Raw genomic sequence first — 141,301 nt, 5'->3', positions numbered from 1 at the left:
CTGCGTGTGGCTCAGAAGGCCGGTCACGTGGCCCCTGTATTCTGAGCCACGAGGGCAGGGAAGGGGCTGTGCCATCTAGGGTGGGAGGGCTGGTCGGCACTCTTGCAAATGGAATTCTGCTCTTTGGAATGCCAGGTAGCATCCCCAGCACCCATTGGTAATACAAGGGTTGGATGTTTTTTAGTAATAGAGTAAGCGTAAGTAGGCAAGTCTTAAGAATTGGTACTAAAAGCCCCATAGCCAGGCATTATTCCTGAGAACTTGACTCCCTAGAGAAATACCTGATTTGTAAAGCATTTTCCACAACTTAACTCCGTTTGATTGCCAGTCTCGGCTATTTCCTATTGGGTTCTTCATGGCTTACGTTTGGAAAGAGAGCCAGGCACGGTTCACATTTCAGGGGCACCAACCACCTTCCTAGGCAGCACAGCGAGTTGACTCCTCGCCCTCACCCAGGGGGGCAATCGGAGAGGAAAGGGCGCGGGGGCTCTTTCTCATTTGGGCGATGTGAGTTCTCCTTGGTCCGTGGCTGCTGACAAAAGCGGAACTCGTACAATACTCAGCAACTAATGTGTCCAACCAGTGATGACAAGTTTAAGTGTCGGTGAACTGTGATGTTTTTGGTAAAGAAACAGGCCCAGTAATTCGGGGGATGACGATTTCCATCTTCTCTGTCTAGATTTGTACATGTTGAATGAATTCAGGGTCATACCCGTAGTTCTTTTAGTACGATTCCTTGGTCGTTGACTTGTAACCAGCAATTCACCTATGAATGTATCCCAAACCCTTAGAAGGCTTGGAGAAGTTTTTTAGGATAATGATTTAGTTTTGTAGGAAACATGAACTGAAGTTTACAACACCCCTTTTCCCTTGGAAATTCAGTTGGCTCAGCCACATTTTTTTCACAAACAATCATCATACGAAAGTCCAGATGATCTAGGGGGATGTTTTTAATATTCCTTTTTATGCTCATTTTGGGTCTACTGTAATCTTCGGTTTGGACGGGAGCTTGAATGTAAAGGGTTTACCACTGTCTACGTTTTTACCAAGCTTTTACGTTTCGTGAGGGTATCTCCCAGGCATGCACGAAGCAGGACTTCTGACCGTGGTACTCCTTGGGTCCCTGTAGTGCCCAAACCAGTGTCCCTCGATTTGCTCCCTTGGCAGCTTGTAGAGGTAACACTAGTGGTTTTCCCTCGTGAGTGAAAATGCCTGTTTTCTAAATGCCAGTGTTTGGCGGTGGCCCTGGCGTGTCTCTGGGTTGTCTGGGGGCCTGGGCACTTCTGAGAACTGCAAGCCAACTGCAGGACACTAAAGAAAGAGACACATGGACATACGTGTGTTTGCAGTACGTTACACGGATGTGGGCTCTTCTGGACATGGATGGAAAAGTGTCACATCTTCAAAGTTTACATTTTGGGCTCGTCGTTATGAGAAAGAGGGCCCGTTAGCTCATGCTGTCCAGGCAGGCGAGGATGGGTCATCTTGCAGGTGGATGAGGTCTGTCTGGAGTCCTGCGAATGTCTGCTGTGGGTTGGGCAGGGGCCCCTTCCCTGCCCATCCCCATCACGTTGGCATCGGAATGTGGTTAGCTAGCACTGTAAATAAAAGAGTAGGTTCTATAATAGAGATACGACACTTGAAATTTTACTTTAAGAAAAAAATCTAGCTCTACATATGTATTTAGTTATATCACCTGACAGACTCTTCTGCGCAGCGTGGAGATTGTTTTATACCAGATTATTTTTATAAAGCCTCGTGAGTATGAAGAATGATTTAGTAACCCCAGTCAGGAGCTTTACCTTTCAGGATACATGTACACTGGAGCATGGGTGGCGTGGCGCTCTGACTTGGCGCTCAGCTGGATTCTCATGATACACTGGCGGGTTGGAGTCCAGTGATGGGTCTTGTTGGGCCAGAACTCCACGGCGGCTGCGTAGGACAGCGATGCCTCGGCTGGGCTCCTTGCAGAGGGAGGAGGGGCCTGGGCAGAGCGAGAGGAGCCTGGCGGTGTTTCACTTTTGTGCTTCCTCCTGAGATGTCTTTTGAACAAAGGGTTCTGAGGTTACAACTCAGTTTGTAAGCTCCTTGTCATAGGATGCGGCCGTGTGAGGGTGTTTGGGGGAACAGAAGTTGCATGGGGGTGCAGATTGGGGCAGGTTGGGACTAGATTTGGTGATAGGAGTAATTCACCATACTGGATGATCTAGGACCAAATTACCCCGTTTGCAGGACAAAATTGCCAGCTGAGTATTTATTTGGAAAGAGGGGGAGGGTGGAGCGGGTGGTCTGTGGATTCAGTGGTCGGATGGAATGGTGAGCTGCCAGGCGCAGCCTGTCCTCTCTGGTCAGGGGGTGGGGAGGTGAGAGGGGTAACTCGCCGCTTTAGTCTGGAGAGGCAGCCGGGAGCCGTGGGGAAGCGCAGCTCCCACCAGCAGGGCGTCCTCCTAACGTCTGCTCAGGGCCCTGCTCTTCCCACCCAGGTCAGCATCACTGGCGTCACGTGAGGCGCCTTCATGTCCGCCTTTTTTATTTGGGGGTAGAAAGTGGGTGGTTATTTGGGTGAGCCTCGTTGATGGGGAAGTAGGGGGAGTGAAGGAGGAAGCTGGTTCTTTGTCTCCGTAACTGCCAGCCGAGGGTCTGTACCCAGACCTGCCCGCTGGCTGCAGGCCGCTGGCTCAGGGGCGGCCCTCCCCTCCTGCGTCATCTTAAATTAGCTGTGCTGCTTCTCAGTCTGGGGCAGAGGGAAGTTGTACCCTGCACCTGTCCCGTACCCGGCAGGCGTTTCATTCCAGCAGATCCAGTCGCACCCCGGGAACCCACCATCGTTCCTCTCCGTGTCCCCGTGAGAGGACGGACTGTGCCCTCCCGCCCGTCTCTGGGAATGTAATTCTGTTGTGCCTTTGTTTTCGTCACCTGCCTCCCCCTAAAAGCAACTGCTGTAAGCTTTTCCCCTCCTTGTCTTTTCTAGCCCAAGCCCCACCTTTTTCCTTTTTCCCAGCTGTGACCTCTGGGTGCAGTTTCTGCGCTCCAGGTACTTTCAGAACCAGTGACCTCAGACCTCACGCTGAGCAGTGTCACCATCCGGGCCCTCGGCACTGCAGGCTTGTCACACCCGCAGGCAGGGACCCTGCCTCGCGTGGGCACGTCTGGGTTGCGAAGGGAGCTCTTCCCAAGGACTGAGGAGGGGGCTTCTGGCAAGCTCCCCTTGCACTGCGGTCGGGGGTCTGGAGTGTCACCCGCACGGTGCTTCCCGAGTTCCTCTTCGAATTCTGCCGTTTTCAGTATTCTCGCGTCTGGACGGGCAAAGGGATCCCACGGACTGGGCTTGCACACCGATTCGTTCCAAAGACGAGCTCTTTGTAACGCCTTTCCAGTCGCTGAAGCTCAAATGCCGAACATTCCTTTCAGTGGCAGGCGTAAAACCCTCCCTCCACCGCAGTGCACTTGGGGGAGATGTCTGTGGCTTACGTTGCTGTGAAATTAGGCCTTGTGGGATATGGCTTGTTTGTCGTTTTGATGTATTTTAAATAAATATATATATTTTTTAAAGAGTCTTTTTTACCAGTTCAAAAAGTTTTAATTAACCAGCAGTCACCACATGTGAATCTTCATCTCTGGGGCATGGACAGCAGACCAAGATCAAAAGCGGTAACAGCCGTTTGTATGACTGTGGGCGGCCTGCAGGCCTGGGTCCCGACCCCGCCCTCATGGTGTGTGTGTGGTCTCTGCCCTGCTCAGCGGACTGTCGACTTGAGTCCCTGCAAGTGCGTTAGCCCAGGGGGGGTTTTCTCCGAGCACTGCCGCGCGTTATGTGTACGTTTAGCCAAATAACTCCTCCGTAAGGGAAAAACGCGCTCATCCAAATTCTAACCAGCAACGACAGAGGTGAGAGTAGGAAAGATTAGGCAACAGTTGGGTTTTAATTTGGGAAGCATCCAGGTCGCTGTCCAAGGCCATCTGAGAGCCGGTGATCATACAGAGATTCCTGGGCGATCTCATCTGAAAGTGTTGAGTCCTGCGGGGAGGGGGGGGGGGGGGGGAGGATTGTGAAAATGCCAGTGGCTTCCCCCCAACCCCCGTCCCCCCCCCCCCCAGAATTCTGTAAAAAGGCAAAGGACATTGAGTGGTACTTGCGATTTGACGGTGAGGGTTACCGCAGATTAGAAACATATTTCTAGATTTCAGTTCCATGCCACAAATCAACACAATGCCATTTTCAACTGTACAAAAGAATCTGCTTTTGGATTTGACATGATCTTAAGGGCAGCGTCAAAGGCCGAATTTTCCACCTGTTAATGTTTCTCCACATTTGTCCTTGAATCTGAGTAACTATACAGTACTGTAAACTTAACTTCCATCGAGTCTGATGTCCATTCTTGTGAAAAGAGCTGCAGGTCACAGCCTCGTAAAGAAACACAGCGGCGGGGTACAAAATCTGCTGGGCCAATTTTGGAACCAGAAAAGTGTCACCTCTCATTTGCCATCTTCTGTATCAGTTTTACCAGCGACTTCTAAATTTGTACATTATTTGTAAGGAGAAGGGAAACCCTAAGACTTTGTCTAACTTAGTGGAGAATGTGTGTGTTGGGTTTAGGATGATAGCGGAGAATACTGAGCTGTGTTATCTAACTTGTATATAAAACATTGTAATTAAAAAAGTTTGGATTCACCCGTTCCTTGCAGTTGTAAAACCAGTAATTGCAGACTCTGGAAATGTGACTAGTCTATGATTTAAGGCTGTTTGCAGCGAGGAAGCTCTTCAAGTGCTAAAACAAAAGACTTCTAGTTTTCGGCTCAAATTCAGTTAAGTACTGTTTGTATACCAGGATATGTCAGATGTAAATGTAATAGATCACTTTCACCCTCGTAGGTATAAAATGAAAAATTTGTAGGACAGAAATAGCTTGTACTACTGAATTAACAGAAGTTATACTGAAGTATCATGTTTTTAAAACTATATCTATCTATATATACAGAGTTAAGTTTGTTGCTGTTACCCTGTCTGGATTTCAAACGTGTGCTGATATGTATGTTACACACACACATATATATCATATACACGCACACATCGAAAATGGCCTAAAGCAGACATCCATGTAATTACAGTTGCAAAATGAAGACATTTTGGAAAGAACATTGTATCATAGTTCATTCATTTTGCAGTGGCTCTCTGTTCCTCTTTCCTGTGGTAATTTTAGAAACGAGTGTCAAGTTTGAAATTAGCTCTGCTAAGTTGGGGTTTTGCTGCTTGAACTCTGCACTGGGTCCTCAAATAAATTGATGTGAATGTAGTCCCCCCCTCCCCCCCCCCCCCCGCCACGTGTGAAGAAGCAGCCACACCCCAACAGAATAGGAGGAGAAATCTAGAACTATTTCAAGTTTTATCTTTTTTTGTATATGAAAATGAAATAAAATAATGATAATATTGAAAAAATCCTGTTGTCTCTCTTGATCACTTGGCAGGGGATTGAGGTTTCTTTTCTTGGGGATTCGGAATAATTAAAAGGGTGTTCTGCTTACAGGGCCAACTTGGACACCTATGCGTTCCCACTTGCTACACATGGGGTTGTGGATGGTTGAGTGCCTAGTCTACCGTGGTCCTATGGGGAGAAGCTAAGCACGGTCTCCCATCTCCGCCCTCCCAAAACCCAGGGCCCAGTTGGAGACACTGGACTTCTCCTAAATGAACTGTCTTGGGACTTTGGCTAAGTTCCTTAGGGCAGGGGTGTATTTTCCGAATCTCCAAGATCCCCCACATATATACCAGGGTTATCCTTTGCAGGCAATCCTGAGCCATATTTTTGTAAGCAGAGCAGAGGTGCCTAGAAAATGGGTTATATGCAGGACCACTGCAGAACACACGCTCTGCCACTCCTAAACGTGGCTGAGGGTCAAGGTCACTTGCTGAGCTGTTCAACAATAGAGTTTTGGGCCACCACCCCAGATCTGAATCAGCAAGCCAGCTCTTAACAACGTTTTGGAGTTCCTGACTTATCTCACTAAATGAAACGTGGTTCCCCCGCTAATAAAATAATTGTAGTCTCTACTACCTAACAAAACAAAAACATGGAAAGCCCCAGAAATCACCCCACTGCTTTCTGCAGTGACGTCTAAAGAATTTTTTTTAGCCGGTGACTGAAATTGGGTAAGTGGAGAAACATCAGCTTTGAATCCTTCTGGTGGGGCTGATGCCTTTTTATTTGCCCCTTTAAAGGGATTAAATAACCTGCTTGGAATTCGTGGGGACTGATTTCTAATAAAGGAGCCCTTTATTTAGGGAGCAATTGTCCAGTGTTTGGTTTATTTTTGCCTTTTCAGGTTTAGAAAGTTCACCTTTTATGAGTGAGTGCCCCTAATGCTGAGCACAGAGGAGAGGAAGGCAAGGTTTTGAATGAGGCCCTTGGAGCTGGAAACGCTGGAAGGTTGGACTGTAGGAGTCCTCTGGTCAAATTTTCCCTCCAACAAAGGAACTTTTCCGCTAAAAGAAACTGGACACAGAAGGTGGGTGTTTTTTTTTGGGGGGGGGGGGTTGGGAGGGGATCCAAGCTGCTGCACTCTGATTCAGGATCCTGAACCTAAATGCAGTACGAAAAGTAAAGAAATTTAAGCCCTGGCCGGTGTGCTCAGTGGTTAGAGCGTTGGCCATGCAGTGAAGGGTCTTGGGTTCGATTCCCGATCAAGGGCGGGTACCATGGAGTACTGTCTTGTCAAGGAAATCCTTAGGAGGTACGAAGCTATTTTTAGAAGTTATGATTTGTATACCCTGTGACTTCAGAGCCAGATGTCACAAAGACATCCAACCTGGCATAGGTTTTGGCATCAGACCTGGGTTAGAATCTCGGCTCTCAGGACCTTAGTTAACCATGCGCAAGTGGCTTACTCATCTACTCGGTGGGACTACTAGACTAAAGGTATTTTTCCCCCTCAGGACTGTATTTACACATTACTGAGCCTTCAAGACGGTCCAGTGGACCAGGGATGGAGGGGGATGCGCTTGGGCCTCCAGGTTTGTCACCAGGGGGCGCGCGAGGCCCTCCGCGGAGAGGGCGCGCGTGCGCATTCCGGGCCTCTCGAGTCTCTGGAGAGCGTCAGGTTGCGCACGCGCGTCTTGGTGGCGAGGTTGTGATTGGCTTTCAGGCAGCAAGGCCATGTGCGCGTGCGCTGTAGCCAAAGGCAGCGGCAACGATGGCTGCCAAAAGTTTTGCAACCCGTCTCGGACGCTCTCGGCGCTTTTTCAGCGGCTTCGTGGCCGGAGCTGTGGTGGGCGCCGCGGGAGCCGGGCTCACGGCCTTGCAGTTCCTCCGGAGTCAGGGCACTGAGGCTGCGTTGGCGGTGAGGGAGCCGGAAGGTAAGCCTGGGCCTGCTTTCCGTTCCCCGACTCAGGTGTTGGGCGTGAGTCCATCGTCTTCCACCTCCGCGCGCGGCTCTCTCTCCGCGCGCGGCTCTCTCTCCGCGCGCGGCTCTCTCTCCGCGCGCGGCTCCCTCTCCCCGCCCGTGGTTTGGGGCCTTTCCTGTCTCCCTGCTCGGCCTCCGCTCCCCACGTCCCGTCTAGGCTGCCTCCTCCACCCACTTCTTTCCTACGGGGATTGCACCTCTTCTTACCCTCAAAGTATTTATCCCGGTGTCTATGAGTTCATGTCTGTCCGCCACTGGATTGTTAGCTCCTAAGAGGCGGGCCACGTCTGTTTCGTTCAACATAGTCACTGCGCGGCGCCTGGTACGAAATGGGCGTTCAGTACGTACGGAGGAATGAGTGCATTCACACGTAGTTTCAGCACATTAGTGGGCTGGTCTCAGTTTATCATCGTTCAAAGGAAGAATGCCTGCGAGCCCTTCTTCAAAGCCCATACATCCCCACGTTACCCTATATTTGTGCCCTATATTTGACAAAGAAAAGGAGCTCATGCTCACTTGTACACTTTCCCCCTCGAGCTCATTTAACTTGCTCCTCTGATACTCGGTTTCGCAAGAGAACTAGTACTTGTTGAAAGTCGAGAAGGCAAGTCCCCATCAAATGCGTGCTGCGTTTCTCCCGCTGGGAAAAAGACCAGGTTTCCTACTGTCTTGCTGCAATACCAGAACCATGAGGCATAGTCAGTGAATGATGACCTTTAAAAAAATTTAAGCCCTGGCCGGTGTGCTCAGTGGTTAGAGTGTTGACCATGCACTGAAGGGTCTTGGGTTCGATTTCCAGTCAAGGGCAGGTACCTGGGTTGCAGGTTGGATCCCCATTCTGGTTGGGGTGCATGTGGGAGGCAACCAATCAATGTGTCTCTCTTTCTCTCCCCCCATCCCTCCCTGTACCCTTCCTCCTTCCCTCCCACTCTCTAAAAAGCAATGGAAAAAATATCCTCAGATGAGGATTAACAAATAAACACAAATAAATTTAAAAGGGCTGTGCTTTAATCCCTATATTAACTCTTTTAAAAAAATATATTTATTGATTTCAGAGAGAAAGGCAGAGGGAGAGAGAGAGAAATATCAATGACGAGAGAGAATTACTGATTGGCTGCTCCTACTGGGGACCCAGCTGGCAGCCTGGGCGTGTGCCCTGACTGGGAATCCAACCGTGACCTCCCTGGTTTATGGGTTCCCGCTCAACCCCTGAGCCACACCAGCCAGGCCCCACATTAACTCTTAAAGCATAATGAGTAGGGCAGCTCATTCCCATTCAGTCATGCCAATGACTAGTAATGACAAGAGTTTTTCCTTTGCTGCTTTTGTATATACACAGTACTTTGTGGGGCAGAGATTTGAAACTTGGATGTGAAGGAACAGTCAGATCCCGCCCTTATTTGAAAGTGAAGGAGATAGTTACAGTTTATCTTAATATAACTATACAACTGAATATAGGCAAAACCTGTCTTTTGTCTACAGTCTCTTCTTTGTGTTATAAGTAATTGGAAAAAACAAGATGTCTTGGTTAACTTTTGAGCCAGTCCTTTGTAAGTCTTACCCCTCTTCCTTTACTTACAATTTTTTTGTTCCTAATAAGAGTCACTAACTTTGTTATTTTTGTTTTTTCCCCTTTTTTCATTTTTAGGTTCTGCAGAAAAGGCTCTCTTGGGACAATTTGGATTTCCTTTAACTGGAACAGAGACTAGGTGTTACACTAATCATGCCTTGTCTTATGACCAGTCAAAGCGGGTGCCTAGATGGGTTCTTGAACATATATCCAAAAGCAAGATAATGGGTAGGTGGTTAGAAGTAAAGGCATCACTGAAAGATGTTTCCGAATTTAGAACATGGGGCATTAGTGATCAGCTCAACCTTTTTCACATTACAACACGTTTAGAAAAGGATGTTTGTGTAGTTCACTAGATAAATGGATCCTGTCTGGCAGTCAGGGAGCCCCAGACCCTTCCCAGCTGCCTCAGGGGCTGAGAGGATCTGTATCTTGACACATAAATATGGCATAAATATTGCTGCAATAAGCAACATTCATTCATTATCTCCACAACTACTTTTAGCGTGTCTGACACTGCTAAATCTTGGGGATATATTAGTGACCAGAGTAGATGGCCTCTGCCTCCATGGCACTTTGAGTTGGAGTTGGAGTGGGTGTGGGTTGACTTATCAAACAAATAATCATGAATGTATAATTATAGTTGATGATAACTTTCTGGGGGAAACGGGATTGCAGTTTGGGTTTGTATAATTAAAGAACGGTGGAAGAGATCATAGCAGGAGGGCCTGATTTTGATTAGCGAGGCTTTTCTCACCAAGTGGCCTGCAGGGGGGATGGCAGAGGAGTTGGTGGGCCATCCGATACAGAGAAGAGCATTCCAGGCAGAAAGAAAAGCACAGTTGCATCTTTCAAGGCCCCAATGTGAAGAGTTTGGTTCCTTTGGGAACTAAAGGCCAGAGTGGCTGCAAGCAAGGGAGGACATGATGTGAAATGGGACTGGAGAGGTAGGTAGGTGTGTGAAGTCTGTTCATGTGTCCTTATGTCTTGGTAGAGTCCTGTACTTAAGATGACCAGGTCTTGATCCTCAGTGGCAAATGGATTTCTGGGTAGATTACTTCAGTTTACTCCCCTGTCATCACTGTTTGTCCTGTCTCTCCCAGCCCTCACCCATGATGGGCATTACCGGGCTTTCCCAGGTTAATAGCTGACTTTACTTGCACTTACTCGTTGCCAGTGAGGGTTACTGTTTCGTGAATTATCCTTGACTATTTTCAGTTGGGATATTCTTTTTTGAATTGATTTGTAGTAGTTCTCATATATTAAGGATATTGCCTTTTGTCATAGTTTTATTATTATTTTGTATTTTGCCTTTTAATTTGCTATATGGCCCACAGATTATATCTCCTTTGCTTTGCAACATGTGCCATCTTTATGTATATAAAAATGCTGCTATTAAAATGAGTGTGTGCCTCCATAGAGTGCACACAACCAGCATAACAGCAGCAGGCTTGGAATGTGTGTGCCGCCAGAGAGACTGATGAGCCGTTATCAAAGCAGTTGAGACTTGATTATAAATTTGCATCAAGGGAAACTCATTTGATTTAGTCTCAAGCCTAATGAGTTTCCTTTAAATGCAAAAATTCTCCCAAGATACAAGGTATTTTGGCTTGTACTAATTTTATCCTGCTATTAAGTTATTTCTTTCAGGGGCATGTGAGAAAAGCATTGAGTTTCATATAATAAACCTGTGAGCTGTGTAAGGTTTGAGGAGGTGAAATAGAGCCAATTACTTATATTTGAAAACAGGAAGGAATCTACCTGTGATTTACTTAAGTTTAGTGTAAAGCGTCTTGTTTTTAGTAATGATGAAGTTAATCAGACTAACTCTCCTGCTAAAAGCAAGAACGTTATTAGAGGTATGTAAAAAGTATATTTTAAAAAGTCATACACTCACGTAAATGCAGAGTCAACAGGATAGTGGAGAATTGCCAGGCTATATATCTAGAATACAGTTTGCATTTCAGATTTGCCAGATTGTTCCAGTTATGTTCTTTACAGCTACTTTTGGATCCAGTATCCAATTATGAATCACATAATACATTTAGTTGTCATATGTCTCCAGTCTCCTTTAATTTAGGACAATGTCTCTGCCAAAAAAAGTATATAAATGTCTTTTATGCCATTGACATTTACTGCATGAATTATTGGTGATTTTCATAATTAAGATGGTGGTTCCCAACTTATATTTGGGAGAAAGCCAGAATCCAGAGAGGTAAGGGCAGTCCTGGCAAACCAGAGCCACATTGCCTTTGGTTCTGCAGCCTTATAGGGTGAGGTGGACTGAAGGCAAGACCTAGGCTTCACCCAAGGTAGGTTGTCTTATCGGAGACCCTCCCAACACCAACCTAGATCCCCAGAGGCCTGCACCCTTAGGGAAGGGTGAGCCAGAACTAAACTTGCCTGCCCACCATAGGGCTACATGGCAGGTTGTGTTGCCCTGAGCAGAGAAGGGTCAAAAAGTAGAATAAAAGCTGCTTCTGGGGAAGTCGAGCCACAACCTGCCTGTGCAGACTTGTAGCCTAAAGCCATGTAGCCTGCATAGCTCAAGGAAGCTTAAGTCCTGAGCTTGGTTTAAAATGTCCTCCCCTGCTGATGCCTCCAGACACCCGATAGAAGAAGTGGATTTATATGCATGCCCCAGGAAGGCATCTTCATCCTAGGCCTTTAGAAATGCCCACAAATGAGTTTTCAAGGGCAGTGAGCATCAGGCATGCAAGGAAGCGATTTCAGTGGTCGGGACACTTGGAGAAGTTTACTAATAATTCTTCTGTATACCCAGTAACTTTTTCTTTATGAAGATTCTAAAAAGCTAGGTATTGGGTACTTGACTCTGAACCTTGGAATCTAATAATTTAAAAATTATTCCTGGCTGAATGAAATGACATTGCAGTCAGTAATTTTATTGATCTCCATTTTACACTTATTTTTTTCAGTAGCAGTCTGAGTATATTCCATCTATCCTCATAATTGTTGTAATTTAATAAGATCTGTCTTAATGATAGAAGATGTAGAGTTAGGATTTGCTGATGTCCACTGTGGCACATTATTCTGGAGGTAACAATATAAGTAAAATTGAGATTTCTTCTCTCCCATGTGGTACTTAGATATTTTATTTCAGGAATTTTCTGGATTGAGCTCATAACTTAAATATTTGTTTTGTCATGGCCTAAGAGGCAGTAAGCAAGATATCAGAGACACTCTCCCCCTCCGCTAGGCTGTGCCTGCCCAGAACAAATTGTTTTGTGTCTATATATATCCATTATTTCAGTCCGTGTAAACTTGTTAAATACAGTTGTACAAAATACAGTATATGGGGGTCTTTTTAAAAAGCAAGAATTTATTTAGTAGCTAAGCTTTTTATTTAGACAGCTCAGCTATTTAATTGGTTATTGTTTTTATGTAAATACTGTCCGGGAAATATTTCCCCCTTTAACTTGAAAGGCCAGAAACAAAAGTATATGCGATAGCTACACTGTATGAAAAGCATTCTCTCCTAGACTAGTCCTTGCTAAATTCAGATGAAGTATCTGAACTATCCCAGGAACTTGACACATGCATGCAGTCACTAACTACTAGCTGCTCAGAGAGATACTGGCCAGAGCAGCCAGCTTGCCTTGCTTAGAGGATTGTGAGGGACATTGTCCACTGATAACTTACTGGTTTTGTGTGTTTTTCTTCAGGTGCTGCGGACAGAAGAAATTGCAAATTCAAGCCTGATCCCAACATCCCTCCAACCTTCAGTGCCTTCAACAAGGACTACATTGGAAGTGGGTGGTCACGAGGACACATGGCTCCAGCGGGAAATAACAAGTTTTCATCTGTAGGCATATTGTGGGGGAGGGATGGGCCTGTGGGGCTGGCATTGTACCGTGGGACTTGGAGATTAACAGCCAAGCAGCCAAACCGTAAAACTTGAGGTTTTCTATATTCTGTTCCCCTCCCCCCGCCCCCCCCCCCCCCCGACTTCATTTCTTGCTCAGATGCTGAGACAATTTTAAGCAGGTTGAGGAAAGCGAATGCTATGTAAAGGGAACTGAAAGCCAACAGGAGCAAAAGCTACTCGTTTTTATTTTGAAAAATGTCAGGCCTGTAGAAAAGTTGAAAAGAGAGAACAGCAAACACATGGTGATACATTTACTTTACAAGTGTGTGAGAATAAAATTTTAACCATCACAGACAGCATAACACTTCATTTCAAAATATATGGCTTAGGAGATTGTATCATTTAAGAAAGAATATTTGTAGACGTGACAAGAGTGTCATTATACCCCAAAATGTGTGCAGACGTGTTTTTGTATATTTGTACAATAATTTCTAATACACAGTTTGCATTTCAGATTTGCCAAATTGTTCTAATTATGTTTTTTACAGCTTTTTTTTTGGATCCAGTACCCAATTATGAATCACATAATACATTTAGTTATCATATGTCTTCAGTCTCCTTTAATTCAGGATAATTTCTCTGCTAAAAAATAAGATACATGTCTTTTAAGACATTGTCATTTACTGCATGAATTGTTGGTGACTTTTATCATTAAGATAGTGGTTCTCAACTTGAGGTACTCATTGTAGTCATCTAGGGGAGTTTTAAAAATTTCTGATGCCCAGACCTGTAACCCCGAGCAGGTAAGTCAGAAACTCTTGGTGGTGGAACCCAGGCACCCTCACCTGAGGTCATGCTTAGAGAGAAGAAGGAAGGGAGAGAGAGAAACATCAACTTGTTGCCCTCCGTATGAACCCCAACCAAACCCACAACACAGGTCTGTTCCCTGACTGGGAACCAAATCGGTAATCTTTTGTTGCACAGGATGGATGCTCAACCAACTGAGCCACTGGCCGGGCCAGGCATCCATGTTTTTAAAGTTCCCTGGGTTATTCCAGTGTGCAGCCAAGGGTGAGAGTCACTGCTCGAAGAGAAGGTAATTGGCTTTGGCAGTTAGTATAGCTCAACGAAAGGAAATAACTGTGTTTACGGGTCAGAAGTGCAAAATGAACGAACACGTAGTGGCCAGAACAAGAATGTTTCTCTGCCACTTTGGAACTAATATGTTCGTATTGCACTACTTAAGTAGAATTCCTGAAAGTTGACCTTTGAAAAACTGCCAGAGGCTTAAAACCAGAATTTAGGGTAAAACTCTTTAGCCTCATATTGGAAACTTTTAGTTCTTAGAATCTACACTATAGGTTTGAGTTTTATAAATTATGAAGAAAGCTAGCACACCAATCTACTTATTTTGTTATAGTCCTTATTTTAAATAATCATTATTGAAAATAATGACTGTTTCCTGGTATACTTCTGGCTTTCCTTTATCTAAATAAGTAGTTACTGTAATTGCATGAATAAGGAGCTGGTGTTCTCTGCTTTGTAAAATCTCCAGGGGGAAGGCATTTCAGTACAAGTTACTCTTGTTATTTCTTTTCACAGAAAGCCATGGCTGAAACCTTCTACCTTTCTAATATTGTGCCTCAGGATTTTGATAATAATGCTGGATATTGGAACAGGTGAGGTGAGGGTTTTAAAGGTGTGATTCTGTGGGAGATGAATGATGTGAGGAGAATTTGCTAGTTGCTTATCAACTGTTTCTGTCTTTGTTTTTCAAAAGCTATTTCTAGTGGAAGTACTTTCATGAAGTACTTTGGACTAGTTTTCTTTGCTGTATTTCAGGAGTATAGTTTTCTATGGGAAGACAGACTTCAAAACATAGCCAGTCATTTTGATCATGTTTGCCATCGGTCAGAAGTCAAATTCTGGAAGAAAGAACTATTTCTAAGGCATAAAATATTTTTTAATATGCCCAGAAAACACTGTGTTTTTCTCTACTTGTATTTCAAGAGTTGCTAGCTTTAAAAAAATAAATTGGTACAACTAAATATAACCATTAACCAGTTTTAAATCAGTTCTGTCAGGGTATCTCTTTAAGCATTTAAAACTAGCACTGACTGAGATTGTTTCAAGTTGATGTGTTTTCCCCAAATAGTACTTTTGTGGAATAAAATAATTAAGAGAGCACCTGTGCACTAAAGGTGACTGCAGGGGTTATTAGTCATGGCTGCATCTGTGTTGTCTGCATACCACCCCCCCCCCACTCTACTTAGATTATTGTAAGCAGGTCATAGATATGTTATTTTACCATTTCAATACACATTTTTAAAAGGTAAAGATTCTTTTAAAATATAACTATGGTACTATTATTGCCCCTCAAAAATTTAATAGTAATTCCTTATTACCAATTTTACAGTTGGTATTCAAATTTTCCTGATTGTCTTTATTTTGTTGTTGATTGATTTGAATCCGGCTTTAATCAAGGTCTACATGTAGATTTGGGTGATATTTCTCTTCAGTCTCTTTTAATATGTAAGTTTCCCCCCCCCCCCTTTTCTTGTAAATTATTTGTTGAAAATCTGGGATATTTGTCCTATGGTTTCCTTTTCATATTCTGTCTGATTGCAAACATAAGGAAGCGTTTAACATCCTAAGAGATATATTTTGGGGAGGAAAACACTACTTTGTTATTGAGCATATATGCTGTGACTTTACTTTTTAGATAATGAAACAGGAATGGTGACATGCATTGTTTTCTCATAAAGCTCAACTGCAGTATAAGAAGTGCATATTGAAACTACTGGCCCTTTTTATCCAGTAAATGAGCAAAAACGGTTTTTAACTGACATATCCCAGTGTGGTAAAAATTGCTGCAAAACTGCTGTGTCATTTTACAGTTTATAGAGTAAAGTGGACAATTCCATTAAAAATATTAGTATGACATGTAATCAAGTGTCATTAAAATATTCAGTAAAGTAATTTTGGCCCTTGACATTTATCCTAAGGAATTAGTATAATGTTGCATTATATAAGAAGTGTGAGGATAAACCCAATTGCCCCACAATAGGAATCTATATATATATAAAAGCCTAAGCGACCATCACAACTGGTTGACCGAAAGACCGGTCAACTGGTCACTATGACTTGCGCTGACCACCAGGGGGCAGATGCTCAGCACAGGAGCTGCCCTCTGGTGGTCAGTGCGCTCCCAACAGCCAACCTCCTGTGGCCAGCCAACCTCCCATGGTCTCTCCCCCTAGCCAGCCGACCCCAAACGGCCCTGATCACTGGCCAGGCCAAGGAACCTCACATGTGCACGAATTTGTGCACCGGGCCTCTAGTACTTAAATAAAAAGATCAACTTAGTTGGAATGATATTTCATTCTTGTAAAAGCTTAAGAACTACAGCATAGAAAAATAAGGGAGAAACAAAACAAAATTTCAGTTCTAAAATGAACACAGAATGCACACAGAGTAAAATGTAGATAATTGTATTAATGTGTGTGATTTTTAAGTTTTTTGTGTGGTAAATGGAAAAGCATTGCTTACATTCTTATAATGTTTTGTGCCATATCTCTTGTTTATATTAATGTCTCTAAGTATCCTTGGCATCTTTCCTAGGGATGTGGTATGGTTTGCTGCTTTTCTACTTTTAAGCCTGTGAGAATATCATACATTTTTTTTGCATTGTTTTTCAGAATAGAAATGTACTGTCGAGAACTGACAGAGAGGTTTGAAGATGTTTGGATTGTATCTGGGCCGTTGACCTTACCTCAGACTGGAAGTGATGGGAAGAAAATAGTTAGTTACCAGGTAGGGATATGTTTTAACATTCAGGCTTATGCTCTTTGTATGAGATTATAATCTCCTCCTGGTTTTCTTCTTTTTATTTCACTTACTGAACAGTATTAACATTTATGTTTGCTAGCTATAATTTAGTCCAAGCTTTGCCTATATCAGAGGTTATAAACTGAGGCTTTATTTGGTTTGCACAGTATGTTGTTTTTGAACTAGTTGGTAATGTTTAATAATTGGGAGTTGTCACATAAATCCAGAGTTCAGCTTCCCTTAAACACATCAGATGACTCGATCACACTTGGCATAGATTCCCACAGGCACCGCTCACTAGCTGAGAGCAGCAGCTTGCTCCCGAGGCGGAGCGCAAGCTCTTCGGTTCACCGTGGTCCACCCGGCCGTTTCACCCATTTACATCTTCCCTTTAGCTCTTGTTGGTCCTCGAGTTATCATCCTGGGTCTATCGGAAATATAAAGCCAGCATTTATAGTGTTAGGAATGAATAAGTAGTATGTTTGGGCTTGTAAAGAGTAGATATAACCCTATGTCATTATGGCTATGCCACTTGAGATGAGTACTGCCACAAGCAAAAAACCGAGAAGTGGAAAGTAAAGGTGGCAGTGCACGGTATTATAGTTCCTGCTTTTACTTTCTAATCCAGAGCATTTAACCTTACCACTATTTTTAAAAAAAGGTAAATCAGTTTCTTCTTGAGACATTATTCTTGGAGCCCCTGACTTCCTTTCTAATTTAGACTACTTGTTTACTCCCTCCCTGCCTCTCTCTCCCTCCCTCCCGCTCTCCCTTTCTTTTATTCAACAAACATTTACTAAGCTTCCAAGATATACCTGGTGCTGTTCTGTGTGCTTCTGATACAGCAATAAACAAGGCTGTGTGTTACATGGAGGTTACATTATAGTGGAGGAGATATACCATCAACAAAATGCCAAGGAAAAGTAAGACCTGTAGAGAGCTACGGTGGGGGTGGGAAAGAAAGGCTAGGCCACTCGGGGAAGTGAGGTTGAGCAGAAATCTAAGGGAAATGACGGAGCAACCCATGTGAAGAGTTGTCAAGCAAGCACAAGACACGGGCGAGATTTAGCGCAGTGTGTTCAGGAACAGCAAGAATGCCAGTGTGGCTGGAGCCGAGAGCACACTGAGGAGAAGGGGTAAATCACGGAGGGAGGCACTGGGAAGAAGTCTGGGTTGTGGTAAGTGAGAGAGGACACTTGTAAGGTTTGGAGCAGGATAGTGGCATAGTCTCATTTACATTTTTAAAGCCCAGGCTGGCTGCTGCATGTGAAGAACAGAAAATGAGGTGGAAATAGGGGACCAATGAGGAGGCGAATGGAATCGTTTAATGAGAAATGATAATGACTTGAGTAGGGTGGCGGTGGTAGAAATAGTGAGAAGTGGCCTGCTGTCGGATGTGCCTTGCAGGTAGAACTCGTGGGGCTTCCTAATGGATTAGTAATAGAATAAGAGGGAAAGAGGAGAGGATAGCACCTCGGGTCTCAGTCTGAGATCTGAAGACCAGAGAGGAGCAGGTCTGGGGGCCAGCAATCGGGTTGTGTTTTGGCTGTGTACATTTGCGATTGTTGATGTGCAAATGGAGATGTTGAATAGTCAGGCTGTGAGTTTGGATTTCAGAGGAGAGGCTGTTGGGAATGGTCAGCACACAGATGGTGTTTAAAGCTCTGATGAGATCATGTAAATGAGTATAGATCGAAGAGGACGGATCTGAGATCCGAACCAGGGAGAGCGCAGACATTTAGAGGTTGGGAGGAGGAGGGTCGTCCAGCAAAGGAGACAGAAGGAGCCACCTTTGAGGCAGAAGAATCAGCAGAGTGGTGTCCCAGATGGCAGGTGACGAAAGCACCTCAAGGAAGGAGTGATCGGTGGAGAACTGATTGAGGATGCAATCCAGGATGATGCATTTAACCTGAGACAGTCAGTCCTGCAGCCTTTTTGTCTTTAGTGGCGTTGGCATTTTGAAGAATACGGGCTGGTTTTGCAGTATGTTCTCAAATTGGGTCTGTTGTTTCCTCGTGGTTTGGTTCAGTCATGTTTCTGGCAGCACACCACAGCGGCGCTCCTGTGTGCGCCTCGTGGTCGTTCCAGGATGCATGGGAATTGTTTGTCCTGTTACTGACGATAATCGCTTTGGTCACGTGGTTAAGGTGGTCTCCTGCAGATTCATTCACTGCTCAGCTACCATTTTCCCCTTTGAAATGAATTAGTGATCTCTGGAAATACTTTGAGACCATGTAAATTTTCTTCCCTTCACCTGCTAGTTTTAGCACTTGTTAATGATTCTTGCCTGAATCAGTTATTACTACAATAGTTGCCAAATGACGATTTTCTAATTCTTATTCCTTCTACATTCCTTTTTAATCTTCACCAGAGGATATGTTTATTGATATTAGAGGGAGAGGAAGGAGGGAGGGAGGGAGGGAGGGAGAGAGAGAGAGAGAGAGAGAGAGAGAGAGAGAGAGAGAGAGAAAGAGAGAGAGAGAGAAAGAGAAGCATCTATTGGTTGCCTGCCACACTCCCCGACTGAGCATTGAACCCGCAACCTTTTTGGTGCATGAGACAGCGCTCCAACCAACTGAGCCACCCTCTCAGGCCCTTCTACATTTATTAGTTGACATTCTACTGAGGAAGAGCTTATCCTTCATATTTATTATCAGTGTGAGCTCATGGGCTCTTAGTTTATTCAATGAGTTTTAATCAGTTTACTGTGTATACATTTTGGTGCTCAGATTTTCCCATATTTGGCAGTGGGAGCCCCTTCCAGCTGTTGCCTGTGTCCTTTTGACACGTTCTAATCTTCATTTTAGCATTTCCTACTTTCTGGGGTAACATGATTGTCCAGGCCCATCTTGGCCAAGCTCTGGGGTTATCCATTTTTCCGAGAAGCCCTCGTTCCTTTTCATGGAGATTGGTATTTAGAAACCAAGGTCTGGATGACAGGTTGGTTCTTGAGCGCTCGGTCGGCTGTTTGGCTTGTCATGTGTGTTCACCACATTTATTTTTAGCCTCTGACAATAGGTGGAGCGAGCCTTAGACAGAAGTATGTGAGTTCTGTTCTTTAGTGGCTTGCTGTTGGGAGCCTTTTCTCTCCATTTTCAATTTTTCTCTGTTTTTTTTTAGAATGAGATGTATAGTCCCTGGTCATAAAGAAAGCATACTGTGTGTGTGTGTGTGTGTGTGTGTGTGTGTGTGTGTGTGTGAGAGAGAGAGAGAGAGAGAGAGAGAGAGAGGGGTGGGGGGAGTGTAAGATTGTGTGTGTGTGTGAGAGAGAGAGAGATGGATGTGTATGTAGAGTTGAATGTTAATAGGAATCTATATTTCTGGTGAGGCATATAGTTTTTCATTCTTGGAATCATATCAAAGTAAAATCTACGTTTATGTATTTTATTTTATATATTTTTTTATGTATTTTATTTTTTACTAACAATTTCTCTGTAATCAGCTAACAGCTTTTGTTAGATTTAGCATTATTTTTCAAATGGAACTTGCGTTCAAGTGAAATTTTAAACTTAAAATCTTTAGCATATCAGCATATATCTATGTCTATATCTAAAGCAAAATATAATCACTGAGTAAATTGGAAAAATTGTCTCAGAGCTTGCCACTTTAATTGGGCTAGAAATTTTTTATGAATGCATGGACATACAATTTGGTTAAGGAAAACAGACACGGGAGGAAAACAGAAGACAGAGAAAAAGGTAGGATCTGTGCTGAGAAGCAGTGAGTTCCTGACATTTGGGCTGGAGCGTTCATATTAGGAAAGAGACAAAATAGAAGGAAAGGTGGTTGGGGCCAGGTGTTTTTATCTGAGTGCCCAGATAAAAAGTTCAGCTGTTTGCTAGCAATTCATGTAAAACAGTTGTGGGTACAACCATGTCCTTTAGTGATGCTGAGAAGGAGGGCACAGCATTGCCCAGCCCGAGGCTTTGGTCTGTTCCTCACAAGGAGTAAATATTTGAATTGTGAGTTCCTGTTTCCCCGGGAATTCTGAGTGCCCGGACGCATTTTGTTTTTTCAGATCCCGCCGTTTAATATTTATTGCTTATTTACAAGTATTCTCTGAACCTTATCTTAGGAGAATGTATCTAATAAAAATAAGGGTATTTATTTAGACTTCTGTCTAGCATGAAGCATACATATGTATACTTTGGATGAAGTGAAGCAAATGAACTGGTATTTATTGAGGGCCACATATACCACACAGTGTATAAATAGCTCTATACATGTATCTCATTCAGTCCTCACAAACAGCCCTTACATACAAGTAGTAGTTATCTTCTTCTGTAGGTAAGGAAATTGAGGTTTTGAGAGGTCAAGTCCAAGTCACATAGCTAGTAATTGTCAAAGACGAGATGTAAGCATGGGTCTGTCGACTTTTATGAGAATTGCCAGTTATTCAGAGCATTGCTCTCTGAGGTTCTCAAAAGTCTCCCGAGGGATTGCTGCACTCCTCATATACAGAAGCTTAAGGCCAGGAGGAAAAAGATAGTGTGGATGGAGAGCAGTTAGAAGTGGTATTTGCTAGCGTGCAAAAAGAGCAGAAAATGGGCCACGAGGAGGATTCCTCACAGGCAGGCAGAAATGTCCCTTAGAATATGTAGGGAAGGGTCACAGCATCATAGGACGTGAGTGCATGTGAGCCTCAGGGAATATTAGTAGCAGTGATTTTACCAGAAGTGAGTCATCTGACAGCTCTAATCAGAATCACCCCCTTTTTTATAGCTGAGCTCATCCATGTGCTTTCTCTGATGTGCGTGTTTCCAGAAGAGATTGATTCCAGACAAGGGAAACATACCTGAAGATTCTGGCCTGAACATTATAATTGACCTGACAACAGAGTGAGCTTCAGATTTTACAACCCGGTGGTGGTGGTAACAGAGGTGCTTAACAGTATTTCCCTCGACAGCATTACTTACCAACTGTCACCAACTCCTGGAGCGGAGGGCATGAACACATGCCCAGGGATCTTAAGGCATCACTTGAAGTGATCAGGGAGTAATTAAAAAAAAAAAAAATTCCTTTTTTATTTTTAGACCTTTTAATTGTCGTATGTTTAATTGAAAAATAATTTTACTAATTAATATTCAAGTAGAATTGACATCTGGGGAGATAGGGTTTGTTTTACGGTGACGTGACAGTCTCCGGTCCCGTGCCCAGAGCAGGCACCCCAGTGGGAGAGGTCTGTCCCGGGGTTTGCGCTGCTGCAGCGCCTGCAGAGACTTTACTAGTACAGATGGCACACGGGCTGGCCACGTTCCTGCTGACTTTCCACACTTTGTGTGAGTCCCTCTTGTTCTCTGTCCTCTCAGGTATGGAGTCCCGATTTATGACATTATTAGAGGCCCGATGCACAAAATTCGTGCAAGGGCCTTGGCCCTCGCATCCCTGGCTTGGTCCGGAAGGTCATCTGGACTGTTGTTCTGCTGTTGGGTCTAATTAGCATATTAGCTCTTTATTATATAGGATCATGGTTTCTTTCACTTGATTGGCATGACTTTTTTAAGGGCTTGGTCTCTCGATGTGTCCAACAGTTTTATTTTTGAAACCCAAGTATCTTATATCTGTCTGGTTCTAGCAGGTACAGATGTTTTTCTCACAATCCCGCTTAGTATTTCACCTGAGGCATAGTTGATGTGAAGAACGGCAGACTTAGACTAGGTATTGTTTGCTGCTGGTGTCTTTGGTCGCTGATGCATCATGAAGGCCCAGCTCTGTGTGTGTGGACTTGGGCGGTAGGGATGGAGGTGGGGAAGGCAGCAAATTGTCATTTCTGTCTCTTACATGGAAGGAAACACACCCAGGCCAGCTCCTCCTTAAACTAACTTCAAGTCCCGAGTGAGTGTCAGTGTATGGTTTTATCTAGATTTTATTCTCTAGTCACTCCCAGTTGATTTCCAGTTTTTGTTACAATCTTGACAAAAGTTCAGTGCTTTTTGGTATTTGGACAGCAGCAAGGATTTCTTTTGTAAAGTATTTTTATACCTAAGTCACCTGTGGAAAGGGTTCTGTTTGTGTTCAGTCTTCATGTGCTCTGTTTAGGGCGTCATTTGTATCCATGCTTCCTCCTCCTGAAACCCTAGTGTCTCCCTTAACTGGTCTCGTCTTGCTTGACCCCAGGTTTCCCCTCCGTTCCTCTGCAGAACCAGCTTTTGTACCAGTTGCATTCTTGTCTTTTGAATGACATGCACTACAAAAACAGCTTTTTATACTAAAGTCTTGCAGATTAAAAAAATCTTTTTTAATGAACATGTCTTTGTATCTTCATAACTATCCTATGAAATGCGCAGAGTTGGGATTATTACCTATTTATGAATCAGTGAAGAAGATACTGGTGGGCGTGTCTTACAGCTTAGTGGCAAAGCCAGGACTTGACCAGGTCTCTGGGATTTAGGGCACTGAACCATTCTGCTTCAGTACCCTAGTAGTGTCTAGACATTTTCTGAAAGTCTTCCAGTTTTCTCCAAAGTGGAAAAATTTATTATGTAGGTTAAATTGTCTACAAAGAAGATGATAGCTCTAAATACTTCAGGATTTTTTTTTAAGTCTTAAATTCAAGAAACATTGGGCTTTCTCAATTTCCAAATAGGACTGGTTTCTATATTATTTTAAAGATGTTTACTTCTTGAGAACAAAGCAGACTGAATCAAAAAGGATAGTGAGTGACTTAAGTTTTCATTTTTCTCTTTATTTCCAGGGATAGTATTTTCCCTCTTTGTTGAAATACTGTGAGACGGTCGTGGGTGGAAGAATCACACCTTGTGATTAGTAGGAACTTCTTGGTCTCTGAGGTTTCTCAAAAGTAGTAATAGAGGTCCTCTAGGTTTTGTGAGAGTTTTTGAAAACCTAATAGAAATTTCCTTGAGGTAGAACAGTGAGTCTTAAAAGGTCAAACTTATTTGCTTTTGGCTGGAATTTAACGAACTGGATTAGAAGCCCTGGTTGGCAGCAAATGAACGTGACCAATTAATTGTTTTTGAAAATTGCCATTTGTTTGTAGACTAAGAGCCCCCGAGGAGAGAAAATAATCAAATGGTCTCCAAGGCTCCTTTCAGTTGGTCCGAGAACTGTACTGTAGTGATGGAGGATGTCCGCCAGGTGGCACTAAGGATTTGCTCCACCTCAGGCTCCCCAGCTAGTGCCTGGAACACTTGAAGCTCATTGAAACTGCCCCCTTGTACATTATGGTTCAGCTGCAGCGGAACTTCCCTGCACCGACCCCCTTAGTGCTGTTGCTGCGCTCTGTAATGGTGTCTCACCACATCCTACCTGCAGTGAAAGCTGTGTGTGTTGATTCCTCCTCTAGATGGGAAGCTCTGGAGAGCAGGTAGTTACTTTAAAGCTTCATCCCTTTCTGTGTATCCAGCAGTGCCAGGCCCAGGACCCCTGGGTTGCATAGCTGAAGTAACATCTGCTGGTGATCTCTGGGCTCAGTGTAGGCCTCCATGGAGTTCACCTTCAGTGTGTTTTTGCCTCGAAGGGTGTGTTTTTCTCCCAGCTGCATACATGACTTGTTGGAGGGGGTGGGGTTTTGTGTCTGTAGATTGTATAATTTCATAGACTTTAAACTGCTCCCTGATCGGCCATGTTCACCAACTTCAGAGACAGTTATAGAAATCTTTCCTGGGATGGGTCTTCCCTGCGGCTCTGCACTTGGTTTTGGCAGTGGGACCTCTGTACGTGCCAGACAGCAGATGGCCACGGAGTTTGCAGGCTGCGTGCCACGTAGGTAGGAGCCTGGGGAAGCAGAAAGCGCCCTCTGCAGCTCTCAGCCCTGGGCCTCCTCTGCCCAGCAGGGCCCCCGCAGCAGCAGGGCCGCTCGGGAAGGAGGCCTCACCACGGAGGCCTGAGAAGGGCAGTGGGGCCCGAGCACAGTGGTGCTGGATTGTGTTGTTTTACGGGAGACCATTAAGGAAATGCATGTGCAGTTTTCTTTTTGAGAAAACATAATGGCTTTTAAACACACTGGAAGGAAATTTGAAAAGGTTTCATAACAGTGTTATTTTATCATTACAGTCCAGCTACACAAGCAGCCAGGTTCCCAGGCCTGGCCCTGGCCCTGTTGCTCTGTGGACACCTTTCCAAAGGGTTTGGTTTGATGACCTGCAGAAGTCTGTGTCTGGCCCCAGAGTGTGCAAGCCTCTGAGCACGCAGCGTTTACATTTAGTACTTCATTTGAAAAGTAAAGGCTGTTTGTTGAGCTCCCTCGTGAATTTGATAAACTAAGACCATCTTTTTATTTCTAGAGCGGGCGTTCCCAAGCTGGCAGTTTGACCTTTAAATGTTTAGAGACAAGAAGTTCTGATTATGAGATGAAGTGAAAATTTCAGCTTTTCTTGCCCATTAAAAACCCAGGACTCCTGGCATCCCTTTGTCCTCCGAACAGAGCAGAGATGTGACCCCTGCTCTCTGGGGTGGCATAATTTTTAAGAATGTGATCAGAAACTGCCTACTAAATGCTCATCTTCCTTGTGAATCTGTATTTTGGTTTAATATTACCTTTGGCAGTTGAATGTAAGTTCATTGCGATGGGGTATCTTGTAAGTGCATTTTTAGAAATGCATCTAAAGTTTTCACAGGGAACATTTGGGAACTGCTAGCATTGATGAGCATCACTAATATGGCTGCTTTGTGTTTAGGTGATTGGTGAGGACAACGTGGCAGTCCCCTCACACCTTTATAAGGTGATCCTGGCTCGCAGAAGCCCAGAATCGACTGAACCGCTGGCACTAGGGGCCTTTGTGGTGCCCAATGAAGCCATTGGCTTCCAACCCCAACTAAGTGAATTCCAAGTGAGCCTTCAGGACCTGGAGAAGTTGTCGGGACTGGTGTTTTTCCCTCATTTGGATAGAACTAATGATATCAGGAATATCTGTTCTGTGGACACCTGTAAGCTCCTGGATTTCCAGGAGTTCACTCTGTACCTGAGCACAAGAAAGATTGAGGGAGCCCGGTCGGTCCCCAGACTGGAAAAGATCATGGAAAATTTGAAGAACACGGGGATTGAGCCCGACGATTACTTTATGAATTGCTATGAGAGGAAACTGGAAGAACTCAAAGCCAAGGAGCAGGCAGGACTCCGGGAGGGAAAGCCGTCCTAGTTTCACCTTGGAAGTGCGGTGTCGTCTGCAGTGCAGCAGATGCCCTCTGCAGGCTCATGCATTTGAGAGGCTTTGCTTATTTAAAAAATGATGGACTCCCAAATTTAGGACTAAACTCCCTAAAAGACGAAAGAGCTGAAACCTTTTTGGTTAGTATTTTATTTGACGTGGAACTAACTGTTAAAGGAACTACCACACCTGGGATCCAGGGCTGACCCTGCATCGGGTTAACCGGAGGGCTGTGTGTGTGCGATGGCACTGCTCGTGCCCCTCGGAGTGTGCTGTATGTGAAGCATCTTACCTTCATGTCTCCGAGTCGTACAGTCTCTGATGCATCGGCTTGGTGCTTTTGGAACCCGGTGGTGTGCGTTTTCCTTCCCTAGGACCTGAGTGGGTCTTAGAGAAGCTGTTTGTTAGAGCTCCTCTGTATTATCCTGTCGATGTGGATGATACAGGGCAGGGCAAAAGCAGATTTACAGTTGTTCATACAATAATATAATAATAATACAAGAATAAACCTTCGCCCTAACCGGTTTGGCTCAGTGGATAGAGCGTCGGCCTGCGGACTCAAGGGTCCCAGGTTCGATTCCGGTCAAGGGCATGTACCTTGGTTGCAGGCACATCCCCAGTAGGGAGTGTGCAGGAGGCAGCTGATCGATGTTTCTCTCTCATCGATGTTTCTAACTCTCTATACCTCTCCTTTCCTCTCTGTAAAAAATCAATAAAATGTATTAAAAAAAAAGAAAAAAAGAATAAACTTTTGCATCCTCACACCTGTAGACCCACTTTAGGCCACCCTGTGTATTTGTTTCCTGAATTCTTCTCACGGGGCCTGTGATTTCTGCCATAGGCCCTCTGAGCTAAATACCACTCTCCTCGTTTTATGTGGGTAAATCCAGGGTTTACCTTTCTGAGGAAGTGACCCCCTAGGAATGAGGCACAAGGACTGAGAAGAAACCACGAGGTACATTCAAATCTTCCCCTACACACAGGCTTTGGACTCAAATACGGGATTTGCTGGGTAGAGGCGTCTGGTTTCTTGTCTGTCATCAAGCCAAAGGGGCTTTACTGTCCTCGGACTGGAGCCCTCTTTAGCTCTGGGAAGCAAGAGTCACCGGTGTTTAAGGTTGGAGGACATCCTTGTGGGTTTACCAGAGTCCCCGCTGGCCTCCGGAAATGCAGTTCCTTTCAGGGACTCCATGGTGCCCAGTTGCTGCGCTCCTTGCTTTCCAGGTGAGCCTTTGTTCCACAGAAGCAGGAAGCCAGGAGGGCTCTGTGCACCGATTCACCTGCTCAGGATTTGCTCACCTTTGGGCCTGTGCCTGGGTAGCGCAGGGCAGGTGGGGTTGGAGCCAGTGGCCCAAAGGCAGTTATCGCTGGGGGATCGTGTTTCCTGGGCCAGATCCCTAGACTGGGGTTTGTGAGGAATTTTTCATGGGCCGTCCTAGTATAGGCAGTGAAATGTCAAATCAGGACCCAGGAACTTGTCTAAATCTAAATGCGCTACATCACTGCTGTCTGTCCAAGTGGTGTCACCAGAACAGAAACGTCTAACAAAAATGCCAAGGCTTTAAGGTAAAGAAAGGCAAGATGACAGTGATGAACCTTGTTCTGCCTTTTTTTTTTCTAAAGAAGTTGGGGGGGTGGTCAGAACAGGGTAGTCTGATTAATACCATCCTCTTATCACATTGTTCCCCATTAGCTGTGCCAGCCTCTCAGGGATAAGAGCCAGCATGTCACTGTGACCAAAACATCTGTTACTTTCCTTGGCGAGGTGACAGTGGGTCCCGGTGTTTGTCCAGGAGCCTGAGCAGGGGCTCTGGGGAAGAAGTCCTGGTGCCTACTGCCCGGCCTGTCACCGCGCTTTTCTGACCCGAATCCCACAGCCTCCGAGTTTCTGTCCTGTGCAGGGACTCATGATTTTTAAATCAATAAATTATAGCATCTTAAGTTTTTAGTTACTTTGAAATACACTACCTGATCAGTGTGAAAAACAGAGATAACTGATTTAAAAAATGCAGTTGCCCTATCATTTTTACATGGAGAAGTTTTGTTGGTATACAATGGTGATGTTTGAATTGTCTCCACATTTCAATTAAGAGCCCCAGGAAAACAAACTTTAAAATGTAAATACTGGGAGAGTTTAGAATTGCTCTGGATCAGAACACTTAAACCTCCCCCAGTGGGACTGTGGATTATAAAACTCAGATGCACACGAGAGAAACCAAGATGGCGGCATAGGTAAGCACCTAAAATGCTGCCTCGCACAACAATTTCAAAACTACAACTAAAAGACAGAACGTTTGTCACCCAGAACCACAGGAAAGCTGGCTGAGTGGAAGTTCTACAACTAGAAGGAAAGAGCAAACAGCATTGAGGGGTGCACAAGCGCTGAAAAGCTGAGGTACGGAGACGCAAGAATTGGGCTGGTGATGGGTGCCTGAAAGCGCTGCTGTTTTCAACCCGAAGGGAGATAAGCTCCCGATTACTCCGAACTCGTTTCTGGGGAGACGCGGGGGACCCAAACTCCTACAGGGAGAAGCTGGACTGTCTGCCCTGGGGTCGGAAAGTGAGGGAGGCTTGCTTGCAGGGCTGCGCGCAGGAACAATTGTTTATTGTGCTGGGGCGCGGGACGCGGGGACAGGGTTGGAGCCGCAGAGCCGGCTTACTGGCAGCCATCGCTGTTTGCCACGCCCTAGCCTAGTCACGCCCTGAGACCCCGCCCTGCACAATCTACGAACCCACCCAAGCTCCAAGCAGCAGCTTTAGCATATGAATGGCCTGCCCTATGGCAGCTTAACCTAGCAAACTTGCAGCCCGGGTCAGACAGCTCCAAAACCTCCAAACTCCAAGCAAAGAGGAGAAAACTGTAGTTCTTGCTGTAGCTCCTGCTGGGTGGCCTCAGACAGTAGCTGACCTGCACCCCATTGGAGATCCAGAAGCCAGTGTACCTAGTGGTCAGTGTGAGACACCAGATTTCAACTCCTCACATCCATAAGTGATACATTCAAGAGGCAGACTCAGTGAGCACCAAAGCCCCACTGAAACAAGCCCTGCACCATAAGCGTGTCTCCAGCGCAGCAGTTCTTCCATTATAGACACAGCGGGTCCTCACAGCCAATTGGCCTGGAGGTCAATTCCTTCCAGTGTACCAACAGCAATCAAGGCTTAACTACACCAAGACTTTGCACTCAGCCCATAAAGAGGTGTACCAAAGGCGTCCACCTCAGGTGATTGGGGAGGCTGAGCTACTGGCCCCTATAGGTCACCTACCACACAAAGCCACTCCATCAACATAAGGAAGCAGCAAAATGCGGAGACAAAGAAACATGTCACGAATGAGAGAAATGGAGGAAAGCAAACTAATGGACGACATAGTGTTCAGAACCACATTTATAAGGTTACTCAAGAATCTTCTAAAAACCGCCGAGAAACTTGATGAGACCTTCAAGGACCTTAATGAGAATGCCAAAAAAATGGAAAAGGACCAGTCAGAAATTAAGCATACACTGTCTGAAATAAAGAATATACCGAAACTCAACTGTAGATCAACGTACCCCAAGAATCAAACCAAAGATCTGAAATATGAGGAAACAAAAAACACCCAACCAGAAAAACAAAAAGAAAAAATCCAAAAATATGAAGATAGTGTAAGGAGCCTCTGGGACAACTTTAAGCATACCAACATCCGAATTTTTGGGGTGCCAGAAGAAGAGAAAGAGCAAAATATTGAAAACCTATTAGAAGAAATAATGACAGAAAACTTTCCCTACCTGGTGAAAGAAATAGACTTACAAGTTCAGGAAGCGCACAGAACCCCATACAAGAGGAATCCAAAGAGGACCACACCAAGACACATCATAATTAAAATGCCAAGAGCAAAAGACAAAGAGAGAATCTTGAAAGCAGCAAGAGAAAAACGGTTAGTTACCTACAAGGGAGCACCCATACGACTGTCAGCTGATTTCTCGGCAGAAACTATGCAGGCCAGAAGGGAGTGGCAAGAAATATTCAAAGTGATGAACAGCAAGAACCTACAACCAAGATTACTCTACCCAGCAAAGCTATCATTCAGGGTTGAAGGTCAGATAAAGAGCTTCACAGACAAGAAAAAGCTAAAGGAGTTCATCACCACCAAACCAGGATTACATGAAATGCTGAAGGGTGTTCTTTAAGAAGAGGAAGAAGAAGAAAAAGGTAAAGATAAAAATTATGAACAACAAAATGACATCAAATACATACCTACCAACAAGTGAATCTAAAAATCAAGTGAATAAAAAATCTGAAGAACAGAATGGACTGGTGAATATAATAGAATCAGGGACATAGAAAGGGAGTGGACTGACAATTCTCAGGGGGTGTGAGGGGTGCGGGAAGAGACTGGACAAAAAGCTTACACCTATGGATGAAGACAGTGGCGGGGGATAAGGGCATGGGGTGGGGTGGGGAATCAGGTGGAGGGGACCTAGGGGGAAAAAAAGAGGAACACCTGTAATAATCTGAACAATAAAGATTTATTTAAAAAATAAAAATAAAAAAAAAATAAAATAAAACTCAGATGCACAGACCCCCTGGGCCTCTCCATAGCCTCGTGGCCTCGGATGCACAGACCCCCAGGGCCTCTCCATAGCTTCGTGGCCTCGGATGCACAGACCCCCAGGGCCTCTGCAAAGCTTCGTGACCTCGGACGCACACACCCCCTGTGCCTGTTTGTGGCCTCAGAAGTACAGACCCCCCTGGGCCTCTCCATAGCCTCGTGGCCTCGGATGCACAGACCCACTGAGCCTCTCCATAGTCTTGTGGCCTCCGATGAACAGCCCCCCTGGGCCTCTCTGTGGCCTCGGATGCACAGACGCCCTGGCCCTCTCCATAGCCTCGTGGCTGCGGATGGACAGACCCCCTGGGCCTCTCCATAGCCTCGTGGCCTCGGATGCACAGACCCACTGAGCCTCCATAGTCTTGTGGCCTCCGATGCACAGCCCCCCTGGGCCTCTCTATCATCTCGTGGCCTCTGACACACAGACCCCCTGGGTCTCTCCATAGTTTCCTGGCCTCGGATGCACAGATAACCTCGGCCTCTCCATAGCCTCGTGGCCTCAGATGCACAGACCCCCCTGGGCCTCTCTGTGGCCTCGGATGCACAGACGCCCTGGCCCTCTCCATAGCCTAGTGGCCGCGGATGCACAGACCCCCTGGGCCCTTGTGACCTCGGATGCACAGACCCCTGGGCTTCTCTGTGGCCTCGGATGCACAGACCCCTGGGCCTCGCCATAGCATCCTGGCCACGGATGCACAGACCCCCTGGGACTCTCCATAGCCCTGTGGCTCAGATGCACAGCCCCCTGGGCCTCGCCATAGCCTCGTGGCCTCGGATGCACAGACCCCCTGGGCCTCTGCAAAGCTTTGTGACCTCAGACACACACACCCCCTGTGCCTGTTTGTGGCCTCAGAAGTACAGACCCCCCTGGGCCTCTCCATAGCCTCGTGGCCGCGGATGCACAGACCCCCTGTGCCTATCTGTGGCCTCAGATGTACAACCCCCCTGGGCCTCTCCATAGCCTTGTGGCCTCAGATGCACAGACCCCCTGGGCCTCTCTGTGGCCTAGGATGCACAGACCCCCCCTTTCCCCCGCCGAGCCTCTCCGTAGCCTTGTGGCCTCAGATAAACAGACGCCCTGGCCCTCTCCATAGCCTCGTGGCCGCGGATGCACAGACCCCCTGAGCCCTTGTGACCTCGGATGCACAGACCCTCTCGGCCTCCTGTGGCCTCAGATGCACACACCCCCTGGGCCTCTACATAGCCTCGTGGCCTCAGATGCACAGACCCCTGGGCTTCTCTGTGGCCTCGGATGCACAGACACCTGGGCCTCGCCATAGCATCCTGGCCACGGATGCACAGACCCCCCTGGGACTCTCTGTGGCCTCCGATGCACAGACCCCCTGGGCCTCTCCATAGCCTTGTGGCTCAGAGGCACAGAACCCTGGGCCTCGCCATAGCCTCGTGGTCTCGGATGCACAGATACCCTCGGCCTTTTCATAGCCTCGTGGCCTCTGATACACTGACCCCCTGGGCCTCTCGGTGGCCTCGGATGCACAGACCCCTGGGCCTCTCCTAGCCTCGTGGCCTCGGATGCACAGACCCCTGGGCCTCGCCACAGCCTCGTGGCCTCAGATGCACAGACCCCTGGGCCTCGCCACAGCCTCGTGGCCTCGGATGCACAGACCCCTGGGCCTCGCCACAGCATCCTGGCCAAGGATGCACAGACCCCCTGGGCCCTTGTGACCTCGGATGCACAGACCCCCTCGGCCTGCTGTGGCCTCGGATGCACAGACCTCCTGGGCCTCTCTGTGGCCTCCGATGCACAGACCCTCTGGGCCTCTTCTAGCCTCGTGGCATCAGATGCACAGACCCCCTGGGCCTCTCCTAGCCTTGTGGCATCAGATGCACAGACCCCCTGGGCCTCTGCAAAGCCTCGTGGCCTTGGATGCACAGACCCCCTAGGCCTCTCTGTGGCTTCAGATGCACAGACCAAACTGGGCCTCTCTGTGGCCTCCAATGCACAGACCCCCTGGGCATCTCTGTGGCCTCGGATTCACAGACCCCCCCCCCCCGGACCTCTCCGTAGCCTTGGGCCTCAGATGCACAGACCCGCTGGGCGTCTTGTGACCTCGGATGCACAGACCCCTGGGCCTCGCCACAGCATCCTGGCCACGGACGCACAGACCCCCTGGGCCTCTATTTGGCATCAGATGCACAGACCCCCCTGGGATCTCCGTAGCCTTGTGGCCTCAGATGCACAGAGGCCCCCTGGGCCTTTCTATCATCTCGTGGCCTCTGACGCAGAGACCCCCTGGGCCTCTCTGTAGCCTCGGATGCACAGACCCCCTGGGCCTCTCCATAGCCTTGTGGCTCAGATGCACAGACCGCCTGGGTCTCGCCATAGCCTCGTGGTCTCGGATGCACAGATACCCTCGGCCTTTTCATAGCCTCGTGGCCTCTGATACACTGACCCCCTGGGCCTCTCGGTGGCCTCGGATGCACAGACCCCTGGGCCTCTCCTAGCCTCGTGGCATCAGATGCACAGATCCCCTGGGCCTCTGCAAAACCTTGTGGCCTCGGATGCACAGACCCCCTGGGCCTCTCTGTGGCTTCAGATGCACAGACCCCCTGGGCCTCTCTGTGGCCTCCAATGCACAGACCCCCTGGGCATCTCTGTGGCCTCGGATTCACAGACCCCCCTGGACCTCTCCGTAGCCTTGGGCCTCAGATGCACAGACCCGCTGGGCCTCTTGTGACCTCGTATGCACAGACCCCCTCGGCCTCCTATGGCCTCGGATGCACACACCCCCTGGGCCTCTACATAGCCTCGTGGCCTCAGATGCACAGACCCCCTGGGCCTCTTGTGACCTCGGATGCACAGACCCCCTCGGCCTCCTGTTGCCTAGGATGCACAGACTCCCCCATGGGCCTCTCCATAGCCCATGGCCTCAAATGCACAGACCACCTGGGCCTGTCTGTGGCCTCGGATGCACAGACCCCCTCGGCCTCCTGTGGCCTCGGATGCACAGACCCCCTGGGCCTCTCCGTAGCCTCGTGGCCTCGGATGCACACACCCCCTGGGCCTGTCTGTGGCCTTGGATGCACAGACCCCCCTGGGCCTCTCCATAGACTCGTGGCTTCAGATGCACAGACCCATGGGCTTCTCCATAGCCTCATGGCCGCGGATGCACAGACCCCCTGGGCCTCTTGTGACCTCGGATGCACAGACCCCCTGGGCCTCTCCATAGCTTCGTGGCCTCGGATTTACAGACCCCCTGGGACTCTCTGTGGCCTCGGATGCACAGACCCCCTGGGACTCTCTGTGGCCTCGGATTTACAGACCCCCTGGGACTCTCTGTGGCCTCGGATGCACAGACCCCCTGGGACTCTCTGTGGCCTCGGATGCACAGATCCCTTGGGCCTCTCCATAGCCTCGAGGCCTCAGATGTGCACACACCCTGGGCCTCTCCAATCCCCTTGGACTCAAATGCACAGACTGCCTGGGCCTGGCTGTGACCTCGGATGCACAGACCCCCTGGGCCTCTCCATAGCATCGTGGCCTGGATTCACAGAACCCCTGGGCCTGTCTGTGGCTTCAGATGAACAGACCCCCTGGGCCTCTCTGTGGCCTTGGATGCACAGACCCCCTGGGCCTCTCTGTGGCTTCAGATACACAGACCCAACTGGGCCTCTCTGTGGCCTCCAATGCACAGACCCCCTGGGCATCTCTGTGGCCTCGGATTCACAGACCCCCCTGGACCTCTCTGTAGCCTTGGGCCTCAGATGCACAGACCCGCTGGGTGTCTTGTGACCTCAGATGCACAGACCCCCTCGGCCTCCTGTGGCCTCGGATGCACACACCCCCTGGGCCTCTACATAGCCTCGTGGCCTCAGATGCACAGACCCCTGGGCTTCTCTGTGGCCTCGGATGCACAGACCCCTGGGCCTCGCCATAGCATCCTGGCCACGGATGCACAGACCCCCCTGGGACTCTCTGTGGCCTCCGATGCACAGACCCCCTGGGCCTCTCCATAGCCTTGTGGCTCAGAAGCACAGACCCCCTGGGCCTCGCCATAGCCTCGTGGTCTCGGATGCACACACCCCCTGGGCCTCTACATAGCCTCGTGGCCTCTGATACACTGACCCCTGGGCCTCTCGGTGGCCTCGGATGCACAGACCCCTGGGCCTCTCCTAGCCTCGTGGCCTCGGATGCACAGACCCCTGGGCCTCGCAACAGCCTCGTGGCCTCGGATGCACAGACCCCTGGGCCTCGCCACAGCATCCTGGCCAAGGATGCACAGACCCCCTGGGCCCTTGTGACCTCGGATGCACAGAACCCCTCGGCCTCCTGTGGCCTCGGATGCACAGACCCCCTGGGCCTCTCTGTGGCCTCCGATGCACAGACCCCCTGGGCCTCTTCTAGCCTTGTGGCATCAGATGCACAGACCCCCTGGGCCTCTCCTAGCCTCGTGGCATCAGATGCACAGACCCCCTGGGCCTCTGCAAAGCCTCGTGGCCTCGGATGCACAGACCCCCTGGGCCTCTCTGTGGCCTCCGATGCACAGACCCCCTGGGCCTCTTCTAGCCTCGTGGCATCAGATGCACAGACCCCCTGGGCCTCTCCTAGCCTCGTGGCATCAGATGCACAGACCCCCTGGGCCTCTGCAAAGCCTCGTGGCCTTGGATGCACAGAACCCTGGGCCTCTCTGTGGCTTCAGATGCACAGACCAAACTGGGCCTCTCTGTGGCCTCCAATGCACAGACCCCCTGGGCATCTCTGTGGCCTCGGATTCACAGACCCCCCCCTGGACCTCTCCGTAGCCTTGGGCCTCAGATGCACAGACCCACTGGGCGTCTTGTGACCTCGGATGCACAGACCCCTGGGCCTCGCCACAGCATCCTGGCCACGGACGCACAGACCCCCTGGGCCTCTATTTGGCATCAGATGCACAGACCCCCCTGGGCCTCTCTGTAGCCTGTGGCCTCAGAGGCACAGACGCCCCCTGGGCCTTTCTATCATCTCGTGGCCTCTGACGCAGAGACCCCCTGGGCCTCTCTGTAACCTCGGATGCACAGACCCCCTGGGCCTCTTGTGACCTCGGATGCACAGACCCCCTGGGCCTCTTGTGACCTCGGATGCACAGACCCCCTCGGCCTCCTGTGGCCTCGGATGCACAGACCCCCTGGGCCTCTCCATAGCCTCGTGGCCGTGGATGCACAGACCCCCTGGGCCTCTTGTGACCTCGGATGCACAGACCCCCTCGGCCTCCTGTGGCCTAGGATGCACAGACTCCCCCATGGGCCTCTCCATAGCCCATGGCCTCAAATGCACAGACCACCTGGGCCTGTCTGTGGCCTCGGATGCACAGACCCCCTCGGCCTCCTGTGGCCTCGGATGCACAGACCCCCTGGGCCTCTCCATAGCTTCGTGGCCTCGGATTTACAGACCCCCTGGGACTCTCTGTGGCCTCGGATGCACAGACCCCCTGGGACTCTCTGTGGCCTCGGATGCACAGACCCCCTGGGACTCTCTGTGGCCTTGGATGCACAGACCCCCTGGGCCTCTCCATAGCTTCGTGGCCTCGGATTTACAGACCCCCTGGGACTCTCTGTGGCCTCGGATGCACAGATCCCTTGGGCCTCTCCATAGCCTCGAGGCCTCAGATGTACACACACCCTGGGCCTCTCCAATCCCCTTGGACTCAAATGCACAGACTGCCTGGGCCTGGCTGTGACCTCGGATGCACAGACCCCCTGGGCCTCTCCATAGCCTCGTGGCCTGGATTCACAGAACCCCTGGGCCTGTCTGTGGCCTCGGATGCACAGACCCCCTGGGCCTCTCTGTGACCTCGGATGCACAGACCCCCTGGGCCTCTCCGTGACCTCAGAGGTACAGACCCCCTGGGCCTCTCCATAGTCTTGTGGCCTCCGATGGACACACTCCCTAGGCTTCTCCATAGCTTCATGGTCTCAGATGCACAGACCCCCTGGGCCTCTCTGTGGCCTCGGATGCACAGACCCCCTGGGCCTCTCTGTGGCCTCGGATGCACAGACCCCCTGGGCTTCTCCGCAGCATGATGTGTGTCATCTGATCAAAGTAGCGCCTCACAGGCAACCGAGCACATCTCCATCCATTTGTCCCTTCCTGGGTCCTGCCAAATTCTTAGTCTGAGCTTGGGACCCTGCCTTCTGCTTCATTTATGCCCCAGGACTCTTTTGGTCTGAGAGGAGGCTTCAGTGGGGAAGGGCCAGGCCAGTCGGGTGGACTCTGCTGCTGGAAGCGTCTGTGAGTGAGGGGCTCCCTCCTTAATCACTGTCTATCCCCCGTGACATTTTTATTTCAGTCTCTGGATTGAGACTGTGACAGCAATATATGCATGTAAGGTGATTACAGGGATGTGAGGGGAAAGAGTACTCCTGTGTAACCTGCTATAATTCATTCCAGTGCAGCTGGTCAGGGGAGGCCTCACAGCCAGCACAGGCCTCCTGCTCCCCGCCCCGCCTCCATGCCCAGCCTCGGTCTGGCCTGCTTTTCTGGATCTCCTCATGGAGATCGTCATGGGACCAGCGCTGTTTGTTCCAGCCCAGCCCCACCTCCAGGGACCCACCCAGAGGTTAGAGAGGGCCGAGCAGGACGAACCGCGCTGTGACATGGCCCTGTGTGACTGGGCAGGGAGACGTGGTGGATGGCGTCTCGTGTGAGTTCCTGAGCTGCCAACATGGCCCAGGGGCTGGTCGGCCCCGAGTGCACAGCACCTGTACGGGGCACTGTGGCCGATATCACACCCAGAGCCTCCCGACCAGAGCCTCAGCCGCGGACACTGCCCCAACACAGCCTGCAGCTCCGTCAGCCACAAGCCAGCCTCACGTCGCTGCTGGCTCCCAGGCCACATGGGACCGCAAGGCTGTCTTGTCTGTGGGCCTCACATCAGAGCCCAGGTAGCTTACCTCCCTGCCCCCATTTTTTGAAAAATTTCAAGCGTACAAAAAGTTGAAAGAAGAGAACAATGAATGCTCTCTGTCTCAATATTTTGTCTCCTTTGCTTTTTAAAAATTCATTCATTGTTTAAAAAAAGTTGTAGACATGGCACTTCACTCTGTAATACTTTGGCCTGTATCACCTCGGAATAAAGCCGTTCCCTATATTTCCAAAATACTATTATTATCACGTGTAAGAACATTATCAAGAATTCAGTGTTATCTAATAAACGACCTCTCCTAAAATTTGCCCGGGTGTCCCCAGAATGTCTTTATATTTCTTAAGAAATCTAGGCATCAGTCGTTTTATATATTGTATTTTGTCTAGTCTCAATCTAGAACCGTCTGCCTGGCGAGCTTCTCCAATCCCACCCTTGGAGATTTTGATTCAGTAGATCTGGTGTGAGGCCAGAATCTATATATTTTAAAATATATTTTATTGATTTGTTACAGAGAGGAAGGGAGAGGGACAGAGAGTTAGAAACATCAATGAGAGAGAACATTGATCAGCTGCCTCCTGCATACCCCCGACTGGGGATGTGCCTGCAACCAAGGTACATGCCCTTGACTGGAATCGAACCTGGGACCCTTGAGTCCGCAGGCCGACGCTCTATCCACTAAGCCAAACCGGTCAGGGCCAGAATCTATATTTTTAAATAAGCAACACTGGTGGTTCTAATGACCAACCAGCAATTGGAACCAGACCATGCCCTGCATTGCCCCCACCCTCCCCAGACACACATTCCCCAGGCAGGAGTCCTGTGGCAAGCACGTGGTCTTGTGAGCTTGTGAAATGTCAAGGGAGAACTTCCTCCCGTCCCTTTTGGCCCTCAGGTACCCAATTCGCTGTGTGGTAGAGCTTCATAACATGAAGCCGACCGCCACCCCCCACCCCCACCCACCCATATAACTCCTACCCATCAGTCACAAGTCCTGGTGGCCATTCCAGGCTCACAACTAGCTGGCACTGGCTTTCACCTGAGAGTCCTTCAGAGCTAGGAAGCTCCTGAAGACATCAGGCCTTCTCATTTCATGCTCAGGCATTCCAGATTTCAGACCCTACACCGTCCTGATTAATGCCCTCGTGGTGGCAGTCACATCTGGACAGAGCATTCAGGCTGCGGTGATAGTGCTGAACTGAGGTGATGACCTCCCTGGTAAGGACACCTGTTCCTGCTAACCAACCGCCTCGGGCCTTTTTCACATGATCTACTTTCAAATCACTTTCCCATCATGCACTTACATAGTCAGTTTTTGGAACACAAATACGGGATTATGTGTGTGCCCAGCTGTTAAGATTTCATTTTATTGCAGTTTCTTCTCATCGTCAAGCAAGTTCACATTCCTGATGACCCCGATTGGGCCACCTGACTGTTAGCTATGCCTCCCAGCATTGAGACTGCAGATTGGATAAACAAGCCTTCAATGTGTCCGTTAAAAACATCGAACAAGAAAGAGCCAAGGAAGATCCCTTTGGTAAAAAATTCATTTTACAGAGCGACCTGTTTCACACACCCAGAAGCCTTCATGGGATAATAATGTGCTCTGATATTTTCTTTAAGCTCAATTCTCTTCTATTTCTTTGAAAAGAAAAACACTAAATTGATTGCACGGTGCAGAAATAGGTCTCCATCACAGTGTACCTGTGAGTCACTGTGGGGCAGAGAGCGTGCCTGCCGCATCTCTGGGTACACCCAGCATGGCTGGGCCAGCGCCTGGACCCCTGTGGTGTGTGGGAAGGCGGATGCACCAGCGGGGCGGCCTTTGGCAACGGACTCCATCTGAGACAAGCTCCTCATCTGGGGACAGGTGAGGATTAAGAGGACATGGAGTCTGGCAAGCCCTCTGATAAATGGTAGCCGGTTATTGTGAACTAGAGGCCCGGTGCACGAAATTCATGCATGGGTAGGTAGGGCCCCTAGGGCTGGCTGGCGATCAGGGCCGATCTGTGGGGTGACCGGTGGGTTGATTGGGGCCCCCTCTCACACCTGCCTTGGCCTGGCGCTGCCCGCTCACCTGCTCCACCATCCCACCGCCGTCCTGCTCTCATTGGGGCCCATTAGGGCCGGCAGTGCCTCCACTGCTGCCTGATGCCAGAGCCGCATCGCTGACACCCACCATGTTCCTCATTGCCCGCCGGTGGTCAGCGCACGTCTAACTCCGGTCGGTCGAACTCCCGCCTGTGGGGATAATTTGCATATTAGCCTTTTATTACATAGGATTCTTGGGAATGATTATCAGTTATGACTATAGACCAGGGGTGGGCAAACTTTTTGACTCGAGGGCCACAATGGGTTCTTAAACTGGACCGGAGGGCTGGAACAAAAGCATGGATGGAGTGTTTGTGTGAACTAATATAAATTCAAAGTAAAGGAGCCGAGGGGAGAGCAAGAGAACCGGATAGAACAGCCGTAGTTTGCCCAAGGCTGCCATAGACCATGTGTCCCCCCAAAATTTGTATGTTGAAATCTAATCCCCAGTGCGATGGTATTGGGAGGTGGAGCCTTTGGGAAGTGATTAGCTCTGCTCTTGTGAATGGGATTGGTGCTCTTATAAAACAGATGCCCAGGGGCTCCTTCACCCCTTCCATCGTGTGGGGGGACACGGCGGGAGGACGGGGACACGGCGGAACCAGAAAGCAGGTCCTCACCAGACACCCAATCTGCCAGCACCTTGATTTTGGCTTCTCCACATCCAGAACGGAGAGAAAGACATTTCTGTTTATAAGCCACCCTGTGCATGGCATTTTGTTACAGCAGCTCGCATGGACTAAGACAGGCTGATGGAGGTCATCTTGTCCTGTGAGGGCGGGGCAGAGCCGGACCTTGGTTTGGGGTTAGCTCTGGACCAGGAGGAAGCAATTCTGTCTGTCCGCAATCCTAGGACTGTACAGTGTGTTGCTGCCAACCTTAGGCCATCAGCGTTTATTCAGTCTCCCACTCAGGCAGCTGATCGTCCCCCCGATTCACAATGAAGGAACCCCAGGAATGCATGCCTCAGGAAGGTTTCCCAACTCCCACGCTAACACTTGCCCTCCACCCCCGCAAGGTTGTTGGCTATTCTAATTTGCTTTGTAACTCCGTAATTCATGCATTTACTCATCTTAGCCCTACCAGGCCCTGCTAACTCCTGGAGGCCGGCAAATAATGGAGTGGACTCCTTTCTGGGGCCTCCAGAGGTCTCTCTAAACCAGCCTTGGGCAAACTACGGCCCGCGGGCCGGATCCGGCTGTTCTATCCGGTTCTCTTGCTCTCCCCTCCGCTCCTTTACTTTGAATTTATATTAGTTCACACAAACACTCCATCCATGCTTTTGTTCCGGCCCTCCGGTCCAGTTTAAGAACCCATTGTGGCCCTCGAGTCAAAAAGTTTGCCCACCCCTGCTCTAAACAGTACATGCTCACAAAATGTTTGGGAATTAGCAGCAAGTCAGAAACAGCGAGCTTAACCTGCTTGAGCCCCACTGTGCTCAGAGGACCCGGGAAGGGTAGGGGCTGCAGGCACCAGTTAGCAGCCGGGACAGAGTGAGAAGGGCTGTGGGGGAGGCAGCTCAGGAGGCAGGAAGGCAGGTGCACTGGTGTGTAAGTCTCCCACTAGGGCCGGCTATGTGCTTGTAGGCAGGCAGGTGTCAGTAGAGGGGCGCAGGGGCCCTGTGTCTGGATAACCCCTGAGCATTGCATCCGGAGGACGTGAGTTCCCTGGGCCCTTTTCCCAGGCCCTTCATGGAGTCTGAGCAGCCCGCCCTGCCCTGGTAGGAAGATGGGAGTACGGAGGCAGCAGAGTGTGCTGAGCAGGGAGGGGCTTGTGTGTTTGGTCCTGGAGGAAGAGACAGAATTAGGTCTTCCAGCTGTGTGCAGGTGTGGAGCCCCGCCCTCTCCCTGCCCCCAACCAGGATGTTGGAATTATTCGTTCTCTCCCTCCCTCCACCGGCACTGAGATGCACTGTCCTGCCTCTGGTGATGCCAGGGCTCCTTCCCACCAGAAGGTCCTCTGAGGCTGCAGGCGGGACAGCAGCAGGCAGGGGCCCGTCTGCCAAGCCTCCCAGCAGCTCTGAGGCTTTGGTACAGCTGGGCCCAAGAGGCTCCCTCCTCGGCCACCAGACGTGACAAATGCTTTGGTCCCTATCACCACCCAGGATGGGCCCGACTGCCCCTCGGCCTCCTAATGTATATGCTCCTCTCACCTCTGCACCCCTAGCCACCACCTCACAGGGAGCCTTTAACCCCTGGCCACCCATTGCCATTCGGGCCTTATCCAGGATGGCCACCCGCTGCCAAGCTTGCCCCTGCTGGCACGGACTCCGGGACAGTATGACGCGTTTGTGCCCTCTCCCTACAGGAGGCTGACATTTGAAGAGACTGGTGCTTCCCAGGGATAAATGTGCCCCTTGCTCCCCCCTGTGGCCCTGGGACCCTGCCTCAGGGGCCCCCGGGCTGAGGCTCAGACTCCTACATGCTCTGGGCCTGGGTGCGAGCCTCGCCCGCTCCTAGCGTCCTTGCAAGTATGCTGCCAGGTGAGCGGCATTCTCCTTCCTTGGAACGTGGCTACCTGTACAGTGAGGGTCAGGCTAGACAGCCTCCAGGGTCCCTCCCGGTGTGGTGCCCAGGGCAGAGAAAGGCAGCCGGGGTGGCTGCTGGGAGGCATGCTGGGAGCTGGAGGCCGCAGGGGATAAGTGGGCTGAGGGGCCTCTGAGGAGGTGTGAATGAGGGAGGCAGAGCAGGCCAGTGCAGACAGCCCTGTCCCAGCCCTATCTCCCGTCTGCGACACCCTCTCCACACCCCGGCCCCGATAAGCGGGTGTGAGACACGCTGCCTTGTGACAGGCCCTTCAGCAGGGAGGGGATGCGGGGGTCCACGCCACTTCTGAATTCAGACGTCAGCATCTGCCTCCCCACCCCCATTTCCCTGCCAGACCGCACAGGCCCAACCAGGCAGGCAGCCCAGCCGCCCCTCCGCCCTGCCTCCTCAGGGGCAGGGGACAGACCTCTCTTACATGGAGGACGGCCTCCCCCGCCAAGCTTCCTCCTGCTGGCACGGTGCGGGGGCTGGCACACCAGTGCTTAGCCCTGGGCCCACCTGGAGGCTGGTCTTGTCTCCTCTCTTCCAGTCCCCTCGGCCATCAGCTTTCAGTCATCCGCCCTCAGCTCTGGCTTTGGGGCCACTGCTCCACCTGGGCTCCCTTCTTTCCTCGAAGGCCCAGCCACTGTCCCCCAGAAGGCCAAGGCCAGAAACACCTTATTTTGTTGGTTTGTGGGCAAAGGGTGAGGGAAGCAGAGAAGGCTGGGAGGAAGAGAGACAGCGCTTGGAGCCCCAGGGGAGGGCAGGGAGGCCCATAGGACTGGGTGGGTCTGCAGGAGGCCTCCTCCCGAGGAGGGCCTTTGTCCAGGCCCCAAACAGAAGGCCCGGAATCGGACTTCCTTCCACGTTCTCAGAGGCTCTCTTCTGCCTGCCGTCCAGATCTCAAGATTATGTGGGCTCTCGGGCGGCAACCGTTCTGCGCCAGGCAGCGCATCCGTGAGTGTTTGGGTCTAGGCGTGTGCTCATCCTCCGTGTGCGTTCCCATCCGCGATTCCGCTCTCAGCCCAGCTCGGTGTTTGAGGCCGCAGAGTGCCCTGGCGAGGAGCACAGACGCGGGCGCCGGGCAGCCTGGAGTCACGGGCCAGCGCGGCCTGGTGCCAGGCTGGGGGTCTGGGCAAGTTGCTTAACTGCTCTGTGTCTCGGTTTCCCCATCCGTAAACTGACGGTGACAGCGTGGATGCTGGTGATGTTACCGAGTGGGACGGTTGCACATATCCAGTGACTCGATACGTGTGAAGTAGTTTGAGCAGTGCCTGGCACAGAGTAGGCCCGCACCGCTTTTGGCCATTATTATTATTCTTGTAAATTTATTTTCATGCAACGTCAAACTTATAGAAAAGTTGCAAGCAATGCCCACATATCCTTTATGCAGATTCGCCAATTATTTATATTTTATAATTCTCTCTTTCCACATGTGTGCATAATATACCCTGTACCCTAGGGGTCCTCAAACATTTTAAACAGGGGGCCAGTTCACTGTCCCTCAGACCGTTGGAGGGCCGGACTATAGTTTAAAAAAAAACTATGAACAAATTCCTATGCGCACTGCGGGCCCGGGATGAGTCGGCTGCTGAGCAGGACAGGCAGCGGCACCCGGCGGGCCGGATACATGTCCTCGGCGGGCCGCATGTGGCCCGCGGGCCGTAGTTTGAGGACCCCTGCCGGATAGGTTCTATCCATAGTCGTCTGGGGTTCTGGGCTCAGTCCTCAGTAGGGGGCGTGCAGGAGGCAGCAAATCCATGTTTCTCATCCATGTTTCTCTCTCTGTGTCCCTCTCCCTTCCCCTCTCTCTAAAAAAATCAATAAAACCGTATTTTTTTAAAAAGGTAACTGTGGGGAAATGCTATGCTCCTCATCAACGCTGTGCCCACTAGCTTCCATCTGTTGGGGTTTTCTGCTCCGTCTCTCCTTCTAAATGTACTCACTGGCTCCTTCAAACCGGCTCCGTTGTCTTTCCACCCGTCTCCACCCCCTTCTGAGCACTCGCTCGCTCTCTGGCACCACAAGCTGCCACCGGCTCATCTGGTGTTTGCGCTGGCATTGAATCAGCCACTCCGCCAAGGAGTCCCAGGACCTTTCCCTGGAGAAAGGCGTTTAGAAACCATGAACGATCTGCGTGCTGCGTGTGCTCATGGGTACCGGTGTTCTACTGCTTCTTGTTGACGGTCCTTCTTATCTGCCCACGCGGGTGTGATGCTGGGGGGAGCACTGAGACACTGCAGCCCAGAGCCGGGAGGGGAAAGGAGCGAGGTGGCCCAGAGGTCTTTCCCGCCTTCTTTCTCCTTCCTTCCCCTCTTCCTCGTGACCTCATCTCCTCTCTCTTGGCCGGCACTCCTCTGCAGACTCCAGCCGTGGGAACCTCGGAGACCATTTCCCCAGCTCCGTGCGTGATATCAGAGGCAGAGAACTAGGTGACCTTTGTGTGTGAGCAGCCAAAGGCAAAGATAATTTACGAGAAAGTTTTTGCTTAGAGCAGTCTGGTGACAAGGTGATTGGGGAAGACACATTTGGAAGATTTCCACCTGGAAGCGTTCCTCTTCCTGCAGGAGAAGCACTCAGACCAGAGCCGGTGCTGAGGCCGCGGCTGGGGTGCCGCTGGGGGGCCTGCTCTCCACGTCAGCCTCCGGGGGCTCGGGGACCAGCAGGGGGGAGGAGGCGCCCAGGACGGCCCTCCTGTCGGGCCCACAGGAAGCACGTACTGTCAGATTCAAGGCCTCCTCTCCCTAAGATCCCTGGTGCACAAAGCTGGCCCCACCTACAGAAGGAGCCCAGAGCCTCTGGGAGGGGAAATGAAGGCCCCGGGCCAGAGGCTTCTGAAATGAAATTATCTTGAGAAAAGCAGGAGTCTGGTGGTGACCAAGGTTTACAACAGGGGCGGCCCGTGTTTTTCTGCAGTCAGGTGACTTTAGCCTGGCTTTGGCGTGGTTTTGGTGTGGCTTTGGCGTGGCTTTGGCGTGGAGTGAGGCTGCTGTTGGGATTCTGGAGACTGCCTTGCTGAGATAGTGCTTGTGCTCTGGGCTGGGGACTGTGGTTATTCGCCCACAGGACTGTCACCCACAGATGGGGTAAAGCGGGGCTCCCCTGGACTTTGAGGAACGGTGCTGGGACCCGGGAGGCATCAAAGTGTCCTCAGCAGTGACGTGGCAGTGCTGTTCGGACCCTGGACGCCGGCCCCTATTCTGTTTTTTAAACAATTCCAGCAGAAGGTGGCGCTCCGTCAAGGGCGGTGCTGGGTAGACCAGGTCAGCTCCTGGGTGGTGAAGAGAAGTTAAGCGTGACTCGAGGCCACCTGGTGGCTCTGTGCTCCGGGACAGAGCCCACAGCTGCACTCACAGCCACGAGAGGCCGGCGTTCCCCATCGCCAGCGAGGTCCTGGGACCTCTATCTGTGGGCGCTTGTGCTGTTCACGGTAGAGGTAGGAGGCAGCATCAGGGGACATGGGACCCGAGTTGATTCTTGGCTAGAGGAGCCCATTGAATCATCCGCCCTGCTTGCCAAGTGCTCACTAAGGCAGAGGTCGGGGTCCAGAGGGCCAGCCCGGAGGTGACCTGAGGAGGCCTCTGTGGCTCCTGCCCCACTGTCCCAGCCAGAGGACCCGCCTCACCTCTGGGGGCCCTGCCTACCAAGTTAGTATCCTAACAGCTCCCGATTTCCTTACTGTCCCCACCCGGGTCCAGGCCACCATCATCTGTCCCGACAGAGGCCCATGTTCCTTTCTTCATTCTTGTCCCCTACCAACCTTTCCCTAGAGCAGGAGGTGGGGTCTTTCTAAAGTACAAGCCAGTCAGCACACACGCCCCTCCCTCCGAATCGTAAGTACCTACAACAGTGAACCCCTCGGACAGCTCCCCAGCTTTCGGGTCACTCTGCTGGGCCTCGCAGGGCTGGGTCCAGCCACCTGGGCCCCCTACCCCTTGGGGGCTGGGCCACGCCCCTCCCACCTCAGGACCCTTCCATCTGCTCTTCCCTTTGCCTGGACACGCCCCCTCAGGTCAGCAAACGTGTGCGTCTTCAATCGAGGCCTTCCCGGCCCGTGGCCTGGGCATTCCCGCTCACTACATGTACTTGGCCGCCCCAGGTTTGTCACCGGAAACAGCCTCTGTTAGTGGATTCCGAGGTTAATGTCTGTTTCCAGAACTTGACTGAGTTACATGAGGGCAGAGCCTTGTCTGTGTTGGCTCAGCAGCATAACCCAGTTACCGATGCTCCAGGTGTGTTTGCTAACAGAAGAAGGAACAGGTGCCTCCGTTTCCCCGCTGGCCCCATCACCTAGTGGGCGTGAGTGAGGAAGGGGACCTCTGGCTCCGGGTCTGCTGCCACTGCCATGGGTCCTGGGTGCACCGCGGGCATCAGCCCTGCTGGCCGGGCGTTGGCCCCACTGCTCAGCGTTCATTGCTCCTGCAAACGTCACGGTCTCCCCAGGAGAGAGGGGGCTGGGTCATGCAGCAGGAGGCGGGTGGGGGCAGACGCCGGGCTTCCTGTGGGGCTATCCTTGGGGCCAGGGGGTCCCTAGCTGGGGCACAGGAGCAAAGAAATGGACTTGGGGGCTCTGTGGCTGGGGCCTGGCAGCAGGTGGGTGGTGAGGGTGGTGGCTGCCCGTGAGGAGAAGAGTTCATGGGCAGCCAGGATGCCAAGGGCTGGTGGCAGGGCAGGCTGGGCGGGGCTGCCCACAGCTGAGGAGGTGACAAGGAGGGTGAAGTACATGCTTATGGGAGTGAAGGACTGGGGGGTGGGAAGGCCCCAGCTTCATGTCCCCCACCCCCCACCTCCCGACCCAGCCAGGCTCTTTGCTCTGACCTTCCTCACCCTCCTGCTCTCCGCCCCTCAGTGCCTCCCATTCTCCCCGGTCTGGACTTCTGGAACCCCCGGCCTCCAGCCTCCATAACCCCCTGAGCTCTCCCAGCTTCCAGGCCCTCAGCTCCCCAGTCCCCACCCCGGCCCGTCCTGCCAGTGGCCTGGGCCCCGCTGGCCTGCCCTTCTCTCATCACCTCCTCCTCACTCCCTGTGGCACCCTGGCCCCGGCCCAGATCTGTGTGGACTGATTGCCCAACACTCCTGCCCTCCTCCCGCCTCACTCCCCCGAGGGAGGGGCTCCCTGGGGATCCAGCTTTCCTCCAGAGGTCAGGCCGGGTGAGGGTGGGGATGATGGGGGTCTGGCCCATCTCAAGCTGTGGAGCTGAGCTGGAAAGTGGGGGGGGGTGGGGAGGACATACTGAGCCACTATGGGGCAGAGGGTGTCCCTACAAAGGCTATACCACCTTTCTCAGCCTCCCAGGTCTATCGGTCTTGCCTGGTGTCACGTGCCCTCCCCAATTCTTCCTCCGTCTCCCCAGTCCTTCTAGCTTCTCATGGTCCCTCTCGCTGGTGCCTGAGGAGCTGGGCCTGGGCCATTCTGTGGGTCAGGAGTTTAGGAAGCTTTCCAATGCTGTGTAACTAGTGTCTGCCAGGGGGTGCCCCTGGGTGGCTGTGGGGGTGCCCCTGAGTGGCTGTGGGGGTGCCCCTGGGTGGCTGTGGGGGTGCCCCTGGGTGGCTGTGGGGGTACCCCTGGTGGAGGAAGAGATAGACCTGTAAGGAATGTGTCAGTAAACGGAGAGCGATGCTGGACACCAGTGGGTGTCACTGTAGAAGGGACTTAGAGATTATTCCCAACAATTAACAGATGGCAAACACAGGGCTCCGAAGAGGGGACTGAATTGACGAGAACAACATAGGGGTTAGTAATAATAATTGTCATGAGCCTGCTGGACATTCACTGACTGCTTACCCGGTACCGGGGATTACGGTGAATTCTCTCCATCAGGTAAACGATGTCTCACTTTATACAGTGCTCACACTACCCTAGGAGGTAAGTATGTTTACGCCCATTCTACAGACGAGGAAACGGAGACCAGCAGCACAGTGACGGCAGTTCCTTTAGCTCATACAGAAAGCCCAGGAGCAGGGGGATGTTGCCCCACTGCTCAGGGAGCCTTGCTCCTTCGAATGAGGATCGAAGTAGAGAAAGCATTCGTTTAGAGCTCCTTAAGAACCATGGCAGACATTTCCCCAAAGAAGAATGGCCAGTAATTGCATGAGAAGATTCTCAACAGCCTCAGTCATCAAGGAAATGCAAATTAAAATTATATAATCCACCCATTCGTGTGGCTAAAACTAAAGAATAAATAAAAAGATCGGCAACACCAAACGTTGGCATGGATATGGCGCACCTGGAACTCTCATCGCGGGTGGGAATAAAAAACAAACAACCACTTCGGAAGACACCTTACAATGTCTTATACAGTTAAACATACACTACTCATATAACCCTGAGAGTCAACGCCCAGGTAGTTACCCAACAGATAGGAACATATGTCCATCCACCTACCTGAACACCAATGGCCATAGCAGCTATATTCATGATAGCAAAACATGTCCCTCAACTGCTAAATGGAAAATAAATTGTGGTACGCCCACATAATAGAATACCACGCAGCAATGAAAAGGAGCAAACCCACACACACAACAACACGGATGAGTCTCAAGTGCATTATGCTGCGTGCCAGCAGCCAGGCCCAAAAGGCTGCATGCATATTCCGTCATTTCTATGAACTCTCCGGAAAAAGCACGTCTGTGGGCGCAGAAAACAGCATGGTTGTCTCATTGCCCAGGTGACATTTGAGAGAAGACTTGAAAGAGAAAGGAGGTGTCATCTCTGGGAAGAGTGTGTCCAACAAAGGGAATAGTGGGTGCCGAAGTCCCAAGACCGGCGGGGACCAGTCAAGAGCTGGTGGGGCTTAGCGGGGGATACCAGATGGCTGCAGGACTGAGGCAGGACTGGGGGCTGGGGCAGATCGTGGGACAAATTCTGAGCAGAGCAGTGACATGACCCCCTGGCCTTTGAACAGACCACCGGCTGCTGTGTTGAAAACAGTCTGGGCAGGACCCGTTAAGAGGCTTTTGCAAGAATCCGGGCAAGAGAGGATGGTGGCTCAGACCAGCATGGAGGCAGCAGAGGTGTTGAGAAGTGGTTGGACTTGGAATATATTTTGAAGGCAGAGCCAACAGGATTTCCTGCCGGATTGGATGTGGGGTGTGAGAGAGAGAGAGGAGGCAGGGATGACGCCAAGGTTTTTGGCCTGAGTCGCTGGAAACGCAGCCAGGCACCCCCGAGGGGGCTGTGGACCCGTTTTACTGTCCTTGGGGGTCTGCGGCTGAAGTCAGGACAGAGTCAGAAGGGAGGGGCTCAGCCTGCGCCTGGCTCTGGGGCTCAGGGAATGGGCTGCACATGCTGGTTATTCCATTACCTTTTATTTATTGGCCTTATTGGCTTTGGTCATTTCCTCATTGTCTCCTGTCCGGAGAGACTATAAACGTGATGGATTGACACAGGATGCAGGAGGCCCAATTATTGCTGTGAAGCCGGCCTCTCTTCTTGGTCAAGCCTCCCATCACTCCACCGTCCTCGCGCTCCTCCCCCAGCCTCGCACACAGCAGCAGCCCCGTCCCTGGCCTTCCAGGAAGAGGGAGTGCAACCTGAGAGGGTGAGTGGCAGACAGCTGGTGCCCCAGGAGACACAGCTCCAAGCCCCCTGGCCGGTCACACCTACAATCCCAGCACCTGCTCTCCCGAGGCGCTGGCCCCAGAGGCTGGGCACCGAGCAGGGAGGGAGCCAGGACATACCGCCTGCCGGTCAGCCCACATCAGGGCGAGGGGCTCTGCTTGGGCCCGCACCACGCATGTCTGGCATCCTCGCCGGCCTGTCTCTCCACAAGGCGGGGATGACGGGGCTTTTCTCTCCGGCAGCAGGTGCCTGGCAGCTGCCCAGGGATGCCAGCTCTGTGAGCTGGCACGGGAGGAAGTGCTTGTCAGGGTGGTCATTACCCGTGCTGGGCTGAAGCTGGCCCAGCCCCACCTCTGCCTTGGGACACGGCCGGGGAGTGGCGCCCCCAGTGGGGCTCCCAGGGTCCCACTGACAGAGATCCCCCTCGCCCCAGAGCTTGGCAGCTGCCTGCCTCTGAGTGTCATTTCTGAATGAAGTCCCCTCTGGCCTGTCTGCCTGCCTCTGGCCCTGGGAATGTCCGAGGACCCTGGTCCACGGCGGGTTGGGACAGGAAGCTTGAGGTACATGCCTGGGGTTCCAGGCACGCCCCTCCTCCCCTTACCAGGGCCCCTCATTCCTGAGCCTTGAGTGTGTACACGCACGTGAATCCGAGCATGTCTCCACGTATGTAGTGAGGATCTCAAATAGCCCTGTGTCTGACCGCCTTCCAGAAGAAAGAAGTGTGGGAGGTGGGACGGCTGGTGAGAAAAGGGGCGGGGCCTCTGAGGACAGGAAGGATCACGTAGAGGAGAGGATCCAGGTGAATTCGGTGGAGAGACCGTAAACTTGAGGGGGGTTCTTTTCTCCTGATCTGTGCTACGCACTGGGGTGGGTTGGAGAGCCTGGAGTCCAGGGGCCCGTCTGGCCAGGCCTGGCCCAGCTCTCAGATTTGGGGACCCCCATGCAATGCCGTGGGCTCAGAGCCCTTAGGTGTGGAGGCGCTGCTGGCACAGATGCTCCAGGAGGTGGCTGGGGCATCGGCCCCAGGCCTGGGCTCCCTGAGCCAGCAGCAGGGCTTTGCTCTCTGTGGCTGCCCGTCCCATGCCCGCCTGTAGAAGGCCTGTGCCCTCCCCCTGCCCCCCCCCCCGGCCTCCGCAGAGTCTCGTGGCTCAGGGCTGGCGGGCGGATGAGCTGCTGGCACGGGGTTAGGGAGCTGCCAGTGCCGTGGCCCCAGGGTGACAGCTGACGTCTGTCCAGGAGCATCTATCTCCCTGCCAAGGGCTGAGCGGCCTGGCCGCATGCCTTCCCGCTGACACAGGACCCACGTCCATCCCTCAGAGCTGCCTGCCGCCTGGACCCCGGCCTCACCCCGGAGTGGCCAGTGACAGCTGTGGCATTGCTCCCAGCTCAAGGCCCCGCTCCTGCCTCCCTCCAGATGAGCCCGCCACATCCCAGGCCGGGGGCAGACCCCACAGAACACAGAGAACCCCAGACTTCAATCCTCGGTTCCCAGAACGATCGGGAAGCCACCGCGCTGACCCTGACCATGGCCGTCATGTCTGGGAGCTTGTGAGAGAAGAGGCCTGACACCCTCACAGCTCATGGTGGGCGCAGCTTCCTTCCCGCCCCCCTCACACGCTCCCGGCTGCAACGGGAGCGAAACAGACACGCCCCTGTCCTCATGTTGCTTTCACTCTTTCACCTGGATTTCTAGTAAGAAACAGATTTCCCATCACCATCCAGGCACACACAGGCACTCCCCAAGGTTTATATGCAGCCGAAGCAACAGTTTCACAACACAGCCTCCTCCTGGCCACATGGAGACACCGCTGTTGACATGTCCGATATCCTTTCTAAAGAGCGGGGCTTGGAAAGGAGGACCCCTGCAATACTTTCAACAATAAAGACTTAACAAATAAAACATAAAGGGCTGGGCTTGGCCCACGACCCAGGACATGGCCTGCCCTTTGCAAAGCCCTCGTCGCTGGGAAAAGATGATTAGACAGCGTCACAGGGGGTTGCAATGAACTGTCCCTGCCCCGGTTTTGACCCAAGAACTGAAACCAAGGGTTTCGGGGTGCCACACGACGAGTCTGTCCTATGGGGCTTGTTAATAAGGGAAGTGGGGCCAGACACGGGCCCGCAGTCACATCAGGTCCCATGTGAAAAGGAGGCCAGGGAAGCGGAGGGCCTAGAAATCTGTTGGCTGGTTTCTTTGGAGAAAACTGTCCAGAGATTCCAGGACCCTGTGGCCTTCCCTTGGGGAAGAGCCGGGGGTGAGGGTGAGGAGGATGTTACCTTTGAACCCAGGCCTGCGAGGGCCTTCCAGGGCCTTCTGGGAGCACTTTGACTTGTCGGAGATGTGGAGGACCGGGCCTCGCTCGGCTGAGACAAAGCTCAAGTGGATAGGAGCCGGGGTCCTGCAGAGAGGGTCTCGGCCAGCCGCTCTGGGGGTGCGTGGAGCACGCTGCGGCCGGGGCAAGCGCTCCGGGTGCTTCCTGTGGGCAGAGGTGGCAGGTGGAGAGAGGGCCCGTGTGTGCACCGTGACAGGGCCACTTAGCGGGTTGGGGTCTTGGCAGAAGAGGCTGGGGATGGACCCTCAGGTGCCCAGGGGCAAAGGAAGGGGTCACAGGGGCCCCCCGGAAAGGCGTGCATCTCCTGGGCTGAGAGACGTGCAGGGGGTCACCCAGAGGGACTGAGGGACAGAAGCGAGGGCTGGGTTCCAGGACGCTGGGGCTCATGCTTGCTTACTGCGGGCTTCGCAGGCGTTCGCAATGGGAAGGGAGAGAGCTGGACAAGGGCAGTACCAGGAGTGGGGGCGAGTGATGGGGGGCGGGGTTGGGTGCTGGTCACGGAGGGAGGGCTCCCGGAGGAGGAGACATTAAAATGAGGCCTCTTTGAGAGATTTTAGCAAAGTCTGAAGCCTGAGCCAGGGCAGGCCATTCATAGGAGAGAAGCTGCTGCCAACAGCTTGGGGGGGCTGCAAATTGGGTGGGGCAGGGGTCTCAGGGACTCCCCAGGGTGGAGCAAACAGTGTGCCCAGGGTAATGCACACTCAGACCTGGCTGCCAGTCAGCCCTGCAACAGGGGAGGCCCCAGCACAGGAACAGTGACTCTTGCGAGCACCCCTGTCTGGGAGAAAGCTGCCCCCGAGTTCCTGCCCCGATGCCAGACAATCCAGTTCCTCACCTTACTGTGTCTGGGTCCCCGGCGCTGGAGCTCAGAAGAAGTGGGACCATGTAAGTTTGTGCGTGGGCCCTTTAAGAGGAACACCTGGGATTCCAGCAGCCTCCGTGTCACTCAGCCCAAATCCCGCAGGTTTTTGCTGGGACCCCGCGTTTTGTGCCTCTGCCCTCCTGCTATTCTCAACGTGCTTTCTTCTTCACTTCTCTACTTGCAGGACTTCCATTCAGCCAGCTTTCAGGCGGTTCTGAATGATGGTTGTCCTGTATTTTAGTTATAATTTTGATGTGGTTGTGGGAGGCGGCGAGTACAGGCGTTTACCTGTGCCGCCATCTTCCCAATTCAGTCTAACAAGCTGCAGCTGGTGACACGTGCCCCAAACCTGTCAATAAAAGGCCCGAGACCCGGCTCTAGCACCAGCGGGCCTTGCTTCACAGCTGGGCCTCACAGCCAATTGGCCTGGAGGTCAACTCCTCCCAGAGACGCCAACAGCAATCAAGGCTCAACTACCAGACTGTGCACACAGCCCACACAGGGGCACACCTAGAGGGCCCAGCTCAGGGGACTGGGGGGGGGGGGTGGTGGGGGGCTGAGCCTCTGGGCCCTACAGGACACCTACTACACAGGGCCACTCTACCAATTCCAGGAGACAGAGCAGCTCTACCTAATACACAGAAACAAACACAGGGAAGCAGCCAAAATGCCAAGACAAGGAAACATGTTACAAATGAAAGAAATGGAAGCAAGCAAACCACTGGATACATGTTCAACACCGTGCTCAAAACCACGGTTATAAGGTTACTCAAGGATCTTCAGGAGACTTTCAAAGATCTGAGTGAGAATGTCAAAGACATGAAAAAGGACCCATCAGAAATTAAGCATTCAAATCCATATCTATCAACAATCAGATCTAAAAATCAAAATAAATGAACAAGAAATCTAATGATCAAAATAGACTGGTGGATAAAAAGAATCAGAGGCATGGAAGCATGGAACAGACTGACGAATCTCAGGGGAAGAGGGGAAGAGGGGAAGAGGGTAGGAAGAGATTAACAAAGATCTTACCTATGGACACAGACAATAGGGTGGTGAAGGCCTGCAGTGGGGTGGGAACCAGGTGGAAGGGAGCAATGGTGGTGGGGGGGGAAGAGGGACAGCTATATTGCTCTCAACAATAAAGATTAAAAAACAAAACAAAACAAAAAAACCCATGAGGCCTGAAGGCCGTGTGGAAAGGAGAATAGTGTTCGGGGACTAGGGAGGCTGAGCCACTGGGCCCTACGGGACACAAGGCCATTACCAACTCCAGGAGACGTAGGAGCTCTACCTAAAACACAGACACACAGGGAAGTAGCCGGTGGGAGCCGGAGAGGCCGAGAGGACGCAGAGAGAAATGTGGTTAGAGTTGGCAGGGCCGGAGGCTCTGGGAGGGGTGTGCCTTGATCCCGAAGCAACAGGAAGCCACTGGAGGGTTTTATCCGGGAGGCAATGATCTTGGATTAAAATATTCTGGTAGCTGAGTCGTTTGGAATGGCCGAGGTCAGAGGAAGGGAAGCCGTGAGGGAGATGCTGGCCTCCACCAGGGAAGCAGCAGCAAGGCAGACCAGGGTGGGGTTTTAAAGACGCTGAGAAGGTAGTGCCAACAGGGCGTGGACTGGGCGAGTGGGCGCAGGAAAGCCTGCAGTGGTAGGGGGCCTCTGAGGGGGTACCTTCACCAACAGGCGTAGGGGCGAGATGGATGAGCTCAGGGCTGGGCAGGTTGGGCTTCCTGAAAGCATAGCAGGGGGTGAGGGGTTTCCCCGCTCTTCCTGCAGGGCCTAAAGACCTTGCTCATTCAGTCAGACCCTGGAAAATATGCCCCCGGAAGAGGCAATCCAAGAGACTGGAGGGAACCTTGGAGGGGGTGGCGCCTCGGGTGCTTGAAGCATTGAGGATTTCCAGAAGCAGCTGCTGTCCCCTGAGTTCAATGTTGGGATGGACGGGACCCACGGTGAGGATGGAGGACGGAGAAGGCTCTGCTGCATCCAGCCACAAGGAGGCCCTGCTGGCTGGCCGAGAGCTTTTGGTGGGGTGCTGGGGGCAGCAGTGAGGGGGTGGGGGGGCGGAGCGGCGGAGAGGAAGCCAGGGTCCAAGCCTGGCTTGAGGCACAGGTGCCACCATCTGGCTGTTCTCCACGGCAGCTGCCCCTTCCTACATCCACCTTTCCAGATCCTTCCTATGGTGTGAGCCCCCAATCCCGGTCCTCCGGCTCTGCCATGCCCCAGCCCAGAATCCTGGAAGGCCCGGCCCGGGGTGCCCTGATGGGGCAGACTGCTCCACCACAGCACACTTTCCCCAGCCTCCTTCCCAGGAAGACACCTGGGAGTCCTGCATGGTTTTCGGACCCAGCCCGCTCTCCCCAAACACCTCTGTGTCAAGGTGGGTGGGTGGGTGCGGCTAGGACCCGCCTCCTCGCAGGCTCCTGGAGCCTCATCAAATCCCTGCGCAAGAACAGAGCCAGACCAGGTCATGGAAGCCATTTATTGGTTTTAAAAATATGTATCTTATTTACACACACAGTTTGGTGAGAAGTGCTCGGTTAGTTCAGACAACAGCTGGCACCTGACGCTCGTCCCTCCCTCCTTTTGCCTACCCTCTTCTCCCCTCCTGCCGGCCATTGTGCAGTTCTAGGAAAAAAGAAAAAAGAAGGAAAAAAAAAAAAAGAGCCACACTAAAAGCTAAGGAGTCAGGCCTTGCCCGTCCCTGCCCGTGACCACACCGTCCGCAGCTCCTGGCGCTGCCAGCGGCCAGCCCCGGGCACCTGTCTCAGGCTCCGGGCTGGCCACCCAACCCCACAGGCTCCTTCCGGCAGCTGGGCTGGCAGCCGGCGCCGCCCCAGCCGCATCCCCGCCCGTGCAGGGTGCGGAGGGCAGGGAGGGACATCCCTCTCCAAGGCGGAGAGCCAAGCACAGAGATCTACAAAAATAAGATTTCCACCCGGAGGAGTGTCGCTGGGACAGTTCAAACCTGGTCCCACGCTGGACGCAAAGGGAACAGGGGGAGGAGGGAAATCACTGGAGTGGAGTGGGGTTGGGGCTGGGGTGACAAGGAGAATTGTAATACTTGACTCCCTGGCAACGCCACCGGCACTGCCATGAGCTCAGAATGTCCAGCCCTCTGACAGCTCGGAGAGGTAGGTTGGGAGCAGCCCGTGTCCGGCTTCCCGGGCGGCCGAGAGGTGGCCTGTGAGGTTGGATGCCCCGCGGAGGGTGGGCGGCCTTGCTGGAGAGCTGGAAGGGGGCAGCAAGCTCCTGCCTGCTCAGGTTCCGCCCACCCGCCAAGGCTGTCACTCTCAGGGTGACAGCTCCCTACAGGAAAAGATTTGCATATGCTAAATAGGATTGTCAGCAGCTGAAGAGGCCCCCCGGGGGGTTACTGGGTTAGAAAAAGTGTTTTTCCCTGAAAAAGCCTTCGGACGAGACCTGTAGGACAGCCTGGACCCTTCCCCAGGAGGTCCTGCCACCAGGACCCCAAGCTGAGCCGGAGGGGCGGGGCCAAGGCCACACTGTTCCCTTCCCAAGGGGTCTCATGGTTCATCCCCCTCCCAGGGCACGGGAACAGGCCTGCTCACCCCTGCATAGGACCCAGGCTGCCCTCCCCTCTCCCACGTTTGGAGAGGAGCTGGGACCACACAGGCATCACCTCACCCCCATGGATAGAGGGAGGAAGTCCAGAAAGAGAACTCTGGTCATGATAACAGGTTCCCCTCTCACATGGGCGAAGGCTGTTGAGCTTCTTAGCCCCAACCCCACGGTGCTCAGCCTCTGTACCCAGCCTACGGGCAGGGTCTGCCAGGCTCGGGAGCAAGAACAGCTGGGTGCCAGGCCGAGGGTGGGCCGGCTCCCTCAGGCCCGTCGGTTTTATGTTAATACTCTCACAGAGGCCAAGCTTCAGCCCCCAGGACCAGCCCTGGGACCCAGGCAACTCTTTTCCGGAAGCTTTTGTAGAACTGACCCTAGTAGGCTGCTTTTCGGTGTGTTCTACTAGGTCCTGCCTAAAAACAGGGGAAAACAGGACCTTGGGGACAATGGAAGGCCAGAGAGAGTCCCCGCTGACAAGATGCCCACTGTGGGGCTGGGAGGAAAGGTCTGTCTCCTTTGGGCTGGGCCAGGGGTGGCTACCTGGCACTCGTCTGAGAGCAGCTGGTGTGTGGCCTGTGTGTGCACACGTGTGTGAGAAGAGGGGTTCAGCCCTCCTGGTTCTGCAGCCCGAGCGGCAGGGGACCCCCTTGCTGCAGTGAAGGCCCGTGGGAGCCACACCGATCCCACTTCTGCTCTGAGAACAGAGTTCCAGTGGCCGCACACACCTGCTCAGAGTTTGGAAGAGCAGTGTGAGTTGCTGGCCAGGTCCACGGAAAAAACGTTAGTTCTTTGCTCAAGTAAAAAAATATCAAATATAATAAATTTATGAAAGCCATTCACAACATATACAGTCTTCGTTTTCTATTTTGCCGCAGCAGCTGGGGTGGGGTTGCTTTTCAGAGCCCCGGGGTGTTGCCTGACCAGACCAGGCCACTGGTATGAGTGGGGGTCTCCAGGGACAGGCCGCCCCGAGTGGTTGGCATGGCCAACTGCTCCCGGCCATCAACGCGGGTGCCATCCAACTCTGCCTTGTCGACCCACGGGGCTGAGGCTCATCTCTCACTCCTGCAGCCCCAGGCAAGGAAGGCCCAGCAGGTGCTGGCTTGTGGCTGCACACGGGTTTGCCTCGAGGCAACAGGCTGCCTTTTGGGGTGTCTTGGCCAGCCGGGGCGAGGCTCACACGATAGACTCTCGGTCCCTATCTGAGGATGCGGGGAAGTCCGCGAGATCTTCACTGCGGCTGTAGTCAGACACCCGCACCTGGAGGTTGTCACTGGTGGCCCTGGTGACACTGTCATAGGAAGGGGGGAAGGATGTGGAAGAGATGGAGGAGCTGGAGGGCGGGCCAAGGCGCTGGGAGAAGTTCTCGTTCATCTTGTAGGCGAGGAGGCCCTCTTGCTCAGGGGCATCCTCCTCGGAGAGGCCGCTGCTGCCCGCCTGCTGGCGGAAGAGGAAGGAGGCATGCTTCATGGAGCGCTGCAGCAGGTGTCTCCGGAAGGCCCGCTGGATGATGGTGGCCGACACCTCCTCGTGCTTGCGCCGGAGCGTGGTGGTGATGGGCTCGTAAGAGATCTTGGACGGGTTGGCCGCCATGAACTTCTCCTCCATCTGGATCTTCAGGGCGTCCATCTCCCCGGACTCCCCCAGGACCCTCTTAGTGAAGGCAAAGAGGATGTCCATGCAGTGGATACGGTCCCCGCTCACCATGGGCAGGTCCATATTGATGAGGCTGATCTGGTTGGGCTTGGCGATACGCAGTGGCTCAGACAGGGCGTCGGCGAAGTCGGACAGGGCTGTGTACTCAATGAACTGGGTGGCCTCCGGGTCGAACTTCTCCCAGATCTCATAGAACATGTCAAAGTCGTCCTCGCTCAGGGGCTCGGTGCTCTCCTCTGTGGCCACGCTGAAGTTCTCCAGGATGATGGCGATGTACATGTTGACCACGATGAGGAAGGAGATGATGATGTAGGTGGTGAAGAAGAGGATGCCCACGGCTGGGCTCCCACAGTTCCCCCGGGAGCCATTGCTGTTGGGCAGATTGGGGTCGCAGTAGGGGGGCCCCGTGTTGAGGATGGGGTTGAGGAGACCATCCCAGCCAGCCGACGTGGTGATCTGGAAGAGGCACAGCATGCTGTTGGCGAAGGTCTGGAAGTTGAACATGTCGTCGATGCCAGCCTCCCACTTGACGTAAGCGAAGTTGGCCATGCCGAAGATGGAGTAGATGAACATGACGAGGAAGAGCAGCAGCCCGATGTTGAAGAGGGCAGGCAGGGACATCATGAGGGCAAAGAGCAGCGTGCGGATCCCCTTGGCCCCGCGGATCAGCCTGAGGATGCGGCCGATTCGGGCCAGGCGGATGACTCGGAAGAGTGTTGGGGAGAAGAAGTACTGCTGGATGATGTCCGAGAGCACAGTGCCTGTGGGAAACAGCAGAGACTGTGGCCACCCATGGCATCTCTGTCCTCGCTCCAGCCCAGTGGTGCTGGGTGGGATCTCTACAGCAAGGAGCCAGGAAGAGGAGGCCCTTCCGGGAGGATTGGGTTAACTGCAAGGCCCTGCTCCTCCTGCCTCCATGAATCTCCATTTCTGCATATGATCCAGAAAATGAGGACTCAAGACTTTTGCAAAGTGCCTTCTCAGCCCCTTTGTTTCTTAGTCTTCTGAGAACACTACAAAGTAGAGCTATCCTGGGCCTGTCATCTAGATCATGGACTCTGAGTCCTGAGGGGACTTGCTCAGCGTTTTGGTGGCCTAACCTGGACCAGAACTCGGGCCTTTTACTCAAAGTGTGGTCTGAGGACCAGCAGCCTTGGGATCTCCTAGGCACGTATCACAAATGCAGGACCTCAGCTCTGCCCCAGACCCACTGCATGTGCACAAGCCCAGGAGTGCAAGAGGCACTAGCCTGGAAGTCAGCACTCTCCCCTATGCCATGTCATGCCATGCCACTCCATGTCACTCGACACCACACCAGTTATATCTCAGGCTCCCTGAGATGGTTCCTATCATCCTCACAACTCTTCTAGCTTCCAGGGTTTACCCAGTCCTTGGTTTCTATTGACTGCTCTGATTTTTAAGGAGCAGGGGTATAACTTACAGGAGAAAGAGTGAAATTGACTTGCCTCATATTGGCCCAAGTGATTTTTCCCAAGTCCTCATATAATAATGATGTCACTGGTGGACATGTGTCCAGTGCTTACTGTCAATCAAGCACTGAACTGAGCACTTTATATCATCCATTAAGCCCTTCCAGTCACCCTAGGAAGTAAGCTGATACCCTCATCCTCATTTTCCAGAAGAGGAAGCTGAGAGGTGAGGTAACTTACCCAACTGGCCACCTAGTCAGTGAGAAGCTGGAATTTGACTCAGACACTCTGGCTCCAAGTTGACCTGTTAGCCGTGCCTCTCCGGTATGGCCAAGCACCGGGACCAGGAGGTGTTCCGAGGTACATGCTGCACCTCCCAAAGACTCTGAGACTGCCCATCATCAGCTCCATTGCTACTGCCAATGTCCTGCATAGTCTAACCCCCTTGGCACACTCTAGCCCTCACCCCTGCCTGGGACCTCCTTGAGCATTTACTGACCCTTCTCCCAGCTTCTAACCATCTGCCCATCACCACAGCTGCCTTAGTCCCTGCCTTAGCCCCTGCATTTCCCTCCAAGTTCACCAAATGCTGGGACTGTCCACAGCAGAAAGATGAAAGTCAATCACTCCAAGGCAGAGTTCCGTGGGGGCGGGGTCAAGAGTTTAAGTGTGTGTGTGTGTGTGTGTGTGTGTGTGTGTGTGTGTGTGTGTGTGTGATGGGGGAGAGGTGAGGAATGCAGAGAAAAGAATGAAGGAGCCTAAGTGTACTTGGCATTAAGTACAGACCTCAGACTGTAGGAGACCTGGCCGGGGGAGGGCATCTCTGTCCAGACAACTGGTATACCCACCCACGATGGAGAGGATGACAACCACAAAGTCGAAGATGTTCCAGCTGTTGGTGAAGTAATAGTGCCGCAAGGCACCCATCTTGATGATACACTCGCTCGTGAAGATGACTACGAAGAGCAGGTTGACCTTGCCCAAGATGTTGATCTTCTCCAAGCTCTGGTCATCTGTCTCCACCATCATGGTCACCATGTTCAAGCAGATGAGAAACATGATGGTGACGTCAAAGGCCTGCTTGGTCACAATGTCGAATACGAAGCCCTGGTACTTGTTCTGAAAGGAGGGGCAAAGGATGGGCTCAGCAGGGATTGACCTTTAAATTTGACCTTGAGCTTTCAGACAGTGGGAACAAAAAGAGAAGCTCAAAGAATGTCTGCTAAGGAAACTCAGAGTAGGAGAAATCCCTTCAGGCCAGCAGGCCCCCTGTTGCTGACTTTGCCCAGATCACCCACACTCTTAGTCTCCTGTCTGGTGAGGCCAACACCCCACCAGACCGTCACGGTGAGAGGAAGAAGTCAGGAGCTCTGGAACAGCCTGGCCCTCCTGCTGAAGCGCTACCTGGGCTCCAAGGCCCAGCCCTGAGGCTCCCTCTTCCTTCTCTGATGGATCTTCAGGAAGGGATTTCTCCTACTCTGAGTTTCCTTAGCAGACATTCTTTGAGCTTCTCTTTTTGTTCCCACTGTCTGAAAGCTCAAGGTCAAATTTAAAGGTCAATCCTAGTAATTTTATTCGCCCTCAGGTTAATATTCTCCACTCTTTTTAAGGAATTGACTTTATTTACTCTGCTAACTATATTTATGTGTGTCTTTATTTGTAAGTCACCCCAGATCTCTCTCTCTCTCTCTCTCTCTCTCTCTCTCTCTCTCTCTCTCTCTGTCACACACACACACACACACACACACACACACACACACACACACAAATGTACAACAGAGTATGGTGAAAAGAATCAGATGAAGTTGATGAATTAGATTAAAAAATTGGGGCTGTCACTTATAGGCTGGTGATTTAGGCTATGCCACCTAATTACTTTGAGTACTGCCCACAACCCTGCTCCAACATACACACACTTTATTGGAGAATGGCTTGGTCAGGCAAGGGAGTCAGCCTATGGAGGACCCAACACGCCTCCTGGCCCCACGCACCAGGGGATCTACCATTCAGGGGTTGTAATAATGAGGCGATGAATGCAGTGGAGGCTGCAAAGACTGCCCTGCTCTCCCCAGGGAAAGCTTGAGCCCTTGCAGGGGAGGAAGGGCTCACTCAGAGGCAGATGAGCTTGTATAGGAGGGGAGTGTCCCCTGGTTGCCACAGCCTTCTCATGCCTGCCTTACTACCTCTATGAGACTGAGACCTCTGTGTGTAGTCAGATGCCTGACTACACTGGACTGGCTGAGGGGCCCAGGCTGGGCCAAAGACCGTGAAGAGGCCGTGATAGTTGGTGGTGTGGTATGGGAGCTCCCAGGCTTCCTCCTCCCCAGAAGATCCTTCCCACTCTTGCCAAATTGAGAGCAGGCTCACCAGAGGCCGGGGGATGGGCTTCTGGGGCTTCTTGGAGCCCAGCTTCTTCATGGCATTGTAGTACTTCTTCTGCTCCTCTGTCATGAAGATGTCCTGTCCCCCTAAGTGCAGAGAGACAAGCACCATACTCATTTTGAGGTTCTGAGGCTCCAGCATGGACAGCACAGGGATCTTGCTTCAATAATGAAGTGTCAGGGCCAGTCTCCCCCTCACTTCCTGTCCCTCTAAAGTATGTCCCTATCCTGCACCACAGATTCCTCCCCGAAGTTGCTTTTCCAGGGGGCCTGTCCCCATTCACCTTGAGATTTCTCTGGCTTTGTGACCTGCAAATCCTGTCCCTACCCCCACCCTCTCACCTGCCCAACACAGCCAGGTTGGAGGTTCTCTCTGCTCACTTGGTTTACCTGTAAACCAATCATGTCCCTCTGATGGAGCTCCAGGCAGATCCTAGCCCTCTGCACAGGCCCCACCCATTATCCCTGATTATGGACCAGGTTGACAAGTCCCCAGCCTCACCCAGCTTCTCTGAGGAGCCTCATCTCTCAGGTAGACTAGGGCAGACTCTTGTAGGCCTAGGCATATGACCTCATGGACACAGATCCCACTCCATCCAGCAGGAGCAAGCAGAGGACCATCCTCAATAGAAAGCCCAAATGGGGCCAGCAGCAAGAACCCTTGGCACCTAGCCCTGCCAGCCCAGGGGAAGCCTGTGCTCTACGTATCTTTTTCTTCTGTTGGTTGAAGTTGTCAATGATGACGCCGATGAAGAGGTTCAGGGTGAAGAAGGACCCGAAGATAATGAACACGACAAAGTAGATGTACATGTAGAGGTTGTATTCCCACTGGGGCTGTTCTTCATACTAAGGGGGAGAAGTCAGACAGGGAGATCAGACAGGCAGGAGGTGGGCTGGCTGGGGGTGTCCACTCTGTGGGAGAGAGGGCTGTCCAGAGGTGTGGGTGGTATAGGTGTGGGTGGGGGTGGAGGGGTGGAGCCGAGAAGCGGATGGTGGCAGGTGAGGAGAGCAGGCATGCTGGGCTCAGGGTTGGCACAGTGTCACTGCACGGCTTCTGTCCCTGGGCCATTGGGAGGTTTGAGAATATGGGGCATCTCTTAGTCTCCTGTGACCTGTCAGTGTGAATGGGTGGGTCCAAGGACAAAGGAGAAGCTTGATCTTCCTGGGGTAAGACTTTAAGATTCAAGTAAACTACAGTGAATTCAATTTGAAAGATATTTGAGAATTGTGGGGCTCCTTGGGAGACCACTGCCCCAGCGCCAGGCTTGGGCATTCCAGAGAGGTTCAACTGCAGGTTGGTGCACGAGCTCTGGCCTTTATAGGGGGGTGGGGTGGGCTTTCAGATGTGGACCCTGATTCTCCGGTGGCCAAGCAGCTGGGAGCCTTAAGGGCCTGACTTTGTGGGAGAGGCCAACCTACCCCCCTGGAGTCCACAGCCGCATACATAATGTCCATCCAGCCTTTAAATGTTGCCTGAAAGGAAAAGACAAGAGTAAGAAAATCATTTAACTCCGCATCGACTGAGCTACGAGGGCCCCTGACTGGACGGGCGAGGCCAGGAAGCAGCCTCCTGCAAGAAGCTCGCAGCCCACTCCACCCCTGCAGCAGTGTCCAAATGGCGAGGCGGTCAGGCCAAGAACTTGTGGTTCAGAGCTGGTTGAGGAGGGGAAGCCAGCTGAGCAGACACCCCACGAAGGCCACACAGTGGGGGAAATAAGCTTCTTGATGTTGGCCAAGAGACGAACAAGGCCTGAAAGAGGTTGGCCCTTCATTCAGATCCACGTTCGTTCCAGATTCTAAAACGACACAGAGTCCTACAGCAGGTGTCAGGGACAGAGAGGTGGGGCGTGGGCTCTCTGTCTGGCTTAAGGTGGACCCCAGGGCTGACCTGGTCCCCTTTGTCATGCACCTCAGAGAACCTTGTGGCTTCTGCTCGGTGGCCGTTCAAAGGACGTCCCTAAAGAATCCCAACCTTCCCTTATACTTAAGTGGTGGTGGTGGTGGGGGGGTCCTCTGCCAGTGGCGTGTGGGTGAATGGCTAACAAATGACCTTCTAGAAGGAACAAAAAGCCCTGATGGTTGGGTTTGTCAATTTCCCTTTGAAAATCCTCCCACCATGGCTGATTGCAAGTTGCCGAGGTGCAGCTGCCGAGCAGAGATGGGAAGACATGCGCAGGAACATTGCATGGTAGAATGTCCACTGTCGGGATAGAACAGATGTATTCACCTCAAGAGCAGAGCACAGACGATACTACGTGGTGATGGTGAGGTTTCATTTTGTTTTAATATCATGTAGTTAGTTATAAGTTTATAAAATACAATTTTTAAATAACAGCTTGCACATATCTGGCTGGAGCACACCATGGCAATAAGACGGGGCCTGGTGCCGGGTGCCCTGTCTGCCCCAGTCTAGGCTGCTAGGAAGATTCAGAAAGAATCCGAAAGACGGGCGTGGTGGTGAGACCAACCGCCTAGAGGGTCTCACGTGTGTCCCTGGCAAAATGCAATCCCTCCCCAAGCTTCCTTTCGGGGTACGAGTTTGTCCACGCAAATGGTGCATGTCTGAGAGTTTTTATGAGGCAGACAGGGCAGATGGGGAAACTGAGGCAGCTCCACGGAAGGCAAGCTATGTCAAGCCCTTATGCCACGAGGCCCTCACCTGTCCGGAGAAGCCTGGGAATGCTTGGGAAACCGCTGAGAACCACCCCAGGTTACGAGCTGCCTGCAACTGCATGCTTTCCCATCACTGAGCGGTTCTGCCTGGCATGGTAGGTGGTTCTCAGCCTACACTAGGGGCCTGCCCTGCCAAGTTCTGACATTCAGAGGGACGGCCACAGGGATTGGGGGCTCTCAGCCTGCTCTCCAGGAGGTATTCCAGGGGAGTCTTTGGCGAGCACTTCTACTAGGACTTAAGGGGTGCGTGGATGTTTGTTTCCAGGTGGGAGTCCCGCTGAGCTTTCCTCTGCTTTGGGGATTAGAGGCAGGTGTCCGAGCGTAAGACTGGGATAGCAAGAAAGGCAAGCTGTCGTTCGATGAGTCGTGGTTCTGTTTGCATTTCCGTTGTTCGGGCGTTCGTAAGTTCATTTTATGGCAGGTCAATGAGGACTCCGGAAAGACTGGGCAGAGCTGTGTGTGTTTAAACCTCACGCATCCTGAACATCGGAGACGGCAGTAGATCTATTCTTTCAAGCAACGCAGGAGATATCACTACTTTCTGTAACGGAGGGTGGCCAGAGCCACAGTTTTGCTAACCGTTCAGCCCTGGGTGTCTGTGGTCTTTCATTTTCAACCTGTGCCATCCCACTGCCAGACTGGCTCCTGGCTGGGAAGGTGGTTCTGCCTTAGTGCCCCACCCCATGCCACAGATCTCGGAGGATGTGGCATCTGCTCTGGAAAGGAAAGTCGGGGGACTTCCCAAGGAGCCCAGAAGTCTCTGGGGGAACCTTGGCCTCCTTTGGGCAATGTGAGCCGACTGTGAGGATTCAGAGGGGCCCCACTGTCCCCCTCCTGCCCACACCACGCGTGAAGGCGCCTCCCGGAGACTTACCACCTGCAGCAGGGCCAGGTAGCCGGCCCCCACGTTGTCAAAGTTGACTTTCACCTTGGTCCAGTACAACTCGCCGGTCATGTTGAACGACTCACAGTCACTCTTGTTGTTCACGAGGGTGTAGTTTAACGGCGTGTCCCCCTCAGTCTGGTTGATGCACCTCCCAAACTTCCCCGCGAAGAGGTTCACGCCCATGATGCTGAAGATGAGCCAGAAGATGAGGCAGACGAGGAGGACGTTCATGATGGACGGGATGGCGCCCACCAGGGCATTGACCACCACCTCAGGTGGACAGAGGAGAGACTCAGCCCCTGATGCCATGAGGCACTCACCTGTCTGGAGAGGCTTGGAAAGGTTCAAGACCCCTTCCCTCCACTCCCAAACCAGTGAACGCCCTGGCCACAGGTCCCTGTGGGGGAGGGGGTGCAGAACATTTCCTGTCCCCAAGGAAGGGCAACCCATAGCTGGAAGCCCAGGTGGGGAGGGAGGGGAGCGAGAAAGCACACACACACTTTTCTCTGCACCCTAAAGTCTGATGCAACGCCACAACATCTGCCTTTCCCTTCCCGAACCCGTGGCCTGGAAACTGACTTTTCAACAGGGGAGCTGACTATGCCAGAGACGGATGGGAGAGGGCCTCCGGAGATACCCTGTCTGAGCTACGTTTCTGGTTTATTTGGGGGTTGCTGCTACTTGGTTGGGGGGTATTCTCCCCTGAAGTGTGTCCCAGGAAGGCAGCCACTCCTCTTACCCTCATGCCCTCGAATCGGGACAGCGCTCGCAGGGGCCGGAGCGCCCGCAGTGTCCGCAGAGACTTGATGGGGCCCATCTCCGAGAAGCCCAGGGTGCTGGCCACCAGGCTGATCAGCGAGACCTGTGGAGGCACGGTGGGAGACGTGGAGACAGCCCTAGCGACAGGCAAAGGGGGAGCGCTCCCGGCCCCCCTAAAACAGGGCTGGGCGTGAGAGGCCCAGTCTTTATTATTCCCGACTGGCTCGACTTCGCGGGCACAGGGCGAGCCTTCCTGGCGCCCCCGAGGCTGGGGGCAAAGCCCAAGTGTGTCCTGGTGGAGACACACCTTTACCGAGAGCCTCCTAAGCCATTGGTGTGGAGGGGCAGAGACACAAAGCTCGGGCGTTTGGTCCCGGTGTGTTTTCCTTGAAGTCAAATTCTTTTGGGGAAGGAAGGCCGGCCTGTCCTGGGTTGGGTATGAGCAGACACTCTCCTGGGGCCTTTCTCTAAAGCCAGACCCTGCAGCATTCTGACCTCTTCAAGGAAGGGAGGCTTACATGGAGATTCAGGGCCATGAGAGCCCCAGCTCTGTCCCCTCTGCCCCGCCCCCACCACGGCCTTTCCTCCCCGTGGACTTCATCCTTCTAAAGCTCCGTGGGCATCCAGTTCCTCTGACTTCGCTGCTGGCCTGCAACCCAGCTTAGAAATGGCCTGCTGCCTGACCTCGCACGCAATCACCAGTAATAGCACCTTGGCATTCGGGGCAGCCTGGGGGTGGTGAGGAGCCGTGGGCAAGGGCCCCACTGCCACAGCCTCCTCCCAGGCTTGGAAGCATTGAGGATGCCCAGCTTTAGGTGGGCATTCCTGGAGAGGCAGAGGGGCATCTTCCAGGAACCGCCTCCTGAGGGCAGGGCCCCGGGGCCAGCCAGCCTGCCTCCTTCCCAGCAGGCCACCCCTGACGTCTGTTCTTGCCCCACCTGCCCCACCCATGGTCCCCCCCGCCCCCCTCCCCGATCCCCAACTCGGATGATGGCAACTCCATCCTTCCAGCTGCTCAGGCCACAGCCTTGGCGTCATCCCTGCCTCCTCTCTGTGTCTCACACCTCACTTCCAACCCATCAGGATTTCCTGTTGGCTCTGTCTTCAAAATGCATCAGAAGTTCAGCTATTTCTCACCACTTCCACTCCACCACGGTGGCCAGGCCACCGTCACCTCTCCCCTGGATGACTGCCGCGGCCTTCCAAGTCTTCTCCCTGCTTCCACTCGGGCTCCCTCCCCCCACCCCCCCACAGGGGGATCTTTTTATAACGTGAGTCAGGTCAGAGCCCTGCAAGGTCTCCCCGTTTCATTCTGAATAAAAGCCCCTGTCTTCCAAAGGCGCCCCTTCCTGCCCCATGCAGCCGGCCTCATCTCCTGCACCCCCTCCCCCACTCGCTCTGCTCCAGTTGCTCTGGCCTCCCTGTAGCTCCTCTTTTTTTATTTTTTTAAATATATTTGTTGACTTCAGAGAGGAAGGGAGAGGAAGAGAGAGATGGAAACATCAGTGATGAGAGAGAACCATGGATTGGCTGCCTCCTGCACGCCCACACTGGGGATCGAGCCCACAACCTGGGCATGTGCCCTGACCGGGAATCGAACCGTGACCTCCTGGTTCATACATAGGTCGACGCTCAACCACTGAGCCACGCCGGCTGAGCATCCCTGTAGCTCCTCAAGTGTGCCAGGCAGGCACTGACCACAGGACCTTGGCACTGCCCCACAACCTCCCACAACCCCATGGTGAGCCCTCACCCGAGCCCTTGGCCTTCGCCCGGCTCCCTCTGCCCTCAGGGAGCGCAGACCCAAGCTGCTCCACACCAGGCTCAGTTCCCGCCTCTGTGCTTGGAATGTTCTGCAGACATCTGCCTGGCTCACCCCAACTTCCTTCAAATCTGCTCCAATGTCCCCTCAGTGGGCCCACTCCCGCCAGCCTATTTAAAGTTGTGATGGCCCTAGCTGGCTTGGCTCAGTGGATAGAGCGTCAGCCTGCAGACTGAAGGGTCCCAGGTTCGATTCTGGCCAAGGGCACATGCCTGGGTTGTGGGCTCGATCCCCAGTAGGGGGTGTGCAGGAGGCAGCCGATCCATGATTCTTTCTCATCGTTGATGTTTCTATCTCTCTCTCCTTCTCCCTTCCTCTCTGAAATCAATAAAGAAATATATTTTAAAAAAAATAAAGTTGTGATGTACCCTCCTCCCCCTCCCACCCCCGCGTCTACCCAACCCCTTCCCCATTTCCTTTCTCTTCACGGTCCACATCACCTCTGACATGATATGAAACTGACTGACTTATTAGCTTCTCTGTGCTGGCAGGGTTTCTGTCTGTTTTCTTCCCCGAGATCCCCAGCGCCCACACTATCCCTTGCCCACAGATGCTCAATAGTGTTTATTGAAAAAATGCATGAGTTGCCCGTAAACATCCTTCTCCTGACCCTGAGGCCTGGAGCCCGCCTTCCCCTCCAGCTGTGGGGGTGGGGTGGGGCCAGCGTGGCCAATGTCAGGAAAGCTGGATTCCAACACTCACGACCTTCTGCCCGACCTTGGGCAAGGCCCTCCCTGCGGGGAGCCCCGGCTTCCTTCTCCACGAGCTGCCTGGCCAGTCTTGGGACTGGGCCCAAAGCACTGACCAGGCCCCTTTGCCGGGCCTCAGCTGAGTTCCCCAAGGTGGCAGCTGGTGGGGTGTGGTGGGCCCATCCAGAAGTCTTTGCAGATTCCTCAAGCTGCCCGGGGACAGTCCCTCAGCAGGCCTGACCTCCGGGTGAGGGGCTGGGTGACGGGCCTCCAGGCAGAGCTGCCGGGGTCTCAGGCAGGGAGGCCTCGGGGCCCTCGTCTTCATCTCAGGAGACTCTGAGGGCTTCAGGCTGCAAGGGCACCTAGAGCTGCCTCCCCACTCCCACGCTCCCCCCGGAGCTCCCCTTACCCCAGCATTAGCACCCTCTCAGCCACAGACAGGGTGACAGAAAGAGGCCTGGACTGCAGGTCCAACGACCCGATCTTATCTCCACATGCACTCTAACTCACGCGGCCTCTCCCGCCACAGCCACTCAAGGCTTGACCTCCGCCCAGCCTGGGCCTGGCCTCCTGGGGCCTCTGAGAAGGGTGTGGGACGGAGCACAGGCCGGAGCCTCTTCTGCAGCCACAGGAAGGACAGCCCCCGCTGGTGGGCAGGGCCCCAGGTCAACCGCAGAAGCCGTGGGCCACTTCTGGAAAGCGCTTCCCAGCCTGCAGGTCCTGCCTGCTTCTGTTCTGTGGGACCCACCACAACCCCATGGTGAGCCCTCACCCGAGCCCTTGGCCTTCGCCCGGCTCCCTCTGCCCTCAGGGAGCGCAGACCCAAGTTGCTCCACACCAGGCTCAGTTCCCGCCGCTGGCCACTCCCCCGCTTGCTGTGCTCAGGACCCCCCGTGGGACCCTGCACGCACCCTGCGTGGCACCCAGCAGTGTCCTGGGCCTGGGTAGTTGTGGGGTAGGTGCCCCCTACTCCAGGCCCTCCCTGGGCACAGCCTGGGCAGGCAGGCCCTGCCAGCTACCTGATCGGCCGGGGCAGCCACCCAGAACCCCTGGGTCAGCGTTCATGGCTTTCCTCCTCACAGGTGACCCCCTCCCCCAGCTCCTGCTCCCCAGGTGGTCCAATCTTCCTGAGCCGGGAGGCTCTCTCCTGCCTGCCTGGCCAGCACCTCTGCATCAACCCTGCCCCCTCTGGCCTTTGGCTCACTCTATCCCCAGGGCAGACGGCCTCCTCCACGTGTGGGCACAGACGCTCTTAACCGGCCCCGTGGCTACTCACAACACTCCGTGGTCCCTGCTCAGCACAGGCTTGTCCGCTCCGCCCTCTGGCCATGCCGAGAGGGTGAGCCCCCACTCCTGCCCTGGCTCACACCCCGATTCATATGGTGAGGCTAGCCTCCCCCCGAAGCCAGGGGGCTCCTGAGGACCGGGCCTAGGTCCTCCCTGCTCCTCTGTCTCCCCAAATTAGGGGTTCTTATGGCAGGGCCCACGTCTCCTATTTCTCTTCTTCCTCCCAGGCTGCAGGGCCTGGGTCTCTCTCCGGGACCCCAGCCTCCTTGCCCTCTGCCCGCGCCAGGGCATAGCCAAGTGTCTCCACTTCAGCCTGACTCCCGGCAGCCCTGTCAGTCTGTCCCTCGGCTCTGTCTCAGCTCCTGCTGCACTGGCGATGGTCTCCCCTCACCCTTCCCTCCAGGGCCACACTCACATCCACGATGAGGAAGTCGAGCCAGCACCAGGCGTTGGTGAAGTACTTCTTGAAGCCGTAGGCCACCCACTTGAGCAGCATCTCCAGCACGAAGACATAGGTGAACATCTTGTCGGCATATTCGAGCAGAACCTTGATGGTCTTCCGCTCCTCCAGGTAGATGTCCTCGAAGGCCTGCAGACCAGGTGGGACAAGGGGACATGGCGTCCTGACCACGGCCAATCCCACCCTGCCCGAGGCATCAACTCTCACAGTAACTGCCACCCAGGAGGGCAGGTGGGGGTAGGGGGGGGCACAGCTGAGATGCTAGTGGAGGGGACTCCTCCAGGGTCGGCTTCGGACAGGCCAGCAAGCTCTCCCAGGAGCGTGGGCCATCGGCGGGCCAGGAAATGATCTGACGTGGTGAGCGGACAACAGGGCAGAGTGTAGTGAGAACACTCCTGCCCTCACATTACAGAGCAAGTCTCAGTCCTGGGCCAGGGCATAATTTTTTTTGGGTGGGGGGGAGGGGGGCTAGGGCATTTTAAAGACCTTTCTAGCCAAAACCGGTTTGGCTCAGTGGATAGAGCGTCGGCCTGTGGACTGAAAGGTCCCAGGTTCGATTCCGGTCAAGGGCACATAACTTGGTTGAGGGCACATCCCCAGTAGGGGGTGTGCAAGAGGCAGCTGATCGATGTTTCTCTCTCATCGATGTTTCTAACTCTCTATCCCTCTTCCTTCCTCTCTGTAAAAAATCAATAAAATATATTTAAAAAAAATAAATAAATAAAAAATAAAGACCTTTCTAGAACTTGCTGAGCCCCCATTTTAACGAGGGAGGGCGTGCAGGCTCAGCTCACAGCCCTCTGCAGGAAACAACATAAAACTTTTTGTTTTCACTCTCCTTTATGCCGTTACCTACTTTTCATAGGAAATAATATTGGTTTCTGGTTGCAACAATCATTAGAAGTTTCCCTTTAGAATAAACACATTAAACTGAACAAGGAAACCCTTAGGTAAATGATGGCAGAGGCAGTTTGTAACTATGAAGTTAGAAAACACAGGACCAGATACAGCCAAACCTCCTGCAATCCAGAATCTACGTGTCAACGTTTCTAAAACGCTCCGGGTTGTTTTTCTGCCCCTCCTCATTCCTGCCTCAACCCACATGCCTGGGCTAACGGAGAAACCCCCAGGGCTCCCAGCTGCCCTCCGCCTCCTCTGGCCTCTGATCTGCACTGGCTCCCCTTGAGTGACTGCTCCCCGTCCAGAAAGTGCTCTGAGCCTCCCAGTCCAGGCAACTGAACGCGTCACCGAGGGCCCTGGGAGCGGCCTCCACCTGTGGCTCTGGGCCTCCCTGGCTGACTGCAGGGCCACCTGCAGTGAGCGGCCGTGGTCCAGGGGCCAGTGCTGTCCGCAGTGCCCGAGCCTGCGCTGCTGAGCCCTACACGTGGCTAATCCGGCCCGTGTACACAGGACGACAGGAAATTCAGGTCCCAATATGGACTTGGGGAGTTGTTCAATAAAGTTTTCTCTGATTATAAAACTGTATGCTTTTTATAAAAAAACTAGAGGCCCGGTGCACGAAATTCATGCATGGGGGGGGGGTTGTCCCTCAGCCCAGCCTGCACCCTCTCCAATGTGGGACACCCCTCTCACAATCCAGGACTGCTGGCTCCCAACTGCTCGCCTGCCTGCCTTCCTGATTGCCCCTAACCGCTTCTGCCTGCCAGCCTGATCACCCCCTAACCATTCCCCTGCCAGCCTGATTGATGCCTAACTGCTCCCCTGCCAGCCTGTTTGCCCCTAACTGTCCTCCCCTATAGGCCTGGTCACCCCTAACTGCCCTCCCCTGCAGGCCTGGTCCCCCCCAACTGCCCTTCCCTGCAGGACCTGTTGCCCCCAACTTCCCTCCTCTGCCGGCCTGGTCACCCCTAACTGCCCTCCCCTGCAGGCTTGATTGCCCCCAACTGCTCTCCCTTGCAGGCCTGATCCCTCCCAACTGCCCTCCCCTGCTGGCCATCTTGTGGTGGCCATCTTGTGTCCACATGGGGGCAGCCATCTTGTGTGTTGGAGAGATGGTCAATTTGCATATTACTCTTTTATTAGATAGGATAACAGAGCCCTGGCCAGTGTGGCTCATTGCTTGAGTGTCCTCCCATGCACCAAAAGGTCACTGGTTCGATTCCCAGTCAGGGCAGGGCTGCAGGTTGGATCCCTAGGAGTGGGTATGCGGGAGGCAGCCAATCAATGTGCCCCTCTCACATTGATGTTTCTGTCTCTCTCCCTCTCCATTCCTCCCTAAAATCAATAAAAACATATTATTTTAAAAAATCTAGAAATTATCCTATCTAATAAAAGAGTAATATGCAAATTAACCATCACTCCGTTATGCCCACAAGCCAATCAGGAGCGAGTATGCAAATTAATACAACCAAGATGGCTGCGGCCACAGAGAGAGCAGGAGGGAGGCTTGGGTTTCCCTGGCAATGGAGGAACCCTGGCCAGCCCAGGCCTCCATTCCAGGCTACAAATTATAGCAGATTAAAAAATCCCAACAAAAATGGCGGCAGCCATGGAGCTGGAGAGAGCAGGAGGCTAGGGTTGCCCCCGGCGATGGAGGAAGCCAAGCTTCTGCAGCCCTGGCCTGCCTTGGCCTCCGCTTAAGGCTACAAAGTTTCAATTATAGAAGATAAATAAGTCCCAACAGAAATGGCTGCCCTCATGGAGCAAGCAGGAGGCTTGGCTCCGCTCCAGGCTATGAAGTTTCAATTGTAGAAGATAAATAAATCCCAGATACCAGGGCCTCCGCTTGGGTCACTGGGGGGCATGGCTGGCCTGCAAACCACCACAGGCCCCTCTCCCAGGCTGCCCCACGCCCCAAGAGAACTCCCACCCTGATCCAGGACACCCTTCAGGGCAAACCAGCTGGCCCCCACCCATGCACCAGGCCTCTATCCTATCTAATAAAAGAGTAATATGCAGTTTGATCATCACTCCAACACACAAGATGGCTGCCCCCATGTGGTCAAAGATCCTGCTCCCATGTGGACACAAGATGGCTACCACAAGATGGCCAGCAGGGGAGGGCAGTTGGGAGGGACCAGGCCTGCAAGGGAAGGCAGTTGTGGGTGATCAGGCCAGCAGGGGAGGGCAGTTGGGAGGGACCAGGCCTGCAAGGAAGGGCAGTTGGGGGTGATCAAGCCTGCAGGGGAGGGCAGTTAGGGGTGACCAGGCCGGCAGAGGAGGGAAGTTGGGGGCGACGGGGCCTGCAGGGAAGGGCAGTTGGGGGGGACCCAGGCCTGCAGGGGAGAGCAGTTGGGGGGGACCAGGCCTGCAGAGGAGGGCAGTTAGGGGTGACCAGGCCTGCAGGGGAGGGCAGTTAGGGATGACCAGGCATACAGGGGAGGACAGTTAGGGGCAAACAGGCTGGCAGGGGAGCAGTTAGGCATCAATCAGGCTGGCAGGGGAGTGGTTAGGGGGTGATCAGGCTGGCAGGCAGAAGCGATTAGGAGCAATCAGGAAGGCAGGCAGGCGAGCAGTTAGGAGCCAGCAGTCCTGGATTGTGAGAGGGATGTCCGACTGCCTGTTTAGGCCCGATTGCGGTGGGATCGGGCCTAAACGGGTAGTCGGACATCCCTCGAGGTGTCCCAGAATGGAGAGGGTGCAGGCTGGGCTGAGGGACACACCCCCCGGGCACGAATTTCGTGCACCGGGCCTCTAGTAAAGAAAATAAAAGGCACCTCTAATTTCATGACACTAAAGTAGCCACTGCTAACATTTAGGCCAACATTCTTTTTGGCACTATTTGTGTGTGTGTGTGTGTGTGTGTGTGTGTGTGTATGTGTGTAAGTGCACAATTTTACTATAAGATATACTAAATGTCTTTGCTTTGAAACGTCTTTTTCCAGTAAATAGTCTTCTGTGAACACTTATCAACTCAATGGGGTGAATACGTACAATATCATTCTTTTAAAAGGCTGCGTAATATTTCATTATTTGCATATACTACCGTTTAGTCAAGAAGGAACATTTCCATTGTTTCCAATTTATTCCCAGTAGAAACAACACTGCAATGAACAACGTGTCCGGTTATCGATTGAGGGTAACTTTCTAGAATTGGGGTGAAAGTCAAAGGTGTACTTTGGTACAGATTGGGACTAGGGCCTCAGAAGGGGACATCTAGTGAGACCCCCTCCACAATGCACGAAGGTGGCTCTTTCCTCGCCACTCCACCCACACACCACTAAATGAAAATCATACTAGATGATCTAATTATAGTAAAGGATATAATAAATGAAGATGCTCGAGTGTCCTCCCAGGCACCAAATAGCGAATAGGCCATACTTAAAATTAAGTACACATGAAAAGTTAAATTTCACAGGAAAGTTTTCTATATTTATTACAGTAATTTAAAATTTATACAGAATAGGTCTAGTACAGTGGTCGGCAAACTCATGAGTCAACAGAGCCAAATATCAACAGTATTATTGAAATTTCTTTTGAGAGCCGAAAACCGACTTCTGCACATGGGCCACGAAGTTTCAATCGCACTGTATGTGCGCGCCCGCACGTGGTATTTTGTGGAAGAGCCACACTCAAGGGGCCAAAGAGCCTCATGTGGCTCGTGAGCCGCAGTTTGCCGACCGCTGGTTTAGTAAATGCCTGCATTACCTGGTCACCGAGAGTAAACAAATGCACACGGCTGGGGCGTGGCTTAGCACAGGGCACAGTTAGAACTGCTGCAGGAAGTCATACCACGTGACCACAGAACCGATCCCGCGCGCCAGGTGGTTTGACCACATGCTAGTCATTCGTTTATCAGCGGTAACTCTTGGTTTTAAATATGTAGACTATAGTTGTCGATATGTAATATTTATTTATGTTGCTGAAATTACTACAGTGTTTTTTCCAACATATGGCCTAGTCACTAAAATTTGTTAAAAATAGCAGTGAATTAATAACAACAACAAAATAACCTGTTAACTTAATTATAAACAAATACTGGTTAAAAGCATTTAAAAATGAACAAGGTATTAATTTTCACACATGACATATGGACTGGAAATTTTTTTCGTTAAATCGAAAGTCTGTTAAATCAAGGTCCGCAAAATCGAGGGTTTATTATATTACAATTTAAAAAATCTAATTCTGATAAAGAGCAAACATTTTAATATATTTTTTGGAGTGATTGGTCAATTGCCCCAACACTTTATTTAAGAATCCACTTCAAAATCCACAGAAGTCACCTTTATCATATACTACCCTTAATTTCAGACCTCTCTATGTGATTCTATTCTCTACCTGTACTTGAATTTGTATTATATAAATTTTCCTGGTCATTTTTAGCAATTTTCAAGATAAAATTTGGCAACATTTTTGCAAATTCCCTTAAAGATGTTGGAAATTTGTTGTTATTGCATTAAATTTATTAACTGTTTTAAGAACTAATACACAGCCTTCCTACCCAACACTAGCATATATTTATAGCATATTTACCTATTTGTCTCCTTCCACATTCCTTAGCAAAGTTTTGAAGTTTTCTTCATGTGCCTCTTACCAGTATACATATTATGTTATATTTATTCCAAGTTATTTTGTTTACAATGCCTGGCATGTTAGGAATATTTGAGAAATTTTACCTGTGACTAAAAGGTTTCTGTTAGTATCAAACGACAATAACAACAATTTTTTTTATATTTTATGATTGGCCATATAATGCTTTTAATAAGTTTTAGCATTTTTCTAGGCAATCATTATCTAAAAGTAATGATATATTTCTATTTATTTTTACTGTATGCTTAATTTTCCTCACTATTTGCACGGGCTAGTACTTCAAGATTACTATTAAGTAATGAACAACAACTAAAAAGTAATTAAATAATCACTTTTCTTATTTCTGACTTTAATAAAAATGTTCAAGTGTTTTACTACTAATGATGATGACAGAAGTTAATTTGAGAGTGTTTTTCGCTAAATTAAGGAAATATATTTTATTTCTGTTCTTGACAGTTTTAAAAATCAGGAATTTGTTGAGATAATTTCTTATCTTTGTCCTAATTGTATAAATAGATTTTCTAATGTGGCATCATTTTGATATATATCTATGATATACTTAATCTTTTAAATATACTGCTGGATCCTATTTGCATATATTTTAAGATTTTTGCATCACTATAAGTATGGAATATGAAAACTGGTCTATAATTTTCCTTTTGGTATGCTTAGGCTGTTAAAAATCAGCATTATTTAGCTTTCATAAGAAGAATTTTATGAAATTTGTTTTCATATACTAGCATATTTTAAATAGGACTGGAATTATTTTCTTCCTTGAGAATGTGAAAGATTCCACTCTTGGAGATGTGAGGTTTCCTATTTGTTTGTTTTACTCTGAAATTTTATCAGTTTTACTATTTATTTGCTAATTCATTAATTTATGTCTTTATTTTATTAATTACTTCCTTTGCTTTTCTTAAGATTACTTTGTTATTATATTTCTAATTTATTGAGTTAAGTAATTAGTTTACTTTCTTTCTGCTGAATAACAAAATTGTTTAAGTCTCTGAATTTTATTTGTATTACAGCTTTGGCTGAATCTCACCTGCAATATTATCAATGTTCTTATTTTGTAGTCTCCCTCCCCACCCAGCCCCGTCACAGTTTTTCTTTTTCTTCCTCTATTTTTCACTTCTTATTTTTCTAGATTTCAGGTGGACATAACTGGTGGAGTCACAATGTGTGATTTATAGCACACTGTCATCTCTGGTCCATGTATAGTCTATTTTATTTATTTGCCTAGTTTTTAATGTAATTAACACCCATGAATCTACCAGCAAAATAGTTTTTGTTTACCCCAAGGTTTCTTTTAAAATGACCTTTACATTTCTAAGGGTTTGTTTTTAATCTTTCTATTTTTGCTCTATCTAGCAGTTTCCTTATCTGTAAGATGGGCTTAATAACACCTATGGTGAGAATTAAATGAATTAATGTTTGTAACATGTTTATAACAGAGTCTGACTCACTATTTAAGTGTTAGCTATTATTATTAGGTTAGATCAAATTTAGTAAATATATATATATATATATACACACACACACATATATACTGAGTGGCCAGATTATTATGATCTCTGAACGCATAATAATCTGGCCACTCAGTGAAAATATATTAGAGGCCTAGTGCATGAATTCGTGCATGGGTGTGGTCCGGCCAGCCTGGCCAGGGGGAGGGGACATGGGTGGTTGGCCAGCCTGCCTGCTGGTCAAACTCCTGGTTGAGGGGACAATTTGCATATTAGCCTTTTATTGTATAGGATATACACTGAGTGGCCAGATTATTATGCATTCAGAGATCATAATAATCTGGCCACTCAGTGTATATTTTAGATTTCCTATTGTCTTGTTCTTTCTCTTTGATTTGTCAATAATAGGAGCCCTGGCTGGTGTGGCTCAGTTTGTTGGGTGTTGTTCTGTTCATCAAAGGATGATGGTTTGATTCCTGGCCAGGGCACATGCCTGGGTTACAGGCTTGATCCCAGGAGGAGGAGTGTACGAGGCAGCCAATTGATGTTTCACTCTCACGTTGATGTTTCTCTTCCCCTCTCCCTTCCTCTCTCTAAAAATTAATAAGAAATCTAAAAATGTGAAGTTCTCTCTTAGTTTCTCATCATTCACCTTGGGCTCCCTTAAAAAAAAAGAATAGGAATGTGGCAAAATCTCCCATCCTATTGCACTATTGCTATTCCGACCCTCCCCCGCCGCCAACAATTATTTTGCTTTATATTAAGTGCTATACAATCCCAAGAAAATATATTCATAATAGTTATATTTTTAATATAGGTGGGGACCGCTTTGTTTTATATCTCAAGCTTTTTACCTTGAACTCAACCTTGTTTAATATTAACAAACAAAAGCACTCTGGTTTTTGTTGTCATTGTTTGCATTTGCCTGAAATACCTTATTATTTCACTTTTAATATTTCTGAGTCACAGTGTTCCAGGACTGTCATTTGAGAGTAATAGCTGAAGCTTTTTAAAAAAAATCCATTCAGAGTCCTTTTCTTTTAAAAGATGAATTTTATCCAGTTACATTTATTATTAAAACACATGCTTGATCTTGCCTCTGCCATATTATTTTCTGTTTTCTGATTTAATGCTTCCTTGTTGCTTATTTTTTTTTCTATCTTTTACTGTAAGATCTATGTTTTCTTTCAGCAATTTGGAAGGGATATATAGTCTGCTTTCTGTTAAACAAGTTTATAACTTCAAATAACACACTGAGACTTCTTTTCTCAATACATCATTGACATTTTTTTAACACTGCTTGGCTGTCTACCCTGATTAGATGCATCTTGGCTTGCCAAACCTCCTCCTCACTTATGCCAGGCTGAGTTTTCCCTCCACAGCCCAGACTAAGTGGCTCTGGCTGCCCTTGTTTGTGTTGTTTAAAAACAAAACTTGTTAACATATTGTCAAGTCATCCTTCTCTGAAGTCTGCAGAGATTCGCTCTAGCTGCCAACGGTAAAACAGCAGAGTCTGCAAGTCCTGGGTCTGGGCCAACTCCGGGACGGGAGCGGGGCCGTCAGGGTGGAGTGGGAGGCTCAGCGGTGAGAAGTGACAGCCACCGTGCCGCCTCATGGCCTGCCCACAGCGGGCATCACAGGCTGGAGGCACAGAGTCTTAGATCAAAGTGACCCTTTCCCACGCTGTAGTCCCAAGCATTCCCCGTTAGCTGCTCACCCCCAACAACATCAGGTGCTCGCTCCCTCTGGGTCAGGAAAGGTTCTGTTCCTTCTGCCGTCCTGATCATCCCTCTCCCTGCTCAACAGCACCTTCTAGAGCCCTCTCTAGGGCTGTCCCCTTTCTTCTAATAAGGGATCTGAGAGATCAGAGTTGGGTGCTTGGGAGCCAGATGGTATCCCTGCTTCTCTAGGGCTCAATAAACCTCCCTGTCCTCCACAGTCCAGTTCCATCTGCTTCCTCCAGGAAGCCTTCCTGATTGCTCCAGTTCCCCCTGACCTCCCATCACCCTGAGTCATCTACTCAATTTTGCTCAACTCTCTTGAACTGATCTCTGACTCTCTCAAACCTGCTCAGTCTGGTTTCCCCAATTAGATAGGGAATGCCCTGAGGCTCTCCCTGGCTCACAGAAGCAGACAGAGGAGAGCTTGGAAAAGACCTACTGAACCAATGGAAGGTCAGGACAGAGGACTCTGGACTCTGACTGTCTGGGTTCAAATGCCACACCTGCTGCTTGTGGGCGGTGGGGCCTTGGGCGAGCTACTGAATGTTTCTACGAAAGCTTGGTGTGGGATGAAATGTAAACATGTGTGAACTACACAGTGTGGTCTCCAGCCCTGGTGTAGGTGGAGCCACCACTGCAGTCTCAGCCAGAATCATGAGTTGCATCGGACCCGCCTGAGGGAGCGCCTGAAGCCGTGCACAGTGGTGGTGGTTGGGGGGTGGGGGGGGAGAGTGTCACCAGAGCTCAGGTGTGTGAGGCCAGTGACCTGTGACCTATACCAGCTATGCACTGTGATCTGGGGCAAATCACTACCCTTTCATGAAACAAGGGGGCCTGGGCCGATGACTGCTGCTGAGCCCTTCCTGCCAGGACCTCCATCTGTGCTCCCAGGTGTTGAGAGTTTGCGAGCCGATTCCTGATCTGGGGCCCTGGGAGAGTACATTTTCAGCAGAGGTTCTGCCCCCGTTCCTGACCCAGCTTTCCAGCGGGCGACTTCCTTTCCCACCCTGCCCTTCCCCGCCCCCCTCCCTGCCCAGCCCTGCGTCCCCTGGAGGGTACCAGAGCTCCACTGCTGAGCAGGATCATGAAGATGATGAAGGTCTCGAACCAGCTGTGCTCCACGATGCGGTAGCAGGTCTTGCGCAGTCGCCACCAGACCTTCCCTGGGGCCTGCGTGGTGTCCACAGTGCAGCAGGGACAGCGCCGGACACAGCCTGTGGGGGAGCGAGAGGGGTCAGGCCCAGGCCCGCGGCTGTGAATGCCCGTGTCTGATGGCAGAAAGCTTGGTGCTTGAAGGAATGACTGAGAGACAGAGATTACCATGGTGGGTGATGAGCAGGGCAACATGGGGGGCGGGGCCACAGGGGGGAGGGAGGGCTGTGGGTGCTGTCTGCCACAGCCCACGCTCAGCAGGCACTCTGCGGAACGGCCGTATGGACCAGGCACCCAGGGAGCGGAGGAAGGGCCTGGCAGGTGTGGGCAGGGGCAAGGCTGGGGCTGGGTGGGCTCCATCTTGTCCTCTGCTCATCTGGGAAACCCTCCTCCTGCCAGAATGTTCCAGAATTCCCTGGGCTGCTCTGTCCTTGGGCCTTCTCCATGTTTGCAATTTCTGAGCCTTGGGAAGAATGGGCCCTTGACTGGCAGCCCCAAATGAGGTGCCACGTGGAGGACAATCCCTCGTTGTATCCCCAGCTGCCCTCCAAATACACCACCAATTCACTATGAGAGCTACAGACGCCAGTCACCATGCCAAGGCCTGAGGGGACAGCGGGGAATCAGACCCAGCCCCTGCCGCTGTGGGCACGTACAGTCATGCTACCACCCCACAAACGCAGGGGCACCAGTCCTTGGTGCAGCCGTGATGAATGGGGGAGGGAGGGGAGGCAGCCGGGCCAGGGTGGGGTGTAATATGGCCCCGGGCCCCAAGGAGCTGCTGGTCCTCCGGCCCCTCCAGGCAGGGCTGAGGCTGGGGCAAAGGGCCACCCAGGGAAGGACCTTCGGTGAAGCAGTCCTCCGGGTCCTTGAGGTCCTCGCCGAGGTCAGGGATCTGCTCCAGGAGGTCAGCGGTGTTGGTCATGTCTGCTGTGCTCCCCTCGGAGTAACTGTCCTCGTGGGTCTGTGGGGCAGGGTGGGCAAGGACATGAGTGTGGGCCACGCAGCAGCCTCCAGCCCAGAGCCTGGGGAGTCTGGGGCTCCTGGGGGGGAGGGGCCCACACTGCTATCCATTGCCCTCCCGGGGAACCTGAGCCCGGGATGATGAGAACCTGCCCCAGAGGTCACCTAGGGCCAGTCAGGGCTGAGCTGAGGCTGGACCTCGGGGCTTCTGGGTCTGTGGTTCTGGTCTGCTGGGGTCTAGGGCAGGGCTGCGGGGATGCGAAGGCATCTGGGAAAATATGGGGATAAAGCATCAGTCCAGCTGGGAACGAAACAGACATGGGGTGGCAACACGAAAACACACTGGCACGTGGGCACACACAGAGGACACAGGCATGCCACACCCAGAACAGAGTCAGAACCAGCATCCTGGGCACACGTAAGCACAAGGTCAGACATGCAGAGAACAGGCCGGCAACCCACCCCTGCTTCCCCCCAATTCGTGTGGGTGCTGGCGTGAGGCGCCGAGGCTGGAGTAAGAGCGGGAAGGTGCTGGGCCGTGCCCTCGCTTCACCTGATTATAGAGAGGGGTGCGCACGCGGTGGGCCCTGTGCGTGTCTGCGTGTGGGTGTCACGTGTGAGTGCTGGCTGTCGGGGCCACTGTGGCGCTCTGCCCAGTTCCCCTCCTGTAGGCCAGTGCACCCAGCCCAGCTGCTGTGAGCACCCATCCCAGCCGCTGTGAGCACCGGCTGCAGCCTGGCTCCATCTCCAGAAAACTGCCTTTAGCCCGGGAGCTGCCATCTCTGGGAATTGCTCGGGGTTGCCATGAACGCCAGTGTGATGGACGGAGAGGGAGGGAAGCGCGCTGAGGCCAGAATCCAGCGACCATGGCCCACCACGCCTCTGCCTCATCCTGCTTCTCTCTTGCTGTGGGTGTCTCCTGAGAGCGCTCCCTCGGTAGGTCCTTGGCACTGGGAGCCTGTCGCAGGCTCTGCCTCCAGGAGCCCACCCTAAGGACAGGGAGGCCGGGCAGGGCTTCTGGAAGGAAGGGGAGCCTCCATTGGCTTCAGATCACGTCTAAATCCTCAGCTCGGCGGCCGCCTTATGGCTCAGGCTCAGGCCCAGGCAGAGATGTGCCGGTCCGAGATCTGGTGCCTCTGCCCCTCCAACGGCCTTCCCGTCTCCTCCTTCCGGGACTAACTCCGCTGGTGTCTCCAAGTCCTCAGCCCTAACCTTTAGCTTTAACATTTAGGCTGCCATGGGCGAGCGCTGGTGGGAATGGAGAGCCGCTCCTCGGGGCAGGGTGGAGCCATGCCCCAGGGCGAGGCGCTGCCTTTGTGGTCCCCGCTGCCAGCAGGGCCATCCCTCTCCTCCCAGCTCGGTTTTGGACGCTGAGCTGGGAAAGGCACAGCCGGGGGTCTTCCCCTGCTCGGGCTTGTCACCAGGGAGGCCGAGTTCTCAAGATCCAATGACAGGACGGGGTCCTTCTCCCAGGAAAGCCCCTGCCCACCTCACTCTCCCCCTTACGAGGTCCAATATGAACTGATTTAGAGAGAGGAAGAAGCCACAAAGCCCATTCCAAGGTCCACAGTCCAGCAGGAAAGCCCTACTCCCCACGACTGTCTGTCCCTCCGTGTCTTCCTGTTCGCAGGTGCCTTCTGCTGCTGTCAGGGGGATGGCCCCACCAGGCCCTCCTGCTCCCCAACTGGCCTTGATGGCAAAGCTTCCCTTAGGCCCATCCCATGCCGTGGACAAGGCAAAGGAGAAACGTCCCCTTGGAGCAGGTCTCAACTGCTGGCCTGAGGCCTGAGGTCAGGCTGCAGGCCAATGGCCCCCAGCAGGGTCTCTCAACACGTGACCTCCCCCTTCCATGGTGTTTGGCATGAGTGTGGGGGGAGGGGGTGGTGGTTAGCAGGGCCACAGTCTGTTAGCGCAGATGTGCATGGGGCCAGGCAGGTAATTAAAGGGAGCCAGAGCTCCACCCCCGGGCGCCGTGACCGCTTGCCTCCAGCAGGGCGGCTCTTGCAACGATTTTTCAAGAGAAGCCAGAAATGCAGATTTTTTCCATAAAAGCTCCCGGGTTTGAAATGTTGGTGGCCAATTCAGATTAAAACCCGTTTTGTCGTCAGAACAAAACCCTCCCCAGGCCTCCCATGTGCGGCCTCTGCTTTAGCCCCATGAGAAGCAGCTGGTGGCCGGTGCGCCAAGGAGCGAGGCACTTGTTTTCAGAGCTCCCCGAAGTCCCCTGGGTGGGGCCCCTCACAGGACATGCGGTGGCCAAATGGGACCAAAGCACAGGGACCGAGTGAGGAGGGGTGAACACACGGGGGTTCGGGGTTAGTCCTGCATTGCGGTCCTGGGATGGCAGCTTCTAGAATTTCCCCGTGGCTCCGGGCCCCACGCCATCCCACCCTGTGGACAGGGCTGCCCGTGATCCCCTCTGCAGATGGTCTTCCACACGGCCCGTGACCGCTGCTGTGGGTCCCACCAGCCCATGCAGGCTCCAGCCCGAGAGGCAGCACCCCACTGGCTTCAGGGGCACAGGTGTGCGTTACCTCGCGGCACCCTGGGGCCCGGGGCTCCGCTTTCCGCTGCTGCCGCCAGTCCGCCTGGGCCGCACTGGCCTCGGCCTCGGAGGAGGCGGTCTCTGACACCTGGCTCCAGGCCCCGGGCTCCGGAAGGGCCTCTGGGCCACTGAACACAGGCTGGGGTTCCTGCTGAAGAGACCTCCGCCCATGAGCTCCCGGCCCTAAGCTCCAGGGCCCCGATCTGCCTCAGGCCCCGCCCATGCCTCCTGCCCTCCTCAGGGGCCTCATCCACTGAGGACCCGCCCTTGGAAGCCCTGAGCAGGTGGCTGGGGGCTCCCCGTAGGTCCAGGTAAAGGGCCGGTAGCCCTCTCCCACTCCCTGGCAGGGTGCAGCTGGGCCGCCATGCCCAGCTTCCATATGCGGCACCTCCACTTTGGAAGGACACGATGACTTTTCCTGTGAGTTCCTATGGCACCCCAGCTTGCACGCACGCGCACACACACATGCACACGCACACACACACATACACACGCATGCACACATACACACATGCACACGCACCCGCACACGCATGCACACACACGCACACACACACGCCCCAGGGAGCCAGACCCCACGGGCTCAAGAGAAGCAAAGGAGAGGGACAAGGAGGGGCAGGCAGTGGGACTTCCACTCCTGCGCTGGGAGCATCCCGGAGATCACTGGAGGCTGTGAGCATCCCTCCCCCCTGCGGACACCATGTCCCGGGCCTGACTGGATGGGCTGAAGCTGGCCTTGGACCACAGGGAGCCAGGGGGCTGTGGAACCAAGTCTGAAGTCTCAGATCAAATTCCACGCGGGAAAGCAGCTGCTCTTCAGGCCAGACCCACCCGGCGCAGGCCCAGAGGAAGCGGCCAGGATGGGCCCAACTAAACAGAGAGAGCCCGTCCGCCTTCCTGGACCTAAAGACCCAACACAAGACGAGGCCATGTGAGCCTGGCTCGGGCCACGGGAAAGCCGAGGGAGCAGTGGGGGGCACTGCTCTTTTGTCCAGACTCTGGCCCTAAGTGTTAAAAATAACAGGTTGGGAGATAAGATAGTGCCGTCTCTGACACCTGCCATCTTCGGGATGCTTATTTTTAAATCTCAGAATTAGCCCTGGGCCTGGGAGGAGGGGAAGGGGCAGTGGGAGGTCAGGAGATGCACTCTTTTCCCATCAAGACATTGGCCTGGGAAGTCCCTGGGGGGGACAGTGGTCAGAGTGGGGGCAGGGCCCGGGGTCCTGGCTCTGTCCCGGAGGCATGAGGAACTCCTAGCTAGTCTCTCTCTCGTGCCGTGCCTCAGTTTCCCTTCCTGTACAAACAGCTGCCCATGACCAGCCAGGGGATAAACCATGGACAGCAACCCCTGCCAAGATCCCCTGCTGGGCTGGGCGGGGGAGAGGGTTGAGAGCTGGTCTCAGCTCCCCTCTATGGGGCACGCTGTTGGGGGACACCCTGTCTTCTACCACCGCCCAGCCCGGCTGGGGCAGGCTGGCAGGGGCAGTGGCAGCGGCTCAGAGTGAGGCTGGTTGCCCTGGCAGCAGAGCCCTGGGCCCCTATGTAAGTAGGTGCTGCATCTGAGCCGGGGAGAGGTGGTCGGGTGGGGACTCACCTGCTTGCTGGACTCCTCCTCGGTGCCCAGGCTATCCTCCTCGTCCTCCTCTTGGTCATCCGTGTCTGACTCAGCCACAGCAATGGGCACACACACGGGCTCCGGATCCCCCGGGGTGCCCTGGCCTGGCCGCTTGCCTTCCTCGAACCGTGTCTCCTTGCGGGCCGGAGGCGCCTTCTCTAGCTCTGCGGGTGGCGGGGAGCTGGAGGTGGCAATGCAGCTGGGCAGCTGGCCCCGGGGGGCAAGGGCAGGCTTCGGGAGCCGCCGCTGCCGGAGCCCACAGCAGAAGTCCCAGGTGGTCCGCTTGAGGAAGCGCAGGCCCCGCTGGATCCGGGCCAGGGCCAGCTGCAGGTTGTTCATCTCCCCGTCCTCGTCTGGCGCCGTGAGGTTGTCTGCGCTGAAGGAGCTGAGCAGCAGCGCCAGGAAGAGGTTCAGGACCTGGGGAGACCATACGCCGGGCTCACTGAGGCAGGCGCCGGGCCAGGTGTTCCGCCTTGGGTCCAGGATGGGGAAACTGAGGCCCAGGGACCTTAAGGACCGCCAAAGGCCAACAGCTCTGGGTCAAAACCTGGGTCCCGGGCCCTGATCCTAACCCCCATTCTCTTGAACACAGTTTGGCTATGAGAGGAAAGACACATTCTAACCCTCCCTCCCAAGGTCTCAGATACGTGGGAGCTGAGGTTGCACAGACCTAGGTCTCTTGCGTCTTGGCCCAGGTTCCCTGGGAGAAGCATGGGTCCATGTCAAAGCCCAGGCCTCCCTTGTCGGCAGCTGCCTCGGGGGAGCGTAGGGCTGCTTCTGGGAAGTGGGATCCAATCTGGGGCCACCGGGGACAAGACAGAATCCCACACAGAGAGGTTGGGGCGTTTCTAGGGAGGGGCCTGGGCATCCATTGCTGAAGGAGGGAGGGGTAGTGACGTGTCTCCGCATTCCGCCCCCCGCCTCCCCCGCCGAGGCCACTCACCACTCAAACACCTGGGGCTCCTGCTATGGAGCACCCTCCACCTGTGTCCCCGGGTGTGACCACGCTTCCCAGGTGGGGCCCCGGGGGCACTGAGTAGAGAAGGGGACAATGGCAGGACAAGACCCCAGGTAGCAGCGTCCGGGTCAGGCTACTGAGACGGGGTTGTGTCTAGGTGGTGAGGGGTCCTGGGATGGGTGCTGTGTGTGGGAGCAGACAATGGGATGGGGTGAAGGGACCTGGGGTTGGTGCCAGGGGCCAGCCCTGGCTCCAAGGCCCACTGTGCTGCAGGGAGTCAGGGAAGGGGCCAAGGTCTCAGAGGTGCTCGAAGGCATGCTCCTTAAATTATGTATTAGCAGGGTGGAGGGGGTCAGTGGGGAAAGAGGGGGACATCGGTTATACTTTTAACAGTAAAGATACAATTTAAAATGTAGGGATTAAGGACTTGAGCCCTAAGGGAGGTTGGCATGTCCTGTGTTTGCATGGTCGGGATTACTGCTTGGTGTAAAACCATCCTGCAAGCGAGATGTTTGCTTGCAAATGTGAATTTTTAGCTTTTGCTACGAAAGAAAACGTTTGCTGAGTGGCCAGGGGCTGGGCACAGGCCCATTTCCCAGTTTCCTAAAGGTTAAATGAAGCTGGTGCTGGGCTCCTTCCCCCACGTAGGCCAGACTCAGCTCGGAGCGTCAGCAGGCCAACAGGCCAGAGACACACCTCCCCACACTGGGCTTGGTGTCCCCCCAGAAGGGAGTTCAGTTGGATGGGGGCCCGTACAGCAGGGTGTTGTGTGAAGGCGGGTGCACAGTTCACACTCTGAGCCCCTGCTCTGGCTTCTCACAAGCCCCGCAGACACACCTGTCAGCAAGCTGGGAATGAGACTCTGACGGAAGGTTGGAGCGCCAGCCCTCAGAGACTGGCCTTTTTTTAAAAAGAGCAACACACACTCACATGGACAGCACGGGAGGGTTACGAAGTAGGACTTCCGGATCCTATCTCTATGGAGAAATGATCACTTTTGACACCTGTAGCCTTTGAGGGGGTGAGGCCTGGGATGTGATTCAGAGCTGCTGTCTACACAGACCTCTGGCCTGGCCTGCTCCGTTCCTGTTGCCCACCCTGGATCCTCTCACACAGCCCTAACTCACGCCCGGCCCACCACCCCTGACCTCCAGGTGTCTGGAGCCCAGGCTGGGGGCAGGGCAGGGCAGGCAGGGGGCGCCTGGGTAGCCTCGTTCGTCCACCCACACAGGACACTAGGGCCTCCCTTGTCGGCAGCTTCAGAAGTTTGTCTCCTTCCAGTGCTTTCCCTGTCAATCACGCTGCTGCTCCCCAGCTCCTGCCTGATCATCACTTCCCATTCTAATGGCAATTGCTTCCTCCCACGCCCAGCAGCAGCCCAATTCCTGAGGCAGCCAGGGCGGGGGTGGGGGGGGGGGGACGCCTGCGTGGGCTGTTAGCTTCCCTCCCCAGCAACCTCTAATCTTCTCATCCCCAGACAGATCCGCTTGGAAATGGCAGGGCTGTGTGTCTGAGGGCAGCTCAGGCTGGTCCCTTTCTGAGAGCTCTGTACGGGCGCCCTCCTTGGAACACATGGAGTCCGCCCGTTTAAGGAGATGGGAGGAGGGTTGTGAGGCCGGCCAAAGGGCTGAGTTCCAGTAGCTCTGTGCACCCAAGCCCGCTTCCTCTCTGGGCTCCTCCACCCTGGGGCCTGCAGGAGGCTGACCCCATCTCAGCCGGGGCCTGCCCTGGCCTCCTGAAGGCACACGGGGGGAGAAAACAGACCAATTTGAGGAAGGACACTAGAATCTGCAGCTCACAGTACTCCCGCCACCTAAAACCTCTCTATGAACTGACGTGAGCCTGGGCTGCCCATGCCCTCGGGAGCCAGACCATGCGGGGGTGATGTCTGAGCGTGTGTGGGCCACCCGTGTACCCAGGAAGGGGGCTCCATGTCCACAGAGGACACTGAACGACTGACTTGCCTCAGCCCTGACTCTTCCAAAGGCCCCTTCTTTGGCATTTAGATTTTGATGTCTCTCAACTCCGGGATTCCCCATACTGTAAACACACAAGGCAGGATGCACTTGCCCTTGACAGACAGGTGGTCACGGTAGCAAAGGTCTGGATCCCTCATGATAGGACAGCAGGAACTCCTACCACAGCTACCCAGGGAGACATACAAGGCTCCCACGGGCCCACCTTACCTGGACCACCACCTGCTGGCACCTGTGTTTTGCTCACCCTGCTCCTTTCCTCTCTAGCATTACATGTCTATCAGGTCAGCTCTAAACACTCCTCCAGGAAGCTTTCCTTGATTTCCAGCTGGAGGGGATCAGCACCAATAAGCTCCCCCTTAATGGCTCTGATCATTCTGACTAATTTAAAAGTTCTAATTTCATGCCCTTTTGAACTCCTCACCTCCTGACTCTCTCAAGTTATGAGTAATGTCAGGGCCACATTCACCTCTGTATATCCATTAGCCTCTGGCAAAATATTTTGCATGCAACAGGGGTTCAGCAAATGTTTAAGTTGAATTGAAAAACCATGCGATAAATCATTGCCAGTGAATGACTAATAAAATATTAGATAGATAAGTAAGTAAATTAATGAAGGTAAAATGAGGAAATAATAAATAAGCAGGCAAGTAAGTGGGTGAATTAAAGAATGAGTTAACAAATAAAGAGTGATATGAATGAATGGGTCAGTCAGTAAGTAAATAGGTAGATAGATTGATGGAGAGGTAGACAGATGGATGGGTGAGTTAGGTGGTTGATTTATGAGTGGATGGATGGCTGGATAGGTAGATATATAGATGAATAGAGAGATAGAAGAATAAATGGGAAGGGAATGGGTGAATTGATGAAAAGTCCTAAGTGGGTACACTGGTGGGTAGATGAATGAATGAATGAGAAGACAGATGGAAAGATGAGTAAATGAGTAGATGGATGAATAGATGTGTAAACAGGTGCATAGATGAGGGATTGGTAGTTTGATAGACAGATGGCTATCAAACTACCGGGTAGGTAGTTTGATAGACAGATGGCTGAGTGAATGAATGGATGGATGGAAGGAAGGGTAAGTGAATGGACAGATGGGTAGCTGGTGGATGAATGGATGAGGAGGTGAATGTGTGTGTGCCAGGCCATTGGCCAACTTACCACAAGGTTGCCAATGACCATAACAAGCAAGAAGACCAGCAGGCACAGTGACTGCCCAGACACCTCCATGCAGTCCCACATGGTCTCGATCCACTCGCCACAGAGGATGCGGAAGATGATGAGAAAGGCATGGAAGAAGTCCATCATGTGCCAGCGGGGCAGCAGGCCTGGCTCGCTGATGCGGTGCCTCAGCTCTGAGTAGTTTTTGCCAAAGAGCTGCATGCCCACCACGGCGAAGATGAACACGATGATGGCCAGCACCAGCGTCAGGTTCCCCAGGGCCCCCACCGAGTTCCCGATGATCTTGATGAGTGTGTTCAGCGTGGGCCATGATTTGGCCAGCTTGAAGACCCGCAGCTGGGGAGGGAGGGGTCCTGTGATAGGCTCTGGTTCCCAGTGCCCACGGACACCCTTCTCTCCCTCCCACAGTTCCTGCCTGAAAACCCAGGGAGCCCTTGAAAGTCACTGACACCTGTTCCTCCGTGTTTCTCCAAGAGCACACCCTACTGTTTCTTCCCACAGCCTGACGGTGGCTTCCGTGGACTCTGCCCTGGGAGTCAGGTCAACAGCTCCAGCCTCATTTCCCCCATACAGCCCTTCTCTTTGTCCTCACGTAGCCTCCTACTCCCCTTGATCTCACATCAAGGAACTTCCTAGATTCCCCCAATAGGGGATGTCCTTTTTCTGCCAGGCCCTTCATCAGATACCCTTCCAGGCCAGCTCAGCCATGTCTAACTTACCCAATCACCTCCATTTCTCTCTCCTCTTAGTTATAACAGAGAAAGGGAGCCAGTGCTTAGCATGTATTAAAAACCTACTGTGTCAGACCATGTGCTTAGGATGCATCAGCTCATACAGAACTCCCAATAACACATGGGGCTGGCACTCTTACTACCTCCTTTGACAGATGGAAGGTGACAACCCTTAAAAGTGGAGTAACTTGTCTAAGTTCCTTGGCTCCTGGCAGAGGAGTTGGGATTAGAACTCACCGCCTAGGCTTTCTCAACTGCTCCCACATGCTGCCTTCCTGAGCACCCACAGTGCTCAGACATCCCCGGGAAGCCTTCCCTGACCTCCCTCCAGCCCTATGTCTGCACCTCTCGGGCATTTTAAACTTAAAGCATAGTCCACCAGGAGCTCTGGCATCACCTGAGACTCACTGAACTGTCACCTGCAGCTTAACAAGATCCGCAGGCGATTTGTGTGTGCATTTGTTTGCAAAATGCGGATTCTGAAACCAGCAGGCCGAACCCCAGAAGAGCTGTCGGCAGACCTGGCTCCACCTGTTACTTGCCATGGGGCTTTGGGAAATTGTTTCTGACTTCTTTCTGAATCACTGAATGCCTCAACCATGATTCTTCCAAAGAACCCTTCTTAGGCATGTAGATTCTGAGCTCTCTCAACTCTGGGATTCCCCACATTGTAAAGACACGAGGCAAGATGCACTTGCCCTTGACAGACAAGTGACCGTGAAAGCAAAGGCCTGGATCCCTCATGACAGGACAGCAGGAACTCCCACCCCAACCACCCAGGGTGACAACCTCTCTGAGTCTGAGTCTCAGTCTCCTCATCTGTGCAATGGGGATATAGTGATATCAGCCCCACTCCTGGGATCCTGTGAGGACTAACGGGTGAATCATAAAGGGCTTTGCAAATCATCCGATGGCCACCCCAATTGCTCCTCTGGAGGGGTATCGCCTTCTGTCTTGCCCCCCACATCACCAGCACTGGGCCTGGCACCCAGGGGTACTTAGCCAATAGCTGTTGGGTGAAGGCATGATGGCTCAGAGTTGGGGTGAGTGAGTGGTGCCCCAGGCACCCGCCCCGCCCCCCTGCAGAAGGCCCAGCAGGTACCAGGCGGAAGGAGCGCAGCACCGACAGGTTGCCCATGCGGGACAGGCCCAGCTCCATGAGGCTGAGGATGACGATGATGCTGTCGAAGATGTTCCAGCCCTGCTGGAAGTAGTAGTAGGGGTCGAGAGCGATGATCTTGAAGGTCATCTCTGCAGTGAAGATCCCTGTGAAGACCTGGGAGGGGCGGGAAACAGGGGTTCCCCACAATTGGGCTGGAAAGAGCCTCTGGCCGTCAGAGGCTCTTGTTCCCATAGAGTCTCCCTTCTGGGCTGCCAGCTCTGACTGCACCCAAGCTCCCAGTGGGGGCCTGCCTGGCCATGGCCTAGACCAGCCGTGGGCAAACTACGGCCCGTGGGCCGGATCCGGCCCGTTCGGCTGTTCTATCCGGCCCGCGGAGCCGAAAGAGCGGAGGGTTCTCTTGCTCTCCCCTCCGCTCCTTCACCAGCAGCAGTGTTAACATGGCAACGTCGGGAAACACGGCCGCAGCTCCTTCTTCTGAGTGGGCGGATTTATATCCTCCATTCAGTAGAAGGAACAACCTCTCAATCTTCCAGAGGCTCCTTGTAATGCCCGCGGACGCGTCCCCCGACATCACCCTGGGAATGCGGAAACACGTTATCGTGGTGATGTAGGGAGACACGCCCCTGGAGAGCACAGTATCAGAGCATTAGCTAAAAAGGAGACCAACAACACTGTTCCCACTGAAGTTGATGTTTTAAAGACCAAAAACCTTTCAACCCAGCCTACATTGCCATCTGCATCTACGTCCCTGGCATAATTTGGAAGTTGCACTAAAGAAAATGTTTAATTTACTGTTTACACATTTTGTTCTTTTCTATTTGTTTTAGTTTTAAATTATTTTATTATATTTAAGTTTAATTTGAAAGGCTTTTGTACCTTTCCTTTGTTAGGCAATTTTATTTTGCCTTTGCCATCTTCAATATAAGGTATGTTATTGTGCTATGATTCCTCCATTTTTTGAAGTTTCAAATTATAATAATTAGTGTTTACATTCTTCTTGTTAAAATGTTTGAAATGAATAAAACTATTGAAATAAAAAAAAAGACCGTACCCTTTTATGTAATGATGTTTACTTTGAATTTATATTAGTTCACACAAACACTCCATCCATGCTTTTGTTCCAGCCCTCCGGTCCAGTTTAAGAACCCATTGTGGCCCTCGAGTCAAAAAGTTTGCCCCCCCCCCCCCCCCCCCCCGTGACTTAGACCCTTAGGGATGCCTCTGCCCTGAGGCCTCCAGCCTGCTGTGTTGCTCACCAAGCATGAGCTGTCAGCCTGTCCCTCAGAAACAGCAGGGCCCATCGAGGGCTCTGCAGAAATTCAGTTCAGGAATTGAGGGCCGGGGACCCAGCCCTAGACTCCTTCCAGCCCGTGTTGCCACAGGACACACCCTCACTTCACACATGCCAGATACATGCATTCATTCCTATTGCTACTCATGGCTCTCCCGGCTCAAGACCTTGGTCACGCTGTGCCCGCTCCCTCCTTGTCCACAGGCTGAACTTCTCTCACTGGAATAATAACCAGCCACTATTTCTTAACTGTCCTAAGAGCTGGGCTGGAATGCTTTGCAAATGTTGTGTTTTGTTTTTTTCCATCAACAAGCCGGCAATGAAATTATCATTATCCCTGTTTTACAGGTAAGGAAACGGAGGCACGGAGAGGTCAAGCAACTTCGCTCGGGTCATGTAGCTAGTATGTTTGGGAAGCACAGATGACCTCTGTGCTGTCCTTCAAGATTTAGAGTGACCGCCTCTCCCTCTGGAAACGTTCCTGAGGTGGGCAGAGGCGGGGCCTCGTCTGGTTCACTGACTCACGAGTCCTGAGATGCCTGGCCTCAGCCAGCAGAGACCCGTGGTCAAGGAGCCCATCCTGTGGTGGGCCAGGCAGCCGGGAACATGGCCAACTGCTCCGAGGTGTGCCAACTGCTACCACGGGGACATGGTCCCAAGAGGAGGGGCATGTGGCTGGAGGGAAGGCAGGGCCAGTCCACAAGGCCTTCTTGGCCACGTGGAGGAGCTGGGGGTGATCCTGAGGCCAGTGGGGAGGCACTGAGGACTTCTGCATTTATATAAAAACATGCATGCTTTTTATAGTTTTAATGTATATGATAACCATACATAGTATCTTTGCATTATTTTAAGCAGAATTCATTTGGATCAAGTATATGTGTTCTTTTTTGCAAGTTCTTTTTATTCTAAACATCATGTTTATGAAGTTTATCCATAACGATACATGTGTATGTATTCATTCTAGGTGTATTTCATTGTACGAATACACCACAATTGACTTATCTATTTTTTAATGGATGGAGGGACATTTATGTTGATTCCAATTTTCCCTACACCTAACAATGCTGCAAAGAACTTTCTTTGTACGTGTCTCTTTCTATGGACATGTGAGACTTTCTAGAGACTAGTATATATATATGCTAATATATATGCTAATATATATGCTAATATATATGCTAATATATATGCTAATATATATATGCTAATATATATGTATATATATAGTGAAATTGTTAAGTTGTAGGGTATGCACATCTGTGATTTACCTGATTGTACAATTATTCCCTGTGATGGCTGAACCAAATCCAGACTCTTACAAAGTGTGACTTCTCACTGTTTCACATCCTTGTCAACATGTGGAAGTTTATTTCTGATTCTCTTAGGGGTGAGAAATAGTATCTCCATGTTGCTCTAATTTGCATTCCTCTGTGTTTCTTTTTTAAAAAAAATCTTTATTGCTGGAAGTATTACATATGTCCCCTTCCCTGGCTCTCCTCCCCCCCCCCCCCCCCGCCCTGTCCCACCCCCGCCCCATTCTAGCCCGCCTAGCTCTGTCTGTGTTTCTTTTCATTTGTTTACACCCATCTGAGTGTCCCCTCTGGGATTTGCCTGTCATTTCCTCTGTCCATTGTGCTGTCTTTTTGCCACTGGGTTGTCCCTCTTTTCCTTACTGATGCGTGAGCGTTCAATATTGATTCTGGATTTCATGTCTCTCTAGTTGAATACTTTTCACAGTATTAATTTCTAGTTTATGGTAGTGACTTCACTTTGTTTTATCGTATCCTTTATTTGATGGGTATTTTAAATTTTAATATTAGTAAACTTATCAATCTTTCCTTTCATGGCATAAACTCTTCATGTTGCTGAAGATAGCTTTCCAAACTCCAAGATTTTTCTCTCACTTTTATTCTGAAAGTTTAAAAATTTTGCTTTATCATATTAAGGTGTTGGATCCAATTCCCCACAACTAATTAATGAGTATGGTGTGGGTAGGGATCTAAATGTATTTTCTTCTCTATAGATAATCATTCTGCCCAGCATTATTCATTATTAAATAGTCTATCATTTTCCTACTGAATTATAATGCCATTTTTATTATTTATCAAGTCACCAAATATGCATTTTTATTTCCGAGTTCTCAATTCTGTAGCAGTGATCCAATGTTCTATCTTTGCACCAATACTGTAACTTTATAATATATCTTAGTACATGTAAGGTAAATTCCCCACCTTATTTCTAATTTATCTTGATAGACTTTACTTTTCCATATGAATTTTAGTATTACCTTGTCAATTCTCATAAAAAATGTGTTGGGATTTTGACTGGAATTACATTAAATATCTAGGCTAATTTGAGAAGAACTGCTATCTCTACAATATCGAGACGTTCATTCACAAAAATGATATATCTCGCCACTAATCTAAGTCTTCTTTTGTGCTTTTTAATAGTTGACATTTTTTCATATAAAAATTATGACCTTTTGCTACATTTCTTCCTAGATTTTTCATAGTTTTTATTGCTATTTATTTTTAAGAGTATCAACTTTTAAACATGACTGTCTCCAAATGGTCCTGGTGGCTAGGAGCAGAATTAATGTGGGTAAATTGAGCGTGTGCCTAGTAACATTGGTAAACACTCTTATTAGTCCTGATAGTCTTTGCGTAGATTTTCTTAAATTATTTATATAGATAACAATATCTGAAAACTAATGTTCGATCTGTTCTCTTCTTTCTTCTTGTCCTTTTGTTACCATGGTGATAAGGACCTCCAGTATAATTTGGACTGGAAGCAGGGAGGTAGGCACAAACCTAGAGCTATAGCATGGCAGTGGAGTGCCCCAGGTATGAACATGGGCTCTAGATACAGACGGCTCAGTTGCGAATCCTGGCTCTACCACTGCCTGGCTGTGTGACCTTGGTTAAGTTATTTGGTTAAGTTATTACTCTGTGCCTCTGTTCCCTTATCAGTAAGACAGGGATAATAATAATAGCATCTCCCTTACTGGTTATTATCAGAAATTAGGTGTTCAGCAAGTATTAACTATGACTACCACCAGCTTCCCATCTATGTTCGTTCCTGACTTTTAATGGGAAGACTGCTAATGTTTCATGGCCAAGAATGATACTATAGATCACTTGGGTCAGATTATTTCTAGTTTGCTAAGAGTTCTTACCACAAAGAGTTTGGTTTTATTAGATGATTTTTCCACACTGAAGGGAAGATCATATGTACCTGGAATAAACACAACTTGATCACGAGGAGTTTATTCTTTACTTATTTGATTTTTCTTAATCATACACTGTTGGATTTGTTTCGGTTTATTTTTTCTCTCTTTTCTTTATGGTCTTAAATCTCTTCTTGGTAACTTCCATTATTTTCTAGAAAAATTTTCGCTTAGTCTGTTCAAAATGTACTAGCATTAAGTTGTTTATAATGTTTTACATTGTGTTTTAATCTCTACTATTGGTATAGTTAAGCCTCTTTCCTATCTTTAATTTATTTGTACCTTCAATTTTTAAATTTTAATCCTGCGAAGAAATTTGTCTATTAGTCTTTTCAGAATATGTTTGTTTAAAAAACTTCTCCATACTATGGAACAGAGTGCGGAATCTCGGAGGGAAGGTGGGGGTGGGTGGGTGGGAGGTAGTCAACCAAGGACCTTGTATGCATATATGCATGGCCCATGGGCACAGACAATGGGGTGGTGAGAGCCTGGGACTGGGGTGGGGGGATTGGGGAGGTGGGGGGGGCGTGCTAGAGGGGGTCAATGGGGAAAGAAAGGGGACATATGTAATACTTTGAATAAAGAACTATTAAAAAAATAAAACATTTCATTTGATAAAAAAAAGACCTTCTCCATAATTACTGGCACACTTTTAAAATTATTTACTAATTTTCTGCTTTTATCTTTAATTTTCTTTACATTTTTACTAACTACTTGAATCAAATGATTGGCTCATTAATTTCCAACTTTTCTTTTTTAATGTATATAGGGAAGGGCAAGAGTGGGTTTACAGTTGTGAGGACATGAAACACAGAGTTTATTCTTGTATTATTATTTATTAATTTTGTATTATTTTCCAAATGAATAACGGCAAACCTACTTTCATTCCACCCTGTATACTTTAGGCTATACATTTCCCTCTAAGTACTGCATTTGCCAGCTGACACTGATAAGCTTCCTTCTTTATCATTTCCCAGTGTCTGTGTGTGGGTTTTTCTGGTTCACTGTTTTAGTTGGGGGTGACCAAGCCGGCAGAGGAGAGGAGGGAAGTTGGGGGTGACCAGGCCTGCAGGGGAGGGCAGTTGGGGGGAACCCAGGCCTGCAGGGGAGAGCAGTTGTGGGGGGGGGGACCAGGCTTACAGGGGAGGGCAGTTAGGGGTGACCAGGCCTGCAGGGGAGGGCAGTTAGGGGCAAACAGGCTGGCAGGGGAGCAGTTAGGCATCAATCAGGCTGGCAGGGGAGTGGTTAGGGGCAATCAGGAAGGCAGGCAGGCGAGCAGTTGGGAGCCAGCAGTCCTGGATTGTGAGAGGGATGTCCGACTGCCCGGACAGTCAGATATCCCTCGAGGGGTCCCAGATTGGAGAGGTTGCAGGCTGGGCTGAGGGACACCCCCCTCTCCCATGCACAAATTTCGTGCACCAGGCCTCTAGTATATCTATGGGCTACTTAGTTCCAACCTCTATTTGCACTGTCCCAAAGACACGTCTTGTCTCTACATGGCCACTGAAATCCAAGTCCCCAGATTACTCAGATCATCAACTACTCCCCCACCCCATCCAGAGCAATGACAGAACCATTGCATGTTTACTGCTATGGTTTTTAAGTCCCTCTTTGTTTCTGGCACGCGGGCATTTGTGTTACTTTCTCGTGAACTTTGCTCTGCATGTCAAAGAATGTTGGCTATATCTTTCATTGTTCCGCAGTCAGAGACTTCTTAGGCTTGCCTTACAGCACTGCCTTTTACGTCTGATTATATGATGGGCTAAAAGTTATTCAAATCTAGAAATCTCCTCCTTTCTGGAATTTGTCTTCGGTGGCACGCTTTGAAAGGCTTTTCCCCTCCCAGGATTATTCACCCATGTTTATTTTTGTGGTTTTGTTTCTTTCCATTGACTATTTAAACCATCTAAAGTATATTAACTGCAAGACAATAAAAACCTTACATGCTAGCAATAAAGCCCTCCAAACAGAACAACTTATAGCTGTAACCCAACTACGTGACCTACTAATAATAATCGAGCCACAAGTTAAACACAGCTGCGATTCAATCACTACTTAATGATCCGGCAAAGCCAACAGAGCTCCCTATCACCTTAACTTGGAGCTCGGTCCAAACCAAGGGTCACATTCCACTAAAACCGCCTTCAACGGAAACCCTACGTCACCGCCCTCTGAAGACCAATGCAAGGGAGGCACACTGGTGATGAGGCACCTACAGACTGGGATACAGCTTTCCCTTCTGTTTGCATATAAAACTAGAATTACAGCAAATGCACACAATTGTGAAAACAGCTGACTAGATCCTGTAGAGAGCTGTCCAGCGGCCTGGATGTGGAAAGTAATAAGAAAGACAATCTTCACACCCCAAAGTGTGGGAGACCTGCCTGCCTGGTTGGGGGTGGGCACCTGTGCAGCTGGACAAGACAGGGCTGGTTCTGCAGGAAGAGAAAGGTTAGATCAAATGACTCCCTTCCTCTCCCCAAACTTGGGGATGATCCTAGGAGCTCCTCCTGGAAGCCAGCGGGGTCTTTGCCAGCCTTTCCCGGGGCTCCCCTGGGGAAGGGCTGACTGTGTTTATCTGGACACAGCCAATAGGGGTCTGTCGCTCAGAGTCAGGAGACAGAAGCTACATGCCCAGCTCTGTAACCACTATGGCCCTTCTCAGGCCTCAGTTTCCCTTCTTTCTAGTGAAGAGGTAGGGCTTGATTTCAACTCAAGGGAAAGAAATCAGAATTAGAACCCAGACATCCTGACTTCCAGGGACAGTCTCTTTAATAATAACAACAGTAATAACCACAGCTATCATTTATCTTTAGTGCTTATTGTTTATCAGACTCTGAGCCAAGGACATTACACATATTATCTTATTCAGTCCTCATTAGCTTCCCATGAAGCTGATATTGTCATACTAATTTTGCATTTATTAAATTCAAGAAATATGTTTTGTGCAATTACTGAGCTGAAGTGATTTGCTTGAGGTCACATATAGTTAGTAAGAGCTGAGTCAGAATTCAGATCTGGCTCTGCGTCATTTACTTGCTGCACCCAGCTGTCCATCCATTCATCCATCTCTCTATCCCTCTCTCCCTCCTTCTCTCCCTCCAACAGTCCATCCATCCATCCATCCATCCATCCATCCATCCATCCATCCATTTATCCTTTTCTCCATCCAACAAACATTGATGTCCACCTACGGAAACTGGCTATCAGAGAATTGCCTCCTTCTGCACCCCCTCCCCTCCTCCATCTACTACTGCCAAATCTCACGTCCCCACACATTTTAGGCTCACCCCACCTCCCTTTTGCTTTGTCACCTCTGAGCATCTTCATTCACTTTTATCCCCAACCTCTCCCTCCCAACTACCTCTCTCAGTTCCATAAACGCTGATCCTGACACTCCCTACTTCAAGATGCCTTCCACGATGACCCCACCATCGGAAAATCCTTCTGCCCTCCGGATCCCTGTGCCCTGAGCCAGGAAGGCTGGGACAGCTGGCCGAGAGCCGTTCGCACCAGGATGCCCCCTCTGGAGTCAGCTCCCAGCGGCCCTTACCAGGTTTCCGACCTGCAGCATCTCCTCGAATTCCGTCGTCATGTTGTAGTGCTCCAGGGCCATGAAGAGCGTGTTCAGCACGATGCACATGGTGATGGTGAGGTCGGCGAAGGGGTCCATGACCATGACCTTCACGTTCTGCTTGATGGACATCCACAGGGGGCAGCAATCCCAGATCAGGTAGCGCTGGGCGAAGTGGTTCCAGCACGGCGGGCACTTGCGGTGAGATTCCTCCAGCTCTGGGGGGGGGGGGGGGGCGGGACACCGGGGAGCTGGTTTGCTTTTGTTGACCGACTCATACATAACTCAGAGTGCTCCGGAAAGCTGTGTGACTTAGCCGGGGAGAGGACAGGGCTGATGCATGGCAGGGGGACCGCGAACGGGGCAGGGAAGACGAAGGGAAGGGGGCTGTGTCTTGACTCCTTACCCTGGAAATATGGGAGGAGAGGGCCACAGGGACGGGGGGCAGGGATGGATGTGGGGAAAACTGGGACAGGACAGATCAGGATAGACTGAAAAGGAGGCAGCATCTGAGACAGGCGAGTTCAGATATTAAGAACACTCAGGAGTGAATAGATAGGAATAGATGTGGACGTGTTAGGACAGGGGGCGTGGTGGTGTCTGGGACAGGCCGGAGAAACTGTGAACACATATGGGGCAGGAGGGAACAAGATGGGGGTGCCAGGTTCAGACTGGGTCGGATGTGGGTTGCCGAGGGTGGGACTGGCTGGGATGAGGCCAGAGCAGGCATGCTTGGGACAGGATGGCCCCCGGTAGACTGGGAGATGCTCAGGAGAGGACCAGATGAGACTGATAGGCTCCTGGGACAGGCCAGGACACTTGTGGGAAAGTCTGAAAGAAACAGACACGGCTCCTGACAATGCCCAGGAAAGAACAAGCGGACACGAATGAAACGCCTGGGACAGGGAACCCAGACGGAGAAGTCTGGAACAGCTGGGGGATGGATGTCCAAGGCAGGCTAGCAGCTGGGGGATGCCTGGCTCAGGTCCAGGTAATGATGAGGGTGCCCAGACCAGAAGTGGGAGTGTTTGGATGACACCAAGGCTGCGGGGTGCTGACCTTCCAGGGCGCTGGTGAGGACACTGACTGCGCTGAGGGCCCGCTGCCGCTCTCCTGGCACCTCGAAGCCATCCACACACGGAGTCGAGGGGGTCAGCATCTGGGGCCTGCCTGGCTCCTCCGACGGAGTGGTCTGCACATAACCGGGAGATATGTGTCAGCCTGGGGATCGGTGTCCGCTGGACCTGGGGCAGCCGCTGGACCTGGGGCAGCCGCTGGACCTGGGGCAGCCGCTGGACCTGGGGCAGCCGCTGGACCTGGGGCAGCCGCTGGACCTGGGGCAGCCGCTGGACCTGGGGCAGCCGCTGGACCTGGGAGCCACTGGACCTGGGGCAGCCGCTGGACCTGGGGCAGACGCTGGACCTGGGGCAGACGCTGGACCTGGGGCAGCCGCTGGACCTGGGGCAGCCGCTGGACCTGGGGCAGCCGCTGGACCTGGGGCAGCCGCTGGACCTGGGAGCCACTGGACCTGGGGCAGCCGCTGGACCTGGGGCAGCCGCTGGACCTGGGGCAGCCGCTGGACCTGGGGTAGCCGCTGGATCTGGGGCAGCTGCTGGACCTGGGGCAGCCGCTGGACCTGGGGCAGCTGCTGGACCTGGGGCAGCTGCTGGACCTGGGGCAGACGCTGGACCTGGGGCAGCCGCTGGACCTGGGGCAGCCGCTGGATCTGGGGCAGCTGCTGGACCTGGGGCAGCTGGCCCAGACTCACGCTGGGGAGGTCACAGGGAGACAGGATGGGGGTCTTGATGGGATAGCGGGTGCCGGGCTTCTCTGCTCCCACCTCCCTCCCAGTTCACAACCCCTCCCTCCCCCACCCCCTCCACAATTATTATCTCCTTCATTCTCTATTCTTCACCATCTCCAGGCAGTGGTGGTTCCTGAGTGTGGACAGGAACTACATAACCCAGTTCTATTAACCAGATGCTGTCGTACATGTCAGTCCACGCAAAGATGACCCGGGAGTCTTAATTGACCACAAGCTCCCTAGAGTCAAGAACATAACGAAGCTGAGAAGAACATCTGCCACGCTCCCCGGTGACGGTCATGGAAGCATAAAGCACAGTGCTTCCACGTGGCTGGTGGGGACTTGTGCGGAGTCCATTTGGCTCCATCTACCAAGAACATTTTAAACTGGCCCAGCAATTACTCATCTGGTAATTCAACGTCATAAATGATTATACACACGCGCCAAAAATATACCTGCAGCGATGCCCATTGCAGCGCTGTTCCTGGTACCGTAGGAACAAAACAACGAATCAATGGGAAGAATCTGAACATCATTTGTGGGGACAATCTGGCTCTGGACTCTGATACGGACAACGAGGAGAGCGAGGCAGTTCCATGTGTGTTCCCCTGGGAGCGCCTCCAAGACAAACCATTTGACAGAAAAACAAGAAAAGGACCTGGCAGAGATACCCACTGAACTGGTAAAGTGGGCCTATCTGGGGAATGGGACTGGGGGTGGGGGCGGAGGAGAGGGAGAAGTTCCCTTTTGCTCCCTGTACTTCTGCACCCTTGGGCCTGTTTGCAATGTGCTCGCATCATTGCTGCAGGTGGAGGAACCAGGCCTGCAGATGGAGATATGTCCTGATGAAGGCGGATGCAGCAGCCTTCTCTAGTCTTACTCAGCAATCCCCCACCCCCCGCCCCAGAACCACGGGTGGCCCACGAAGGCTTCCCATCACTGCAGCTCTGCATCGCCAAGTCTGTGAGCCGGTTCTGGGGGTTGCTGAAGGCACCTGGCTGTTCAGCGTGCAAGTGCAAGGTTCTATCACCTCTATAGGTCACAGGGAGGATGGGCCCTTGTGCTCCGGTCACCCTCCAAGAAAAGAGCTTCCCTCCTTCGCTGCCACTCCTTCAGCCTGGGCCTCAGCACAGACAGGAGCAGCCCCGAGTCTGACCCAGTGTGGAGCCAAGCCAACGTGAAGTCCGAAGCAGAGCTGCCCAGCCAAGCCCAACCTAGACCGGCCGAACCACTGTCAACCTGCGGAGGCCTGAGCGTGAGAATAAAAACTGGCTGTCATCCATTGGCTTTGGGGGGTAGTTTGTTACGCACCATTACTGCAGCAACAGCTGACTGATACACCATTCTAGTGCAAGTTATCATCACCTCTTTCCTAAAGCTACCACAATAGCCTCCTAACGGGACTCTTCTTCTCTTCCCTATCTCCATTACACAGCAGAAAAGGAGTCCCTTAAAAATCAGATCATGCTGCCGAAACCGGTTTGGCTCAGTGGATAGAGCATCGGCCTGCGGACTGGAGGGTCCCAGGTTCGATTCCGGTCAAGGGCATGTACCTTGGTTGCAGGCACATCCCCAGTGGGAGGTGTGCAGGAGGCAGCTGATCGATGTTTCTCTCTCATCGATGTTTCTAGCTCTCTATCCCTCTCCCTTCCTCTCTGTGAAATATCAATAAAATATATTTAAAAAAAAAATCAGATCATGCTATTCCTCTGATCAACAGCTCCCCCCAGCTCACTGCTGCCCATCTTCTTCAGGATAAAGTCAAACTTTTCTATGACCCACAAGGCTCTGCATAGTCCAAATCCTATGCCATCAAACTCATTCCAGATCCCTTCCCGTACATTCCGCCACACCTGGTCTTGTCCGGCTCTTCCATGCCGTGCCTATTTCTCTTCAGAGCCTTTCAAATTGCTGTTCCCTCTGCCTAAAACACTACTCTCCCATGTCTTTGTGGCTGGCTCCCTAAATCATGTGCCTGTCAATTTTAATGTCACCTCTGCTGGAAGGCCTCCCCCAATTATTCTAACTTAATAGCTCCCATCCCCATCCCTCCCCCTGGCAACTTTCTATAACTTTCCCTCCCTTATTGCTACCTGGAAATACTGACCCGTTAACTATCTGCCTTCCTGACTGCAAGGCAAACTCCACCCGGGCAGGGCTCTTGTCTGTTCTGTTCACTGCTATAACCCTGGAGTCTCAAACACCGCATGGCACTCAAGGCAGCCAGCTAGGCCTGGATCAATACTGGTGGGTGGATGGATCCCTGGGAATGGGGAGGCTGGGGTAGGAGCTCTAGCTCCGCCCCTCACTTGCTAGATGGCGGGGGGGGGGGGGGGGAGGAGGAGGAAATCTAAGGAGTGGCTGTTCACTGTGCCTCACCCGGCCCCACCTGACCCTCTGGGTCAGGCTCTCCCAGGAAGAGCTGGCTGTTGGGGTGGCCCTCCCTCCCGCCCTCCCATTGATTCAGCACCCACTCTGTGCCTGACCCTGTGCTTTGATTTCAGATGAGAAATGGGTAGACCCGTCTCACTGGGGGCCAGCAGAAGCCAGGAAGGCATTCCCGGGGCCTGCAGCCTGCTAATCTCTTTAACTTTTCAGAGTCTCCATCTCGGCCCACTAATTCCTTTAACTTCACAAATGACCCCCTTGGCCAAGCTAATCCCTTTAAGGTTACAAATGGGCCCTACCGAAGTGAGAATGGTGAAGTCAGAATTCCCGGTAATGAAGTGTTTGAACTCGGATTCCTCCCGACATGTGCCCTACGAGATGATTCTCTCCCTAACGAGATTAGGAGATTCTATTAGCTTCCAGGCTGCTGACCTGATTCCAGGGGGCTGAGACTCCAGGGCTGGGCATGAAGGGGGGTCTGCAGCCACTGGGATGTGGTGTTCCTGGGGAGTCAGATACCCCACCCCACAGGGGATGGCCTGGGGCCTCCCTGGACTCACCTGGAAGCTGTGGTCTGCTCCCCCCCCCACCCCCAGGACCTTCTCCTTGACTTCCCCAGAGGAGTGTGAGGGCCCCAGGTGCTCTGCATTGTGCCCCAGGAGTCTTGATTCCTTCCTGCTCAATAATTACAATCACAGATAATAATAATAATAATAACTATTATTATTTTTATTATTATTACTGGAACATGAGACAAGTACTGGCTGAGCATGGGGCAGGTTTTAACTCAGTCCTCGCCACAACCTGCCGGCGTGGATACTCCCTTTATTGTCCCTTTACAGACGAGGGAATGGAGGCATGGAGAGCTGTGTGAATCAGTGCAGAGTCGCGCAGCTAGAGCAGCCGTGGGCAAACTACAGCCCGCGGGCCGGATCCGGCCTGTTCGGCTGTTCTATCCGGCCCACTAGCCGAAAGAGGGGAGGGTTCTCTTGCTCTCCCCTCTGCTCCTTTACTTTGAATTTATATTAGTTCACACAAACACTCCATCCATGCTTTTGTTCCGGCCCTCCGGTCCAGTTTAAGAACCCATTGTGGCCCTTGAGTCAAAAAGTTTGCCCACCCCTGAGCTAGGGCAAGCGTCTAAGCCAGGAGTCCTCAAACTACGGCCCGCGGGCCACATGCGGCCCGCTGAGGACATTTATCCGGCCCGCTGGGTGCCGCTGCCTGTCCTGCTTAGCAGCCGACTCGTCCCGAGCCCGCAGTGCGCATAGGAATTTGTTCATAGTTTTTTTTTAAAACTATAGTCCGGCCCTCCAACGGTCTGAGGGCCAGTGAACTGGCCCCCTGTTTAAAAAGTTTGAGGATCCCTGGAAGCAAAACAGGCCATTTGGCTGTGAGCTGTTCCTCTTCAGCCTCACCTCCCCCTTCCTGACCATTTCCCTGTCCTGTTCTAGCTTCCTCAGAGAGCCTGCCCTCTTCCACCTCCCTGCAGGCACTGGGGTCTGAGCCACGTGTTTGCTCTTTGCCTGGGTGGGCTGTTCTGGGCACTGTGTTGGGGGTCAGAGGTCAGCAAGGACCGATCAGTCAGCCATCAGTCTGTCATGGGATTGGTTGACTAAGAGATGAAAACTCTAACTGGTCTCTCCTGACCTAGCTTGCCCCTCCCCGTTACCTTTTGGACAGTAACTCCAAGTCCTCTCCCCTTTGTTCCCTGGGTTCCAGCCACACTGACCTCATGCATGTCCTCCACTCACTAGGCCAGTTTCTGCCTCAGGGCCTTTGCACTGCTGTCTTCTAGGCCTGCAACTTGCTTCCCCGATGAGGTAATGACAGTCCGTTATGATGATGTTATCAGAACATCAGTATGCTCATCCTAAGTGCTTTACCCACATTAGCCCTTTCATTCTCGCAATAATCCTAAGATGGGCATTTTCAATCCATTTTATAGACCAGAGACACACAGCAACTTTCCCATGGCCATGCAGCTAAGCCGGATTATAAACCAGTCTCCAGAACCGGGGGTGCCATCCTCTCCTCTATACCACCCCTGGGAGTTTCAGAGAGCAGCCCGGCTCCCACCTTTGCTTCCATTTGTCTAAATGCCTCCTAGTGAATGGGGGTTCCTGCTCCCTCTTCTCTGCTTCCACCCTCCACACGACTTACTGGGCTAATACCGAGTCACCGGTTTTAATGTACTGAAACCTTTCAGACTTGGTGAATAACCGTTGGCCAAAACCTGGGAAGTGTTCCCTTGCCATTCCGGCCCTTACTCCCAGGAGCCTCTGGATTGCCAAGGTCCCAGCAGGTCTACAGGGCTAACCCCTGGCACACACGGGTCCTCAGGACACTGGCTCTGTGCCACCATGGCATCTCAGTGTCCGGGCCTTACCAATCACTAAATACTTAACTGTTTATCAGCATAACACCCCCCCGAACCCAGCACACACGAGGTGCTCAGTCAATACTGGGTGAGTATATTTCGACCCGACCCTGGCGATGAGGTGGAGACCAGCTCTGCCCTGGCGCTGCGTCGCGGGGCTGGCTCACCGTGTCTGGGGGGCGCTCCAGCATCACGGGGCGGAGGAGGTGGCTCCCTGGGGAGGTGGCCTCAGGGTCGCCGGCCCCCAGCAAGGAGACCACCCCATTGCAATCTATGGTGCTGTTCCTTTTGCCATGGAGGGCGTGGCCGGGAGCTGAGGTCCCGGGACTGGGCTGTGCCTGGGCACTCGGCCGGCGCAGGGACCAGGGCACCAGCAGTGACGTGCGGTGGCTCTCGCTGTCCCCCGCCGTGCTGTTTTCATCATCGGCAAAATCCGTCTCTGACCCCATATCTCGCCGGCGAAAGGTGAAAATGCTCCCTCGCCGGGAGCGTGACTTCACGGAGGTCCTGTGGAGGCCCTGGGTGATGCCGAGGTGGTTCTGAGGGCACAGGCAGAGGGAACATCACCACGACAGCCCTTCCAGTGCTCCCATCCCATCTCCTGTGGCATCGGTCCAGCTCAGCTTCTCAGAGTACTGAGGGCTTTAGCTGGCCACACAGTCTGGGTGAGCTGAGCCAAGGGGAGGGGTGTTCAGGGAAGGGGGCAGGGCTAGAGCAATCTTGTACCTTCTGGGACCTTTGCTCACCTGGAGCCTGTGAGATTGAAGCTCACCTGGGCCTGAAGGTGGGGCTAAGGCTGGGCAGGGGGACAGGAGGCAGGAAGGCTCCTGCCGTGAAGACCAGCCTGGCCCGAACAGCTATGCCCCTCCCTCATATGGGCATGTCCTTGGTGTCCTACCAATTGACACTGTGGGGTGTCTCCCAGTCCCGGCCCAATGCTTGGGACCTGGCTGAAATCTGGGATCTCATAGCACCCAGACCTACCCCGTCCCGCTGCCCAGGGCTCCTCGACTCCAAACAGGGCCATGGGAAACAGGGAGGGCTGGGAGGGGCTGCAGGATGTCCTCCTGGGGGAGCAGCCGGCTGGGACTGTACCAGGGGCCTAACAGGAAGAAGGGCTTCTGATGCCAGATCTACCCTCACAGGGGCAGGGCCACGGCGGGGGGCTACCATTGCTCTGGGGCCGTCCTCCGAGTCCGACTTGGGAAGCCTGTCATCCCCACACTCCTCCGTCCCCGAAGACATTCGTTTTCTCCTCTTGCTCCTTTTCTCATGGGTGGAGACCGGGGCCAAAGGGGACATCTCCAAGGAGCTGCGGGACACGCTGTCCACACCCCTGATGGTGAGGGCCTGGAAAAGGGTGGGGGAAGGGATGTCTCGGTCACGGAGGCTTCATGCAGCCGCAGGCTGAGACCCACCAGGTAACGCTCGGTGCCTTGGTTTTCCCCATCAGGAAGTGGACTTGCACACTTACTCCCGAATCAGGGCATCATGGAAAGATGAGCTCAGACAGACCCAGAATGTTCTATGAAAGGACCAAGTCCAGGGAGGAGGAGAGTCGTGGCTGACGTGGCAGCTTTTGGAAGAGGCGAGTGTGGGGGACAGATGGATGGGGTGTCAATGAGCAGAAGTGAAAGAACTAGAGGTCAGAGGATCTTCTAAGTTTGGCTGGCCAAAATGGGTACCGGGGGTGGTGGCATGGGGCAGTGAGAAGGAAGTTGAAAGCCTCGCTTCCAACAGGCTTGCTCTGTGGTTTTCTTTTAGTAATCCTCACCAGTGGATATTTTCCCATTCATTTTTTTTTTAAAAATATATTTTATTGATATTTCACAGAGAGGAAGGGAGAGGGATAGAGAGCTAGAAACATCGATGAGAGAGAAACATCGATCAGCTGCCTCCTGCACACCCCCTACTGGGGATGTGCCCGCAACCAAGGTACATGCCCTTGACCGGAATCGAACCTAGGACCCTTGAGTCCCCAGGCCGACGCTCTATCCACGGAGCCAAACCGGTTTCGGCCCCATTCATTTTTTAGAAAGAGTGGAAGGGAGGGGGAGAGAAACATCGATGGGAGAGAGACACATCGATTGGTTGCCTCCCGCATGTGCCCCCACCAGGTTGGGGGTCAAGACTGCACCTGAGGTACATGCCCTTGACTGAAATCGAACCTGGGACCTTCAGTCCGCAGGCCGCCACTCTATCCACTGAGCCAAACCTCCTATGCCTCTGTGGTTATTTTCTAGGCTGGCTCAGGCCTCCAACCTTGGACCCTTCTCACTGCCCCACCAGAAGGCATCTAGTGACCAGGATAACTATGTCCATGGACACATGGATCTCTTTTATCCAGCATGCACTGTGCTCACGGGAACCACCTTTACCCAGCAGGCACCACACCTCCAGGCGCCAGCACACCCAGCAGGCACCATGCTTACAGGCGCCCACAGTCAGGTGAGGGCTTGGTCTGGAGGCCCGTTGGCTGCACTGCTCACCCACCTCCTGCTCTTTCTTGAGCATCTCCATGGCCTCCTGGAATCGTTTTTCCTTCTCCTCCGTCTCAGCGATGGTGGCTTGGTTTTGCTCCTCGTAGGCCATGGCGACCACAGCCAGGATCAGGTTCACCAGGTAGAAGGAGCCCAGGAAGATGACAAGCATGAAGAAGATCATGTAGATCTTTCCTGCGGACCTCAAGGTCTGGGGGAACAGGGGGGCAGAGGTCATCCTCACTGGGCCCCCTTCTGGGTCATGGTCATGGTCATGGCATTTCAGAGTGGCCTAGTCTGGATGTGCCAGGAGTTCAAATGGCCACACCTGGGGAGGGGCTAGAGCGCGTCCCACCTACAGAGGGAAGTGTCCTACAGAGAATGACCCACACACAGGGAGTGGTGTCCCACCCACAGAGGGGGCAGACTGTCACAGTCAGCAGGGGAAATGTACCTATAGAGGGGACTATTCCATCACATAGGGTGGAGGAGAGTCCCACTCACAGAGCAGAGTATCCTACATAAAGGGGTGGGTACTTGGTCATCAGCAGAAAGAGAGTTTCTTTGTTTGATGAGCCCCCATCCCTCAAATGCAAAGGTCCCCTGTCCCCTGACCCTCCTCAGTTGCTGGGGCCACTTCTGGCAGGGACAGCCTGGGCCCCAGTGCGGGGTCCTGAGCCCCTTCTTGGTGTCCCTCTGCTGGCCCGAGCACGCACGCACCTGCTGGTAGAGGCGCTCCCAGCAGTCCTGCGTCATCAGGCGGAATAGCGCCAGGAAGGCCCAGGCGAAGGAGTCGAAGCTGGTGTAGCCGTGGTCAGGGTTCTCGCCTGCCTTCAGGCACCGGTAGCCCTCGGGACACGTCCTGCAGCCAGACATGCAGACTCTGTCTCATGCTGTGAGTGGTCCTCTGCCCCCGACACCCTTGCTGGGCCTGGCTCGTCTTCCTGGGCAGCCCAGCGTACGCCCCACTGCCCGGTGCTGCCCCCCGGCTTTCCATGCTGTGCCTCCTCCTTCCTGGGACCCTGCCTTCCCCTTTTCTCTACCCATCTGTATTCTGCTAGGCTCAAATCCAGCCCCCTTCTGCCCACAAGACACACCATCCCCGCTGCTGTCTGAGCCGCCTCTCCCCTTGCAGAGGAAGTGCTAAGGGCCTGGCTCACGTCTCTTCCTCTGCCTGCCACCCCATGGGAGTGAGCACAGTGCCAACACGCAGGCCAGCAGTGAGGCTTGGCTGAGCTGAACAGGATGGAGCCCAGGGCAAAGGCTGGGCCACGGGGTTGAGGGATGCTTCTGGGCTGGGTGGGCTGGCCCTGGCCCCGTCTACAGAACATGCCCATTTGAACGACTGTGCACCGGGTGCAATGAGGCAGACCCCCAGTTCACTGAGCTGGAGGGGCAGCCTCCTTTCCCAGAGATGGAGCACAGGGCTGGGTTCACGTGTGCTTGCCGTGCATGAGAGAGAAGGGGCAAGGGGGGCTCAGCAAGTGGGAGGATCAGCCAAGGGCCTCTGTGCCATGCTGATGTCCTCAGACCCCGAGACAATCTCTTAGTGACACAAAGGGCTCTGGAACTTCATACTCAGAGATGGGGGACCACAGCCCCACAGACACCTTCCCCACCAGGTGAGCCCGTGTGTCGCCTCCCCTAACATCCTATAGCCCATCACCTACCCAGGCCCCAGTGTGCATGTGACACTGGGCTTATGGTACTACACGCAGGTACCACACTCAGGTCCAGGGCCTGCATGGCCTGGAGGAGAGTCTAGGCTGCTGGGGGGAGCCCAGGCTCACTCCTGACCCAATGCACAGATCGGCAGGGAGGGAGTGGGAAGGAGCAGCCCTGGGGGGCTTCTGGGAGGAATGGAGCCAGGGTTGAGCTAGTAGGGGGCCCTGCAGGGCCTCCAGGCTACTCTCAGGCCCACCCCATCTTCAGGGCTCTGTTCGCCCTCCCTGCAGATCTGTACCCCCACCCCTTTCTTGACCCCCTTGCAGCCATCTCCGCTGTAGGGGAGAGGGTTGGGGAAGCAGGGGAGGGCCTCGCTGACCCTGGGGTCATGGGCAAAACCTGAAAGCACAGTCAGTTGAGAAAGCACCAGAAGACTCCCCTGGCTGGGCGAGCTGGCCCTGGGGGGCGGGTGCCACATACCCGGCGTCAGAGCTGTTCCCACACAGTAACACATCGGTGGTGCCATTCTTGAGCATGTAATTTTCTGGAAGAGACATATCCAGTGGTGAGGGTCAAGGTGGCCCAGCCTCCTGGGCTCCGGCCTTGCACCTAGGACTTTGCAGAGGTAGAGACACAGGTGGTGGTCTTCCCACCTCCCCTCTGCCCCGCCGGGCCTGAGGCGACTCTGGCTACTTCCCCGGTCTTCCCCCTCTTCCTCCTCAGATGTCCAGCTGCCAGAGTCCCTAGCACTCTCGGGAGACGCAGGAAGTCCCCACAGGGAGCATCTGCACTTTGCCTCATGCCACACAAGGGGCCACCAGGCCAAGAGAGGCCCTGCACTAGGAGGCAGGGGCCTGGGCAGAGCTCCAGCTTGGCTGCCGAGTCACGGCGTGGCCAGCAGGCTGTCTGGACCTACTTCCTTGTGCATAAAGTGATGGCAGTGACGCCTGCCACAGTAATATATCAATACAAATGATATATTATAGGACTGTACACCTGAAACCTATATAATTACATTAACCAATATCATCCCAATAAATTCAATAAAAATGTAAAAATAAATAAGCCATTGTTCTATATTTATAATATCTGAGAAAATAAAGATTACTAATGTGACTGTAAATGCTAACATTTCATATAAATGTGTGTATATGAAATGGCCAGAGTGTGGTCTCTTCAGACAGGGCTGGGGCGGGCCCTGGTGAGACACAGGCCCTCTCCTCTCTGTGGCCATCCGTCGGTCCCCATCACTCACTGCTCCCTGCCTCAGTCTTAGGCAGCAGGTCTCCACGTGTGGTCCCGGGACCAGCAGCGTCAACTGAGAACTGGGTAGAAATGTAACTTCCTGGGTGGCCCTCCCCCCAATCTACTGAAGCTCCGGGTGGGCCTCAGTCTGTTTTCCGAAGTTCTCCAGGTGACTGGTGCCCATGAAATCTTGGAACCAGTGCTGTGTGGCCACAGCTGAGCCACATGCAAATTTCCCCTCGGAGGTTCTGTCCATGTTTCTTTTCCCAAAGTGATCGTTGGTGTATGTGAGAGGCCCTCCCTTCACAATGGCCCTCAGGGTCCTTGTGGAATACGGCCTAGGACAGTGTCTCCCTTGGTCCAGACCCATGGCACCAGCCAAGAGATGTGCTGGTCACCAGCCTGGAGAATGGCAGTGTCACCCAGGGGGCAATGAAACAGGGGCTCAATCACTAAGCTTGTCCCATCCCTTTCAGGGGGTTCTGGGGTGCATGTGTGTGGAATTAGCATCCTGGCAAGGAACCCCGAGGTCAACTGAAAAATCTCGTGCCATGAAGGCGGGGCCTCCACTCTGAAGCCTCATAAGCTACCCTGGCTCCGTGTCCCACCCTTTCCCCAGTCAACACTCCCCTCTCTGCAGGCAGGACGGTCTCCTCTCGGTTCCCGGCGCTCTAGGGTCAGTCCCTCCTCAACATGTTGCAGCTGTTGCTCCCATCTGGCTCTCCATGGAGCACGAACCCCTTCTTTCCCAACCTTGAAGCATCATCTCCCACCTCGCCTGAGAACTCGGAGGGCAGCCCTACACCTGCTCCCCTTCTTCCTCTGAGTCCAAAGGGTAGGGTCTGGAGTCCCTGAGCCTGCGGCTGCATCTCCGGGGGGTCAGGCAGGGTTTGGACGGCCCTGCAGGGAGGCCTGCCCAGTGGGCGGTGGCCCAGCCCTGGAGGCCTCAGCCTGGCCCGGGCCACGGGGCGAGTCCATACCTGGATCGTTGAGGTAGAGGTCCAGGGAGTCCCAGACCTGGCCGCCAGCCTCCACGGAGCCATTGGTGCCGTTGAGCTCCGTGAAGTTGCGCACGCACTTGTGCCTCAGGTTGCCCATGAAGAGCTGCAGGCCGATGAGGGCGAAGACGCTGAGGCAGAAGACGGTGAGGACCATCACATCGGCCAGCTTCTTCACGGACTGGATCAGCGCCCCCACAATGGTCTTCAGGCCTTGGTGGAGGCGACAACAAGCATGGAGTCACCTATGGGCACCGGACCTCCCACTCCCCTGGGCGGGGGGCAGGCCCGAGGGGGTGCTGGGCCCTGGGGGCCATCATGAGGTGGGGGCAGAGTGAAGGAGGCCTCTCCTTCGCTGAGATTCTGTCCTGATTCCCCTGGGGCAGGAGCCATCTGTTGGTGTATTTTCAGAGCGCCCGGTCCCCCTTGCTGTCCGCTAGCCTCGTGCATGAATCAGGCATGGAAAATGCCTTTTGCGTGAGGAAGCAAAGACTCAAAGCTGTCCCCCTCTGGCTCTGTCCCCAAGGTATGCTGGGCCTGCCTCTTTAAACATAGCCTACAGACAGGCGATTGAGGTGAGGCCCATTCAAGGACAATAGCGGGGCTCAGTCTTGGTCCTGTGATGGGAGAGACACAGCCACTCTCAGTGGAGGATCTAGTTCATGGGCTGGGGGGCTGGGCCGGGGGGAGGTCTGGCAAGGCCATGCTGGGTCATGTCCTAAGGGGCCTGTTCTGGCTCGCTGTCCCCCTTTGGGAAAGGTTCAGGGGCAGGGGAGGGGTTGGCCTGTATTGCATTTTCCTCTTCGGCCCTGTGCCTCTGGGACCCAACCCTGCTCATCCCCTTCCCCAAAGCGGAGAGGCCGTGACCTGTTAGTTGCACAGCCCAGCTCCCTACAGAACCAGCGCCACACAGTGAGGTGACAGAAAAGCAGGTGTAGGCACGGTCAGTCTGACACTTGAGCTCCTGCCCTACGAAAAGTTCAAGTTCGAGCACAGCATGGGGAGTGAGGGAGCTTCTTTGTCAGCAGCAGGGCCCTGCCCCACAACCCCGTCCACCTTCCCCACCCCACCCCACCCCACGCCCACAAGCGGCCAGATCTCAGATTAAGCTCCATCCATCCATTGTCCAGCCGGTTAATGTGTTAGGAGCACCCGTGGCGGCTGTGCCTGAGGCTGCTGTGTCCGTGACCCGGAGACAGGGAGGCAGCGATGGGCAGGCACGGGAGAGGAATTCTCAGCCATGGTGCCACCGACGCTGCTGCCTGCCCAGGGCTCAGGGGCACTCAGCGCTCTCTATGGAAATCGTCCTGGCAGATGCTGGCAACCGCCTGGGCAGTGGGGGGACCTCGCAGGGGTCTGGGCATGTGGTGGTGGTGGGATTCACGAGCCCCTTGGGGTCCAGAACCCCTCTCCTCTAGTGCAGGTTCTAGGACCCCTCAGTGGGCACATTCTGGTTCTGCCCACTGGGCAGAGACCCCGCCCATAGCATGGGGGCCCCTGGGGGGCTTGATGAGGGGTGGTGGGCCGCAGCTTGCACACCCAAATTGGACGCTGTCTCAATTGCTAGGCCGAAGCCTCTTGGGCCTAAAGCATCCAGTTCAAGGCCCAGCCAGGCCTTGGTCGTTGGTCCTCGGTTGGTGCGCAGACTAATGGCTTTAACGTTTCTCATGTCGATGACAGGGTTCACTTTTGGCAAGAATAATTCCAATGCAATAGCAAGACTCTTTCTGAAAAGACCCAGGAAGGTCTGAATCCTGGGGGACCAAATGAAAAATTCTCTGGCCACTGAAGTTCTAACAGGCTGGGTGAAGAGCCCTCAGAAACCAACCATTCCTATTCCATCCCCATGTTATGGGAAAGGAGACCAAGGTCTGGAGAGGGCCAAGGCTATGTAAGACTCAGCTCAGGGAGCACCTCCTCCAGGGAGCCTTCCAGGATAGGGCCACAGCATTTTCCTAGTGACCACTGACAGGCTTCTGCTTTCCCCCAGGACTGAGAAATAGTTTCCTTTGTCAGCCTTCCTTACAAAATTGACTGGAACATAGCTGTCCTTAACTGCTATGGTCAGTGGGCTGTGAGGTTGCCCCTGGGACCCTAGAAGACAGACCCCAAGGCCTCTGAGCATGCATGTGCTTGTCAAGGCAAAGGACACCTGTCTTAATGGGGCAGCTCCATGGGAGTGGCTGGGAACAGCGGGTCCCCCTTGCTACCGGCTCTTAGCAGGAATCTGGGCCACCTGTGGGGGGCAAGTGGCCCCTGTGCATATCCCATGGTGGGCTCAGAGGCCAGGAGGAACCTTCTGAGGCTGGGTGTGAACACTGCATAAGGGGGGTGCTCCTCATAAGATAATGAACCCCACCAGGGGGAGTCCAGGGAGCTCAGAGCAGGGCGCCTGCTTCTGTGGGGGCAGTAACAGCCAGACGCAGGCCCAGGGGCCAGGACCCACCAGCATCTCCTATCAGGAGCAGGTGCAACCATGTGGCTCACGGCATCCTCTCCTCAGCCCTGACGCTCCAGATCAGCGGCACGCCAGTCTCTAGCTCCGCTCCGAGGGCAGCTGCATTCAGAACAAGCCCTAGAAAGCCTCTGGGCACGGCCCTCGGGGCTCTGAAATCTAGGTCTTTCGGGAGCTTCCCCAAATGAATGGGGCTGACGGACTTTCTAGAGAAGCCGTCTGGCCTGGGAGACTTCCTGCCAGGATTGCCAACATCTGTCAAGGAGAATTTCTCCCTGCGGCTACCATGCGCGGTTTGCTAAACCTCTACCGCACCATGCAGCGAGGGCTGTTAGACGCCAAGGCCGATGCGCCTGTCCGCAGAGTACATTCGTTTCACAACGTGGGGCTGGGGCTCGGCTCTGCACAGACCCCCGGAGGGGACGCAGGCAGGGGCTGGGCACCCCGCCAGGAAAGACGGGCAGGGCCGGAGTTTCCCTTTTTTGTTCCGGGTGTGGATGTGGTTTCCTCCCCGGAGGAGGACGATGCTTCAGGAAGAAGCAATTCACATACAAGCTTTCAGCTATTCAAATAGCTGTCAGTTTGGGAAAGGAATTCCTATCCGGCGGAGAATCCGGGTTCAGTCCAGGCCCTGCCATGGGGTCCCCCGGTGTCTGTGCGAGTGGGTTTGCCTGGGGTGGGCGAAGCCCGTCCTGAAGCTTCGAGGAGACAGCCGTGCCCACGGCCGTCCGCTCCCACCGGACCCGAGCTCTGGGGGAAGGTATTCTGCTGACAGGCACATGCGAGGGGCCTTCCTGAGGGTCCCCCTCGACGCTCAGGCGGCTGGAAAGTCCCTCCAGCCTTGGCGTTTAACCCGATTTTCACCTGAAATGACTGATATAGTTTTCAGGGCCCGGAGGACTCGGAAGGTGCGTAAAGCTGAGACATTGCCCAGGTCCACAAATTCAGTTGTGTATCTGCAACAAGGGAGACGCACACACGAGACGGTGACAACACGCCAGGAGGAGACACACGGCGGGCGGGGGAGGGGGAGACAGAGAGAGAGTCACTTGTCACTGAGACCTGCGAGGCACGCGTGGCGTCTTACCTGGGATAACCGAAATAGTTTTTAGAGCTCTCAGGACTCTGAAAGTTCGAAGAGCCGACAAATTCCCTAGTTTTATATTTTCTGATACATACCTGCAGAATCAAACCACAGTTACTGGGATTGACAAAGCAGCACCTCAGCCTGCCCTCCCGACCAGCCCTCCCCCACAGGGGGAGGGGCCTCCCCTAAAGTTTCTTCCTGATCGGAACCCTCCTGCGCGGGGACCTCCGCGGGGGGCGCCTGAGGGATTCCACACAGCAACCCTCTCCCCCCCGCGGCTTTCAGGGTGATGGTCCCGTGAATAACCGGTGCCAGGAGGCAAGGACTCGGCCACATTCTCCGTGACACTGGGGACCGTGACGCAACACGTGACAGGGTCTGAGGATGGAGAGGCACAGCGGGGTGGAGAGGGACAGTCTCCCAGGAGGCCCTGGCCAGGCGACAGAGGCGCAGGTGGGCTTCTGAGCCTGGGTTCGCTCTGCGTCTTCCGCGGCCCGGATCATCCGCGTGTGCCTGCCTGGCTGCTCCAAACCAGGGGACCCTGACGCCCCGGCTGAGACCACCCCGGAAGTGGGGCTGGGTGTCTGAGGGCTGCCCACTTTCTCCCCGCCACCATCAGGAGTCAACCAGAGACGCAGCGTTCTCAAGATGATGCTTTGGAAGATGAGAAGGGAGGTTGTCTGATCCCTCAGCTCTTCCACTGCTCACAGGCAGTGGCCAACACAAGAAGAGACAAAAGCAGGACCAGGGATCTGAGGGAGACTCCAACCCCGCCCCCCGCCATGAGTCCACCCCAGTCTCACCCCAGACCCTCACTGTCCCCCAAGGATGCCCTGGGTCTCCGCAGTAGGAGAGACCTCCGGAGGTGAGCAGTCACTGGGGCTTGCTTGAGCCCAGGGATGCTCAGCAGAGCCGGGTGGGCGTGGCCTCCTGCCTACAGCTTGGACCTCCGTGGCCTCCACGGGCACAGGGGGAAGGAGTGTCCTCTGGGAGCAGGGACCTGCCCAAGCCGAGTGTGAGGACACGTGTGGAGGCGCCACATGACCAGAATGTCTGAGAGACGGGGGGACAGTGTGTGACCAGGGCCATCGGGACAATGGCAAGTGACTTGTGATATTTAACCAGCGGCTTCGCAGGCAGGGTGTCTGACATTTAACCGAAGGTGTCTGATGTTTAACAAAGAACAGCGGACTCGGGACGTCTGATGTTTAACCAAGTGGGTCTGACTTGGTGTCTGAGTGATGTCAGACCCAGGATGTCAGCCCAGCGACGCTGGGAGAGTGCCCAGGGTGGGCTGGCAGTGCCGCGGGACTCACTCTGCCAGGCAGTCGGGGGACCAGGACCCTCCACTCTACTCAGAACTTTTACATCGGCCCTCGGGCTGGGGGTTTCTACAGAGAAGGACTTGGCGGGCTGTGTCAGGGGACTCGGTGTCCTGGGGTCAGCAGGGTCCAGTGTGGTCCAGTGCTGACACTGGCTGGCACCAGCGTCCTCCACGGCCACTCATGGGGCCCTGCAGACCTCGTCTGCTCCCTCCATCCCTGCAGAGATGGGAAGTCCGTGGAACTTTCCTTCTTGTCACATCACAGACCGTTTCCATTTCCATTCCACCTCCTGGACCCACTTCAGCTAACATCTTCCTCCAGGGCAGCAGTCGGATGCAGCCCCATCTTCCGGTGGGGAACGGACGTCACCTCCTTTGTTCTGGCCCATAGATACCTATTGATTTGGTCTAAGCTCCCTATTGACTTTTGATGGCTTTTCTAATCTCTTTGACAGGTCAGACCTTCAGGCCTCTGTTCCACGTTCCTCTCTCAGGCTTGGACTCTGCCCAGACACGGTGCTGCCCCAGGACTGTCGAGTTAAGCGGGAAACAGTCTGGAACTCCATGGAAGCCACGGCCGGCTGGGGGCTCTGGGCCCTGTGTCCTGTGGCTGGCTGAATGGGGGTGGCCGGGGGAGAGCTTTCCTTACTTGGCCACTGGCTTCAAGGCTTTTTCTTCCGGTTCCAGGGAGAGAGGGGAGTACTGTGTAGATCCGAGAGGGAACCAACTGTCCCTGCTTCTCCCCTCCTGTCCTTCATAGACCTGTCTGTCCTGCGTCTCCAGTGAGTGACTCTGCCTGTCTTTGCCCATCCCGTCCCCGTGTCTTTGCCCATCCCCTTCTCCCTGCCCCGCCCTGTCCTGCTGTGCACCTGCCTTCCCCACCCCCTCAGGTCCCCAGTGCAGACAGCGCTTGCCCTCCATCCATCCCCTGCCCCCTCAGCAGCTAGTTCTGAGCACAGAGAAGCCGAGACCCCAGGATCCGGACATGTGTGCACCCCAGGCTTGCAAAGCCACCAAGTGGCTGAGAATAGCAGAGGGGCTGCTAGTGGTGTGTTTGTGATGTTGGACACGTCTGGGGGGAGCAATCTTGGCGGGGGGCGGGGGCACGGAAGTCTGGAAGGCGGGGCACAGGGCTGGGTGAGGGCATGGCGTGGCTGTGACCACGTGTGGGACACGGGGACTGTCGCCTCTTTTACTCCTCCCAGAGCCTGGGGCCTGGCTGCTTCCCAGGTTGGGGCCTTCGCCTCCTAGTGAGGCCTCTCTTGGGGCCTGGGTGTGGGGCCAGGCAGGAGAGACCCATATCTGGCAAAGGACTAGCTTCAGCCATGGTGGGTGGGAGGCTGGGGGTGGAGTCCAATCCTCCTGCAGGCTGGCAAAATGCTCCTCCAAGCCATTGTCCTTTCCCTGCCCTGGCCACGCTGCTGGGCAGGGGCAGAGGGCTGGGGTGGGGTCGGGGCCCTGGCACAGAAAGCGCAGAGGGTGTGGGTGAGAATCCCACCCCGTCACACCAGCCCCGGTGCAGGGGGAGCCTTTCTGGGGGCCGAGGAACCACAAAGGCAGACCTGGGCCTTCTCCCTGCCCCGCCCTGTCCTGCTGTGCACCCTCCCATTCAATGCAGAGGGCCCCTCCTGGGCTGCTAGGCAGAGGGTACACTCAGCACATTAGCATGATTGCCACCTTCTCCTCTCTGCTTCCCCCCCCACCCTTCCCCTCCAGGTTTGGTTTCCATAACAACCCCAGAAGGTGGGAGGCTGTGCTAACTAGCAGGTAATGCCCAGCTGGGAGGGGGCCACAGGAAGAGGTCTGGCTGGTGGGCTGCAGGCTGAGCCTGGCAGGCTTCCTGGCACCCCCTCCAACCCTCCCACCACTTCGAAATCAGGTGGAGGTGGGGGTGCGGGATCACCAGACTTGGGGTGCCTCTCATGGTTATGAGCTAGGAGACATTGCTGTTGATTCATTCTATAATTTGGGGCAAGTGCAGGCTCTCTCTGAGTTTCTTCATCTCTATAAAACAGAGATGGGATGGGGAGTTTCATCGAATACAACTTTGCTGCCACTTAAGACTCCTTTGATTATCCTGAGAGGCCTGCGTTATTGAACCATTTGGCTAGAGCAAAATGCATTTCACTGCATTACCACGGCAGTAATTAATTGTTTTCGTAAGACAGAATCACTGTCAATCAAAGCTGCCAGGCCAACCGAGCCCAGAGCACAGAGCTGACATCCAGTGGGTCCATGCGGTCCTCGGGGAAGTGAGCCTGCTGTTTCTGTGGGACGAGGGTGGCCTCTGAGGCCTTGTTCTGCTCTGTCACCCCCAGTTCCGGTCTAGGGTGAAGGCGGGCAGGGCACACCTGCTCTGTGATTCCGAGCGGAAGGAGCGGTTCCCCGTGGGATCCTGTGGGGATGGAGGCTGGGATTCTCTCCTGAGACGGGACAGGAGAACTTGCTAAGGGCCTGAGGTCACGCAGAGAATTTCCCAGAATCATGGGCTGAAGACAGGCCAGGCCTGGTTCCTGCCATCAGACAAGGGCCCAGGGCACGGTGTCTTTCCCAGGGTCAGGGGCATCGTTCTCATGAAACTGTCCTGCCCAGGCTCCAGGGTGGGAAGGCAGCCACTGTGTCCTTCCTGCCAAACCCCTTTCCTGTGACACTGGGGCCTCAGGGGCCCGTGGATCCCTGCCCCTCTCCCATAGGGCACAGCAGTCATACTACCCCCTTCCCAAGTCAGTGCACACTCCCGGCTCCCACTCTCCTCAGACCTCCTGTTCTCAGCTGATGATCCTGCTTGTTATCACTGAGAAAAATAGAAGCACTCAGAAGAGAAATTTCTTCCTCTCTCGTCATCCACTCTGAGTCCACCTCCATCTCCACCTGAAATTCTGCCTTCCCCACTCAACGCCAACGCTCTGCCTGGCCCTGGATTCCCACCCCTCGGCCAGCTCAAGCTTCCATCCTGCAGTTCCCCCTCTTTCACCCCAAACTTCCCTTCTCTCCCGAATGCTTCCCATCCACCTGCAAAGACACCTCCCTTCTTTAAACATCCTCCCTGCACCCAGCTTCCCCTCTGGCCACCACCCTGTTTTTGATCCTGTTTATAGCAAATCCTACAACATCGATGTCTTCACTTGCTCCACCTCCCCTCCTCCCTCTCTCTATAATCAGGCGTAAGTCCTCCACTCATTGACCTGTCTTGTCAAGGTCATTAGCGATATTGACGCTGATGGTCCAGTCTCGGTTCTCGCCTTCCTCACGCCGCTGTGTGGTATCTTTCAAATTGAGTCCCTGCCCTCAGGTGGCTCTTGGGACACTGCTCTCTCCTGATTTCCCTCCACCATCCCTGGCAGTGCCCTCCTGCTTCCCCCCCTCGACACTGACCCCAAGATGTGGAGCGTCCCTCGGTCCAGCCCCTGGGCGGGTTCCCCGCTCCGGCTACACTCCCTCCTGGATGATCTCATCTGGTCTCCAGGCTTTAAATACCATCTGCACCCCGATGGCTTCTGAACATACATCTCCAGCTCAGACCTCTAGCCTAAGCTCCAGGTTGCAATATCCAGCTGCTGACTCCATGTCTCACCCTGGATGTTGTCAAACTTAATATATTCCCAACTGGCCCTTTCCCTGCCTCCTCCCTCTGCCAGCTCCTCCCTCCATTCTCCATTTCAACAAGTGGTAACACCATTCACCCAGCAGCTCAAGCCAAAGTCTGCCCTGGGGTCTCTGGTCAGCCCTATCTTCGCAGTATATCGAGAATCTGACCATGGCACTCACCTTCTCTATGTGGACCCTGGTCCACCCTCCGCCCCCCCTGTTGCTTCCACCCTTCCCCTCTGTCTCCTGTCCACACAGCAGCCAGAGCGGTCTTTGGCTCCCATTGCCGTTGGCTCTTGCTGTGGCCTGGGAGGAGCCTGCCCCCAGCCCCCCGACTCTGCGTCCTCCTGCCCCACTATGCTTTCTCCCGCTCACTCAGCTCTGCCCAGCATCAGTCTACGACACTAAGTCTACACTGAGCCCCTGACCACAGCTCCTGCTTGGGAGGCCCTCCCTGATCGGTTGTCTCCACCAGAACACAGCACCCGATGCCTGGGACACCGAATGGCAGGGACACCGAATGGCAGGCTTCAACCCAGCCTTTCAGCCAGGGTCTCCTCCCAGGCGAGGAGGCGGGGCCTGAGCCTGTGCAGCAGCAGGCCAGGGCTCACATTCACTTCCTGGTGAGCTCCTTGGCATTAGTTTTCTCATTTGTAAAATAGGGAAGGGAATCCCCATCCAACCCACCTCTCTGGCTAGTGGGAGGACCCACTGGGCCATGGCAGGGACCAGGTGCCTTAAAACGAGCCAGACATGGAGTCTACGACTGGGCAGAGCAGACATGCTGGTGGGCGTGGCGTGAGTTCCTGGGGATGGCCGGCCACTCCCCCAGACTCCTTCTCTCTTTACTGTGGTTTCATTCGTAGTCACTGTTCACAGTGGTTGGGGTATTTGAGGCTGTGACACTGGGTTCCCTTGGTGGAGAGGGCAGAAGGTGCTCAACCAGAATGTTAACGGTGGCCCTTGAGCACAGGGCTGCCATGAGGCTACAGACGGGCAGTGGACCTGATCACCGCGGCCTGATCACCGTGGCCTGAGCTACTCCGGGCCCGGCTATCCCACCAGGATGAGCTGAGGGCTCCATCCTGACTTCCTCCCGCCATGGCAGGAAGGTGGGCTGTTATACGGCCCCATGCAGAGCCACAATGTGGACCGCAGTAGGGAGGCCGGGAGGGCTGGGTGCAGCGAGGTACGCTTGCCCCTCAGTGTGGCCTGGCGTGGCACCGCACAACGCCGCGGAGGGGGAGCGAGGTACTTACGCCATGATAATCACGCTGAAGTCCAGCCAGTTCCACGGGTCCCGAAGGAAGGTGAACGCATGCAGGCAGAAGCCTCGGGCCAGTATCTTGACCAGAGACTCAAAGGTGTAAATGGCAGTGAAGGTGTACCTGGGAGGAAAGACGGGTCTCTCAGGGAGGCGGAGCCTGCAGCCAGGCTCCCAGGCGGCGTGAGTCCTGAGCAGCCCCCTCTCGGGGCCCCAAGGCTGGGCTGGCGTTGTGGGCTGAGCTTTGTCTCCAGCCTCCAGCTAAGAATCCATCTTCCCATGTGACTACTCACACAGAGTGCCTGCCATGTGCCCCCTGTACCTCCATCTCCTTTGGTTGTCTTGATGTAAGAGGCCCCTCCACCCGCCTCCTTAACCCAGCCCTGGGAGTCCATGGGCACAGGCGTATGGTGGCCACTGGGTCTGCCCCAAGGGACAGTAAGGACACCCAAGTCACAGCCCCTCACTTTATTTGTGGGTCCTCAGCAGCTGGCGAGGAGAGCATGGTCCACACTCAACCACCTACTGGGTAGGTGGCTACAGATGTCTCTCTTGACCTTGGAAAGGGGGTTCATATTCTAACACTTGAAGATGGGTAGGGACTGTTCTCTCTGCCTGGGGTGGGCTGAAGGATCCTACATGTCTGGATGCGGGGACTGTGGCCCCCAGGAATGCGAGAGGGCCACACCCTGTGCCTCCCAGGTCTCAGCAGCTGGAGGCAGGCCCGGGGGAGGGGGCAGCACTGAGGGGTCCTGTGTGAACAGGGACTGCCACCCGCAAGCTGCTTCCATCTTCTGAAATCAGGAGCCAGATGCACCACGGGCCTCTCAGGTCTGCTCAGCGCCCGCGGGTAAGGCACTGGCACTGGGGAAGGACGGACCAGAAGCGGTTTTCTAAAACTGTGCAAATGGTGACAGAGGCAGGACTTGGAGGGAAAAGGCAGCAGAGTGCGGTGTTGAAGCGGGGAGGCCCTGTGCCTCTTCCTGGAGGTCACACCTCCCAGCGGCATGGTATCAGGCAAGGTACTTCTCTCCTCCTCTGTCTCCTTATCTGTCAAACAGGGATATGACTGCACCTACCCTCCTGGGTTGCCGTGAGGGTTAAAAGAGATGATGTCTACTGTTCGATGTCAGCGTCTGCCATGCGCTAAGTGCTCAATCAATTATTATTATGGTTGTTGTTTCAGAGCCTTCTCCAATGTCCTCAGGCCTCTTAGGAAGGAGCCCCTACTTTGCCAACCTGGAAAGCTTCCTCCCCTGAGGGCACAACTCAGAGCAGGAAGCTGGCAGGAGTGGAAGCAGCAAAAGAAGGTGGGGGCTGGGCCAAGAACCCCCTAGGAGGGTGAGTCCCTGAGCCTGGACCCAGCCCTCTGCAGGGGTGACTGTAGGAGCCGTAGAATAGAAGGGAAAGGAAGGGAGGGAGGGGCCAGCCGGAGAGGCCCTGAAGATACTCACTCGACATACTTGGTCCAGGGCGGAGGGTCGTGCTGGGCCATGAACACGCAGTTGGTCAGGATGGTGCACATGATGAGCATGCTGAAGAGCGTGGGCCAGGGGTCAAGGAAAACCACGCCAGGGGTCAAGGAAAACCACGCCGGGGGCCAGCTAGGCTACCACGGCCAGGGGGGCCTGGCCCGGGGTCGTCACTCCCAGGCCAGAGCTGCCACATCCATGAGACGGAGGCTCCAAGAAGACACACTGGAGCCGTGCCCAGTCCTTACCAACCTCCCCACCGAGGCTGGCCTCTGTCCTCTCCCTGGCACTGCAGCCCCTGGGAGGGACAAGACACATGGACCTGCACCTTTAGCAGGTCCCCTGAAGGGTCCATCTGGAGGCAAGGGGGACGGGCACGCCCAGACCTCGGAGGTTTTTACAGCCTCTTTGGAGGGAGATGGCATTTGTAAACCTCCTCAGGGGCCACTGTCGGAGAGGAAGGCCATGGTGCAGGGTCCGAGTCCTCCCCCCCGCCTCCCACCACACACACTTCTGTAGGAGCAGCCCAGGCGGACCTGTGGCCTGGGACTTCTCCATAGCAGTGCCCTGCTGACACAACGTCTGTTCCTTGTTGGGACACACTGACCCTGGGAGGCAGGGGGCTGCTTCCCCAGCTGCTTCCTGCCTTTGCTCATCACTTCACTCATCCTCTTCCACCGAATACACACCTTCTCCTCCTCTAAGACGCGCCCCCCCAGCCCCCGCTCCGAGCAGGAGCACCCCCAGCCAGAGCACCCCCAATAGAGCTCTCCCCAGCAGGAGCACCTTAGCATGTGCTTGCTCTCTGACTGTCAATGTCCCCAGCCAGAGGGGAACTCTTCAAATGCTCCGACTGTCTTGGGCATCCTTCTGGGCCCTTGGCCTTGAACTGAACTGCCTCAGGCCTTGTCTGGCCCTGACTCTCTGGCTACAGGTCCCAGCTGCTGCTTCAGGCTGGACTGATCTCCACGGCCTCCCTTACCCCTGCAAGACCTACAGAGCAGCAAGGGGCAGACCCTGGGCTCCCTGTGGGCTGGGGCACCCCCAAAAGGCCTGGCCTGGAACAGGAATACTCAGCTGCCCTCACAAATCCCCTCCCCAGCCAGAGAGGAGAGGCTGGGCCTCCTACTCCCTGTGGCTGCCCCCAGGCTCCCCACGCTGCCCCAGCCTCAGCCCCTCATTCCCACAGGCTGCCAGGAGCTGCAGTAATTGAGCTCCAGGGGCCTGCTCCTTCCTCCTACCACAGCTCCCTTTTCCACGGCCCGACCCGGCCTCGGCAGATGGGGAGACCAATGCAGTCAGACTGGAGATCGGGCTGAGCAGGGAGCTGACCTGTGAGTGGAGGGGCTGCCGCAGCTAGAGGCAGAGCTGAGGCCTCTCAAGGAATCCGGGTGGAAGCTCTCCACACCTCCAGTCCTCCTAGAGAACCAGGCAAAGCATGCCAAACCCGGCCCCCAGCGACAATAAACTCTTTCTTATCTGGGATGAGAGGGGTCAGGCTTTGGACCCCCCTTAATCAAACCAGAGCTGCTCAGCTCGAAAGCCACAGCCCCCAGGGAGCCTGCATTCCTCCCTGGCAGGGGACAACCCCCTCCCCCGACCCCAGGCACTGGGGTCCCCCCTTACCCCTAGCTTGGTGTCTGCATCCACCTGCCAGTGTGACAATCTCTGTGTCAAGTCTACCTCCCTCTCCAGCTTTCAAAGACAGGAGCAGATTCCCATCTCAGTCTCTCTCTCTCTCTCTCTCTCTCTCTCTCTCTCTCTCTCTCTCACACACACACACACACACACACACACACACACACATTCCCCACACCTGGGCTCCATGCCGAGTCTTTCCTCATTGGGCAGACAGTTCACAAGCCCCTGGACCAGCCTTTACTCACCCCACAGACTGCTAAGCCCTCTATAAGGATCCCAGATGAGTCTTGCAATCTGAAATGATGCTAAGAGCAAGCATTAACGGAGCCGGTCCTGGGTGCCAGGCTCTGCTCTCTGTATCCATGAACTAATTGGATTCTCCCAACAGCCCATGAGGAGATGCTTCATAGACAGAGGAGAGCAAGGCACCAAGAGGTTAAGTTGAAGGATACTATAGCCAGTAGAATAACAGCCCCCCGAAGACAACCATACCTAATCCCCAGAAACTATGATTGTTAGTTGATATGGCAAAGGGCCTTTGCAGATGTGGTTAAACTAAGGATCTTAAGATGCAGAGATTATCCTGGAGTTTCTGGGTGGGCCCAGGGTCATCACAGGGTCCTTACAAGTGAGTGAGGTGGGGTGAGGGGGTGGGAAGGGGAGGGGGACAGGGAGCCAGCCTCGGAGGGATGCGTGTGAGAAAGACTCCACCAGCTGTCACAGCCTTAAAGACGGAACGGGCCGAGAGCCGGGAATTCACGCAGCCGCCACAGACTGGAAAAGCCTAGAAAACATTCTCCCCAGAGCCTCCACACAGGGACAGCCCTGTCGATGTCTTTTTTTTTTTTTCCAATATATTTTATTGATTTTAGAAAGGAAGGGAGAGGGAGAGATAGAAACATCAATGATGAGAGAGAATCATTGATTGGCTGCCCTCTGCATGCCCCCTATTGAGCCTGTAATCCAGGCATGTGCCCTTGGCTGGAATCGAACCTGGGACCCTTCAGTCCAGAGGCCGACGCTCTATCCATTGAGCCAAACCAGCTAGGGCCCTGCCGATGTCTTGATTTTAGCCCTGGGAGAACTTTGTGGATTTCTGACTCCGGGAACTGTAAGGGGATAGTTTCGTGTTGCTTTAAGCTGCTAGGCTTGTGGTGATTTGTTGCAGCAGCCACAGAAAATGACTGTAGGTCCACAGCTGGTCCACGGCAGAGCCCAGCTCAGCCACAGCTGCCCTCCACCTGAGCCCCTGCTACGCCGTCCCTGCACAATGACAACAAAAGTCACCTGGGCCACCCCCTGCCTCCTCACCCACCAAGGGGGAATGTGATCCCACCCTTGGCCTCTGCCACCCACAGAGCAGCATGAAGAGCTCACACCTGAGAGTGAGCAGCTCAGCCGGTGTGGCTCAATGGTTGAGCATCATCCCGTGCACCCAGAGGTCACAGGTTCGATTCCCAGTCAGGGCACATGCCTGGGTTGTGGGCTCCATGCCCAGTAGGGGCCATGCAGGAGGCAGCTGATCCATGTCTCTCTCTCTCTCTAAACAATAAAAACATATATATGTATATATTCTTAAAAAGTGTAAGCAGCCCTGACCAGTTTGGCTCAGTGGATAGAGCGTCAGCCTGTGGACTGAAGGGTCCCCGGTTCGATTCCGGTCAAGGGCATGTACCTTGGTGGCGGGCACATCCCCAGTAGGGGGTGTGCAAGAGGCAGCTGATCGATGTTTCTCTCTCATCGATGTTTCTAACTCTCTATCCCTCTCCCTTCCTCTCTGTAAAAAAATCAATAAAATATGTATATATTTTTTTAAAAAAGTGTAAGCAGACTGCCATGCAGGAGGAGTGAACTTATTTGCCATTTTTAAGAACAACTGCCCCCTGAGCCGGCTCTCTGTGTGAGACCAGGAGGCCCTGGAGCCACAGGACTGCTCTGAGATAGGCTGTTATAAGAAACAAGCCCCGCCTCCGGCTGGGCTTCCTGGAGGAGGCATTCAGACAGGCCCCAGAGGCTGGCTAGACTTCCCCTAGCCATCAGTCAGCCCAGCGGTCATGGCAAAGCAGGGTGGGCCGAGGAGGGGGAGACCCCCCTCCCGGGAGCCAAGCCTCTCCTGGCTGTGGGGGAGCCACTCGCAGCTCTCACTGAGTGGAGAAGGCCCCTTGGCAGGGAGCAGCAGGGTGGACAGGCCGCCTTGGCCCACAGGACTTGCCTGGACACGGACAGAGGGGAGCTGGACTCTGACAGCCAGACTCAGGGAAGAGCCAGCGGAGACAGCCTCCGAGTCCTGCAGCCACCTGGGCCCCACAGAGGGAAGTGACGGGATGCCTGTCTGGGCACAGCAGACTCTAGTCCAGGGATGGGCAAACTTTTTGACTCGAGGGCCACAATGGGTTCTTAAACTGGACCGGAGGGCCAGAACAAAAGCATGGATGGAGTGTTTGTGTGAACTAATATAAATTCAAAGTAAAGGAGCGGAGGGGAGAGTAAGAGAACCCTCCGCTCTTTCGGCTCCGCGGGCCGGATAGAACAGCCGAACGGGCCGGATCCGGCCCGCGGGCCGTAGTTTGCCCACGGCTGCTCTAGTCTCTACCACTTGATGCTCAAAACCCTGCTGGCTCTCCTGGCCTTGAGGACGACCCTTCCACTACTCTCCGCCACTCGTGTGTGTGTGTGTGTGTGTGTGTGCGCGCGCGTGTGTGCGTGTGTGTGTGTGTGTGCGCGTGTGTGTGTGTGTATGACCACTTCCTACCTAGACTGAGCCTCAAGTCCATGGGGCTCTGCCCAAAGCGTCCCCAGGTCTCCCATAGAGCCCAGCCCGGAGCCAGCACCAGAGAGATGAGTCAGGTGCACTCCTGGCCAGGCCACACCTGTTTGCACTGCCTGGTTCTTTCGGGCCAATGACGGAGCTGGTCCGGTGTGTGGGCAGAAGCACAGGCCAGCTCTCCAGGCCTGAGCCCAGTGGAACATCTTCCATCCTGTCATGTCATTGTCCCCACACACCCACGCCCGGCCTCCTGATTAAAAAGCCAGCGAGGACCGCCTGCAAGGATTGTGGGGAATGCCTGAGACTCGGGCTGCCTGCCTTCGGATCCCAAGGAGTCGACTCCCCAAGGGAAGGGAAGGAACGGTGCGGCTGTTTTCATAGATTTGTGCTATGAAGTGCGCACACACACACACACACACACATACACACAAACATGAGGTTTGATTGCCCATTTGAATCTGCTAGAGAGACGTGGGAGGATCTGTGAAGAGATCCTGGGCACCCGGGAAAGCAAATGCCTCTTGGAGTGAACATGAGGCCTCTCAATGTGACTGTGGCAGGATTGGGAGTTCAGCTGGTTCTTTTTATTTAATCCCAGCAGGAACAGATCCTGCAGCATTTTAGCGCAAATACATAGGGAGACATAATTCAACGTGCCCATATTTACTTTTGAGGCACCCTCCCAGCATGCACTGCGAGCGTGGAGCACAGGGCACCTCGGAGCTGAATCAGCGTGCACTCGCTAGCACAGCACTGTGAACGCCTGGGTGGCTGCAAGTGAGCAGGGGCTGCATTCCTGCCCCTTCGGAACCTGTCTTTGCCCCTCCACCCCTCCCCCAGGGCCTGGCACAGACCTCTGCACAGTGAGCACTTGGGTGTTTGACTGGATAGAAAGAGGTAAGCCCGCTACGGGTATAGAGTTTCAGTTTCGCAAGCTGAGAAAGTTCTAGAGATGTGTGGCACAGCAACGTGCATAGAGGTGACATCACTGGACTGTACACTTAAAAACGGGTAAGAAGGTACGTTTTATATGTTTTCTAACACAATAAAAAATGTGCCCAAACCGGTTTGGCTCAGTGGATAGAGCGTCAGCCTGCGGACTGAAAGGTCCCAGGTTCAATTCCAGTCAAGGGCATGTACCTTGGTTGCGGGCACTTCCCCAGTAGGAGGTGTGCAGGAGGCAGCTGATCGATGTTTCTCTCTCATCGATGTTTCTAACTCTCTATCCCTCTCCCTTCCTCTCTGTAAAATATCAATAAAATATATTTTAAAAAAAACGTAAGCAGAGAGGAAGTTCATAATTCAAAACATGAGATCAGTGAGCATTAGAAATGCTCAGTGACGGCTAACGGGCAGGGGGTTTCTGCTTGGGGTGGTGATGTTTCTGGTATGTGAGTTACATCTTTATTTTTTTTTTAAATGCATGGAAAAGCTGTAGAGTCCTAGGCCTCACACAGGTGACGGAGGTCTGGAAAGGGCTAGGAATAGTTGATTTTAACAAGTGTTCCAGGTCAGACTGAGGTGGCCCTCACAGACGGACATTTGGAAACCATTGCCCTGGGAATTGTTCAGGAATCCTTGGGACCTGCTAAAACGTTTGCAAGTTGGGCCTGAGATTGGGCAGTTCCTACAAGACCCCCGTGATGCTGATGCCACTGGTGGGTGTACCCCACTCCAAATGGCAAGGCTCAGGGCACGGGGCTCCTTCCAAACCTTACAGATCTAGGCCCCTTCCTCTTTGCCAGTGCCCCCTGAGCCCACTAAGGGGCGCTGTTGAGGGCCTGCCATGGGCTCCCACCCATCCCCAGGCAGTGGAGTGCCAAGGCAGCCGCGGGGAGCCCAGCACAGGGCCTCTCTCAATGCTGAGCCACTTCCCTGGGGCAGCTGTCCCGGGAGATACAGGCTGGCTCAGAGCCCGCGGAGCTAGTCCTGCTGGGTGGTACCAGGACCTCCCAGCCTCAGAACCACTGTTCAATGGACCCTCTGGCTAGGCTGGGACCTCCAGTGTCCCCACCGCTTCCCCGGCCCACCTCCTCCCTGGCCTCATCAGCCCCACCCCCCGCCCAGGGCTGTGCAGGGGCTCTGGGGCTGCTGCCGCATCTCTGGGGGCTGCTGCCGCTGCCAAGCAGTGCTGGGTTGGTTAGATACCAGGAGGAGAAACCCCAGGGGGCAGCCCGAGCAGGTGCCAGGGAGGCCACGCCCTTGGAGTGAGGCCGCAGTCAGGCTCAGAGCAAGACAGGCGGCTGGTCTCTCCTCTCCGCTGCCCACCCCACTGTTCTCGCCAGGCTGTGCCCACACACCTGCAGGAATGACAGCTATTCCTGTAGCTGTCTCATCCCTCTTAGGGGACTATAACATTCCAGAGGGGGCAAGGACAGGGTCCTATTCAGCTTACTACCCTCAGGGTGCCCAGCAAAGTCCCGGGCATCTACAGGGCGCTTGGGACCAGTGTGGCAGAATGGCCCCAAATTAAATCTAGAACCACTCTCGCCTCCCCAAGTAAGATGTAGCTGTGCATGGCGGGCTGCCCCCTGAACACGGCCCCTCTCCACGGACGTGTCTGCCCCCCAGCTGATGCTGCTGTCACAGCCCAAGTGTGGGATTTCCCTGGCCTTACACGTGTCTCAGCCACCTCCTGAGAAAGGCAGGCGCGAGCGCAGGAGGGGAGAGAGAGGGCCTGCAAGCAGAGAACAGAGGCAGCAGTGAGCCCCTCCTGCTAACCCCTGGGGTGAGGATGGGCATGAGGCCCCGGGGGAGCAATCCTCAGCCCTGCCCGGGGAAGAAAAACCCCTGAGCTGTCAGCAATGGTCTTGGTTACTTCGTCCCTCACTGGGCAGCTGAGTTCGGGAGCCTTTGGCCCTCCAGAGTGGGGAACTAAGGGGGACCTTTGGGGGCTCCCTCAGGCCAGCCCACCACACCCACAACTGATCACATGGCTGAGCCCAGCAGCATGGATGCCCGGGACTCTGCTGCCAGCTCTGCCCTCTCGGAGGGCTGTCTGTGGGGCCCCTCTTCTGAAGTCTGGAGAACAGCCGTGCCTGGATGCTGGCACCCCGTCCCATGGGTGGTCCAAGACCAGTACATGTCCCCCATACGCCACAGCGCTCCTGGGCGGCCGCAGCTTTTTTAGGCTGTGGTTTATATAAGGGAACGCTACCCCGAGCTCTTTGAGATACTCCGAAACTGCAAACATTGTGTCAACACCTAATCAAAAAGCAAGCGCTGCCCCCCTCAGAAGATGCCCATGTGCCGATGAGCCAGGGGCCTCTTTCTTGGAAAGTGGTTTCTCCCTGGCTGAGCCGGGGTGACCTGCTGGAGGTCCCTGCGAGTGGGCGGGGAGGTGCAGGGGGAGGGGACACTGACAGGCCTCCTTCCTCTGGCACGCTCAGGAGCTTAGGTCCTAGGACATTTCTCCCCTGAAAAATCAGAGCAGGGTTCCCCAAACTTCCATGGGCCCAGGACTCCGCTGGGACCTTGTTAAAATGCAGGTGCTGGCTGGCAGGTCTGGGCTGGGGTGGGAGACTCGACATTTCCAACCGGCTCCTGGCTGATGACCCTGCTGCTTGCTTGAGGACTGGCCAGGAATTGGCCCTGCCCTGTCCACCCACCACGTGGGGCCCAGAGGGTACACAGCGCAGGCAATGCCTGCAAAGGATATGAATGAACCAGGATCTTCACGGCCGCTCTCCGGATGGGGTGGAAGGGGCTGAGGACGTACAAGGCGTTGGTGGCACTGAACCGGAAGATGGTCTTGCCTTTATTCAGCACGATGAAGGTCTGTGGACAGAGAGCTGCTTTAGGTCGGGGTGGCAGCCCCTCGGCCCTTGTGGAGACAGGTTTGGGGGGCAGTGTTGGCTCAAAACCCTAGAGCGGTGGCTAAGGGGTGGGTGGCGAGAAGAGAGGGCCTGAGGCAGGGGTGAGGGATGGCGGAGCAGCATATTCTCTAGGTCATTGGACTCTCACGGGGTCACCACGACTGGGAGGGGGTGAGGTCAAGTTTAGGAGCATATCAAGGGTGGGTGGGATTTCCTTTACTTTCAAAATTACCATCCCAACAAGAAGGGGCTCTGCTGATCCTGCCTGAGCTGCTGTCACAGCAGCGGCCCAGCTGATGCTCCCTCCTTCTCCTTCTCTTTCTCCTTCTCCCTCGGACCCCTCCCCGCCTGGTGTGGCTTCCCCACTGGACCACGGGGGAGTGAAGACTGAGGGGTGAAGAGCAGGGGTGAGGAACGGGCAGACCCTAGCCCAGCAGAGAGCAGCGTTCCCGTGACCCTGTCTCCCGGAGCCCAGGACATAGTGTCTCCCCTGGAGGGGTTGTGAGCAGCCCAAGGTAGACCCTTTCCCAAGCTTCCAGAACACACTGTCTGCACAGCACGATGGGGCATGAGCATTGTGGCCGAGCCTCAGGCGCATCAAGTGGGTGTGTGGGCCGGCCCTGGAGGCCAGCGGCCGTGCCCCTGCCCAGCTGTACGGTGGCACAGCCCAGGTGGCACGGCGCTGGGCTCTCGCTTCTCTAAGGCTGTCCTTGCTGGTGAGACCAGGCTCTGTTTACTGTGGGTAGGGAGACGAGTTGACCAGATATCCCAGGACCAAAAGTGCTGCTGTGGTGCCCGCCTCGCCCTGTGGGTTGCGGGCAGGGTGGCAGGGGTCAGAAAGGAGAGACAGAGGTTAGAGACCAGAATCAGACCTGGGCCTCGGTTCAAGTATTCCCGGTCACAGGGACAGAAGAGAGTGTCCCTGACTCCTTCCAGGCTCAGCTGCCACCAGCCCCCAAAGCTCAGCTCAGCCGCTGGGTCCCCGTGCCCCGACCGCGGCCTGTCCCAGCGAACTACAACCTAACCACCCCTCTGACGCGTCCCGTGACTTGCCACCAGCTGTGGTCTTACCCCGACCCTAATTCTCCCTTCCAGCTCTGACCAACCATGACCTCCGCCCACCCACCCTGACTAATCCCAACTTCCAGCCTCACTCTGACCCAAACTGTGGCCCCAGCCACCAGCCTGAACCCCGCCTGAGTCACGTGAACCAGGGAAGCGGGGCAAGTTCAAGGTCTCCCTGCCCACCTGTGCGCACACACACTGCGTGGCTTTCCCTTCACCCTCACCCACTCACACCAGCATTCACGCATGGAGACAGTCTGGAGCCACACCCGCCCTCAGGCCCCTTAGTCTCCTGAATGCCATCTCAGCACAGTCAGGTGCTGGTGACACAGACACACAGCGCTTACACCTGCCGTGGACTTGCGCCCGCCCTGGGAACATGGGTCCCGGCTGCGCACACTGCTTCTTTGGCCCTGTGCTGACTGCAGTGCTGTGAGCAGCCACGGTCCTCGGTCCCTGCCTTCTGGGGAAAGTTGTCGCCCAAGTTCAAACGCACTTTCCTCCAGCAAGTGGCTGAAGTGTGGGTGGCCGGGTTGGGGACCAGGCCTCTGCAGGAACCCTGCGTGTCTGGGGTCTGGCTGGGTGCAGGGCTGGGCATTCAGTCCTGAGAGGCGAGGTCCGGGCGGGGACCCCGACGGGGGAGTTCACCTTCTGGATAGAAATCTATACGAGCAGGGATCCTGACTATCCTGTCCAGGGGGTAAAGCTACCTCCTCTTCCTACACTGAGGAGGGACAAAGGCAGGACAAGCCCCTCCCCACCCCTCTCAGATTTCCCACCAGCCAGCTTGGTCCCCCTGCCAGCCGAGGCCCAGTGAGTCCTCCGAGGCTGCCCCCCTGTCCCCAGTTAGGAACGGGGAGCCATGCTCTGGGGCCCAAACTCAACTCAGGACAGGACTCAGGGCCTGCCTCCAGTTCACACACACCATGGGGATGGGGTGCAGAGCTCCGGAGGTGGAGGCTAACCCCAGACAATTCCCAAAGCAGGGACCCCCCCTCCCCCAAGGTAGCAAGACTGTCCCTGGCTTCCCTCTCTTTCTTCCTAACACCAAACAATCTCGGGCTGCATATTTCTGGCCCTTTATTCTGGAACTCCAAAAGAAAGGTGATTGGAATATAGATCACTGATGACTCACTCCCCCAACGCCCAGAGGAGCCCGCCCCAACGAGAGCCCAGCGTGGCGGCGAGGCCCTGTCCCCAGCTGCTGTGGGGAAGCGTGGCGGGGGGAGAGGGGGTGGGCGGCGGTCACCTTTTGGGTGCTATAGTAGGGGTCCAAGTCCTCCAGGGGCTCCCCGAGGAGCTCTCGGGGCGGGTTGCCGTAGAGATCCGGCAGCTTTTTCGAGGCCTGCAGGTCCAGCTGGGGCTGGAGAGCCTCCTCCTCGGGCAGCCCGTCGCGGCTCTCCTGCGGGGTGGCCGAGCCCCGGGCTTGCTTCTCCTCCATGCGCTTCTCGATGGCCGCCAGGGACTCCCGGGTGAACCTGTGGAAGCTGCTGGGGCCCCGAGGTAACAGGAAGTCTGCCATCTTCTCATCCTGCTTCTGGGGCCCAGGCGGTCCTCCGGCTGCCTGCGGGGAAGCTGGAAGACATAGGCGCCAGGCCTGACGCTACGCCCAGGGCCAGGGGGCAGGGTGCCGGACCTGCTGGGGAGTGGCTGTGCTAGCGGAGGGAAGGGCAAGGTTTGCAAAGATGCTCCCAGACCAGGCCCGGCCACTCCACAGGCACAGCTGGTGGCTGGCCTGGGTAAGCCCGGGGCCCTCCAGGCTGTGGGTGTGCCCAGGGGCCCACAGGATGGTCACTCCTCACACCCCAAAGAGCACGTCTGACTGCAAGTGGGCAAGAGTGATGGCATCATCAAAGCTCCTCTTTCTGCCCCCTCAGCCCAGAGGAGACACTGGCACTTGGCTCCTTCACCAAGCGCACTTTTTAAAAATGTTTTAAAAAATATATTTTTATTGATTTCAGAGAGGAAGGGAGAGATAGATAGAAACATCACTGAGAGAGAATCATGGATTGGCTGCTTCCCGCATGCCCCATACTAGGAATCGAGCCCACAACCCGGGCATGTAACCTGGTTCGTAAGTTGATGTTCAACCATCGAGCCACCGTGGCTGGGCCCACGTGCATTTTGAGACACTTCTCCCAACTGTGTGACACACTGTGGACTGAGAGGGACACCCCAGGGGGCAGGGGCGGGCCTGCCATCCCTTTATGTCAGCTCTCTGGCAGGCCTGGTCCTGAACCAATGAATGATGGACGGAGTGATAAAGAACACACCGGTGAGGGGCCAGGGCATTAGGAGGTCCCAGTGCAGCCCCCTCTCAAGGTGGTCCCTTCCACAGGACACCCTGGGGCCCTGGGAGGGTGATCAGACGCCTCCTGGACCAAAGCCCACACTCTGGGCTTCTTTTCCAGCCGGGGTGGTGGGTCGCAGAGTGGGGGACACTCTGTCTGGTCTCCCCACAGCACCATGGGCCTGCCTGGGGGAGGGGGCCCAGACTTCGCGTGAGGCCTGGAGGTGCCAACATCTGGCAACAGGCGGGGGCGTCTGTGTCTGCCAAGAGACCCAGGCAAATCCCGTGGGCTTCTGGGAACAGCTGGATAACAAGTTTGGAGTTGTCATCCAGATGTTGGCACCCGGGGGTACACAGCTGCCGAGGCGCCCTGCTGAGAAGATTGCAATGAAATCCCCAGGGTGAGGCATCCTTGTGAAGACGGAAATGCTGACAGATCACCTCAGGCGCCTCAGGCTCTGCTCGCCGCCCCCCCTTCTCTCCCCCCGCCCCCCCGCCCCCCCCGCGTCTGAACAAAGGAGGGCTGATGCCAAGTGACAGCAGAACCGGAAAACGGTGGCCACTCATCCACTAGGTCATCCAGCCGGCACATGCGTGTGACGCCAAACCGGGAGAATGTGGCCCCTGGTGGCCTCACATGATCCAGGACCTGGTGTGAACATGCTCTGTCCATGACACAGCGACCAAGGAATGCGCTCCCGACTGTCCCACCAAAACAGGATGTGGCCGGCACAGCTCCTGACGAGGACACCGCCGGGAAGCGGTGTCGCTAATTCCATCAGCCCCGGGAATGGCCAGGCACCAGCTCCGAGGGCAGCGTGGACACCTGTTGGAGATCGCTGCCAGGGCAGAATCCCTCTCTGTCACCCAAGGGCCAGTGCGGCCTTGCTCTCACTCCTGCGAAACATGTCGCCAAGGACCCCATCGAGCTGCTGCCCTGCACGCAGCCCTCCAAGGAGCCCAGCCCCAAGCGCAGTGGGTTGTTGTGAACTGGGCACCTGGCCAGGTGACAGGTAAACAGGGAACAGACACAGCACAGGCAGGCCTCACCAGGGCGCCTCTGCTCCCGGAATGTGTGCGGGCCGGTGCGGTGCGGGAGGACCTGGAGGTCCCGGGACCTCCGCTTTGAAACCACCCTATCCCCCAGCCTCCTGTCATGCAAGTCAAGTTAAAGAAACCTCTTCATTTAGAGTCGCAGGTGAGGAACTAGATTTCCCTTTGATGGAAGCCTGTGTCTGTCTACCTTCCACCTTTGAACACAGCAGGCATGATCTTGTCCCTGAGTGGGAATGGCGGCTTCTTTTCTCAGCGTGTGGAAATCTGGGTGATTGTAAATATTCATCTTTGTGCTTTTCTTCAGTGCTTGAACTATTGATGGTGATCGTGTATTGTTTTTAGGAGAACAATCAAGTCAGTATTCTTTTTACTAAAATAAATGAATGAATGAATGAATGAATGAATGAATGAATAAATAAATAAATAAAAGCCCGCCTGGATGCAAGGCAGTCCTCGCCACGGTGAGCCACCACTAGACCCATAAATCGGGAAACTTCCTCTTTGCTTGGAATTATTTCCTGAAAATAGTGTCTCTGTCTCTGTCTCACTGTATCCATCTGTGTCCACATGCCTGCAACGGTTTTGGAGAGACGCATATGTCATGAACCTGCAGAGGCTCACCGGTACACACACACACACACACACACACACACACACACACACGCAAGCTCACACCTGCATATACGTCTGTTCTAGTAAAGGTGGTTTTGTTGTTGTTCTTTTTAATCCTCACTCAAGGATGTTTTCTTAATTGATGTTTTGAGAGAGAGAGAGAAAGGCAGACAGAGAGAGAGATGCTAGAGAGAAACACTGATTGGTTGCCTCCTGAATGTGCCCTGACCAGGATCGAACCTGCAATGTAGGCATGTGCCCTGACCGGGAATTGAACCTGTGACCTTTTTGGTGTCCTGGACAACACTCCAACTAACTGAGCCACTAGGCCAGGGCAGGGAAGGTGTTCTTAAAATTTGTATTGAAATCAACTATTCATGCAGATTGGTGAACGGATCCTAAGTGTACAGGTGGATGAATTCCCACGAACTGAACAACTCGGTAACTAGCATCCAGGTCAAGAAATAAATTGCTCCCAGCCCTTCAGACTGGGGTTCCCCTCCCGTCACTAACTACCCTCCCTCACCAAGGGTAACCATTGTTCTGACTGCTCCAACAGCATAGATTAGCTTTGCTTGTCCGTCTGTGTAGTTTACGAGCTTTTAACAGACCTCTCACAGGGATGGGGAAAGAATGAAAGAATTCGGGGCGGGGAAAGGGGGGGAACTGCATCTCCTTCTCATTAACCTCTCCCTGGAAATTAGCATTTCCTCCCCTTATGAATGCAGGCAGCAAAATGGAAGTGTTGAGCAGTACCCACGGCCACTAGAAACTGAGGCTAAGTCCCTGCCCCATCACAGGCACGGCAGGCATCTAGACCAGTGGTCGGCAAACTGCGGCTCGCAGCCTACGTTTGCCGCTCTGTTGACTAATGAGTTTGCCGACCACTGATCTAGACTATCTTTAATGCTCATTGATACTTCAAAATTACAATACTCATCGACCCGCTGCTACAGCGTATTGTTTGATACATTAATAAGGAGGCCCTGAGGATGGGGCCCTGGGTCTCAGGAAGGGCCCTTGGGGTTGAGTGGTTTCTGAAACCAGATTCCAGACCAAGTTCCCTGCCCCCCAGCAGCCAGGCAGCCTCAGGTTCCAAAGTAAACTAGCCGGGGTGTCCTTTGTCTCCGGGCCCCCGCAGGCGGCTGGTGGTAGGCGGGCGGGATCCATTCTCTCCCTTGTTCCTGCACCTGGCTCTGGCCCTGCCCTTCCTCCAGCAGCTCAAGGCCCACGCCCTGCGGTGGCTGAGCCTGGCTGAGCCCTGGCGGCAAGGTTTCCGGTGATGCCAGGGCAACGAAGGTCAGAGGTGGTCTGAGGGCGCTCCAGGCTCAGGTCCAGCCAGTCAGGTCCCCAGCTTTCCGGGGAGGACCAACCTCCAGCTGGGGAAGACCGGGGCCCCTCTTGCTCCAACCTGCGGGGGAGCGTGGACCTGATTTGATCCAAAGCCCACAGCTACTCTTGTCGATACCAGCCTCCATGACGCTCTTCTCTCTCCCGGGACAGCTTCTCCATCAGCTCCTCCCCATCAGCTTCTTCCAGCTCCCCCTGCTCCTGGGCCAGTCTTCCCTGATCTAGGGACCGCCCCCCCCCGCCCCCCGCCACTCCATCCTGTCCCAATTTCTTCAGCTTCTGGCTAGCGAGAACACCTCTCCCTAAGTTCTGCTGGCTCCCAAGAATCCACAGGAGCAAACTGTGAACTCTCCTTTCAGACAGGTTCCTCCTGCCATCCCTTCCTCTGACACTGGCCACAACCCCCACCCCACCAACATCATGGTCTCCACCCCCAGGGCCACTGCCCAGGGACAGGCCTCCCGGTCCCAGCTGGGACCATGCAGATATCCCACTGCTACCTACATGCTCCCTCTTTCCCCACCCCACCGTCCCCACCGCTGCCCCCCGCCCCCCCCCCCCCCGGCCCCATGCACCTCCCACCACTCCCCAGCTCAGACATCCCCAAACTCTTCTCCTGCCCTGTGTGATGGTACCCCACTGCCTCCGGGGCCCCTTCTCTGACTGCCCACCCACACTGACCTCCCTCCTCCGGGCTGGGAGGCTGAGCCCAGCCTGCAGCCCTTGACCCCTTCCTGGTCCCCACTGTCCTCTGACAGTCGTCAGGTGAGTCTGGCCTCCCCAAACAGCCTGAAAGCCTGTGAGTCACTGAGGATGGATGGGTAGCCACATCAGGGCAGAGATGCTAGGGGGGCAGAATGTTGACTGTTCACACCCGAAAAAGGACTCCTCTATACTGTCTCCTCTTTTTGTCTCTTCCTGAAGGGAGGTTTTCCTGAACACACGGGGCACAGTGGTGACTGGTGCTCAATCAACGGTGGTCACGTGCCCTGACACGGAACGCGATAGCATGTGCGGCGGCGGGTACTGTCCAAGGGAAGTGTAATTCCTGCCTCCAGAGACACCCTTCAGTCCCGGACACACCAGGACACCTGGTCATCCTAGGCGTGAGACGGCGACCCCAGCCTCACCCCTCCTCGCAGCCCCTTCCTGCCTATCAGAAAGCAGGCGAAGGCCTGCATCCTGAGTCACGGCTGGCATTCTGGTCTCCTTGGAGTCAGAGCCTCAGGAACACAGCGCGCAAAGGAAATTCTTTGCCATGTAAATTTATGCAAAGCGCCCCGTGGAAGTGGTTCCCAGGCTTCCTAGAAAATCTCCGGGCCGACTTCCGAGAATATCTCAGCTGGCTTCCTCTGTGGGCACCCCTCTCCTGCCCTGCAGTCTGGGGTGACCTCAGGCTGGAGCACCCAAAACCCTGGGCACTCCTCCTGCCTGTGGCCTGGCCCTGTAGCACTGCCTTGCACTTCACCTTCCGGGAGAGGGGTGGGTGTCCTTGAGGCAGGGGCTCACCCCCCAGAGGTGGATGGACATAAGGGCACCAGGAGGGACTTCATTTCTTTCTCGAGGAGAACACGTTAAAACTAATTAACATCTCCACTTGTGGACTCATCTTATTAATCGAGTGATTCATTAAACAGGTAATCAGCACCCGCTGTGGAGAGGGTGCTTACAAATGACATCATTGAGTACTTTTCTTCCCCAGGTGATGGATCCCGAATCAACAGGCGAATGACAGGGAAATGAGGAAAAGCCATCAGCGAAGAGATTCCGTGTGGCTTCTAAGGAAATTTCCACTCAGTCTTGCTGAGACTGGCCGTGAGGAAATGCCCTGGGCCGCGGAGCCCAGCCCTGTGTCCAGCTCTGCTCCCCCCCCCCCAACCCCGGCCCCCTCACACACAGCTCCCTGCCTGGAAGATGCCTGTTCCTATGTGGGATAGGGAAGTGGTTGGATCTGTGGATTGGAAGCAAGATGGCTTGTGTACCCGGTTCCTGGCCACTTACTTGCCATGCGTTCTTGGGCAAGTTAATTGATGTTTCTCTACCTCAGTTTTCTCATTTGTAAGATGGGGTTAATCACTTTCACAGGGTTGTTTTGAAGCATACCTCTATTAGTACTTGTACATGCTGGGCACACAGGAAGTGTTCAAAGAATGTCACTTGCTATCATTGTTGAGGTTACTGTCATTATTTTTCTCCTAAGAAAGCCAGCTCAGGGAACCCTTCTTTGAAGAGCCTTCCTTGCTTCCCTCTCTGCCAGCCAGCCAGCCCCTCCCTTCTCTATGCACCCCTGCATTCCCACACAAGCTTCATCACAGGGCACGTCATTTACTTCTACACCTGCCTCTCCCGTTGGCTGTGTCCTGAGCTCCCCAAGCATGGTCTACCCCAGCAGAGTGCCTACATGGGACCGGGGAACTAAGGAAGGAACGAATGAATGAATGAGTGCCAGATTAACCAGACTGGCCAGCCAGCTAACCTACACTGTGACCTTGGACAATGTCATATCCCCTCCTCCCCTTTCTGGACCTCAGGTTCCTCAACCATGAGTAAGGGGGTGGGTAGTCCCAGCAGGGGTTGCACTAAGTGTGGATCGACTTATTTTACCCTTGCAACAACCCTACGAAGGAGGGGTGCTATGACCCCCCGCTTTACAGATTTGATGCTGAGGGGTTAAAGAAGGAAGCCCCAGTCTGTCTGCAGCCAGGCCTGGGAGAATAACCAGTCACTACACTGCCTTCCACCTCGGAGGGCACCCGGAGTGGGGAGGGAGGGTCATAGCTTACCTGTGGCCCGCCCACCTGGACCAAGTGTGTCTGAGATCCCTGCTCAAAGCTACGGGGCAGCTCGGTGGGCCTCCTCTAAGGCTGGTCCTCCCTCTATGCAGCCTGGCTGTGCCCATGAATGGATGTTCCCGCTTTCTGCCCGCACTCAGAGGCAGCAGCTTCCCTGACAGAAAGGATCCCCCAGCAGTTTCTCTCTCCGGCTTAGGCACTGCAGACCTGCCCCGACCACGTGTGGCTGGTGGCTGGTGGCTGGTGGCTGGTGGCTGGTGGCTGGTGGCTGGTGGCTGGTGGCTGGTGGCTGGTGGCTGGCGGCTGGCAAGCACTTGGAATGTGGCTAGAGCAGGGGTGGACAAACTTTTGGACTCGAGGGCCACCATGGGTTCTTAAACTGGACCGGAGGGCCGGAACAAAAGCATGGATGGAGTGTTTGTGTGAACTAATATAAATTCAAAGTAAAGGAGCGGAGGGGAGAGCAAGAGAACTGGATAGAACAGCCGGATCCGGCCCGCGGGCCGTAGTTTGCCCACGGCTGGGCTAGAGACAATCCAGATGTGTGGTTGGAAATCCACACGGACTTTGA

General features: G+C 53.6%; 2 protein-coding genes across 14 annotated transcripts; one reads left to right on the top strand and one right to left on the bottom strand.

The window, feature by feature from the left end:
- The first annotated feature begins 7,119 nt into the window (after nucleotides 1-7,119).
- On the top strand, nucleotides 7,120-26,506 carry EXOG (exo/endonuclease G). Of its 7 annotated transcripts, none has more exons than XM_080675834.1 (6): nucleotides 7,120-7,351; nucleotides 9,047-9,196; nucleotides 12,652-12,791; nucleotides 14,397-14,473; nucleotides 16,493-16,607; nucleotides 25,259-26,506. In XM_080675834.1, exons 1-6 carry the CDS (start codon nucleotides 7,189-7,191, stop codon nucleotides 25,718-25,720), a joined length of 1,107 nt encoding a protein of 368 aa, XP_080531960.1. In that variant the 5' UTR covers nucleotides 7,120-7,188; the 3' UTR covers nucleotides 25,721-26,506. The 7 variants fall into 7 exon arrangements, with proteins under 7 accessions (XP_080531960.1, XP_080531961.1, XP_080531963.1 ...); XM_080675837.1 differs by having other exon boundaries at nucleotides 7,164-7,351; nucleotides 9,047-9,915; nucleotides 12,652-12,738; nucleotides 25,259-26,500; XM_080675836.1 differs by having other exon boundaries at nucleotides 7,164-7,351; nucleotides 9,047-9,915; nucleotides 25,259-26,500.
- A 28,517-nt stretch (nucleotides 26,507-55,023) lies between these two features.
- On the bottom strand, nucleotides 55,024-134,152 carry SCN5A (sodium voltage-gated channel alpha subunit 5; the record flags this gene model as incomplete). 7 transcript variants are annotated; one of them, XM_080673329.1, is made up of 27 exons in its annotated part: nucleotides 55,024-58,553; nucleotides 60,071-60,341; nucleotides 61,590-61,690; nucleotides 62,308-62,449; nucleotides 63,023-63,076; nucleotides 65,151-65,432; nucleotides 65,902-66,024; nucleotides 70,135-70,308; nucleotides 79,916-80,070; nucleotides 80,852-80,972; nucleotides 83,506-83,667; nucleotides 85,111-85,548; nucleotides 89,230-89,586; nucleotides 91,084-91,257; nucleotides 99,172-99,410; nucleotides 100,252-100,384; nucleotides 105,932-106,303; nucleotides 106,935-107,114; nucleotides 108,258-108,455; nucleotides 108,965-109,106; nucleotides 110,390-110,453; nucleotides 112,135-112,365; nucleotides 115,695-115,786; nucleotides 121,866-121,994; nucleotides 123,325-123,405; nucleotides 131,382-131,527; nucleotides 133,880-134,152. In XM_080673329.1, the coding sequence occupies 27 exons, from the start codon at nucleotides 134,150-134,152 to the stop codon at nucleotides 57,313-57,315; spliced, it is 6,075 nt and encodes a 2,024-aa protein (XP_080529455.1). In that variant the 3' UTR covers nucleotides 55,024-57,312. The 7 variants fall into 7 exon arrangements, with proteins under 7 accessions (XP_080529455.1, XP_080529453.1, XP_080529454.1 ...); XM_080673327.1 differs by lacking the exon at nucleotides 115,695-115,786 and adding an exon at nucleotides 115,472-115,563; XM_080673328.1 differs by lacking the exon at nucleotides 115,695-115,786 and adding an exon at nucleotides 115,472-115,563 and having other exon boundaries at nucleotides 83,506-83,664.
- Nucleotides 134,153-141,301: the final 7,149 nt, after the last annotated feature.

This window comes from Plecotus auritus (assembly GCF_963455305.1).
Source record: "Plecotus auritus genome assembly, chromosome: 6".
Lineage (NCBI taxonomy): Eukaryota > Metazoa > Chordata > Mammalia > Chiroptera > Vespertilionidae > Plecotus > Plecotus auritus.
This window is presented reverse-complemented; position numbering and strand designations above follow the sequence as displayed.

Coding starts and splice junctions, on each gene's coding strand:
- EXOG (XM_080675834.1), top strand. CDS start 7,189: ATGGCTGCCAAAAGTTTTGCAACCCGTCTCGGACGCTCTCGGCGCTTT. Junction 14,474..16,492: donor AATGCTGGATATTGGAACAG/GTGAGGTGAGGG, acceptor ATTGTTTTTCAG/AATAGAAATGTACTGTCGAG. Junction 16,608..25,258: donor AGAAAATAGTTAGTTACCAG/GTAGGGATATGT, acceptor CTTTGTGTTTAG/GTGATTGGTGAGGACAACGT.